General features: G+C 37.7%; 1 protein-coding gene across 2 annotated transcripts; it reads right to left on the bottom strand.

Moving 5' to 3' along the window:
• Positions 1-69,616: 69,616 nt before the first annotated feature.
• Positions 69,617-134,978, bottom strand: Tfec (transcription factor EC). 2 transcript variants are annotated; one of them, XM_032905269.1, is made up of 7 exons: positions 134,839-134,978; positions 104,070-104,321; positions 82,203-82,317; positions 81,022-81,078; positions 77,312-77,387; positions 71,341-71,488; positions 69,617-70,456 (listed from the first exon to the last, which is right to left on the bottom strand). In XM_032905269.1, exons 2-7 carry the CDS (start codon positions 104,247-104,249, stop codon positions 70,079-70,081), a joined length of 954 nt encoding a protein of 317 aa, XP_032761160.1. In that variant the 5' UTR covers positions 104,250-104,321; positions 134,839-134,978; the 3' UTR covers positions 69,617-70,078. The 2 variants fall into 2 exon arrangements, with proteins under 2 accessions (XP_032761160.1, XP_032761161.1); XM_032905270.1 differs by lacking the exons at positions 104,070-104,321; positions 134,839-134,978 and adding an exon at positions 94,216-94,281 and having other exon boundaries at positions 70,079-70,456.
• Between the last annotated feature and the right edge of the window lie 9,201 nt (positions 134,979-144,179).

Genomic DNA, 144,179 nt, shown 5'->3' with positions numbered 1-144,179 from the left:
CCTAGATTTATAGCTGTGTGGTAGAGTGATTGACCTGTATACCTGAAGCCTTGATGCAATTCCCTGCATGGTCAATAATAAAAAGAACAAGAAGAGGAAAAACAAGAAAAAGGAGGAGGAAATAGCAGTGGTTAGGAATCTTGATTCGGCATCAGAAACCTTGATTCTTGTTGCAAAGGAATATCAACGTTATCTGAAAACTATATTTTCCACATGATGAAAGCTTAGGAATTTGACAGAGTTTCTTGGTGTCATCTGTCAAAAGCCTTCTAAGTACCTCAGCCCACAGCCTTAATGTTGTCTGTTCATGGACTTCACTTCTCAGAGCACTGTTCACAAGAGTGTTCAGGGTTAACCTAGCATGTCTGAAGTCCTAAGTTCAATTTCAATCGCTGAGGAAAAAAAGAATGCATTATCTTTGGTCTTCCTATAACATAATGTGATTTACATTATATTTCTGCCTAATCCTGTCCTCTCAAACAGTGCAATTTACTAAAATTAAAGGAAAACTTTAACCATGCTATATGTACAGATATTATAAAAGAACTGAAACCATTGCATAAATTACAAAGTAAGGTAGGCATTGCAAATAGACATAGTGAAAACTTGCTTCATACCTGAGGAATACTAGTCAAGAGAGCTAATCTGTGATAATCTGGTTCCCAAGTGGTTCTTCCTATGAGCAAAATGAAGTCATAACAGCTTCTTTGATGTCAAGATTAGGGTGTGAATGAGGGCTAGTACAATTCTTGTAAAAAGATCTATGATTCACTTTAAGAGCATGCTTGACATTTCAGTGGGACATACATTTTCTCTCTTAAGAAAAGCCTCCAACCTTTCGTTGGCATCATAACTATTTCCATCAATATACCTTTCTGCCTTGGACTATACCTCTGTTCATCCTAATGTCTACTCTTACCGAATTCCAAGTTTTACACAGTTGAGTGGTGGTCTCCTCAACACTTTTAAACACTTGCAATTCTTCTTTTAAAAATATAATTATAAGTACATTATATATTACTCTGAATTTACACATGTATACATTATGCCAACTGTCTGGTCTCATTTTTCCTTGGTCCTCCTCTCACCCCATAACCCTTCCTTAGTAATCCCTCTACTACATTTAGGTTGGTTTTTATTGTAATTTCATATTCCAGAGAAACATAAAATACTTTCTATGTCTGGTTTATTTTGCTTCACATGAGATATCTCATTTTATTCATTTTCAATCAAATGATATAATTTTGATTTTCTTCGTGACTTAATTAACTCTATTACGCATAGATTTTATAAGTTTTCTTAAGCCTTTAGTCTGTTGTCAAACCCCTAAGATCCCTTATTTTGACTGCTTGAAATAGTACCACAGTAAACACAAACATTCCAAAACTGACACTTTATAACTTGTATAATGATTTAGATTCCTTAAGTATCAAAAAATGATATAGTTGGGTCAGATGAAACTTTTAGTTTTACTTTTATGAGGACCATTAATAATGACTTCTGTTGCATTGAATTAATTTTCTTTCTTTCTTTCTTTCTTTCTTTCTTTCTTTCTCCTTTCCTTCCTTCCTTCCTTCCTTCCTTCCTTCCTTCCTTTCTTTCTTTCTTTCTTTTTCTTCCTTTGTTCTTTGAATTTTACATCATGAACTCAGTTTCCCCTCCTCCCTCTTTTCCCGGTCCCTCCTCCACTTCCTGTCTCCTTACCATCCACTCACCTCTGTTTCTTGTCAAAAAAAGAACCAGCCTCCATGGATATCAACCAGCTGTAGCATATCAAGTTGCGGTATCACTAGGCACTTCCTCACGTGTTAATGGGGAAAGGGTACCAAAGCAGACAACAGTGTCAGAGAGGGGGGGCGGGGGGAGAAGGGGAGGGAGAGGGAGAGGGAGAAGGAGAGGGAGAGGAGAGGGAGAGGGAGGGAGGGAGAGGGAGAGGGAGAGGGAGAGGGAGGGAGGAGGGGAGGGAGAGGGGGAGGAGAGGGAGGGAGGGAGAGAGGGAGGAGAGGGAGGGAGAGGGAGGGAGAGGGAGCATGCTCCTGCTCTACCACAAGAAGATCAAGATATACAAGTGTAATATTTGTGTGGAGGGCCTAGATCAGTCCCACACAGGCTAGCTGCTTGGCAGTTCATTCTCTGTGAACCCCTGAAAGCTCAAATCGGTTGATTCTGTGGGTTTTCTTGTGGTGTCCATGACTCCTCTGGATTCTACAATCTCTTTCTTCCTCCCCCGTTTCTGAAGGATCCTGCAATCTCCACCTAATATTTTGCTGTGGGTCTCTGTATCGGCTTCCATCAGTTACCAGGTGAACCTCTCTGATGCTAGTTGGGCTAGATGCAAACCTAGGATAGTATCATTTAGAAATTATTTCATTGACTTTTTTTCCCATTTGTGTTTGGTTCTGCAGTGGGTTTCTGGGCTATCCAGTCTCTGGCTCCTGTCCATCTGGGCAAGGTCAAGCGTGGATTCTCCCTCACATGTCTCTCACCCATGGCTCAAGTTGCATCAGTCATTGTTTAACCACTGTCACAAATTCTTCACTACCGTTACCCCCAGCACATCTTGTAGGCAGAACAAATTAAAGGTCAAAAGTTCTGTGGCTGGGTTGGTGGTTCTAGACTAATTTTCATCCCCACTAACAATACATAAAGTTTCCCTTTTATAATTTTTCTTTTATTTTTGAGATTATAATTATATAATTTTTCCCTTTCCTTTCCTCCCTCAAAATTCTTCCCCTATACTCCTTCTCAGTCTTTTCCAAATTTATGGTTTTCTTGTTCATGAATTGTCATTGGGTACATGAGTGAGGGTGCATTCATGTGAATGCCCACAGGAATTCCTAATTATATCCCAAATATTTATCCTTATACACACAGATGAGTATAATTTTCACCCCACATCATCAAACAGACAGAGACCATTATAGAAAACCACAACTAATCAAAAAGAATTGTGGGGGCCACACCTAAGGCTCAGAGATGCCAGAACAATTTAAGGTACACAGGGAGGGCCAGGGAGTTTGCTGTGAAGCAGTTTCTCATCTCACTAACATAACTAAGCATTAACTGAAGAATGGACAATACCAGGCATGCTACTGTAGATAGTAAAACCCATGAGGCCTCAAGTCTCCACAAAGAAACTACAGGCAACCAAGGGATTCTGACATTGGGGAAATAGACTTTCCCTGGGAAGAGCACAGCAATTGGTTATCCAATAGCAAATGGTCAGTACTACAAATATAAAGGTTTCTTTTTAATCTGTAGTCTCACCACCATTTATTTTTAATAATAGCCCTTCTAACCAGGCTAAGATAGAATGTAGCTATCTAACGTTGTTCCTGATGACTAAATACATTAAATATTTTTCATGTATTTTTTTTAGTCACTTGTATTTCTTCTTTTGAGAAGGATCTGTCAAATTACTTCTCCATTTTTTCCCCAATGAGGCTACTTGGTATTAGCTCTTCTGAACTTGTTTCATTTTGCTTGAGAAGGATGCTCACACATCACAGGCTAGCATTGAACTTGCTGCTTTGCTGAATCGGCTCTTAATTTCTGATCTTCGTTCTTTCATCTCATGGGTGGTAAGATTGGGGCATACACCAGTGGGATGGTTTCTACAGACTGTCAATTGGCCAAGGGATAGTATGTTATTAGCTTAATTAATAAGTCACACTAAAAATCGGTGACACCATTCCCTAGGCTTGGCTCCTCAAATGAATAAGAAAGAGAAGGAACTAATCACAGAGTTCCTTGTTCTCTACCTTTTAACTGGAAATACATTCTGACCAGCTGTTTCTTCCAACTCCTGCTGCCTTCGTTTCCTTGTCTTGACCTAAGTCAAAATAAACACTTTCTCTTGTTTGCTTTTTGTCAGAATATTTTATCACAAAAACAGAAAAAGTAAACGTACTGGTAGACATCTTGATAGATTTCGAGGATCTTTTTCTTGCTCTTTAATATAAATTTGTCTGGCAAACTTTTCTCTCAGTCTGTAAGTTCTCTCTTCTGTCTATGGATGCTATATCCCACCCTGTAGGAGCATACTAATGTTATGCAATTCTATACATCAATTCTTGCTTTTCCTGTATTATGGGAGTCCTATTGAGGCAATCATCGCCTGGGCAGACTCAGGGGTTCCTTTTATGTTTTCCTATTGCAGTCTCAGTCTTTCAGGTTTTACATGAAAACCCTTGATCCGGATATTTTGAGTAGGGCAAGCAAATCTAGGTTCTGTCTTCTTCATAGGAACATCCGACGTTAAACAGCTGACTTTCCTTCAACAGATGGTTTTTGTGGCTTTGTAGAGAACTGAGTGTAGTTGGCTGTACACTTAACTGCTGGCTTCTCTGTTCCATTGATCCACAAGTCTGTCTTCATTATGATATTATACTATTTTATACTATTTTGTCATTAAGGAACTAAAAAAAATGGATTCTAGTCTCATTTCAGCAAACGGTCATTGAATCTGAAGAACAGGCAGAAGCAACTTTATTATGAGGAGTCTTTCTCTCATCTTCTGTCTCCTTGACCCCCCTTTGCCTTCTGTTTTTATCTTCATCACATTACATTAAACAGTGGCCCTCCATTTGGTGTAGAAACAAAGCAAACATGCTTGTTTTCATTATAATTAAAAATCTTCTGTGGAAACCAATTTGAATTTGGGAAGAGAAGGCAAGAGCCTGTATTCTAATAACTGCCTTAGTTACAAGTAGTTGTTTCCCTTCACTGGGGATGAGGGAAAGAAAAAAAAAACCAACTCTGTTTGTTGTGCTTCTCTTTTAACCTTGTGTACAATGAAGCTATAGATTGGTGATTATTTATTCAGCTGCCGTTTGAGGCTTCACAGAAACACCTCAACCTTCCTGGGACATGAGCACCTTTGAAGGAAGAAACTTGGGAAATGGTTTCCGGCACTGATGTTAAATTTAGTAACACCTGCAATCAAACTTTCTTTGTTTCATTATATCATGTCAAATGTTTTATGAAGTACATTTTAAGTATAATTTTTCTTGGCTACATTTCTTACAGTATATGTCCTTTCTTTCTATTTTAAAAACAATGGTGCTTTTCCTTGAGTACTTAGAGTCTACATTTCCAAAATTGTCTAATATGTCACTAAAAGAGTCTCTAATAACTGAAGACACCTGCTATTGAGGATGCCAGTAGTGGTAAGACAGAATTCAAAAATCCTGACTGAGAACTATACTTTCTAGTCTACAAGAATAAAATAAAACAACATAAAGTATGACTGTTCATTTCTTCACGTGAATGGCCACCGGGTTTACTGAAGTGGTGGTATCTTACACAGCCATCAACTATATTTCTTGACATTGTGGCAGAGTTATTTATTCTAACCTCCTTTCAAAGCCTTATCTAACCAAGACTAAATGCTCCTGGTTATAACATGTCTTTAATGAGCTCTTTTATTTTATTCTAATTTTGAGACACTGCGCTTCCTGTCTTAACCTAGGGCTAAAATTGAGTATCAAAATCCCATTGTGGTTTCTGGTTCATCAAGAAACACACTGAGCTCCCCCACAAGGCATATTTCTCTACCTTCCTAACAGAGAAGTGAGTGAATCTAGGATACGTAGTGCTTTCCAGTCTCGTTTAATTATTAGAACGCAGAGCCCAGGCTTGACAATGGACCGTGCAGTTGATTAGGTACCGAGGTCTAAGGTGAGTGCTCGCTGCGGTGGGAAAAAAGACGTTTGCTGAGCCGACACACGTTCGATCCCACTCTTTTTCCCAGATCTTGTTAGCAGACCCTTCCTGACACAGAAGTGCTGTGTTTGCTTTAGCAGAGTTCTTCTGCATATTGTGGTGTCAAGTCTCTCAGGTCATTGGCTCGGAAGACATCTGACATACTGCCCCCCTTCGTCATGGTGTGTTCCGTGTCTTTTATCTAGTATTTTCTGACAAAAGCTGTGAGAAAAGAGCCTCTGGGTGACTCATCTAACTTTCTCTTTTCTTCCTGGGATTCAGCTCATTCTGTTACACTGCAAAAAAAAAAAAAAAGATCTGGTAGAATGTATTTTTCCAGATTAAGAACTATGCATTTATTGAATGTGAGAAGCCTCCTTTTGAAATCTGTAGGAGTTTTACATTTATAAAACAATGCAGGGCACTTCGGACAATCCTGTTCTTGTTCTTTCCTTAAAGGATTCCTGCAATTTCCAAGGCATTTCTCATAGTTGTATGTTAGAATCGTTTTTAACCTTAACAGAAGAGATCTGATTACTTCCTAAATAGTTGTTACAGGTTTTAATACAGTAATTACTATTAATACAACTAAGACCTAGAATGCTCTGCCTTTCTTTGCTAATATCAGTTCTTTTATTATTTATGACCTATGAAAAGCTCAGAAAAATGGTAAATACATTCATGTAAAATGAAGAAAAGATCTTGCCTCCTTTAGAGATACATTGATTTAAAATACATCATTGACAATATCGCCATCATTCAAAGTACTATACTTTATTCAGGTGGCAGGAACTATTTGCAGATGCAGAAGCCATCAGAGAGGGCTTCTTCTTCTTCTCTTTCAGTCCCACAAAACTCTTCTATTCCATTAAAACAAAGAATTAGAAAAATTATGAAAAACAGCCTGAAGCTGCTTTCTTTGTTCTGAACCCACTGTGCTTCTATTGAGAATTTCAAATGGAATTTATTCATATGTCAGGTGCATGGGATTGGATTGTTTCAATTTTGAAAAGTTACATATTCTTCATTACTCTTCTGCCTACATTTCTGAATACTTTAGCCCATGTGTTGCAGAAACCGTGTTGAATGGTATATGATATTAATAATTTAAACTTCAACTTCTGGCTTTCTTCTTCACATCAGGGCTGACCTATGAGTAGTCTACTGTGTTTAGTTTAGGCCATTTATTCTAAAGATAAGAACATGATTTTGAATTACCTTTATTCTGTTTATTTATGTAAAGTCAATAAAAATGAAAGAAATACAAAGGACAACCCTTTAATATAAAAATTAGAGTATTTGAAAATCTGTACTTATAGACTATTCCTTCGAATTTCAAGTTTTCACTTATAGAAATTTAAAGATAATTGATAGATTATTCATATATATGGAATAGAAAGAATAATTCTGTAATTTGCCTTTGTTTATAAACACTTAGCTTAGACAAGTAAAACACAATATACTTTATGTGAGATTCTAACATCAAGGGTGAAAAAACAGGTCCCACGATGCAGTTTTATTAGACGTCAGCCACATTTACTCATTCATATATTGTAGAGGATGCAGTGTCCTAAATGGCAGAATTGCAGGACTGCAGTGGAGACTATGTAGCCCCTAGATATTAAAATATTATCTGGACAACTAAAGCAAAAATCTGAACAACATCTGATATAAGATATTTTACACACACACACACATACACACACACACACACACACACACAAGCACACGCAATTATCTCCAGATTTAGAGGTTGAATATGACAGTTAAGATTTCTAAGCTAGAACTAGAGAACTGTGACAACCTGTATTTCTAGTTCACATCCCCCTGCGTGTGGGGGGGGGAGAGGGAGAGGGAGGAGGGAGAGAGGGGGGAGAAAGAGAGAGAGAGAGAAGGAGAAGAGAGAGAGGAGACAGGGGGAGAGGAAAGGAGAGAAAGAAAGAAGAAAAGAAGAAGAAGAAGAAGAAGAAGAAGAAGAAGAAGAAGAAGAAGAAGAAGAAGAAGAAGAAGAAGAAGAAGAAGAAGAAAAGAAAGAGAGAGGGAGAAAAGAGAGACAGAGAGAGAGAGACAGAGAGACAGACAGACAGACAGACAGACAGACAGACAGACACAGAGAGAGATTCTCATAAAACCAGGCACTAGACTTGGCAAGTAAAGCCAACATGTACAGCAAACAGAAAATCCTATCTCAAATGGCTTAGTGCAACACCCGGTTTGTTCCATTTGAGCCATACTGTAGCAAACTTGCCCCTGTAGACACAGATAGGGTCACTCATCTCTACAAAAGACCAGGTGGAGAGCAGAAAGAATCAGTGATTGCACAGACCCATGTGTGTCTTACTTTACTGTGAAATAACAATAAGAGCCATTCTAGCTAACAGGTTTGCCCATTGCGCTTTCCTACAACTCCACCCTTCCCTGGAGGGGAGACACCTCAGACACCTCAGACACCTCAGTAGGAGGACCATTCTCCGTTGCCCTGCATTTTGCTAGCAGAGCTTCCTTTGCTTCTGAATTGGTTCCATGATGTTTGTCTGCTTTGGATTTTTAAGCTATCGAGTGTTGTGTGCAACGTCATTGACATCACCTTCATATTTTATTATTTATTTAGCTTTACTGCGAACACTGAATTTTCACCTTGTAATATTGGTTTCATTAACTATGGTTTTGCATTTGCTTTTCTGTTGCTTATTCTTAAGCCATTTTCTGATGGATTAATTATAACTACACATTTCCCTCATTCCCCTTTAGCCAATATTTTACACTTCTCTGTTGGACGCTATCCAGATGTATTTTTTGTCCTAGTAGATACTGATCTCCATATTGTCTACTTAATAGCTGTTGACAAACACAGTTGTTCTTTTAAAAAAAGGAAATTTTACTTCTGCTAGGCAGCTGGGTCTCCAATGGGAACACAAAATTTTCAATAATATGATATCGATATTTTCAATATGTAACAGTCTGTTTTAGTTAAAGATCTAATCTCTGTGTTTCTTTGACCTCATAACCCTCCACCTCAACTTTCAGTCTGTGTTCCATTTAAAAATGTAAATATTATTAGTGCATGTAGCAAAGATCACCTCTGTTTGAAAATTGCATATAAATAACTCCAGAGGCCTGGAAAGAGTCCTAGGCTAGAATCATTGCATACGGATTAGTTCTGTATTACATTAACTATAGAAAGGAAATTTCATCTATTAACATGTAAAGAGCTAGTGAGGAGATTTGAGCTCACATTTATAAACAACAGGGATGTGAGCAAGTCAGCTATGATCATGCTGAACTATCTTTTCTCCACTGTTGTCCCTCTGAATTTTAAGTGGCACGCCAGTTATTAACCGTCAATACCGTCAAGTGATTAAAATGAAATGAAGGTTCTTCTTCTGCTCGCAAAACTGAGAAAGCTGATAATTTGAGTCCAGGGGTCTAATTTTCATCCTGTTTCATACCTTCTGAAATGACCAGAGGAATATAAAAATAGACACCAAATCTGCATCAGTTAAAAGACCAGTCAAGGGTTATCATTTCCATTATCAGAAATAGCCAAAGATTTCTGCTAGATTTAGTGCAGATGAAATGACAAGTTCGACATTCTCCTCAGAGACAGTGGTTTAGATTCTGGGGTAATCACAAAAAGGACAGGAGAACCATTCACGCCTTTTTAATTTGAGCATCAACATGAAGGAGGGGCAAGACTCATCTTGGGGAAAATGGCGAATTGAAGTTTAGTATTACTTGTTTCTCTTTTATGATCTATAACGTCCTTAAATAATTTTTTTATTTATTGAGATTATAAGATAATTACATCTTTTCTCCTTTCAAATCTATGAACTGCCCCCTTTAATATTCCCTTCACAGTTCAGATAAAGAATACTTGTAATCAGTGCTTTGGGGGAGTGGCCAGCACGTTCCTACTTTTCTGAGCAGAATCAATGACTAACAGCTAATACTAATAACTAATAGTATATATTATGTACTATTGCTTTCCTCAGTGCTTACTGCAGGTTGTCAGTACTAAGGTCCCTCTAGATTAGAAGATAAATTGCTGGGTAAATTCAGCAGCAGCATCTTCCATATTGGATTATTGGCTTTGCATAAAGGCCCCCACAGACTGTGGGGCACTGCCTTGCCTCGTGTCTCAGTGAATACCAGATACCACACATTTATATTTGAAATAAATAACAAAAATTTGCTTCACTATCATTGCTGCATATTTTTAAGTATGTGAACTTGAAGTTATTTATCATTAATTTTAAATTAAAATGGAATTTGTTGTTCAGCATTTCATCTGTTCCCCCTTAGACAGAAGTCTTTAATGATAAGGCATAGCAGAAAGAGTCATGATAACATCTCCGTCATAAAGATGGGGCAGAGTCCTGAGCATTCTATCCTGCTCCTAAAAAAATAAGTTTTTCCAGACCGAGAAGCAACTGCTCAGTGAATGGTTTCCTTTGCCAGTCAAGCTCTGCAGTTGACCCTTGAACCTGCCCATTGCTTCTCTGGAAAAGCTAGGCTTCCACATGCTTAATGTAAGCTGGCATTCGCTACTCTTGCAGCTGAACATCCCAATTCAAAAAGGGAAACCAATTGAGGAAATAATGTGCAGACCTAAAAAACAAAAAAGAGCTGTGTTTCTACACAAATTTCCAGGCTATGATGTTTCTTTCAGAATCAAATGAAGAAACAAAACATCAACCTGAGAATGCAAAGCGATTCTCGAATATTAAAGTCAGCGCTCATTAGGAATTGTATTTCTTCTTTTTCTTTTTTTAAATTAATTAAGTTATTTTTACTGGATATTTTATGTATTTACATTTCAAATGTTATCTCCTTCCCCCTCTCCCATGACCCCTCCCCCAGCTTCTGAAGATGCTCCCACTCCCACCTCAATACCTTGGCATTCCCCTACACTGGGAAACGAGCCTTCACAGGACCAAGGGATGCTAGACAATGCCATCCTCTGCTACATATGTGGCTGGAGCCATGGGTTCCTCCATGTGTACTCTTTGGTTGGTGGTTTACTCCCCAGGAGCTCTGGGGTGTCTGGTTGGTTGATATTTTTGTTCTTCCTATGAGGTTGCAAACCCTTCAGCTCCTCTGTCCTTTCTCTAACCCCTCCATTGGGGTCCCGTGCTCAAACTGATGGTTATCTGCAAGGTTCCATCTGTATCCATCAGACTCTGGCTGAGCCTCTCAGGAGACAGCTATATCAGGCGCCTGTCAGCATGCACTTCTTGGCATCAGCAATGGTGCCTAGGTTTGGTGGCTGCATATGAGATGGATTCCCAGGTAGGCAGTCTCTGGATGGCCTTTCCTTCAGTCCTTGCTTCACTCTTTGTCCCTGTATCTCCTCCTGTGAGTATTTTGTTCCCCCTTCTAAGAAGGACTGAAGTATCCACATTTTGGTTTTCCTTCTTCTTGAGCTTCATATGGTCTATGAATTGTATCTTGGTTGTTCTGAGCTTTTGGGCTAATATCCACTTACTAGTAAGTGTATACCATGTGTGTTCTTCTGTGACTGGGTTACCTCACTCAGGATAATATTTTCTAGTTCCATCCATTAGCCTAAGAATTTCATGTAGCCATTGTTTTTAATAGCTGAGTAGCTCCATTGTGTAAATGTACCACAATTTTTTGCATCCATTCTTCTGTTGAAGGACATCTGGGTTCTTTCCAGCTTCTGGCTATTATAAATGAGGCTGCTACGAACATAGTGGAGCACGGAGAAGGTAGAAATAAATGAGTAACAGCATCTCTTCAGGTCTATCGAAACTCCAATAAAACCAAGTATTAGCGGGTTGGCTACTAGGAGCAAAGGCTACTATAGCAATACAGTCCAGATGACAGTCTTGCAGAACCATGAGATGCTTGGTAGACACTGGCCAGTGTTGTGAAGTGAATGAACAAATTCAGCTGAAGAGAAAACTCCTCTGCACGTGGAATAGAGCTGAGGATGGGAGTCTGACATGGACTTCACTGTGTCTCCTCATTGTGTATTCAGGTCAAAATCTGAAAAACATTTCCTAAATGTCTGCAGCTTGCACTTCAAAGATTACCTAGGCTTCATAATTCTATGGCTGCTTAAATGAGTCTGAGAGACATAGTAGCATTTGCCTCCCATCTGTTGCAGGCATGCCAGAGGAGACACGTTTATTTTCTTGGGAGCAGAATTAGTTAATGTTCGATAAAATATAGCTGGATGTTGAGAGGCAGGTTACATAATACATCCACATAGAATATATACATACATACACCATTTTCTCAGTCCATCTAACAGTTCCAGAGTCCCTTCATTGGTTTGCTAATTCAGTCTCTAATTAGTACTGTGGTTGGTTCACTCTAATAGTATAGGAAACAATAATAGAATAGATACAGGAGTACATGGCTGTTTTCCTGAATTGAATTGGTTGAGTTGGTATTAGCATTAGAAAATACACCTGTCGTGACAATCAGTGACTTAAAGCATCACCATCATCAAAGGAAAGAATGAATTTCCATTGATGTTTTGGACACACAGAACTGACAGCAACGGTGTCAAGTTGCCCACAGCAGTTCAAAGGAGATTGATCCAACTCACTCCCTTGTCCCACTTGGGAAGTGACTGTATTGTCCTCAATGAATATTTGTGGAATAAATTTTCTGTGGCTTCCTACTACGCAAAGCAGTATTACTTGATTTACTACAATGTTTATTTTTAGTCATGGTATTATCACACAATACAACTTCTGACTGATTGTAAAATTTATTTTATGTAAGAAAAAGGTAAGAAAATGGACTGCCATATAAGGAATTTACTATCTTTAAAATGTACGTAAGAAACCAGACTCTTCATAAAGACAGGCTATCCAACTGAAAATGATCAATCCATATCTTCACTAAAATGGTACATGTTGGATGATGCATGGTTTAAGCACCCAAATGTTGTGCTGTATGTGTAATAACCCTATCAAGGTAATTTTGCTTTTTACTTCTGTCACTATCCCTCTACAAATTAAGAAGGCATGGTAACCACCCTGAGTCAGATGCTTCCACTACCAACATGGCAAGAAATCTTTGACCTGGATCTTAGGCTACTCTTTCAAACATACATTACTCATGACACTGAACCATTACACATAAGGGAAGGTGTTGGGTTATTGGGGAATTGTTGTAGGTTATTAACAGGAAATAGATTGACCTCCATCACACTGGGTCAGGAGAAACACATCTATAACTTAGGTACTAATCTGGAGCCTATCTTGGCTTTTCCAACACTAATTGCAGAACACCACAGAATTGCAGACAAAAAACCAAAGACTCAGATAAGGTTGAACCACTTTCCTCTGTAAAATTCCTGGCTGGTTGAGTAACCTGTGTTCAGAAAAGAGAATTGGAAGGGTTTATGATAGTTAGAAATGTAAATAATAATTATGAAATTATGATCAACTACAGAAATAATTACTAAAATAGATGTAGAGTTTTCTTTATGAACTTCTAATCTGTTAAAAACTTTTCCTCATCTTTTCTCCTGTTACTTTACAAAGGTATTTGTGTGTGTGTGTGTGTGTTAGTTTACTTTATAATTTTTTCCATAAATTAAAATGTATCAAAGTGAGAAAACAATTGAATATAGCAGAGGAATCTGTGAATGAATAAAGTCCTGAGTGTATGGGGCATGTCCATGGGGAGGAACCTAAGGCCTCAGACCCATGAAATATTGTCAAATCTGTTTCCCCGTATGGGCTGGGCTCAAGGAGGCCAGCAAAGGTTCGCTCAGTGTCCAAGTATGTGTACTTATGAATGACTGATCAATGTGGCCCAAACTTGACAAAGGCAGTTTCCTCTTCCTAGATACTTACAAGCAGAGTGTATCTTCTCTACAGAGGCTGCTGCCCCCTGAAAATATCTAAATCCTCCTCCTCTGTCTTATCTCATACACATGATCAAGTTCTGGTGGTAGATATCCTCCCTTGGAGCAACACCGCCACTGGATCTCAGTTTTACTATATATGTGCCCATGTCTCTGTTTGTTGTTGTTGTTTTGTTTTCTGTTTTGTGTTTGTTCATTTCCTTCCTACCCCTAGCCAGGGTTCCATGCTCCAAGCTTCACAGGTTGTAGCTGTGTGTGTGTGTGTGTGTGTGTGTGTGTGTGTGTGTGTGTGTGTAGTATTTGTGTAACTTTTCTTTATAAGTTAAAGGTTACCATGACAAGATACCAATAGGATATAAAGAGAAATATGCTAAAGACATTATGAACTTGTATTTCTGGGGGGGAGGGTTGTTTTTTTTGTTGTTGTTGTTGTTGTTGTTTTTTTTAGAGTTATTTATTTCATTTGTGTGAATACACTGTTGCTGTCTTCATGCACACCAGAAGAAGGCATCAGATCCTCATTAAAGATGGTTATGAGCCACCATGTGGTTGCTGGGAATTGAACTCAGGACCTCTGGAAGAACAGTCAGTGCTCTTAACCACTGACCCATCTCTCCATCCCTAGTTTCTAACTCATGGTGATTGAAGGTGCTTTATGGTTAGAAGCACTTCGCTGCTCTATTGCTCTCAATTAAGATTGTTAAGAAGGTTGTACACCAAGTTCACAAAAGAGCTCATAAATCCATGCAGGTAACAGACTCTCTGCACCCACTGTCCATGAAAAGTTATCTAGAAAACCTCCCAGCATCAAAGACACTAGAAAGACAACAAACAGAACACAAAATAAAACAGAACAAAAGAAAACCCAACGTAGTTAATTTCCAGAGTCCAGTAAAATCCTGAATATGAACATGGTCTGCTGTTCGGGAATACTCTGATGTTGCGGCTGTTTTCAGAGCGATGGAAAAGTAAAGAAGAGATTTTTCTATTTTTACTGCCAACTATAGATAGAGATATAAACTTTTCTCTCGCTGTTTCGTAAGCAGAGATCAATCTGGTAGGATACTTGGCATCTATTTTCGTAAACAGATTACAACATATATTATTGATTTGAGGCTGATATCATGTTTAGATTTCGGTTAGAACGATTTCTGACTTGTAGAAGTGAGAACAAGATTCCGGACTCCGCCATTGACGTAGTTCATATGAAAAGAGTTTTCTCATCCTAGAGAAAATATTATCCATGATGGCCATCAGGTTATATAGAATGTTGAAGAACATTATTACTAAAATCTCAGCTATGCTTTGCTTCATAAGACCTCCGGGTGATCTGCTAAGGCATTTGCAGGTTAACGTCAATTTTAGCTTATGCTGGTATCTTGGTTAAGGGTTTATATTACTGTGATAAGACATCATGACTTAAAGCAACTTGAGAAGAAAAGAATTTACTCTATCTTATCCTTCCAGGCAACATTCTGCCACTAAATAAAGGCAGAACAGGAACTCAAGGCAGGACCCTGGCTGCAGGAATTGAAGCATATACGGACTGGAAGAATTCTGCTCATGGCTTGCTCAATCTGTTTTCTTATAGCAACCTTCACCACCACCTGGGGTGGCACTGTCCACAATGGCCTTTGCCCTCCTATGTCAATTATGACATGTCGATCATGACAATACCCTGCAAACTAACCTACAGGGCAGTCTTATGGAGGCATTTTTTTTCCAGTAAGATTTTCTTTTTCTTCCCAGAAATGTCCATGTGTCATGTCAGGTTGATGAAATCAATCAATATAATTGATCCACTGCCATTTTGTCACATACACGCGTTGCGCACGCACACACACACATTGGATGATAAATGATAACCTTGCCTTTCTTGTCCCCAAGTATCATTAGTCTTGATATCACATTATATAGCCTAGCTTTGTAAAAGCCCCAACATTGTTAAAATTTGGTTTCTTTAAAACTTCCATGGTCTATTTCAATGTTCTAAGCCTCTCTAAAATATCGAAAGTTTCTAAAATATCCATATTTTTCTCTTTTTCCAAAGTCTCTGTAGAATTCCAAAGTCTCTCTCTCTTAAAAGAAAAAAAAAAAGCTAAATGCTTCCTTATTCCAAGATGTGCAAAGGTGCAGAGCCAAGGTGCAGTCAATTAAACTGGAATCAAAGTTTAAAGCATAAAAAGCTCAGACTCTGGAGACTCATGATATTCCGGATCCTCCACAGAGCCTGAATAACCAGCAGCAGCTCACTTAGCTTGGTTCCTAGGTCCAGATCCGCTCCACTTCCCTCATGTCCTTGGTAGTCACCCTGTGGTACTGGCATCTCCACAATGACTGAATCTCACCAATCGCTTCTTTTTCTGCTTGTTGGACCCTGTCCCATGGTGCCAAGCCTCAGTTACTCTTTAACACTGCTTCAATTTCAGGGTTTTCACAGCTTACCTTCCATGACTTGTTTACGCCTTCAAGATCAGTTACAGCTGGGGAAACCCTTGCACTACCGATTTCAACTGCCAGCATGACACGTAGTCTTCTAAACTACAGCTTCCGTACCTTAGGAAAGTAGTCCCTGAAGATTTCACAATGATGCCATTCTCTTCTTAACTAGGGCTGATTCTTCATCTCCAGATGACCAGCAAATTTCTCTCTTACAGCTTACTTATCTATCTATCTATCTATCTATCTATCTATCTATCTATCTATCTATCCATCCATCTACTAATTTTTGTTTTTTCAAGATAGGGTTTCTCTGTGTAGCCTTGGCTGTTCTAGAACTCATTCTGTAGACCAGGCTGACTTCAAAGGCTCAGATCTGCCTGCTTCCTCCTCCCAAGTGCTAGGATTAAAGGTAGGCACCACCATCCCAGGGTGAGCTTTATTATGTAAATAAAACAAAAAGTTGTTTTAGATAAAACCAAACAAGAAATTGTAAGAAAACCAAGGAAAACAGAAGAATTAAAGAGATAAAGGAAACAAAAATTCCTCATAAATTAAGTACATAAATGAAAAAATGATATCGACATTTGGCTTTAGAAATAGTATACATACTTAAAATCTGTTTATTTTATCAAAACAGATGAGACAATGAAAGTTAGGGAAGTCTAAATGCAAACCTGCAGGGCAGAAAAAAACTAACCACAAAATAACACAAGACGTAACCCCTACCTTAAAAGGTAGAAATACTTAATTAAGTCCTTTCCAAGAAAAGAAAGTGTTAAAAGTCATAAAGAAATTGAGGTAAATAAAAATTTGAAAACATTAAAAAAAACAAAAAAAAACAACTCTAAATATATTGATATAGAGTTCTATGCCTGGGGTTTTAATGATTTTCACAAATTGGTAACAAATTTTAAAGCTATATTAATTGATCCAAAACAACACAGTCAAACTTTAACATATCACATTATAAAAAGTATATGCTAATAATCTTTATTAATAAAAAATCTAATACAATGATGTGTCAAAACATATTCTTCACAAATTTTATTACGTAGTTTTCAAATTATGGTTATTTATTTTTATTTTATATGATAAATGTATTATTTTGTGATGAGAGACATCCTATTATGAAAATTAAAATCATACTAAATATATTTATTTTAAAAGTATATTCAGTTTTGATAAAGTAATGAAAATACAACATCTTTTGAGATTTAATAAATTTTGTTTTAAAAGATTTGAACAAATGAAATAAAATGTATTTCTGGATAGGAAGGAAAACAATTTGAAAATTGAAATAGTACCTTGTATATACCATTAGCATTTTTCACAAATAAAAATCAAATTCAAATCCAGTAGTCAAAGGATACAAAATGTACTTGAGAGGTCATGTGTTCTGCACATGTATAATTTACATACTAGAAATTTTAAAATGAAAACATTCTTTACTAAATATTTTAAAACTAAGATTGTAAAATTGCCATTCCATAATGTGTAAATAAAGAGTCTGATACATCGATTTAAATACCTATATTCTGATGATTCTTGTGATAGTCTTAACCATAACCTAATCTAGACCCTAAGCATTATTTCTAAGAAGAGCAAGGTTTAAATGTGATTTGGCAGAATTAATAAAAACCCTAACATCTATAGTGAGTTTCCATGTAATACATTTATATCAAGGAATGAAAATTCAAACATGGTTAGAAGATAAAATTGTGGCTAAATACTTATTTCAAATTTTCTACCACATATGTACAATTAAAACAATTCAAAAGTACAATTATAGAAAAACAGATCTATAATGCGTGGTTTTATTTATATTAGTATATAATGGTATAATAGATTATTATATATTTTTTACACATTAAATATAATAATGTAATTTTAAAGAAAGATATATAATAACTGTCACTGATTACCAAAGGGAAAACAGACCTGATTTATTTTGACCAGATTTATTGACACATAATTCCCATCCCGTAAAGTTTGACTACTTTGAGTATACAATTCAATGCTTTTCATTATAGTTACTGAGTTGTACAACCGTCAGCATTCAACTTAAATTGGGCAGTGATATTTAGGACTTGAGATATTTTATCTTTAATATAGGCATATTCCATTTTACATTTCTTCTTATATGGGGTGTTAGCTGCATCTTCTGTTTGGCTTCACTGGTTTTCTTCACATTTATTTCCAACTGTTTCTTAAGGTTCTTTGTTTTCTTCTCTGGCCCATTGATTGCTTAAATGTTTCTTATTCTCACATTTGTGAAGTTTTCTTTCTGTGATAGATCTCTAACCTAATGGCTTTACATTCCCAAAACATACCGTTTTGTGAATTCTGTTATTTTACATAAATTGGTGCTTGTGGACCTCCACACTATCTATTTTTGATATTGTTAAGTATATGTAAGATTATGTACATTTTACTACTGGCTTCCACTGTTGTTTTTTTTATAGTTTTTGGTCTTTTGCCTGATTATCATATTTGTTGAACCCCCATCCACTCAGTCTTCCTTTCTATCTTTGACTTATGTTGAAACAATAATGAGTACTGATAGAGGCTTGAAGATTAAAAACAATGTATTTAGAACTGTGTTTTATTGTTTTAGAAGCCCCTCCAGTTGTCCAAAAGATATATATTCCCATCAGATTTCTTCCCTTTCATATATCCAGTGTAAACTTGAGGATCCAGCTATATGTTGTTCATATATCAATAATTATTGCTATCTTCCTGATAGATTGATACTTTGAAGATTAAAACAATGTCGAATTTACTTTTTGGTAACATGGTTTTGATTGTTTTATTAAATGCTTGAATTGATATTGATCCAGCCAAAATTTAACTCTCTTTATAACAAGTTGCCAAAGATTAAACAGAAAGATATATATCCTCATTAGACAAGATGGATGAACTTACAATCCACCTGAGAGATGGAATACAGCAAATACAGATAACAGCAGCAAACCACTGCTGAGAATATCTGTTTTAAGAAAGTGTCCAGTGTAACAGTAGAAGGTTGGGTATACCACCCAAAGACTAAGATGGACTGACCCTTTCTTTTTATTCACCCCAGTGAACTAGATTGTTTTAACATTATATGTTTTCCTTTTGATCTCAAATAGTTTAATCCATTAACAATTATTAATATTAGTGTTATCTGTATGGTTGAATTTCACTTAACATTATATTTTTTGATATCTATTTCACAATTATTTGTGTCTTAGGATTGTCTGTCTATTTTATTATCTGTTTATTCTGTTTCATTTTCCATTACCTTTTGAATTAATGGAATAATGCTTTTTTTCAATCATTTAATCCATTTAGAAAACTTTACCTCCATGTATTTGCATTTCATATTGGTTTAATTTTCAATATATATTTAAGTTAGGCTTTTATCTTAATTATAAAATTTAATATCAATGCAATATAGAAAGTTTACCACTCTAACAACTTTTTCCACATTTTTATTATAAAATTTACATTTATGTCTATTATAAATGGATGAAACATTATTACTTTATGTAGAATATTTTACCTTTAAAAATGTAAGAAAAGAGAGGAAAAATATTTTTATGTAGTTTGGTAGATTTCATTTTTGATTCATTTCACCAACTCCTGTGAATTTAAGTAACAATCCAATAACATCATTTTCTAATATAATTTTCTTCTCATTATTTCATCATGTGTTACATTATAATCTGATATATTTCATTCCTGTGTGCATTAGCCTGACTGGTACAATTAAGTTTGCAATATTGGTATTGTTTTTTGAAATTTTTAAACATTAAATAATATGTATATTATTTTAATTACCTGAACAGTTAGTTTTACTGATATCTGTGCATATGTGTACCTAATATATTGTCAGAGATTTACCATTAAATGCTATACCACTGCACTGTACAGAATGTACATTAGACATTTTTATACTAATATATTGTCAGAGATTTACCATTAAATGCTATACCACTGCACTGTACAGAATGTACATTAGACATTTTCATACATAAGACAGTGTGGAATAAAGCTTATAAATTTATCTTACTGTTATTGCTGATTTGCTTCCATTTCAGGGATTTCTACTTTAGATTCATTCAAATTTATATATTTTAAACTTCTTTGTGATGAATCCTGTGACTGTTATTAAAAGGGTGTTTTTAAATATAAATTTTTTTAGGCCAGCATATTCAGTTTTCCAAAGCTTTAAGGTTTGCTCTGAATGTTCCACTAGCTTAGCTTCAAGAGGTTTGTTGGTAATTCCAAGATGTCTAATCCATCCTGAAATCTTCATAGAATGCCACAAAATCTCATCACTTATAATCACTCCTTCCAAAATATTTATTGTTTTAATAAATATTGCTCATGTTTTAAAAAAATAATATCCCCAGAAGATTTGAAAAAAGTAAAGAGAGACCAAAACTCTTGTGCAAGCAGAACATTGAAATGATTTATTTTCTCACTTTGGACTTTTAGACATGAAAATAAGTTTATTAGTTTAAAACAAATAACCATCTATACTCACTGTGGACAGTTGATGGTACTCGCTGGATGGATACCTGTCATCCAAGGGAAATGTATCAAGCCCACTGCAAAGTGTTACCTAAGATGTCCCCTTAATTCTCCTAAGAAAGTAATAAAACACGCAGCCAGACATCTTATCTAACAGGGCATAGAGCCATTTGACTTACACCAGGTCATATCTATTTTTCTGAATAGCACTTTAGACCTTGACTTGTCTGTCGTTCAACTTCTTTCGTAGGCAGTTTCATTACATTTACACAAGTACTGTTTGGGTATTAACTGTTTTTAACTGGTTGGTTTACAGATGGAACACACTTTCATTCACTCCTTACACACGATGGTTGCCTTTCAACAAAGTCTGATATCCATTAACTATCGAAACTGCATTTCCTCTCCTTTGGGTGCTTATAATATGTCAAGGTGAGTTAAATAATAAGTTAACCTTTACACATAGACCACATAATGAGAACACCATTATTACAAGGTACACCTGGTACAGAAAGAGTTTTAATGATAAAAATATGTAGTTAGTAAAAGAATTTAGTTTCAAGAAAAAAAAAAGTATCTGGTAGAAAAAAGCCTCCCTTCAAACTCCGTGGAAAAGTGAGTAACCTTTAAGAGACAGTACATGAGATGAGAGTTAAACATTTTATTTCTCAAAATATTAATGCCTTAATGAACAGTAACTTCATCACACCCTGATTATTAGAGAAGGCAAAGTATGCAGCTTCTTCTTCGGAACAGTGTATTAAAGAAACTGACGGGGTTTGCATTATAACCTGTGGGTTCTGGGATCCTGGGAGAATCCCTGTGGGGTTAACTGAAGAGAAAAAGGAGTGAAGCCATCTCTGGCTCTTGGGTACCAGAGCCATTTCAGAAGTCACATATGAAATGAAGCCTCACGTTTTGGTGACAGGAGATCTGTTTAAAACTGTCTTATCAGAAGCAGATTAGATTGAACTTCAATCACTATGAACTATAACAGCATTCTCTGTAAGAAACGGGTTGTTTTCTAACATCTCCATGACAAATGGATATGAAAACAAATAATGGAAACCAAGACCCTACATGCACAGACATGGTAGAAGAGAAACTCTGAATTCTCTAGAGACACATTGGAGAAAAGCAACCACTTTTAGGGGACGGGCGTGTTTTGTGCTCTAATGTTTCAGTAGTCTTCACACTCAGCAGTTTTTTTTTTTTTATTTTTAATTTCATACAAAACATTTTGAGGCATTCTTCAGGTCTCTTTTGAAATGTTGAGTGATGTTTAAAGTTTTATTCCATTATAAAATTCATTTTATGTGCATGTATATTGGTATACAGAATAAGAGGACAGCTTATGGGAATTGCTTTGCTCCCATAAGTTAGTTCCCAAGGATGTGATGGCAGGTTCCTTAGAAGAAGCCTCTACCAGCTCAGTCAGCTCCTTGGCCCACAAAGGTTTTCATGAGCGTCTCCAAATACACAGGGATGCAACCACACACGGCTGCCTTGTTAACTCTGGGTTGGCAACTTTAAACAGCACGAGTCTGATGGAATCAAGGAAGTCTCATTTTAGAGCAGTGCAGCAGCCTCTGGTACGTGAGTGTCTTACGTGCATGTGAATTTGTACATTGTATGTGTGTGGTGCCTGCAGACGCCAGAAGACGGTATTGGCTGCTATGGAACTGGAGTTATAGATGGTTTTTAGCTGCCATGTAGGTGCTAGGCATCAAAAAAGCAGGTTGTCCAGAGACTGAAGGAACGCCCAGTCAGAGCCTGCCCCACATGCGGCCCATACATATACAGCCACCCAACTAGACAAGATGGATGAAGCAAAGAAGTGCAGGCTGACAGGAGCCGGATGTAGATCGCTCCTGAGAGACACACCCAGAATACAGCAAATACAGAGGCGAATGCCAGCAGCAAACCACTGAACTGAGAATAGGACCCCCATTGAAGGAATCAGAGAAAGAACTGGAAGAGCTTGAAGGGGCTCGAGACCCCATATGTACAACAATGCCAAGCAACCAGAACTTCCAGGGACTAAGCCATTACCCAAAGACTATACATGGACTGACCCTGGACTCTGACCTCATAGGTAGCAATGAATATCCTAGTAAGAGCACCAGTGGAAGGGGAAGCCCTGGGTCCTGCTAAGACTGAACCCCCTGTGAACGTGATTGTTGTGGGGAGGGCGGTAATGGGGGGAGGATGGGGAGGGGAACACCCATATAGAATGGGAGGTGGAGGGGTTAGGGGGATGTTGACCTGGAAACCGGGAAAGAGAATAACATTTGAAATGTAAATAAGAAATACCAAATTTAATAAAGATGGAGAAAAAAAAAAGCAGGCTCTCTGGAGGAGAAGCCTGTTCTCTTACTTTGTTGAGGAAATCTGTCCAGCACCCTGTTTTCTTCTGGTTTTGATTTCTTCATTTTGTTTTCTGTTTTTTTTGCTTTGTTTTTTTTTTGTTTGTTTGTTTGTTTGGTTGGTTTTTTTTTGTTTGTTTGGTTTGGTTTGGTTTTTTGGTTTGTTTGTTTGTTTGTTTGTTTGTTTTTTCTCCTATGAGTGAATTCTAGAGCCATGGGGCTATGTTTAAAAGCGTGCTTTCACTCCTGACAGAAATTTTGCAAGCCTGTTTTATTATTATTAGAGTTATTTCCCTTCATGCAAGGAGTCAACTATTTCTCATTCCTTTTATAGGCTACACAGATAATGCCCAAGTTCACTTCCCAGCATCCACACTGGGCAGTCCGTGACTGTCACTTCGGGGATCCATGATCTCCTCTGCTAACGCATTTGCATATACTCATACAGACACACACATAAACAAAAACTTTTAAAAGTGCAGTTAAATTATTTTAATGCAGATTTAAAATATGTGTATATTTAAATGGATGGATTACTGGACAGTACAAATATATACCCTCATGCACATGAGGCCATGCTGTTAAGAGAATAGAGCACTAGTCCAAATTATCTAAACCTCTAATTTGGGTTCTACTTTTGTTAAAGTGGTGTTTGGCTTTGGAAAAGCCACTCATCTTTCTGAGAGCCAATTTTCATGTTTATGAAAAGGAACCTTATATGTCAAAGTCCCAGGAATGATGTCTGATGCCACTCTTTGTGCTGAGGTCCAGAACTTTTTGTAAACTTTCTAGCTTTTCACCTGAGAGTGTAGACCTTCTCCTATTCTGTATGATGACTTTCTTTTTTTTTTCTCCATCTTTATTAAATTGGGTATTTCTTATTTAAATTTCAATTGTTATTACCTTTCCCAGTTTCCAGGCCAACATCCCCCTAACCCCTACCCCTCTCCTTCTATATGGGTGTTCCCCTCCCCATTCTCCCCCCATTACCACCCTCCCCCCAACAATCCCGTTCACTGGGGATTCAGTCTTGGCAGGACCAAGGGCTTCCCCTTCCACTGGTGTCCTTACTAGGCTATTCATTGCTACCTATGAGGTTGGAGCCCAGGGTCAGTGGCTTAGTCCCTGGAAGCTCTGGTTGGTTGGCATTGTTGTTCATATGGGGTCTCAAGCCCCTTCAGCTCTTTCAGTCCCTTCTCTGATTCCTTCAACGGGAGTCCCATTCTCAGTTCAGTGGTTTGCTGCTGGCATTCGCCTATGTATTTGCTGTATTCTGTCTGTGTCTCTTAGGAGAGATCTACATCCATCCGGTTCCTGTCAGCCTGTACTCCTTTGCTTCATCCATCTTATCTAGTTTGGTGGCTGTATATGTATGGGCCACATGTGGGTCAGGCTCTGAATGGGCATTCCTTCAGCCTCTGTTCTAAACTATTTGCCTCCCTTTTCCCTCCCAAGGGTATTCTTGTTTCCTTTTTAAAGAAGGAGTGAAGCATTCGAATTTTGGTCGTCCTTCTCGAGTTTCTTTTTTTCTGTTCATTTAGGGTAATTCGAGCATTTGGGCTAATATCCACTTATCAATGAGTACATGTGTGTTTTTCTGTGATTGGGTTACCTCACTCAGGATGATATTTTCCAGTTCCATCCATTTGCCTATGAATTTCATGAAGTCATTGTTTTTGATAGCTGAGTAATATTCCATTGTGTAGATGTACCACATTTTCTGTATCCATTCCTCTATTGAAGGGCATCTTGGTTCTTTCCAGCTTCTGGCTATTATAAATAAGGCTGCTATGAACATAGTGGACCATGTCTCTTTGTTGTATGTTGGGGCATCTTTTGGGTATATGCCTAGGAGTGGTATAGCTGGGTATAGTGGTATACCTGAGGAGGTAGTCCAATGTCCAATTTTCTGAGGAACCTCCAGACTGATTTCCAGAATGGTTGTACTAGTTTGCAATCCCACCAACAATGGAAGAGTGTTCCTCTTTCTCCACATCCTTGCCAGCATCTGCTGTCGCCGGAGTTTTTGATCTTAGCCATTCTGATTGGTGTGAGGTGGTAGGAACTACTACCCACAGTGTACCACCATGGACTTACAGTTCCATCCTGAAAGGCCCAGAAAAATAGCACGAAATGCAGTGACTCTACTTTTAGCCATTTATATCATGTTTGTATGGTGCTTCATATGCATGAAAATTTTGTTTGAATGTAAATATTTTACATTTAAACATATTTATAATTAAAATGCCTGAGGGCTGAGAAGATTGCCTTCGGACACAAGCACTTGGATCTGATTCAGATCCCCAGTATCATGCAAATGTCAGTCACAGTTGGTACTCAGTGCTAGGGTGTTGGGGCAAAAGAGGCAGATCCCCAGGAGGCTCCCAGGCCAGTTCTCTAGATCAGCTGTTCTCAACCTATGGGTTGCAACTGCCTTGAAAAGGTAAAAAAAACTTACCCTTTCACAGGGATCAAAGATCAGATATCCTGCATATCATTTACATCACGATTCATAACAGTAGAAAATTAGTTATGAAGTAACAATGAAATAATTTTCTGGTGAAATGGAAGTCACCTCAATATGAGGAACTGTGTGGTGTCACAGGAAAGTTGAGAACCACTGATCTAGATGTAATGTTGAGCTCCAGGTTCAGTGAGAGGCGTAAGGTGAAGCGTGATAAAGCAAAATTCCTGACATCCACCTCTAACCTCCTCACACACGTACAGATGGGTGTTCTCCCCATGTGTCAGGAGGCAAAGGGGTATTCATAAACACAAGTACTTTTAAAAGTTGTTTTTCTTAATCCTTAGTTTCATTGTTCAAATCTGAAGGAATACTTGGGAAGCCCAAGAGTTTTCTCTTGGTACAAAGGACTAGTCAGATTGACCAATTCATTGTCTGAGTGACCATTAAAAACACCTGAAACTAGACACTGACAAGATCTTACTTACATAATGGTTCTTAGAGTGCTAATCTTAAGTTATATTTTTTTACTTACATTATGATTTTCAACTGAAATATACAATTCGTGGTTTTCTTTGTGAGGTAGATAATTGATCGATAGGTGATAGATACATAGATAGATGATAAATTGATGTCTATATTTCTAGCTTTACTGACATATTGTATCTAGAAGATGCATATGTTTATTTTTAATTAATTTCTTTTATTTTCCTGATTACCTTTTCTTGTAAGCAAAGATGTGAGTTATTAATAATACTTCAGGAAAAGAAATAAGAAAAAAATTTTTTTTGCCGGAACACATTCAGTCATAAGACAAGAAGTATGTCTCTGTAACTTAAGAATTGTCACTACCAATTATAAAAAAGCTAAACCTTGCCCTTTTCAATGAAAGAAAAATCTAAGAAAACTTTTGGATAAACCCATTATCTTTACTGAAACTGATCTGAATATTATATAGTCCATATATAAACAAAAATAATCATAAAATTAAAAATCATCCCAAATTTTAAATTAAATAATATTTAATATCTTCAGCTTTATAATTACTCAGTTTTATCAATATCAGAAACACTTTTCAGATACAGCAGTCTCTCAGATAATTTCCTGGAAAGAGCAATGCCCTCTCATATTGCCGTATCTACCTCAACGAGCTAATTTTAAATAAGGAAGAACAGATTTAATTTTTCTTTATTTGTCTACAAATACATTTTAGAACTTTTTTGAAAAAAAATTAATCACAAATCTTTGGAGTCACGTGGAAGCATTAACTTTTCATATCAAGTTTGATCAATGTCATAATTTCATATTAAGATATGATGATTTCTTACTGTACGCTTTGTAAAATTAATTTGTTCAAAAGACACATTCTACTTTATCATCAGCATGAATTCAATTTCATATTTATCTATTTACTGACAGTTGTAGATGATAACAGTAAGAACTTACTAACAAGAACTCTTCAGAAAGCACTAGCCTGAGAATGCTGCTGTTCACCGTTACTAAAGAAACATCAGTGTCTCAGGAGACGAAATGTCCTCATCCCCATCCCTTCTGTCTGGCTTTGTCCTGTGACCCTCACTGTCTCTCAAAAAATGGTGAAAGAAATGGGTGATGGTGAATTAGTGAGAATCTATCGTGCCTGAGAAGAAGAGAGTCTAAAAGTTTGCTATAGTGCTTTTGTACCAGAGTACATCAGCTACTTATAGACATTTATAGAAAATAGTGATGACTCAAATTTTAATAAGAATGCTTACCTACTAATTGGCTATTATGATTTCTTTCAAAGATGCATTTTAAAATGCCATACTTACGGTGCATGCGTACTTATTGATAACTTTTAAAACAGAGAATTAAGTTCATCACATGAAAGCCTAGATTTGTTATCTGTCTTCATTGAGAACATTCTTGTGCAAATGCCCATCCAAGGAGGTTAAGAAGAATCAGAATCCCACAAGGGGTAGGTAGCTCACAGAGTCACTTTGGAGCACAGGATAAGTAAAATTTTCTAAAATTTCAGTGACGTACCTTTGTTCTATTTTACTTAAGATTTTAATGACACTGAGATTGTCCAAACACAAGGCAGAAAAGGTAAGTGCCATTCTGTTGGTCTGTAATTAACCCAAACACTGGAATCTTAGATCTGAAGTAGAAAAGACTTCCGTGAGAAATCCAAGGTCGTTGGAAATAAACCACGTGTTTTCCAGGCTCATGCTAGGCATGACTGTGGTGTATCTGGTCCTACAAGAATGCATCTATGTCCTGTTGGCAGGACAGTGGCATTTCACACATGTCTGTTTACTTTGGCGTGCTTGGTTTGTCACACATACATGAAACAGACACCGTCACGGGCGTTCCCCCATGTGCAGTTCTGTGGGTGAGTTGTTCGTCTTTCATGCCTGTGCATATCTGAGCTGAGCTTTGGAAAACAGAAGATGAAACAAAGGGGCCTTTCTGACTCTAGATCTCCAGGGAACTAACAGAACAAGATCAGCAAACACAATACTACAACAATCGATTTTAATGAAAATTGTAATTAAAAACGGAACTGTCAAATTCCCTGTGCTTGATAGTATTTATCAAATACATCGTGCATGTTTTTCTGGTGCTTTGATTTTTTTTCATTAGTGTGTAAAGCCAGTGTATTTATTTTTGGTAGATGTAATACTCTTCATTTATGAAACTTTCCAGGACACAAAATGTGACTTGTAAATAATTTGGGCTTGGCAGGACCTCGTGCGCACTAACAGATTACACATTGTTCTGATTAGATACAGCAAACATGCCCCTCAAGTATGTAGACATGTTTCAGCTCATGATGACAGCTGATGCATGACCTACAGCTCCGAGGACTCAAGGCATTTGTTCCGATTTACTATTCATATTTATCTATAGCAGAATTTAGTTATACAAATGATATATCAGGTGACTCCTGACAGAGTTTTTATGGCTGTTCATATGTACTTTAAAGGGAAAAAAATCCACATAAATATGTCAAAGCCGTAAGAAAACGAATTAGCTCTTTTTTGGACGCAGAGTCAAGCAATGACACCCTTCTATATGTTTTCTGTGGCATTTTCGTTCCCTCCAAACTGTCAACAAGATGGTTCAAACATTTGCTTCAGAAGAGTAATCTTTGTCCATTACGGAAAAATCCCTTTAAAGAACAAAGAGTCACATTTTTCTTTTAAGTTCACTCAAGTCAGAGTCAGTACCGGGCGCCTGTTGCTCTCCATTGCCAACTTCACTCTGATCTAAGCAGTGCAGGCGGGATAACAAGCACCTTTTCCCTTTCACGCCCAGCTGTAAATTACTCCATCAAGAGAAACACTTGTTAGAAGCTTGATGTTCAGAGAAAAACATTGAAATTTTCCAGAAGGAAAACAAGAAGCCACTTCCGTGTCTGTCACGTGAACCTCACAGGCACCTGAATGGCGGCACAGGATGAAACGCGTCCTCTCCCTTGGCAATCAAGAAAAGCTTTCTATAGGAAGGAAATACACCGCTGATCCATATTCTTGACATTTTCATCTCTGATCAGCGATTTCTATGATCTATAATTTAATACTGGGAGAAAAGGAATCCCCGAACTGTTCTATTTTTTTTTAAACCATGGACCGAAAAAGTTAAAGATATGAATTTAGAAACACATACTTTAAAAATCACTAAAACGTATTTACATTGTCTTGTGAGAGGTTTTACTTACCTCGGGAAACTCATCCGGTATTTAAAATGGAAGATGTGCACAAAAAGTTAAGCAAATAACTTTCCAAAATGTCACAGGATAATGAAGGAGAGGAGAATTAAAAGAAGGATTAAATGATAGAGGGGAAATCATCAGGTATGGTGAAATGAGAAAAACCTTATTTACTTTCTAAATTGTCCACCCTTACTCCGAAGAACATACTAAAACGAAAAATACCGGTGATCAAGGCTACCAAGAAGTCTGAATCCATCTACCTCCGTTCAGTTGCATTCTTTTACAACCCCTTAGTCACTAATAAATACAAATTCTATCCAAACGGTTACTGAGGCAAAAGGTGGAGTGCATCCTTTTAAAGGTCCAACAGTGCTATACTCCTTTCTCTCCTAAGAGCGATGTATGACGTAAGAGTGTTGGATTTTGTCTCAATAGAATTAACTACGTGAACACGGAAGAATGTTAGCATGAGCCACCCTGCTTGTAGCTAGATGCAGAAAGGCATTGCAGGAAGCCACTGCACTGGGTACTTTCAAAGGAAAAGGTCAGCTTAGCTCTCTTCCTCTTATTGTCTTTTGGAAGCTTTCACCTCGCTTGTTTTAACAGCAGCTCTATTTTGCTCTCCTTCTATCAAAATTCAGCTTTGAAATGTCCGGGTCTGGCCATAGACTACTGTCAGCAGCAAGCTGCCTACGGAAGGAGGGGAAGAAGACACTTCTTACAGCTGCTCTTCTTGCTAGAATTTGATGGATTTTGTTGTCAGGCCAAATAGGATTATCCATCGGGTTAATCTCTCCTCTTCTCAACTAGAATAATCTTCCCTAAACAAAAATAACTGCTGTGCAGACCATCTCATGAGTTTTTTTTTAAGGAATCATGAAATAAATGTCCTCTTTTAAGGGCAATATGTCCATAGAGCGATGAAAACCTGTCCTGAATATAATAACTTTCCCGAAAGCCTGACATTACAAAAGATTGCATTTGTTTTCTATTTCACTAAAATGAGCTAGTTTTCTGTATAAATAAATAAATAATAAATAAATAAAATGTTCATTCATAAAATGCCACTAGCATGTCCTTAAGACTCAGCCTTAAGTACTGTGTATTCCAGTATGTCTTTCATGCGTGTATTTCAATAGTGTCTGTGTGCTACTATTCTACCAAGCTAAGGCCTTTTGCATATCTGTTTGGTTCATATTTAAGTAGTTGGTTCTTTTCTCCCAACAAGCAGAATACTGACAATGTTTATCTTATGGTATTGACTCCTGACTTTAATACGAAAATAACAAACTGGTATTTGTTTGTAAACTTCCATGAGTGTGATTATCTCCAGATTCTTCTATCCACTGAAACATCATAAAGACCACCTCCTCAACTTGGACTGCCATTGGGTATCTATCAAGAACAGAGGAGACAACATAACTTTGGAAAGCAAAATATGAGTGCCTTTTAATCTCATCGACTTATAAATATTCATCCAGTCCCACACTGATAGCAGAAGAATTTTTAGTCAGCAACCAACCTCCAAAAAAGAGTTGAAGTGATTGTCTGCAGATTTAGTTTAACAACTAAGTGGTACGCTAAAGAGCTATTAATAGAAATGTATGCTTAATTTCTTAATCATTTAGTGCCCTTAGAAGAGATATTGGGTGAACTCTTGGGTTAGCCAAATAGAACTTCAGGAATGTAAATAAAGCATTGTGTATTTTCTGCTCCCACTATAACACCATTTCCGGTTTTCAGAATGGTTGTCTGACAGGTTCATGCTCTCCTAGCCAGGTTGTGGTACATTTCGCAGCTTGTCAAATTTCCCTGTTGACTCTCGGCCTTTTTCATCACACAGCATCACTCTCTGCTTAGCCACTGTATCCATTCGCGGAGACAGATTTACCTCCAGTCTAACGATGAAGTTATGTGGGAGGCACTCCTTCGCTCCCTTGTATTCACATCTTCCCACTGTTTCTCCTCTTGAGTTCACCGTTCCCTCTTTCTACCTCTGCCCTCCCATGTCTGAGCAGTCTGGGTTTTCTGAATATTTAAATAGCTTCGTGACAGACATCAATGTGTGTCATTCTGCACTAACACACGCTACAATTTTCTGTGCTTACTTTCATTTTAAATTCCTTCTGTTGTGAATTAATGGGGAACATACTGGTCTCTGTGAATGAGTTAATGTTGCGGGATTTTTTTTTTCTGATTAAAAGGGAAGTTTCTAATTAGTACTTCCATCAAATTGCATATACGAAAACCAAAAGAATCCCATAATAGTATATAAAGCATCTTGAAGTTAATACTTTATTGTCTGTGCGAGGAATAGGTTGGAAACAAAAAAAGAAATCTGAATATTCTTACACAAATGGGAAAATGCTCTCTTTTTCACTCCTAAAACTGGAAGAAAGGAACATTAAATAGTTCAGCCTTGCAATTACAGGATCTAAGGTGACGCCGTACCTTGGGTATTATTAGGAGAATGCAAAGCCCTGGCATTTAGTGCTCGTTCAGAAGGAACACTTATTTTGGCAAACTGTTCTAACCGGTCAGATTATGAAACTTTTGGAAACACAGGTGAAAGTTCAAACCTCATTCCTAAAGTGTAGTCATTGTGTAATAAAACACCCCAAATGATTCATTCAGTCACCTTAATATGTACTCGTCAAGGAGGAGGCGAGGCGAAGGCGGCGGCCTCTCTTTCTCTAGCATAACATGTTAAGTGCAGCATTCTAGTCTAAAAGGTGGAATTGTTCCTTTGAGTAAAATAATTAATGAGTCCACAAAAGGAAAGCTGTTACAAGAGAGACCTCTAGTGGGAAAGCATGCAAGTGTCTTGGCCACCCGTTTTTCTTTTTTTTTTTTTTTTTTTTTTTTTTTTTGTTTTGTTTTGTTTTGTTTTTTTGTTTATACTTCATCTGAGAACCAGAACTTACACATGATATTTAAGGTAGTATCCACACGGCATCCAGCCAAACACCTTCTTAATGCTTAGCACATGCTACGTTTTCAAGCCACCGATGCCTCTCTGAGCAAGGCTGGGAAAGTGCTTTAGAGATGCCCAGCTCACTTCTTAGATATCTGATTGTGCAAAACAAGATCTAGGTGTCCAAGGCATCTTAGGAAGAGGTAGTCAGACACTGGAGGAATGATTTAAAAACTAGAGGGTGTTGTTATTGTTGTTGTTTTTTTTCCCTGTGTGGACATTAGATTTGAATTGGAGGTAATTGTTTTACGTAGAATAACATCAAAGCACTTGGCTGATGCTGAGCAGGGATTGGGGGAGGTTTCCAGCTTTTCAAAATAATAAATTCAATGATAGAACGTGTTAGCCATCCAGCCAAAGTCACTTTTAGTAAAGAAAAAAAAATCTCAAGAAGTCCCTGGTGCTAGACTAAAAAGGCGTCTGAGTACAGGTTAGAGAAAGCCTTGCCTCCAGGTTGCAGAGTGGTTCATTTGACTAATGCATTTCTGAGATTAGTTCTCCTTTGTTTGCAATGTGGCTGCTTTCAGTTCATCCTCTGATATATAGTTTAATGGTAGACACCTTTTAAAATTCCTTTAAACAGCATTAAGGATAAATCTGAAAATTGTGATACACTCTCTGGCTAGAAATACAGTACAGCGCTAAACTGCAGAGAAATCTGCAGTGTTTACCACCCGAGAAATACTCTGACTCCTAACTTAAGTGAGCATTAGCTTAGCGGGCCAGAGTGATCCAGAAACATGTGGGCTAAGAAAGCATGGAGGATTGAGAAAAAAGAAGAAAGAAGCCAGGGATCCAGAAGTGCAGTGTTAAGGCAGCCGCGCTGGATTTGGTCGCTGCTCTGAGAGAAACTCTCTGGCTGCAGTCGCTTTGCTTCCCAAAACAACTCCTCAGCTTTTACTCCATGGCTACAGAGAAAGAAGGCAGCGCCTTCAGTCACGCACCTCAGGGATGCTTTACCACTGTTCCCCTCTTGTTGTACACATTTAGAGCCAAACTATCTTTGTGGACAGTGCCCTAACTTCTTATGTAATTTTTAAAAAATTCTTCCGTTTGTTTTTAATAATGAGCTCTCCCTGAAACTAACTTTCATGATGAGGATATTTTAGAGGCCACTGGCCCAGCAGCTCATTCCCGCCCGGGACCTTTCTTCCCCATGCTAATATATTGCCATAAGCTGAGGGGAGGTGTTCCTTGCCACTCTTAAACCAAAGTTGAGGCATCTCTTGAAACAGGACATCATTATTCAGAGGAAGTACACTCCACGAATCTTTAGATGTGAGCTGGTGACTGGGAACCACTTAAGTGAGAGGAAAGAAAAAAAGGGGCGGGGGACGGCTAATGAGTGTCACATATTTTATTTCTCTGAATTTGGTCCCAGTTTAGAATGGAGATTTTTTATGGTAAGGATTTAAAAAGAACGACAGCAGAAAGCAAATTAGAATTCAGGAACCACGCACGGACTTTGCCTCTGTCTGAAAACAACAGGCTGGCTGAAAATATTCTCAAGGCGCAAGAGCAAACGGCAGCATATTTCTCTATTCTCCTGCCTGCTTTCAGCTTTAAACATTGAATCCAATTCAGATGGTTGCTGTGTTGTCCTTACATAAGCCTGGACACTTCAGTTCACAGCTGAGCCGTTCCCTTACACAGCCTGTGAAGCATGTGCTCCACTCACTGGCCCGGGAGTCTCCTCAATTCTCTCCTGTCCTCCTGCCTGTCTGACTAGCTCTCTCTTTGTCTATGAAAACCAAACCAAACCAAACCAAAACAGAACAAAAAACAACAACCCTGAATTTCAAAGCTCCTTAGAATCTAAGAAGCATTGAAGGCAGACACAAAACTCCAGCGTTCACTAGAAGGAGGAATCAATTCAGTTTCTCCAGAGACTGAAACAGAGGCCGTCCAGTTCCAATGCTGGGATGCTTGAGACTTGAGGACTTCATCCCACGTACAGAGAAAAAAGTGGAGAAGGGCTCAGCAAATGCTTAACTCTCCATTCTTATCACCTATAGCTACAGATAACCCTTTTACTTCCCCCAAGCAAACGACGGTGAGAAACTAGAAAGAAAACTCACATACATATACACATACATATACGTATATATCTCAATAAATACATCATCAATAAACATGTACATTATCTCTATATTTTCTTTGTACTTTGAAGATTTTATTTTCACTCTTATGGCTTGTAGCAAGTCAGTTCACAATTTGCAATTCCACATCACTCCATGGATTTCTTAGTGTTATTGCTATTTTAACAGCCAAAAAAATCAGCAAGTGAGCAAAAGATTTAGAATACGCTCACGAACGTGCAAAACCTAGCAAATGTTCTGTGGCTGCGGCTCAGTTGTCGGAAGTCTCATCGCTTGAGCATGAAGACCTCAGTTCAGATCCTACATAAAAATGAGCGGGATCGGTGGGGCAAACCTGGAACCCAGCCCTAGAGAGAGGAGACTAGAGAACCCCAAGTTCTCTGGACCATCAGCCCAATGAAATTGGTGACTCTGGGTACAGTGCAGTGTAAGAAGAGATTGAAGAAGACATCCAAAATCGATGCACACACACACACACAGACACACACACACACACACACAAACACACACACAAACACACACACACACACACCACACACACCACAATTTTACTAAAAACAATTAAAGGGGTGAGTAATTGTTTCCACCCACACCATAAATTCTAAGTCTTTTGTTATGAGCGTTCCCCCTGTCTGAATACCAATAGGAAGATAAAGTATTTGGGGAAACAGAAACTACTCTTGTGTCTTAAAATGAAGGCAGCAGATACGAGAGCTCCTGCCTGGGGACCTAATATTGTAGCTCTAAATCTCCTATTTGGAATCTGCGCCCGTTGTCTTTGGTTCACAAACCTTGTTATAATCGCTTAACTGACTGAACAGAATCGTGACTGAGACGAAGCAATGTATTCAGCTGACCTGGCCATATTTTCTTCCTCCCAGAGAATCTGCGGACCACCAATGATCCACACCATTGCATATGTGGGAGGTGGGTTTATGTCCCAGTTGTACCTGGGAGAAATGGAAGTTCAGTCGTTCAAAGTGTTTCCTTCTCTAAGAAGTTCGAACCTAGAACCCACTCATACGAAAAAAAAACCACTAAAGCACCTACTAAGCAATCAGAGATATCTCTACTTTTTTTTTAAAGCACCTACTAAGCAATCAGAGCTATCCCTGCTATTTTAACAAGAATACATCTGGGGGGAAAAAAAGAATTTCTTAAGATACAATTATTCTAACAAAAATCTTAACCAAGGTAAGATTTTTTTTCACTATAGTTTAACATCAGGTTTATTTTACCTTTCTCATGAGATATTTCAAAAAGCATCAGCGTGTCACTATTTCTGCATCTGATACATGGCAATAGGAAATCGAAGTCGGTCATGTGCCTTCTTTACCAGAGCACATGTAGAGTACAGACCTAATTTCCTGTCCTGCCTTGCCTTGCTATTGCTTTGATAAACACCATGGAAGAGAGGAACTCTCCAGAAAAAAAAATTATTAATTCTATAGTCTATCACTGAAAGAAGGTGAGTAGGAACTCAAGACAGGAACTAGGAGGCAGGAACTAAATCACAGACCACTGCTCATTGGCTTGCTTCACCATTTTCCCCATCCATACTAGATACGCCTGCCCAGGGAAGGCATGGGCTGCAGGCTGTGCCATCTGCCAATTGTCAATCAGGGCCATTCTTTATTTTTTAATCTTGTTCTTTACACTCCAGATTTTATCCCACTCCCAGTCCACCCTCCCCCCACTCCAGTCTCCACAAGGATGTCCCCACACCACCACTAACCCCCACCACAGCAGACCTCCCCAATAGCGGGGCCTCCAGTCTCCTGAGGGTTAGGTGCGTCTTCTCAGAATGAACCAGACCCAGGTAGTCCTCTGCTGTATAAAGGAATCTTGAATGGCATCTGGGTTGTTTCCAGCTTCTGGCTATCTCAAAAAAGGCTACTATGAACAAAGTGGGACATGTACCCCTGTGGCATGGTGAGGCACTGTTTGGGTACACGCAAAGAGTGGTATAACTGGATCTTCAGGGAGATCTATTTTAAATTTTCTGAGGAATCTTCAGATTGATTTCCAGAGTGGTTGTATCAGTTTGCAATCCCACTAGCAATACAGGCATGTTCCTCTTTCTAGACACACTCTCCAACATGTACTGTCACCTGAGGTTTTGATCTTAGCTACTCTGAATGGTATAAGGTGGAATCTCAGGATCATTTTGATTTGCATTTCCATGATCAGTAAGGACTTTGAACGTGTCTTTAAGTGCTTCTCACCTATTCGAGATTCCTCTGTTAGGAATTCTCCATTTAGTTCTATTCACCATTTTTTGATTGGGTTGTTTGGTGTTTTGGTAGTTAGGTTCTTGAGTTCCTTTATACAAATGATAAACAGGCTGAGAAAGAAATTAGGGAAAAACCCTTTTCACAAGAGCCATAAAATAATATAAAATATCTTGGGGTAACTCTAACCAAACAAGTGAAAGATCTATATGACAAGAACTTCAAGTCGCTCAAGAAAGGAGTTGAAGAAGATCTCAGAAAATGCAAAGATCTCCCATGCTCATGGGTTGGCAGAATTAACAGGAAAAATGACCAATCTATTAAAGGCAATCTACAGATTCAATGGAATCCCTATCCAAATCCTAAAACAACTCTTCAAACACATGGAAAGAGCAATTCTCAAATTCATCTGGAAAGACAAAAAACCCAGAATATGAAAAACAATTCTTAACAATAGAATTGCTGGAGAAATCACTATCCCTGACTTCAAGCTATACTACAGAGCAATAGTGATAAAAACTGAATGTTATTGGTGAAGAGACAGACACCTTGATTAATGGAATAGAATTGAAGACCCTGAAACAAAACCGCATACTATGGACACTTGATCTTTGACAAAGAGGCCAAAACTATACAATGAAAAAAAAAAAAGAAAGAAAAGAAAAGAAAGCATCTTCAATAAATGGTGCTGCTCTAACTGGCAGTCTATATGTAGAGAAAATGAAAATAGATCCATATTTGTCACCTTGCAAAAAGCTCAAGTCCAAGTGAATCAAGGACCTCAACATAAAAGCAGATACGATGAATCTAATAGAAGAGAAAGTGAGAAAGAGTCTTGAATTTATTGAAATGGGGAACTTTCCTAAACAGAACTCCAATGGCTCATGCTCTAAGATCAAGAATTGATAAATGGAACCTCATAAAACTGGAAAGCTTCTGTAAGGCAAAGGACATAGTCAATAGGACAAATCGGCATCCTACAGATGGGGAAAGATCTTCACTAATCCCACATCCAATAGAGGGCTAACATCTAAAATATGTAAGAATCAGGGTGATTCTTCTGTTGAGGCTTTCTACTCAGCTGATTCTAGTTGTGTCAAGTTGGCAAAAGCTAACCAGAACACTTTCCCTTCCCCACTACAGACATTATCTAAGTACCCGATCTTAACTTTACATGTATTCTTTGAAAGAAAAAAGAAGAAAGAAAAAACTCCAACTTTAATCTTTATGTGGCAAAATTCATGTCTTATTTTCTTTGTATTTTTTATTGAAAATATTTTTCATACAATATATTTTGATCATGATTTCCCCTCCATATCCCTTATGCCTCCTTTCTGTTTGAGTTTAGAAAATAAACAGGTAAATAAAAATATATAAAAGACACAAAGGACACAAATAAATAAATAAACAAACAAGGACAAAACAGCATGAGAAACACACAACACATTTGCTTGAGCACACACAACATAAAACCACAAAATCACAACTGATAATATACATACAAAAGACTGGTAAAATAAGAAATGACTAAAAAATAAAGCAATATGAGACAAAAATCTATAAAAACAGCAATAGCAAAAACAAAAAAACAAAAAAAACAACGCATTGAGTTCATTTTGTGTTGGCCATTCACTGCTGGGCATGTGGCTTGCTCTTTTCTTATTATTTAATTTTTCTTTCTTTTTTTTTTATTCACTTTGCATCCTGCTCACTGCCCCACTCCCGATCACCCCCTCCCACAATCCTTCAACGCCCCCTGCCCGTCTCCTCTGAGACAGTGGGGTCCTCCCAGGTATCTCCTCCACCCTGGCATTTCAAGTCTGTGAGAGACTAGGTGCTTCCTCTTCCACTGAGGCCAGACAAAGCAGCCTAGGTAGTAGAACATATCCCCACACAGGCAACAGCTTTGGGGACAGCCCCTGCTCCAGTTCCTCAGGACCCACATAAAGGCCAAGCTGCATATAAGCTACATATGAGCAGGGAAGCCTAGGTACAGCCCATGAATGTTCTTTGGTTGGTGGTTCAGACTCTGGCCCAATGGTCCAGGTTAGCTGATCTGTTGGTCTTCCTGTGGAGTGCCTGTCCTCTTTGGGGCCCTCAAACCTTCCTCCTATTCTTACCTTAGAGTGCCCAACCTCCATCCACTCTTTAGTTATGGGTGTCTGTATCTGCTGCTTGGTGGAACCTCTCAGAGGTTAACATGTTTTGTCTGTAAGAATATCATTACTAGTGTTAAGGATTGGTCCTTACCCATGGGATGGGCCTCAAATTGGGCCAATTAATCTTGGCCATTCCCTCATTCTTTGGTCCCTCCCTATAACTGCATTACTTGTAGACAGGATAAATTGTGGTTGACAGTTTTGTGGGTGGGCTGGTGTCTCCATCACTCCACTGGGGTTCCTGTCTGGCTATAGGAGGTGGCCTCTTCCGCTTCTATGTACCCAATATAGTGAGCTAAGGTCACCCCCATTGATTCTTGAGGCCTCCCTTATCCAAGGTCTCTGTTTCATTCTGGAGATGTTCCCCACCTCCTTACCCCTGTCACCCAAAAGATGCTCCAACATTGCACAAAGACACTCGCTCAGTTATGTTCATTGCTGCTTTATTTTTAATAGACAGAAATCGGAAACTACCTAGATGTCCCTTAACTAAAGAATGGATGCAGAAAACGTGATCTATCTACACAATGGAATACTATTCAGCTATAAAAAAAAAGAAGACATCATAAATATTGCAAGCAAATGAAAAGAACTTGAGAATATAATCCTGAGTGAGGTAGCCCAGTCACAGAAGGATAATGCATGGCACATAGTCATTTATTAGTGGATATTAGCCATAAAATACAGGTACCATATTGTACTCCACAGACCCAAAGACGCTAAACAAGACGGAAGAATCTAGTAGGAAAGCTCGAATCTTACTTAGAAGGGGGAATCAACTGGTCATAAGAGGCGGATGAAGGGAGGGAACTGGGAGTGAGGGAGGATGTGGAGGGGAATGGGGGATTGAGGATCAGATGTGGGGAAGGACAAGAGAGGTGTGGCCTGCTCTTAAGTGTGATTTATATGCCCAGTGAAACTCCATTCAAGAAAACTATTGTTTTTCAGGTGTTTAAAATTCACAGGAGCTTCAAATTTCATATGTATGCATACACACACACACATACGCACACACACACACACACACACACACATATATATATAATATTTGCACATAAAAAGAAAGAATAGAAAAGATACCAGGTAGGAGTATAGGTATAATTTCAAATTATGTTATAGTACATTGCACTTGTATCTCTCACCTCTTTTGATTATGGACTTCTTTACAACTCCAGAACCCCAAATTTATCTATTAATTCATTCATTCAACATTTATCAAACATGTACCATGTGCTGGCATAGTGTTGCATAACTTTATGGGAAGATGAATCAATATGACCTCAGCTCCGGTAGATCTCGTGGTCTGATGGACAGAGAATAATTTGAGATGGTTTGAACAGGTAAATAGATAGAAGTGCACCTTCCTGTCATGCATCCCGTGAACTTTAACACCGTGATAAAGGTACTGTAACTATTAACAGCTTTACAGATGAGGAAGGTGAGTTTCATAGTGTTATTTATGTGCATACCGTTAACTCAGTGGTAGCTCCTGGCCCCAGCCTTCTCTCTAAGTTCCGTGTGTAGGTGAGAAAGATCTCTGCTAATACGACTTTGCATTATTGAGTTATTAGCACCGTTGAATTATTTGTCTTATGTCTTTTTCTTCTTAACAAAAGTTCTGAAAATATTCATGAGCCATCCTCCTACACCACCATTTTAAATATATTCCAGAAGTAAATTACTTTCCATCAAAGGTAGAGATCCTGATAGGGCCAGATGAATTGTGAACATGGAAGCCTTCAAAATAAATCAAAATATCCACCTAATTTCAAACCTACAGTACCACAAATTTGAGTCAGTCCATTTCAACAGTTAGGGAAAAAAACCGTCTGATTTTGTGCATGTGATAGAAAGGAGACATTACTATTTGCCCTTGTGGTTCCAGTTCAAAGAATTATGATGCCAGAAGTTGTTTCCTCTGTTAGAGGTCCAGGAAAATCTGATTCTTGTTAGTATCACTTCCTTTGCATACAGAAGGAAGGAGAGTGCTGTTTTGATTCAATCCAGTCTACATATCACACTGCGACTGCCAAGCTGGATTTATATTAAAAAGAGACAAAAAAAAAAAGAATACTATGTTACTCAACTGGCCTGTGGTACAACCAGAAGGTGAGACAGGAAGTGGGGCTGGACAATGGTGGTATCTAGTGTGATTCATAAGGAATCATTTAAGAGCATCAGACTATGTAATAGGCATGTTGATCAGCATCAACAACAGATCCAACCCTATTAAGACTGTCAGAGGAACTATCCAGTGAAGAACTGTTTAAGCAAAGTCTGTTATTTTTAAAAGGCAACATAGCAGATCTTGTTTGGTAGCACATGTAGAATGTTCTGGGAGTCTCATCCTGACTTTGATTATGTTTTATTCCCAGACGACATCATCGCTACACTGCAAGCAAAGACATCTGTCAGCCACATTCGAATCGTAGCTTTTTTTTTTTTTTTTTCTTTCAAAATTTTTCATACCAAGGTTTGGAAAGGGAATTGTATTCATGATTATATGAAATCCCGTGTCACGGGTTGTCTGAGTATGTTGGGTTAAGAGCGAACTATCAGGAGATCACACTCGAATATAATTCTATAGCTGAGTGTCCTGTTTGTTAGAACTCTTTTTCATCTAATTTTTGATTCAACAATTTTCATCGACATTTACCTTGGAAGTATAAGGTTGCCAACGAGTATTTCTTTCTCTATTGGAGTTTGCAGCTCGTAAGCTCAAAGTCAAACGCACCAGTTTCTTTGAGTAGGAGCATAAGCCAATACAGAGATGACAGTCTAAGACGAAGAGGGTTACAGCATCAAATGAGGGTGTATTCTCAGTACTGAGATTATAGATGTCTTTGCTTCCAATGTAGCTATGTCGTCTGGGAATAAGACATATTTAAAGTCAGGGTGAAACTCCCAGAACATTCTACATGTGCAACCAAACAAGATCCGCAATATTGTCTTTTAAAAATTAAATGCTTTCCTTAAACAGTTCTTCAGCAGATAGTTCCTCCGGCAGCCTTAGTAGTGTGTGGGTCTCAGAAGCAGTTGCTCTGAATTATTCACATCGGTAATTTACGCTGTATCTTGAAAAATTGCTGGCACATACAAAATGAATGAATGAATGAATGAATGAATGAATGAATGAATGAGTAGGTGAATGAATAAACACGACACACCAAATTTTCAAAAGATCTGGAGATGACTATTTTTCTTGGGCTCATTCAATAGGTCAAAGGTAAATGACTGGTTGGTTGAAGAAAATCAAAGTCTGATGTTCAAACTATCTAGCCAAAAGGCCAGTTTACTTGTGTCAGAAGATTGAATACCACAAGCTCACAAAATAGTTTTTTTTCACCCATGAGCCTCATCATTTTAAGGTATAGACTGAGTAAGAAAGAAAAATTAAACATGCAACAGAGAAGATATGCCCTGGCTTCCACAGAGTTTCTTTGCCTAGTTTGATCCAGTGTCTCAAAATGGCATTTGGATTCTATGTGGCTCATGTGCTCTGAGATTTTTAAATCTACAATTGAAAACATCATTGGTGTTGTGCATATGACAACACCCTGGCATACTATAAACATGATCATACATTTTATGACACTGAAGAAATAAGCAAGAAAAGGAAAAATACCTTTCTTCTGCATTGTGGTTAGATCTATTTCATAGCTAACTAAATTTACCATGAGAATGACTTTCAGAAATGTGTAGAAAAGTTCTTTCTATTTTCATCTAATAAATGCAATTATCCACCGAAAACCTCAGTCATTCCTTGAAAATGTATTATGTCCTATTTTAACAATATTTTCTCTTCTCTATAAGGAAGATTTTACTCTAACTCTAGTCCTGGGTCACTGATACCAATACCTTTATGACTTACTTGCCAGGTTCCAAACTTTAAAGAAAGAACATACATCTGAAGATTTTCACTGATTTGAAGATTTGTGGGTTTTTGATTTGCCCAAACCCAGTAGTTACAGATATGGGCTCACTCCCATCTTGGTTTTGTTTTGATTTGTTTACATATAACCACTTATTTATTAATTTGACTACTTTGAGGTATAAGTATGATAGTTATGTTAGAATAACATTTGTAGCAATTACCAAAACCCGTTGACATCTTCATGCTTTTGTTAAAACATGATACACTAAAGAATGATTTCTAAAAGGATTGACAAGAAAAATCAGATAGTATTTCTTTAAGCAAATTGCGAGTTACATCTTCAATGCCATGCCACACAGCACATAATCTCACCAACAATCATCAAGCTAAGTGAGTAGAAGTCAAAGCAGATGGCCCGTGTTCTTCTGGCGAGCCATGGGCATGGAGAGCTCTCCTCTGGGGAACTAAGAATGAATTTTAATCACAGCATCTCTGTCATTTGATCCCTCTTTTACAATAACACACGTGATATTTAAATATGTATGAATCGACATGGATAACTGTGTATATGCATGTCTCTACACATCACATTCATTTTTTAATTATTTTATTTATTTACAAGTTGTCCACCTCCTGGTCCCTACTCCCAGGGTTCTTCACCCCCTCTCTCCTCCCCTGCGCCTCTGAGAGTGTGCCCCACACACGCCACACCACCCTTCTTTGGGCATCAAGTCCCTACAGGATTAGGCACTTCCTCTCCCACTGTCACTCTCATCCTCTTAAACAGAATGGAAAGCATGGGAGAAAAATAGACTGGATTAAATTCAATGAAGGGCACAGACTGAAGCAAACATAAAATATACTGCAAAGTGAAAATCTTTTGGCTGGGCCTTCTGTGAGCTTCCTCTCCAGCAGGGCCTGTGGGATCTTCACAGTCCTAGGAAGCAAGTTATTCCAACGTAGGACAGATGCCTGAAGTTTTACAGTTACTCAAATGTATATATATATATATATATATATATATATATATGTGTGTGTGTGTGTGTGTGTGTGTGTGTGTGTGTGTGTAAAATGTGTGTGCTTTCTGTCAATTTCTAAAGTATTCAAAGGCTTGATCTGCCTCATTTTTATTTTAATTTTTAATTTTTTATTGAAAATGGATTCTTCTCTCATACCAACACAAATCAAACACAGTTTCCCCTCCCTCCGTTCTTCTAGCCTTACTCCTCTTCTCCCCGAGATCTACTCCCCCTTTGTTTCCTCTTCAGAAAAGAGCAGGCCACAGAGAGACAAGAGCCAAACAGAACAAAACGAGGTACAAAAAGACAAAGCCAGAGACCTTTTAGCAAGGCTGGACAAGGCAACCCAATGGGAAGAAGACCGTCTCAAGAGCAGGCAAAGAGTCAGAGATACGCCTGCTCCCTTTGTTAAAAGTCCCATAAGAAACACCAAACCAACAGCCACAGCATATAGATGGAGGACCTAGGGCAGAGCTAAGCAGGTCCCATGCTCGGCACTGTAGTCTTTGTGAGCCCGCATGAGCCCTGCTTAGCTGATTTGGTGGGTCATTAATCTCCTGGTGTCCTCCGTCCCCCTCTGATTTCCACAAACTTTGTTCATTCTCTTTTTCTCAAATTGCTCACTCACATCCAAATTCCCTAAAAACAGTGCGTCTGTGTAGCTTAAGCTCACAGCCCCAGCATACCTTGCATCTGTATAAATCATCCCTGTAATAAATACTGGCAATGGAAACGAATTTTAATAGCTTCCATGCCCATTTCATCCTAAATATTTCACTAAAAGATGGTGCGTCATCGATTATTTTTTTGAAAGTTAAGAGCAACGAATATATGATCAAGTTCAATGAGTCTGATATTCCTCAAAGTTGTGAAAAACTGAAATGTATTTGTATATGTATTAAAAACGACATGATGAAAGCCGTCACTCCCTGGAGAAAGCCTGGCAGGTTACTCTCCTTGATCCAGCTGCCTGACACGGAGGAATTATTTACCTTCACATTCATGAAGTAAATTTCTACTAATGATACTAAAGGCTACTTTTCCCAATTTGTTTTTGTTCTGTCATTTGCCTTGGCTATCTACTGAAATCTTGAGTTACCTCAGTAGCTACTTATCGATGCATTTTATGCCTTTGGTTAGCTATAATCATGCTCATTTAGTACATGGCATCCTATCTTCAAGTCTGTCAGTCCCGCTTTTGCATTACAAATCATTTATAGTTTTATAACTGTCATTTCCAAGGACATCTGGGAAAGATGGATTTATGAAAGGTTAGCATGCATTCTAAGAAGGCTAAGAATTAGCATGACTTTCTAAAGGTTCTTATAAATCTAGTCCCAGCCACCACTGGCAAGGGGGTGGTTTTTTGCTCTTGTCAAGTATCTTTATTTAAATATTAAGGGAGAGATATGACCTTTGGCCTTGGAGATCAGTGTGACACGGCAATGCTCCAATCTATTAACTGGCAAAGGAGCGCAATAGACTTATTCTCTCAAGACCCCTATTTGTGGACAGTGTTATAATAACCCTTCCATTAGGCATCCCCAAGGCAAGTAGCCTCAGCTTTTAATGGAGTCAGCTCAAACTCCTCAGAGTAACATTAGGAGGCTATTTGGCTTGTGTCAGTTTAAGATCAACTCTCTGTGCTCAGGTTCAACTCTGTAAATTTTAAGTAGCCCAGTCATTTAAGAATTATTTCATATATGCCTGCAGGTAAATATTAGTCATACAGAATATAGAAATAACCCCATTCATTTCTTTGATTTCTTAAGTAGGCTTTTTACGAGTACTTGAATCCAAATAAGACTATGAAACTAATTTTAAAACTACGTTATATATCTATCTGCCTCTATCTATAGATACAGACACAGAAAGAAAAATAATAGAAATAATCCTTTGTTAGAAATATCACAGCTAGCCAGAGAGATAGAAATAGTATTTTTGTTAGAAATATCACAGATGCTACAGTAGTTTGGTGTGATCAGGAACTGAGGATGACAAATGTCTTCACAGTACACAAGGAATCACAAATAGTAAATTTAACATAGTCTTCACTGGGAAGGAGGATACTCTTCTACGTAAGTCTTAATCGTTACTTGTAAAACTAAGGTTTTACTAAGTACTAAGAGGTACTAAGAGGGTGGTTTGCCTGTGCATCTTTCCCATCATTGCCTTCCACAGTTTTAGCCCAGGTACATCACGTGGTGCAGTGCATGTGAATCTCACCTGATTCTTCTGTTCTCTAAGTACTTAGCATCATTTCTAGGTTTATGGTTGGAGGTTTCTGGGGTCACAAGATAGCTTTATTCTGTAAATGTCAAACTCAGCCCACCATTCCTCCTTGAAATGCTTTGAAGGATTATAATTGTTACCGAGACTCTTAATAAACTTTGCTAAAGATGACACTCATCCTTGAATACTGGGGCACACAAGGAATTTGGTATCTTAGAAAACTAGAGTTAGAAAACTCTAGTTTTTTATTTGTTTGAGAGTCTCTGACTTATTTTTTATCAAACAGAGAATCCAAAGTATTATTTTCAGTTTATTGGTGACTGTGTAGAGCTTCTTAAGTAAAATTTTGCTTTCTACATCAAATACTAATAGGTAAAAAGTTGAATTTTGAATCGCTATTATTAAAACCAACGTAAAAGCCAAGGATGTTCTAGAGTATTCACAATATAATCTATATACTTACATAAGCATCATCAGTCTTTCTGTGAAAAAATGATTATACATAAAATAGATAAAAACAAATTTGTTAGAAAATAAAGTACATACATAACATTCAGCTTTATTCATTATTATTCATATTAATACTGAAAACATTACTGTAAGTGGTTTTACATTCCCACACCAGATAAGCTGCTCTAAAGGGGAGAAAGCGAAATGGTATCGTGGGTTAAATCCCTGGAGCTCATAAACAACACCTAAGCTTTGATTTACAGTGAAATTACAGTTCTCCACATCGTGCTCCCTCTCTCTCTCAAACATAGCGTGTGAAACACAGGGCAATACTTGCCCTACAACATAATGTAGGATGTAATTTAAAGAGTTCTATTGATTCAATAAATCACAAGTAGTTCTGCTAGAGCAGTTTATGAATGGCAGTAAAATGCAAAGAACGCATTCCGTCATTAGAATTGTGCACCGCACGTGGGAATTGTTATTTGTACTTAAGGATAAAGTGTAAAAACGTGAAGATGCAGATATAATGCTTTTAGAATCTGCAAGCCTCTTTTGTACAAAATGATAAACCCAAATCAGAAATTCAGAGTTGTAGACCTTGTAGACCTGAAGGAAATATTTGTGTATGCTGGGCGTAGACCACGGTAATCAGAAGCTATTCTGACAGGTCACATGTAGCCTAAGTTAGAAGCACAAAGGCTCATTGGCTGTGCACTAATAGCAAACTTGGTGAAGTTTGCTGGCGCTCAATTAAATCACACACACTGGGTGCTGCAGCATGAAACTCTGCACGTAAAGCTGGTGAATGGCCAACCAACCCAGCACAGGTCAACCAAGGAGAAAAGTCACAATTCTTGTGGGCCATGCACTGTGCTAAGTGAATTTTGTACACATAGCAGGTTCTGGAATTCTAAACAATCCAGGCTTGAAATTTCCTTTTTGAGGAAGTCCAAACAGCAACTGCAGTTCTTCAGATAGTCTCTGCATGTCCTTGAGAATGGAGAGGAGTTCCATCTCCAGTCTCTTTTAGCTGTATGCTTCTGCTGTGAGTAGATGGTCCTGTGGATGAGTCTGTGGGATTCAAGCAAGAGATAGTGATGTAATGCTAAGAGAGCTTCCCTACCCGCTATCTGGCCTTAGCTCCTAAGAAACTAAAGTAAATGACACAAAGTAGACTTCTAACATTATTTTGTAATTTTTATATGAGACTTAGGGTCTTCATATTAATTTCCCTGAAAGAAGTTAATCTTGATTTTGGTCTAAACAGCTCCATATTTGGCTATGCCTTCCCTTTCTTTCCCAGGCTATGATCATCATTGTCCAACAGTGCCAAGATGCCCTCTGACTTTCTGATAAAATGGACCACTGCAGAATTTTTATCTGAATTATCACCAGTCACAGCCACATGCTATCATTTGAGGCTTTTGTTACCGTATTTCTCTTTCCAAAGAAAGGAATTTATCCAAGTAACATTGCTTAAAAACAAAGATAAAAATTCACCAAAGAATGAATCTGCCTTCATTTATCAAGCCACGGATTATAATGCTTTTTGTAGATTCTTATGAAATGACTTAGGAGGAGTAACCTAGATTGGAATAATCCAAGGATTTAAAGGGCAAAAATAATGAACTCTGACACTCCCAACATGATAAAGCCGACTTCCTGTTAGAGGTTCTGTGGTGTATTTCTGTGAGGACCTGAAACTCTAACAGCATTGTGAAGCTTAATCAGCATTGAAAGATAAGTACAGTCTTCCTAGAGGAGCCTTGCTTAACAGGGTATAAAAGCAAAAAGAAAAAATGGACATTCTGGAGGGTAACGAGAGTCTAGGAGACATCCTCACCATAAATACTGTAAAATACAAAAACCCACAGACAGTCACACATTCTTATCACAGTTTTATAGTTAATTATAATCAGTATTAATATTTTTATATTCCAGGTTATTTTTATGCATACATTTTTCACCAATTGATACCATAGTATATAATTTACATTTATACTTTTGCAAAGGATATATTTTAAGCATATGAGTATGTTCAGCACTTGCATATGCCTGGTGTGGTCCAAGTCCAGAAAGGGCATCAGATCCCTTGAACTGTCATATAGGCAGTTGTGAGCTTCCCCATGGGTGGTAGGAATTGAATCATGTCCTCTGCAGTAACAGCAAGTACTTTTAACCTCTGAACCACCTCTCCAGTGCTCTATATTTATTGTTTTAAGTATTTAATTTTAATTGGTACCTATATCTCCCTAAGCTTTAGAAAACTAAATAGACATTGAGTCTATTAAATAAACGGCTACATTGCTTTGTAAGTAAGACTAACACACCATCATAGTGTTCATAACTTCCTATCAGCTCCAAGGAAAACTGATAGTTTTGCATCATATTTAACCATTGTTAATAATACTGATTTTTAGTTACCTATCTCTTACACTTAAATATGAATCTTTGTCCACATTTGGAAGTGTTTTCTCAAGGCATGTTCTGGAAAATGGGTGTCCAGTGAGTTAAAGACTTAAATGTTTCTGCTGTATACTGTGCTGCTGAAACAAACAAATTATCCTCTCCTCCAAGTGATAAACCTCAATATGTACTGCCTTTATTCCTTAGGCTTTAAACTTTCAGTTTTGGCAAGGATAAGATATTCATTACACTTATTAAGGCTGCCCCCCACTTGCTTCCTTACATTCCTCTTCTTGCTCTGCGAGACTGGCACTCCATCCACCTGAGAGAGTGTGAGCAGTCACCATGGGAACAAGAGATGTTTGTTTACTTGTAAATCAAAATACTATTTTTTGAAGAGCTAAAATTACTTAAAGAATCATGCTTTATTTTATTTATATTTGCCAATAAACTTATATTGCTTAAAAAAATTTCAAGATGGGAAAGGTCAGGTCTTGACCTCGGAGCATACACTGCACATGAAAAACTTTCCTTCACAGTTTTCCGGTTTAGAGTTCACCTCACTTCTGGGAGAAATTGTATTTTCTACAGATTAGAAAAGTCTTGCCCTTCTTTTGTTCAGATATCACTTTGTCTCTCTGTTCTCCTCTTTCTCTCTGTCTGTGACTCTATTTATAGCTTTAGAAAGCAACCCGAAGTCTGGACAAAGATGTATATGTATGCATATTGTTACTACATTGTTACTACATTATTTAGTTACTTGTAACCAGAAACCACTCCCACACCTCTAAGGCAGGTATTTTTGTACGTTTGTTTTTGAATTTGTTTTGCCTTATTTTGCTTTACTTTGGGAAACTTTGAAAGTTTTTTTTTTCCTGCTAGTTGCAATGTAATGTTGTTACATTGACATGGCCTTGGTTTTTCAAAACTTATATTTTGCTCTGTGTTCAGCAAGTTCTTTGGCCTACTTAATATGTTCTCAATATGAAAAGCCGGACCTTTTAGTACCCCTGGGCATTTATAAGAAAATTCTCACCTCTATTAAAGTAGCATGTGTTTCTTTAAAAGCCAAAGCTGCAGTTGCCTTAATATCCATTTGTGCTACAAACAACGACTGGATTTTTGTCTCTCTACATTATTCATATTATTTTGTTTTTGTTTTAGCTACTGTTACAAAAACCTGATGAAAAGGGCTTAAAGGATAAGGAGTTACTTGGCTCATTGTTTCAGAGGTTTCATTTTTTTATGGTAGGTAGAGACAAGAAGTGTACATTATGACAGCCAGTAAGCGGATGGGAGAAATACAAACCTAGGTTCTCAGGATTTCTCCCTCCAGTACATTTCCTATGAACAAGTCTTCAACTTATATGTGAGTCACATCCGCCATCATAGACAGTTTTGCACCTTAGTCAGTTTTCTCTAGTGAAAGTCCTCACAGATGTGCCAGGGTCCATTTTACATCACGTTATATCCAAGTGTATCTTCCACATTTTCACTATGTAGCCTAGGATGACCTGGAGCTCCAAATCCTCCTACCTCCACTTCTTGAGTGCTGGGATTTCAAGTGCCGCTATTATACTCTTCCTACTGAATTTGAAGAGTTTCTATTTCTCCTCCTTCCTCTACTTCTTCTGTTGTAGACATGTTGAAATACATGCTAAATTAATTGTGGACTATGTTATTTTGAGGGCATAATATGGTGGTAATTAGCTAATCCATTCTTATCTCCCTGACAGTGGTGCTCATGCTCTTTGCTACGCACCCCAATGGTCTGGATTCTCGAATGAAAGACAACACGCACGCAGCCTTATATTTAATATGCCTTGGTCAGATTCCCAAATAAAATAATGCAAGCAACGAACCAAATCCACAGCAATATAACATTTATTTTTTTGTCTAGTTGATGGTTTTCGCAAAATTGTCAAATTACTGGAGAGTGATTTGTGTCTGCTAAGTCTTGGTGTTACATTTAAAGTGAGACAAGCTAAGCAATCTCTTGGAAAAATTCATCCCAATTCTCAAGGTATGCACATCAAACCTAGGACATAAAGGAGTTCCTGGACTAAAAGCCAGACAATGATAAAGAATTCACCCACTTTATGTGAGACTGACGTTTAATTTCTCTGTAGCTTTTCATGCATAATGCAATCTATACCTAACCCTCTAATACTTCTGCATGTGTTTTTTGCTATACTTCTCGGAGTTCTGTTCTGTTCAGTTACATTCAGTACAGGCACTGGCTAAGCTTGGAGAAAAGGTCTAGATGTTGTTAGGCAATGACTCCTTTTTAGAACTCGCCTTTAAACCTACCAGCCATAGACTCCAGCCCTAGATTCCAGCTACCTCTTCCTCCAAAGGGATTTCCACCAATTTCTATTTCTATAATTCATAAATGTGCAAAACAACATTTGAACTTTCTTATGTTTAACGATTATGCCAACTTTTCTTACATGCTATCCAACACTGCAAAGAGTTCCTTTGCTTGTTTTAGCTAAGATGTGTTGGTATTTGTAAAGTGAAAATAATTCTCACACTGGTCACCTTATTGTGTTTAAGACCAACTATCACAAACTAAAAATCGAACAGGCAGAATCTGTACACTAAAAGAGGAGAATGAAAAGTTTAAAGTTTGATAGTCAAGTGCTAGTGGATCTGGTTGGATTACTACCTAATTAATAGGTGCAAGGTTGAGTAAAGGAAGAATTGTTTGTGCATCATAAACAAGTATTTTACATGACAAAAACATGAATTGCTTTTTATCATACCCCTCTAGTTTTGCAATCATTAGATACTTTCCTTGTGCATTCTGTTGTTTAGTTTTAAATTCTATTACCTAAGTCACCATCTATCATACATCTACCTTATATGCAACTTTATAAAGCAACTCACAACTATAGGAAAAGTTAAAGCACGGGAGATATACTTATGCTCCCACTAAAGATGCAATCTACGTGCTGAAAAAAACAGAAAGACACTGGATAGAAGGAGGTGAGACAAACATGCATGGATACAAATGGAACAGCTTGTGGCTGACCCAGCTCTGTGCACTGAGAGAGATTTGAGGCCATGCTACAAGGGGGGGAACAAAAGTAATCCAGGTGGCAAGCAGGAAGGGAATTTCCTTCACCTAATAAACACATTTATGCAACAACTACAGCAAACATATAAGGGAGAGGACTTGGTGGTATTTTATATTCGTCTTAAAAAGCCATTTCTATAAACGATTACTCCATTTTACCACACCATCTCTCACGAATTCAGCCTATATACTGCGATCTTCAGCAAATGCTAAATGGACTTAAAGTAACCAAAGAAAACATGACTTTGATATTTCTCAAGACTGTATGCTTTCATGCCATTTGCTTTGTATGTGAATGTGTGTGTGTGTGTGTGTGTGTGTGTGTGTATTAATGGTCTTAATGTGCACCCTAGGCTAGCCTGAAACTGAAAACCCTCTTACCTCAGCCTCCTTAGTACTAGGGAACAAGTGAATGTCAAAATAAGCAGAAAAAGGTGTTATTTTTTAAAGATAAAAACAACATTGTTACAGGCATATAACAATATGAATTGGGTTTACTTGTATGACTAACAGACAAAATTGTTTTGCATCACATCTTTGCTTTTGTACAAGAATAGTTGTACATTACTAGTAATTACTTGCAAGTTTGTATTGACTCTTTCAAAACTGTAAAATAATTGGGTAATAACAAGCTAGTCGAGGTGATATGCTCTCTACATGGCGGGAATGTAAATATTGTAACAGAGACTATTATAGAAGACCATAACAAAGCAAAATAAGGAGTTGTAGAGTCTAGTTCTGACTGTGATGTACAATGTACAAGTCCTAAACCAAAAGCTCAGGAATCATTGAGCAAGAAAGGATGCTAAGACTGCAAGACACAGAGGACAGGGAGTTTCTTGTAAGATTCTGTCTCCTGGGATGACAGATCTATGCCAGGGATAACTGTGAAGGAATGCCAGAAGCTATATCCATAAGATCTCACCAACATGGCTGCCTAAACACAATCCCAGCAAGAACAGTAGCAATGGCCATGCTATGGTGGATGGGGAAATCCACGAAACATAGACAGCAGATTTCTGAGATCTAACAGCATAGTCTTCACCAGCAAAAAGTACAGTAGTTGCTCAGCTAATACTGAAAGATCAACTCAGAAAGCATACACATTTATTCACAAATAACATTGACCAGGTTTATTTGGAACTCTTTGTATATTTAATTATATATAATTAACACACACACACACACACACACACAAAACCTAAAAATAAGGTATGAATTTGAAAGAGTAAAGGAGTGTATATGGGAGTACTTAGAGAGGGGAAATGAAAGGGGAAATGGTGGAATTATATGATAGTCTCAAGAAAATTACTAAAAATAAATGAAATACGTCTTGTCTAAAATTTCAATATGCTTTAAACAACACTTAATACAACTCAGCACAGAAAATATCCAACATCTTCTTTTCACTCTTTATGAGTATGTATTACTCAGGCTTCCAGCATGGCTTCCTGAGCATTTATATACTCAAGAGTAGGCCATGTTTATCTACTTCCCCAACAATAAATTTCTCAAAGATGAGCATGAAGGAAATCTCATCTTTGTGTGTCCACTGCTGGACAAACCTTTATTATAAGTGGATTAAAGTGGATTGGAGGAAAGCAATGGCTTCACACTGACTTTCGCACTCTTTACAAAATAGCATGCAATTCTGATTATCAATATGTAGCTTTTTAGATTGGCTAAAGAAGATTATTTTCACTAAGAGAGAAAAATATACAGTGATGTTAAGAACTATTTAAAAAGTAATTATGACCAAACTCTGCTCGGTTTGAAAGGAAGAGAGACGGAGTGTAGTTTGACATCTAAATTTTCGAAAGCAACAGATCTCAAGTCAAATGAACCTGACGTAACAGATGCATGGTTATGCCAGTTTGAAACTGGGAGTTTCGAAAAATGAATGGTCGTTGTTTGGGATTGGCTCAGATGGAGACACTCTGGAACTCCTGCTCTTCTCTTCAGCCTGACCATGTGAGAATCATGCTTGGTTGCTCTGCAGGGGACTGTGTCTCACAAATACTGCAAGTCTATCAGAAGAATAGGAAGTCTCCTTGGTTTGAGGGCATCTATTAGCATATTTTCATTTCACAGTAGAAATTCCCACTCAAACTGTTTGAGACACTTTAAAAGACATTCTCCCCACGCACAGAACTTTAAAAGATACACGTTAGAACAGGATGTTGATAGGATTCAATTAGAGTTCCAATCCAATTCCTTTGAAATTCTCTAATCTCCTTTCTCCTCAAATCTGCCAGCTTTGCCCTGAGGTGTTCTTTTTTCCAGATGGGAAGATGGCTCACAGAATGGATGGGTCCTTCATCTGTCACAAATATGGGTAGACATCAGGCAAATAACTTTGCAATATCATTAAAATTTCTGAGGTTTCTGAGAAATTAGTCACCCTAAAACCAAAGAGACTGCTAAGATCATTAACTATTATATGTCTGAGATACTTAAACCTGAGATTCCCAGACATATGATTAGAAAGCATATTAAAAAAAAATCATAAGAAACCATTAGCACCAATGTTACCTATTAATGAAGGCCTTTTAGCTAAAGGTTAATGTTATACTTTCACTATTGAATATGGTCTAAATAACCTCTGCTTATAAGAAAATATTTAGAGGGGTATGCTGCTATAGGCTTACTATTATAACAACTTTCGTCAACTACGAGTCCCAGGAACCATAATATCAACCCTATAGGCAAGATGAGACCATCTGTGCAACAGTGACACAGTTGTTAGAAGAACAACCAACGGCTTCCTGAATTGGATTCAAAGTCTGCTCCATAAGAAACTATGTGTGGTACTTTATAGAAATCAAAAACTCATAGCTGAAAAAGTCATAGAGCCTGGGACGAACTTATAACTGTTCCTCAGCTAAATAGGTATAGCATCAAATTACCTTGTAAATGTCTGTTCATTGACACAGACAAATGCTACTCTCAGCCTTAATCAGAAAACCTTAGTGGCAGTGAAAGCAGAGACTCACAGCTATGAAAAGTTATGGAAATAGGTAACAGATGAACCCATAGCCTGAAACAAGACCTTTTATTTTTGCTATTTTCTCTAAATCTCAGGGGCATAAAGAGATGTAAGAGACAGAAGATGTTGACAGCATCTGGGAAATGCCATCTTTCAGCAAGGACACAGACGTTATCACCATGAACTCATAGCAGCTGTAGTTTCCTACACTAAGTGTGCCTAAGACTGGTCCTGCCAACAGTCAGGTGACTGATGAGGATGGGGTCGATGGGGCTCTACCTCTCCCTACAGAACTACTGAGTGCTGTTAGGTACTGAGAAGGTAGTTATTATCATCCCTTGAGCACTCAGTGGTGAGACTGCAGGCCCCAGTGAATAGGTGGGATCCCAGGGTCACACAGACAGCCCTGGTTAAACATAATGGGCCATAAAACAAAACAAAAGACCTGAATGTGAGTAAGAAGTGTGTAAAGAGGAGGAAAATGGCAGACGTGGGAAGGAGATCACTGACAAAGAAGGAAGAGAGCAATAGGATCTTTATTACAGTTATAGAGTGGTCAGAGGACAGTCTTAGTACAAGAGAAAAAGGGTCTAATTGGCTCACAGATACAGAGGTTTCACCTGTCCTCAGTTGGTCACATGGGTTTAGACTCAGAGAGATGACAGCAAACGTGGTAGGGCATGACTAAAGTAAAGCTCTAGCCGATGCCTAGAATGCAAAAGAAAATCAGTGCTCACCTCTAAAGGCTTTAACACTTCCCAACAAAGCTCATCTGGAGACTAAGCTTTTAGTACGTGGACCTGTAGAGGGTCTTCTACATACGAACATAGCCTCCAACAATGGCAAAATTGGAGCATAAACAATGTAGTAGTGTAAAGGCATAGACTCTTATCATGCAAGCAAATATAAACAGACCTTTTCTGTTATGTGACAGGTTTTGAAAAATAATCTGTAGCAGAAACACATCCAAGTTATACCCACATGTATAAAAGTGTCTACTGTTTCAAATCTGTATCTAATCATATTTTTCGCAGAACCCTTAACTCATTTTTATTTTTTAAAAAAAGGATTTTCAATTATGGGGGTGGGGGGTGCTTGTATGGAGATCAGAAGATAACCTTAGCGATTTTCGTTGCCCCTCACCTCGATTCAGGAAGGGCCTTCTTCTTTTGGTTTGTTGCTGTGTACTCTAGGCTCGTTGGCCAAAGCTTTGTGATGTCCTGTTTCTTCCTCCCGTTTCACTGTAGGAGAGCCGAGATTACACTGCTGCATCTGGCTTTAGGTGGTTTGTAGAGATCTGAACCTTTGTCTTCAATTGCACAAAAGTGCTGTGTCCACAAAGCTATCTTCCTTGGCCTACACCGATTTCTGATTATTATTCAGATAAGCTCATTTGAATCCAGTTCAGGTCCCTTTTAAAATGTACCTTTGGTTTTCTGCTCTTATCTCTTACGTAGTCTTTCATATTCACCACTTGGTGGTCTCAACTTCAGTGTCATTTAACACTGGTAGCTCTCACGAACCTTGGGCAAACAGTTATCTCCACTGTCAACCATGCCTTACGGTTCATTTTCCTGTGTGTTCTGCACATTATTTATAAAACCCTATAAAATGTCGATGAACTTTTACTTTTTATTTATCAATTAAACTTACATGGAGACAATAAATTATTCATATTAAATATAAATACATTATGTAAGTAAAACAAAGTAATGTAAATAAATTATTACTACTTATTATTGTACCTTGTATATGTAGTGATGCCTATCAGAGTACAGATAACTCATTTTGTACTAAAATGTACAGATAAATAAGCTAGAAGCTGTGATCTGAATTACAGGATATAAATAGGTGGGATATTCATCATGTTTGTGTTGAGATTTTGGATACCCATGATGTATAAGTGGTAAACAAAATGAATGAACACCTTGAAATTATAGGTGCTATGGGCATTAAATATCTTTCTACAATGAGGATCCTGTTCAGTGACTATTTAGAAGCACAGATGGATTTACTAGTCAGACAGAAAGAAGAGCTGGGATGTGAAATAAAAGCTATGGAAATAGGACATCACCAAGGATTTCCTATTTAAAAAATGAATTTCAAGTATGTTGGGCGACAGGAATGGAAAGATGCCCTCATCTTTAGAAACAGCTTCTAGCTTTGTTTACTTGAGGCTACACTATCTATACAGGGGCGGGCTACATCTTTTATGTCCCTACTTTATTTAGACCAAGCTGGAACCTTAAATGGGATTGTTAAACCTGTTTTATGCATGAGATGTGCCCAAAGCAATGCAACACAACCCGAGGGTCACAGAACACTGACAAGAAGGAGGCAAAAGAACTTGAATCAAGCTTGGCAGCCTAGGCGCATGCGCGTTCTTAAGTATTTACTCCCCTTGCCTCACCATCACCATGAAAGTCCCTGGGAGCTCATCACAGGACCCTTGAGTGACTCTTTTTATTGAGTGAATGCAAACTGTTTTGGGAAATGCCCTACACGGGCGAATTACTCAAAACTGTTGTTTTAAATAATCTAGAGCAGAGTAGTATGTTGTGAACAGCCAAGAGCCATCTGGAATCTCCGTCTTCCTCCTCGGAATCACTAAGGAAGCTCAGCAAGCTTTGCTAATCGCTGCTTCTTCCTGTTCTGTAGTCCAACTCCCCTCCAGCCCCACTGGATCCTTCCTTTGCCCTGCCCCTTTCCTTGCTATCGCTATTCTTCCTCCTCTCAACTCCTTTTCATACTTGGTTTCTTTATATATTTTCTGTTTGACACTTCCACGATGCCACTTCCTGTCACAGGCCAGTACCGACTGTACATTGGAAGGACTCAAATTTGCTGTAGATTGAATGTTTCTGTACCCTTAAATTTTAAACAGAGAAGCTGACATGGGACCGTTAGAAGGTTATGCATGAGAGCAGGGCCTAAGTGGAATTTTTTTTATATAAATGAGACCAAAAATAACCACAAATAAACATCAGCACAGTTAAAAAAAAAAAAAGTTACATCCCAGGAAGCAGGGCCATCCAGGACACTCAATCTTCCCGTGCTTTTCTTCTTAAACTCTTTAGCCTTGGTATACATACAATATGCACTTCTGTTGATAAACCACATGGATGGTACTTTCCATTACAGCAGCTTAAACGAACGAAGGTCCACTCTTCCTAAGATTCTTTGGTGATCTGCAAAAATTCCAACTCTCAGCCCACAAAGAAGACGTGACTTGACATCTGAGTATGTACATACTCAAGGTGACTTTGCTGACGCTTAAGATTTGAAATCTTGGGAGCTACTTTTTAAATGGAAATTCTAAGTTTAATTCATTGAGTACTGTATATATGGAGAAATTTAAATTTAAAAACATCTGTTTTCCAAACATCACTTCAACTAACTGGCACATGGACAAGAACACTGGCATCTGCAAAATGGCACAGTAGACTAACAGCATGGTAGCCTGGGTTTCTAGCCCCAGATCTAACTCTGTAGGATACTAAGTCACACCTGTGCCACCTCAACGAGTGAAAAGTGTCTTGTCACTTCTGAGCATAGGTGCCCCTAAGGTCCCATGTGATTAGATTGAAGCCACCACGACAATATTCCTGGACATTTTCTCTTTTTAGAGGTCTGATTTTAACATAACTGAGAGGCTTTTGTTAGCCTATGTTAGCCTATTCGACACAGTTCAGAATAAGAATTGGGTCTTCACAATTAGGCCTATCACTTCTTAACAACTTAAGAAAGGTTAGTCTTGTCATGGTAGAGATCTACTTCCTCCTAAGAACCTTCCCATAGAATAAGTACAGTTGCATCACCTCTGTTTTGTTTCCTCACTTATTTCTTATGTAAAGACATTGGTTGAAGGAACACTGGCCAGGTGGGCTCAAGCCTATCATCACAGAAAGAACTACAAAACTAAGAACTACAGTGTAAAATGACACCAAGCAGTAAACCGTCAATGTAAATTTAGTAAGTCTTGAATTTTACTTTTGTATTTTGTGTATATAACACATACATATATTGAAGAACTTAAAGGACTAGTGTTATATAAGGAATTAAAATTCATACTGAAAATACATATATATGTATATATGTATATATATATGTACATGTATATATGTATATGTATATATATGTATATGTATGTATATGTATATGTATATATATGTATATATGTATATATATATATATGTGTATATATGTGTATATATGTATATATGTATATGTATATGTATATGTGTATATATGTATATATATGTGTATATATATATATATATCTTCTCCATTAACAGCCACTAGCCTCCTGTAATTCTTCTACATTTTATTTCTGTATATACAGAAGATATGGATACTTAGTCTTCATTTCCCAGGCATTACTCAGAAGGAAAGACCCTGCATATAGTTCTATATCATGTATCAATAGGTAAAAGTAATTCATTTTTACAATATTTTCCCATATCAGACCAAAGTAGTTCTCTCATCGTTCCTTCTTCACACCAGACACAATATTCCACGTAATGGATCGTCTGTGCTTCATACTGTTGGGTATCTGGTGTCTTTCTGACACCATTTCCAAAGTTCTCTGCCAGATCCGGCATGGCTTCATAAGGAGAGGAATGACACAGTCTCTGCCCCTGGCACCTTGTCAGGCCGGTGAACTCTGTGTGTGGTGATGGTTGCTGTTGCCCTGAAACTGATCTGCTGTCTCTTCTATTTTACTTTCAATCTCTCTTTTGGGGAATATACTTCCCCATTACTCAGAGCTCACTCCATAATAAATGAAACAGATACAGTTCTCAGGAAGGAGGCATGGAGGTGGTCATGGGGCTGTGGAGGATGAGGAAAAGAACTTCTGCTTGGCCTTTAGGGTCATAGGACAGGCTCTAGACAACATAACCACAGAGGCCATAGAAGATTACATGGTGCTTTGTAGAAATGGTGCATTGCCAGACTTGGCCTTGAATTTGGAATTACATGAGGAGATACATGTACCCTGTGTTCCAATGACTGCTGCATCAACTAGCCAGGGTGAACTTGGGAACATCAAAGATAGAGAGTTAAAGTGATCTCAAGAAGAAAAGGCATGCATAGGAAAAGAAAGAATCTATTAAAAAGAATAAGCAAATGATAGACAGGTTTATTTTATAGGATGAAGGCTTATGTGTGATCTAGAAATAGATATATTTAGAAGGAGAGTCTCTGAGGCCATAGAATTGCTAGGGCAAGAAACAAAGCTCAGAAAATTAAAGGATAATATACAAGCATATAGAAATTTAGGACTTTATTCTCCTAGCTACTTGAAGGATTGAAGACAAAAATGTTTACTTGCATAAGGAGCCTGATATGGTTGTCTCCTGAGAGGCTCTACCAGAACCTTACTAATAAAGATGAGGATAGTTACAGCTAATGATCAGACTGACATAGGGACCTCAATGGAGGAGTCAGAGAAAGAACTGAAGGAGCTGAAGGGTTTGTAACCCCATAGGGAGAAAAACTATATCAACCAACCAGACCCTCCAGAGCTCCCAGGAATAAACCACAAGCCAAAGAGTACACATGGGGAAACCCATTGCTCCAGCCACAAATGTAGCAGAGAATGGTGTTATCTGGCATCAATAGGAGGGTAAGCCCTTGGTCCTTTGAAGGCTCATTTCCCCTGTGTAAGGGAATACCAGGGTATTGAGGTGAGAGTAGGTGGGTAGGAGGGAGAGCATCCTCATAGAAACAAGGGGAGAGGGATTGGAAGGGGAGAGCTGGGGAACGAGATAACATTTGAAATGTAAATACATAAAATATCTAATAAAAAACTTTGTTAGAAGTTATTTTAATCTTATTAGTCTGTTACCTTTCTGTTTTTACATGACTATAGTTACCGAAGACTGCTGTGTGCTGTACCAGGAAACCACAAGAGCTGTGTCCAGCTACCCATAAAGAACAGGCTGTGTTAAACCTATAAGGAAATGTCTGTTTGCTTCGTGTTTAGTTTAAAGATGTGGGAGGTTGGGATTACTGACCTGGGATTCATAAAATTCATGGAAATTTAAGGATTTCTGAAAAAAATATGAACAATGGTCAAAGCCTGGATGATGTAGCTTGAGAAAATAAAAGACTGGGTTCAGGCTCTCTGGTCAGAATGAAAACTACGAAGAGAGAATGATGAGACTCCTCAGGCAAAGAGAGACCACTTGATCGGATAGCTTTCCTCTGCTCCTGACTCTGAGTCATCATTAAGTCAGCACCGCTCCCATCCCTTCATACTCAGGACCCTCTTCACTCCGAGGCTGGACCTCCTCAGCAGTTGTCTCCACTGGGTTGCTTTAGAGTTCTTGCTTTGTTAAATATTAATATCAATATTTCTTTGTTTTGGTTCTACCCCTCGAACTGTTTGTCCGTGTACTGTGCCGGAGTTTTAAGCAGTGAGATGTTGAGATGTTACTGATACGTGCTTTTCCGTTTTCTCAGATGCTTCTTTTTACATTGGGTTTCTTAAGTGAAACATGGAGATTGTTGATGAGGAGGAGAGAGACTTTATTTGTTAGTTCTGGTCATGCAGAAGCGTAAAAGACACACTACTGATTGGAAGAATAGAACTTATAATATAATTAGCACTAATAAGAAACTTCTTATTTTCTGTCTGGAAAGGAGTACTTAATAGTGGTAGAGCTGTTTGAGGACCATACACTAGATTTGTAAAATGTAAGCCTCCTCCTCCCTGTCCTCTACAGAAAATAAATACACACACACACACACACACACACACACACTCACACACACACAAACACACACACACACACACACACACACACACAAACACACACAGAGAGAGACAGAGAAACAAACAGAGACAAAGATACAAAGAGATAGGTATTCTTTTGTCTATGAAAACTAACAAAAGGAACATATAGTCAGGTGTCTCTTTGCTGAATAACACGAATAACATGGATTCTGTATGGTTTAAGAGATATTACTATTGGTATACACATACACACAACACACACATACACACACACAAAACACAATACACACACACAAAACACAACACACACACCATACACACACACAAAACATACCACACACAGACACACAAAACACACCCCACACACACAAAACAACCCACACAGACACACACAAAAACACACACACACACACACACACACACACACACACACACACACATACAAACACACAAACACACACACAAAAAAAACACACACACAACACAAACACACACACACACACAAAACACACACACAGACAGACAGACAGACAGACACACACACACACACACACACACACACACACACACACACACACAGCTCCAGTTTTGTTGTTCGTATGTATATGGTTTCAGGGATAACCGCTTTGTATTGGGTAACCAATAGGAGGGCTCATCCTTAGGAAAGGCTAATTCTCCTCCTCCCAGCAGCCATTAGTTCCCTATATGTGAAGGGATGTAATTCTATTTTAATACAAAATGTATTTTACAACATAAATAAATAAATAATAAGGTGTTCGAAAGACATCGTACCCTGGGGGGAGGAGGGAGACATTGCACTCTTAGTAAAGTCAAATATTCTGAAACCCCAAGGAATTCCAGCCTGCTACATCAGAAGTATCACTGTGGCTTGATGGAGGGCCAGTGACCTCACAGGTTGGCTGCACTAAGAGAATCCGTCACTCTTTCCTTTCCCACCACTCTCTGAACCACACGAGCTATCAATCATTTGTGTTTAGTTTCACTTTATCTGAGAGAGATTCAGCTGCCCTGATGTTTGCTTGTAGAATAGCTTTGATTCTCCCAATATGCCACGTCTACACTTTACAAACAATTTGGTTACAGACCCTTTATTCTCTCTCCATCAGCAAGCACTTCTTTCTAGTCATATTTATTGAAGGAAGAAATAAATGAAAAACTTTAGAAACAAATTTCATCTCATCCTTAGTGTTAGAAGATGATATTATTTTCATTGCTAGAAGACATTCTATATAAACCTCAAGGAGATAAAGAGACTTAATGCATTTGAAAAAACTCTAGAATGATGGGAAGTTAAAGATTGTAATATGTGGTCACAGTCCTGAGGAAGCACCATTTTATTTTATGAAAAAATCCAACACAAGTGCTTCCCTTATCAGCAATTTAAAAACTCACTAAATTATTAACTATGGGTACAGCATGTTAGGCAAAACACAGTGATAAATAGTGAAGAAGAGAGAGATAACTGAGAAAAATGTTTTTGTCTATGACCATTCATGTAGACAATCTATGCATTAGATAGCAGTCCAAGAGTAGACTTTGAGGGCCGGCTGGCTGATATATCCAGGAAGCATTACGACAATGATAGCCAGTGATGTATGTGATAAGAAAAAGCCTTACAAATGGGAACGCCTTAATTGGCCTCATTAGACAAAAACATAATCAAACTAGGGCAGTCATTGCAAAGACTCACAATACTGAGGACCTGGGTGGAAAAGATCTCTCTACATTTCCAACACATTTCTTTTTCTATTTGGTCATGAACAAATAGAAATATTTCTCTGGTGAGTGTCTTGGGCATCTCCTGATACTGTAGTAGATACAGGAGTGGGCATTACGTGACTTTGAACTGCTTCCAGAACTGTTGAAGTGATTGCAAATCGAGATCTTAAAACTCTAGTCATGCCATCCAATTATTTAAAATAAGTATTTTAAATAGACCATAAGACTCAAACACTGGTTTCTCTACATATAGACACATTACTCTTCATGTATGAGCAAATAAATTATACTCTTGACTACAGTATTGTTTGCAGCAGTTTAATTGTTTTTCGAGCATAGCTCTTATTCTATTATAATGCTCAAATGACTCGTGTGCAATGTTTCCAATCCACTTTTCCTGGCTTGTGAAACTTTTTAAGGAAGCATTAGCATTTGCAGGCACCAGATGTTTTGACATAAGGAGAAGCAATATGTAAATTATAATCCATGTGAGGAACAACAGCCTGGAGGGAACATTTTCTTATTGTGTGAATCACATACTTAACCACCCTGTGGTGGAGTCTATCAAAATCCTCACCGTCTAGAATGCTGTAATCTTGCCCTATGGTTGCCAATAAATGAAACTGATACCTACTGAACATGATGGGAATGTTATGTAACAAAGAAGCGATATCATATTGTATGTACCCTTTAGCCAGCACATACTCAGAACACTTCACGTGATTAATCTCTGACAACTTTTAAGGTAGATATTAACCATTTTTTTCCTGGTGGTGCCAAGATCATTGTTTATATTTTTATATTTTAAAATTGTAAACACCACTATTTTAGTGAGAAATATTAAGGCTTAAAACTTTCTTCAACTTTTTGCATTAACTCAAGGTGTGTGTACTTGTATGTGTGTGAATGGGGGTGTGTGTGTGTGTGTGTGTGTCTGTGTGTGTCTGTGTGTCTGTGTGTAGGTGAGTGTATGTGCGCATGTGTATGTATGTATGCATGTATGTGAGTCTGTTTTTGTGCTTGTGTGCATATGTTCAATGAAAGATATTTTAAGATGGCTTCAAATAGTCCTTCTATATTAGATATTATAAAGATTAAAAAAATAGCATACTCATTTGGACACAATCCTTTGTAAAGATGAGCTGTCACATAATCAAACAAACCATCTATGTACATATGCATTCAAAAGCCAAAAATAAAATGGATCCCACCGTCTATTTCTTATTCTATGTAGAATTTTAAAAAAACATTGACTTACTTTCATGTGCATTGGATTGGCTATACTTTCTACATAGGATGTTCCAGAGCAAGGTGGTACAGAGGTGGGGGCTTCACCTTCTCCTCAGAGAAGGGGAGGGGTAGTTGGAGGAGGGATTTGTGAGGGTGAGTAGGAGCAGAAGAGGGAGGGGGACTGCGAATGGAATGTAAAGAGAATAAATAAATTATTGAAAACTTTGATCTGTATTTTGAGAACTGATCGTCTTTTACAGCACCTATTTTCTAGCATTTAACCTCAAAATTTAATCAGAGTATTTAATCAGAGTATCACTTTATAATTAACTTAAACTGGGTCTGTTTTATTATATTTGATATATCAAGTATATAAGAAGAAAATTCATAAACATGGCATTAAATATTAGAAAGTATTAACTCTTCTGAAAGTCCTTATTAATTTCATTATCAAGGGATGGGTGTAGTCGATAACAATTAGCAGCTTTAAAATGTTTGACACATTAGACTACAGTATTCTATTTATCCTAGATCATCTGGGGAGTATCTAATATATTAAAAAGCTTTGTAGGTTTTGTGGGGATTTCACAGCTACCACTATGCCTGTTAGCAATTTTGCAACATCCTGATAAATATTTTCCATAAATCAAACCCATAACAGCATGCAGAAACAGATGGCAGGAGACCGTATGAGAGAATGTAACAATTACTTTCCATAATAGAAAAATATTGGATCGTTGTTGTCAGCCTGACCTGTATAGCAAGCTAGCAGTTGTCAGTTGTGAAGCCTGGCTGCTGTTAAGTACACTGTGAGATGATTAACTTGTAAGGCACTTCCCAGTACAGTCTACATACTGGGGCAGAATAAAGAGGACTGGATAAAGCATTTAATGATTACGGGCTTTGATTTAACATGTGCAAAGAAAATATTGGTACATTTAAAAAGTACTTGTACAAAAATTTATGTATGCATTAAAGTACACCAATGTTCCTCATTTTCATATAAAATAAGACACATTACTTTGTTATTAAAATGAAAAATAGCAATAATTACAAATTCTACAGTCTTATTATATTAACAATGTTTTCTTGATATAACCAATGTTAAACTAAGATTACAGGAATGTTACTTCGGCTATTCATATATATGTAATGCTATTAAAGTCAAAGATTTTTAACTACATTGTTATTATTAAGATTAAATAGCTGAATTAATTTTTAGCTTGGCGTGCCATAAGCGATGGCTATGCCCCTAGATAAGACTCTGCAATGTTTGTTTAAGCATTCACACTCATAGTTTTTAAAAGTAAAAGATACGTTACTGGTTATAAAATTCTTTGGGGAAAATAATTATTGCCACTTTCTTTTACTGTTATATTTGTTACACAAAATAAGATTTAAATAAAATATAAAACATGTCTCTGTAGAAAACTATAGAATGTTAAACGTTAAAGGTAGCATAGGAACAGACATGATAATCTTGCAAACATCAAAGTCACTGAATTTACTCTTTATGCCTTCTATGCTGCAGAAACTGGAATTTTACTGAGGATTTTATCAGCAGAAACAATAGAAATCATTTGACTGTTAATGAATACACAGAGCAAACCATTCGATGAGGACAAAAAGTTCCCTTTTATGTGTAAAATGCACACAAAGCATTTTATCCTCCAATTATATGACTCCTAGGAGAGATTTTTGTTTACATAAAAATAACTCTTTTCTGATAATTTCTCATATGCTCATATTGTCCATGAAACTCACAAAAAAAAAAAATAAAAAAGAGCAGGTGGCACAGAAGCTGTGAAGTAGGTTTAAAAAAGCTACCACCACCAACAAATAAAGAGCTTACGATGTTGGCCAGTCTGCAAGTTACCCCAGAGCCTTCGTGGGTTTCGCACTCAATGTTTCAACTGTTTGAGTTTCCTAAGTGCTGTTGTTACAAGGACATGCCTTGTAACATCCACAAGGATAGATTTTTTTAGGGCTTTCCCCCCTTCAATTTAGATATATTTTCAATCAAAAAACATATAGATAAAAATTATGTGTCAATAGATGATGTGGAGAAGTTTACATAACCTCAGCACTCATTTGATAGCAGACGGGATGAAGTCTCTGTGCAGGTAGCTTCCGTGAACTCAGTTGCTATCTCAAGCTTACAAACTGACGTAGCCTGCAGTAGGACAAACGACGCGTGTCTGCGGCATCTCTAGACCTCCCCTCATCTACATCGAAGCAAACTCGAGCCTCGCTTGTTTTCACAGAACCCAGGTTGAGCTAACGCTGATGAAACAGCAATATGATTCATGGATTTCAGCTTTCCTGCACACCTTAGATATCGTGGCGGGAAAATGGCAGCATAAAAAACATATTGTAGAAAAGCTTTGAGCTCAATCTCTTTTTGAGGCTTAAAATGCGTCTTATCTTGTCCTTCCTATCAACAATACATGTCCACCTAAAATTGGAGGATTCAGTTATGACATTCTTGTATTTAATGTTTAATTTTAATGTTAAAACCCTGTGATAACAGTACGAGAAAAGAGGGTATTTTCATAACACCATGAAAGAAAACTCCAGCATTGTTTACAATATTAAATGAAAGGAAAAATAAATGATTTTTCCTTTATGAAATGTAATTTCTCCCAAGCTTGTGGTAAGTGGGCATAATAAAGCAAGAAATTCCTTATATGTGTTTTTAAAGGAAACACTAAGAGGTAATTTATGAAATCATGTATGAGCATGAACAAATGAGACTAAACTGAAGAAGGATATTTTGGGGGATCCCCATCATCTATTTTTTAAAGAAATTATTTTACCTTTGCAGAGAAAAACCAGGGGGACACTGGCAGAATCCTAAACCAAGAAAGACTGTCCTGCGTACAGGTTCTCCGATAGATACAGGAAAGTGTTTCCAGAACAAGCATTAAAGGAATGAAAGCTACATCTAATCATTGGGGTCTTCATTGTCGTTAGATAATTGGGACATGGAAAAAGCTGATTAATGCAAATCCACAAGAAGTAATCCAACAGGAATGGATGAAAGGTTGCTGATAAATGGGAAGAGAGGTTGGATTGGACATTATCTTCAAGCATTTACTAAAATAAAGTTACCATTGAAATTGTACTACTTCTTCACATGATTGGCAATTTGTTTATTAGTAGTGGTATGATAATTAGCCTTTTTGTACTAGGATTCTTTGACAATGATTTTCTTTTCTCTGGTAGGTAAAGTCTGCAATAATATTCTTTAATTAATCAATTTTCTTGTGGTTCTTCCTAAGACCCCCAGGTGCTCAAATAACATTTTTTAGTTTATCTTATTTTTAACTTAAAATTTACATGTGTCATGCCAAACCTTATCGTAAGATGTATACAAAATCTAATGTTCACACACAAAAACCTAAATTTTAAATATAGAACACATGAAAGACATAATTTGTTGAGTAAGGTGTTGCTTGAATGTGGACTACTTTGTGAATGAACAGCTTTCTGACAAATAATTTTATATTCAGTATGCATACCTCCGTGTTATTAGAAGTGGGATACGGTGTTAAGTAGTCTCTCTATAAGGTATTAGCTGTTATACACATGTTCCAATGAAGGCATAGTTAAGTAGCTGTGTGTGTTACAGATGTGATGCAGAAACTTTTGCTTGGTATCCATGGAGACATTCTTGGGAGCATTAAAAACTAAGATCTGTGCAAATTATGTCCATACTTAGTTCTCCATTTTTCTAGGAAAGAAAGAAATAGTTGTCACTAAGCTCTCGAGGCACCTGTGCTGTGAAAACTTAAAAATTACTGTCTAAAATGTTTTAAGATGTTTTAAATTATTTTGATCAACAATGGGCGTAGCATCATTCAGCGCTGTCTTAAAAGTATCCTTACCCACTTTGTAATTCCCTGAAATCACACATTCTAAATGGGGCTTTAAATGTATTAGTCTTTCCTCCAGAACCTTACGTCTAGGCTCAATCAATCTGCCAAGTCCTAATTTTATCTAATACTATGAGACCTTAGTTCCTTGGATAAGCAGTATTATTTTTAGAGGATGGAAAATTATGTCAGAATAACATGATCACCTATGCAAGCCTTAGACATAATGAAAGGGGGACAGCAGAAGAACAAAAGAAATAATCCTCCAGCTAGAATGGTATGTTTTCCATGGGACACAAAACATTTATTTCCCTTTGATTTGCAAAGTCAAACCAACCCTGAGGAAACCTTTGTCATTATTGGTAAAGTTGTTAAGTGCCCTAGGTTGAACCAACCCATCTGACTTTAACTGCCATTCCCAGAAACTATGAACGGCTTTTCCATTTCAAACAATTAAGTTTTTCTAGTTTCAGAGGAGTAAGCAAGAGACTGTTGATATCCAGAAGGAGCTTGAGTTTCAGCCCTTTTCTTTAGGAAAAGAACCAAAAAGATTTTGAGCAAGTATTGTGGTCAAAATACTAAACATCTTTGAATATTCCAGAGATTACAACTCCGCCAAGAATTATACACTTTGTTACTTAACTTTGTTACAAATGTTATCTCTTTTACATTGGTACAGACAAGACTTGCTTTTCACTACAACACTCAAAGGAGGTTATACACATCCATCAACCAAATGGCCCACGAGGATACTTTCCCCATGTATTTTCTTCTATCGCTTGGTTAGTATTTTTGCCTTATATTAACCCCCTCCTTTCTAACCTGTGCATTTTACATGATGCATTTCCCACCGAGCTTTGTAATCTACTTTGTTATCTCTGAACCCTTACATTTCACAGTCTATGTTTAGATTTTAGTTCTGCACATCCTCTACCTTTTGGTTTTGCTTTTCATGTGCTCTTTTTGCACACTTTCCTCAAGAATTCGATACTATATTTCTTATCTGTTCAACAGTCTCAGGGGGCCTAGTGAAGTTTTAAGCATTCCCTAACCATTGCTGACTGATTCATGACCATTCATGGTGGTCCTCCATAAATTCAGACAAAGCAATTTGTGTACTAATAAAAGTTTGGAAAAGTTCAAGAAGAAAACACAAATGGAGTACTATGTATACAAGTACTTAAATTGTACTAAATGGTAACAAAGGCCAGAGTATTTGTGTAAAATGATTTAATGTAGGACCATGTCCTGGAGAGGATTCCTCAGTGTGTTTGTTTATCTAAAGAAATCATACATACATAAATCCGCAAGAAGATGTTTAGAATTAGTTTCATTGAAATAATTAAAAGAATCAGAATATGATTTTAGAAAATAATATTTAAGACATATTCTTCGCTCTATTTTGAAATTTTTCTCATGTTTATTCGGACTTAGTTTCAAGTTTAAGTGAAAAAAAATTTTTATACTTTTTTCCCCAACAAGGATTTGGCTATACGTAATATGTCCACCAGACAGAGGAAAAGAAATTATCACAAAACTTGTTAGTTGTGAATCTTCAGAAAATGATGTTGTAGAAGGTTAGGCAGGGTGTGGAAGTGAGAGGGGAGTGGGATGTTGCAGTCTCCTGAGAGACTGAAACTCCAGTAATGTGCTATCATGTATTTCACAGCTCGGAAGGTATCAACACCGCAGTGGTTATTAAGTTGAACCACTTTCCAGGGAAATTAAATGTAAGGAAATCTGAACTCTGTAGGCAAAGTGGGCAACAATTCTGTGATCTTCAATGATTCTTTAGCATCATGTTTCTTCTTCCCATGAGATATTCCATCACTTATAATCATTCCTTTCAGAGAATTAAGTGAAAGCCAGGTGTGAAGCACAGACCACGATTGAGAAGCACCCGCACGGAGCTGCTTCCTGGTTGATGACTTGAGTCTATCTGTGGCTTACAGGTCATCGCCATCCTCTGAGCTAAGGCTGCTTCGACTGCTCGCTTTGGAAACTGCAGGAGAAATGGCAGAGAGTAGCGGGTCCGTCCCAAAGGGGCATATTGTATCACTTAGTAGCATACCATCCAATCTTTGCTCCTCTTTCAAAGCAGCACTAAACGATAAATCTGTGAAGTGAGACAGTGGATCAGAGAAAGGCACAGCTTGCTCGTAGAACTCCGGGCTTGTCCCCTGGGATGGAGTCAGTTGTTGGCAACAGCCTACTGAGTTCTTCTCAGAATGGGTCTGCTGTTTAGGGATGTGGGTACCAAAGTCAGCTGTGCCGAGTGAAGCCAGGATTGGTAGACCATGAGCACGCGCTTGTATTTCTAGCTCCTGCAATTTCCAATAAGAATTATTAAATAATGCATTGGACAAGTTGACATAATTATTGAAAGCAAACTGGAAATAAAACACAATATTAACTAGCGTTCAAAAGGAAGAGGTGAGCAAAGTACAGTTTTACAAATAAAGAAATCTGGTGGACTTACAGTGCCTAAAAATTACTTAATTTTTAAAAAAATCCTCTCATTGTCTATAAGCTACATGGGATTTGATGAATGCATAGTGGCTTGGACCAAGTAGTGTAGTATATAAATTGTAGAAAGTCTTTCAAACTGATGAGTGTTTCACTATAATAAATAATATATATAATAAATATAATATAATATGCTTTATTATATGCAATATATTAATATATTCCTTTGCATTAGGAAGAGATAGAGGTATAATGCTCATACTTTAACATTTTGTGACACATGAACAGATGAGAAGTTACAATATAAACTAGTAAACCTTGTCACAATGAAATCCACAACAATGTTACTAAAGAAACTAACCAGGTAGGAGAGAGTTAGTGTCCAAAGTCATCTTACAGAAATATGGAGCACTTTGTTGTACTGTTTGTGTGTCTCCCCGGTGAGTTTGTTTATGTGTCTCCTGGGTCTCACGTGTGTATTAAATCAACATTACTTTCTGCATTTGGTAATTGGTTCTCACCTACTCTACACTGATTTAAGTCATCTTGGTCTTAAACCTCTAATCAAAAAAATCTAATTGAAACAACTCAATTCAGAACCTTCTGAGAGATAGTAAAAGTTATTTTTTCCAATTAAAAACAATTCTTAATAAGCAATGTATGAGTGGAAACAAGGAATAAGAACAGTGAGAGGACAGTCAGCAGTTCACTGTGTAGCTTATGGCAACCATTGCATGACAACCTGAATCCGGAGCATAAGCTGCCGGTTAGCATGCTCTAATTTCTTCTGTCTGTGTTCTAACTCCCGGGCTCTCTGTTGTTCTTTTTGTAACCACTTGATGTAGTCCACTGATGCTTTTAGAATGGTTCCTTTGTTCCAGCGCATATCACTGTAGAAGGGAGAGATAACCTTTTCACAATTGTGCATGTCAGCAGAATTCATAAGAACTTACAAAATCTTTTACATTAATATGAAATAATGATTTACATGACTATTATTCACTCTTAGATATTATTGCTTCTGAATAGAAATTTTAATAGAATAGTTAAGAAGCCCTTATATAGTAAAATTAATCCCAGAATGAAAATAAGTGTCAAAAGAAAGTAATAAAGTGACTTTTTTGTGGGAGAGCTAAATGCAATATCATGATTCTACCATTACAGTTTTTATATTTTTAGTGAAAATTGCTTTTATTATTAACTCTAAGATTAAAATCTATGTGCAGTATTTCTGCATTAATGAACTAGGAAATGTACATTACTGATGACTTAAACCTAAACTTTTTAAGATCATTTCAAATGTACCAATCTTTTAACCTATTTCCTAATATGGTTGCTTTTGTTTCTAAGAAAGAAAAAATACACTCTTTTCTGAATGATGCTCCTGAGTGGTTTCCCAACAGCAGAGTTGGGAAACATTTCTTTATGCAATAAAGCCAGCTTCCTGAAAACATTAGTCAATTTCTCTACACCAATGATAACATTGTTATTTTTAACAGCTGAATTCAGAAAACTATTTTTAGATATTTTAGTATTTTTAAATTTTTAAGGTAAATTCATAGAATTAAACATTTTGAAAAAACTTTTCTAAGCATTAGCACAGAAAATATTAAAATGGGTTTAATATAAGAGAAATATAAATTTAGAAGTGTAGAAAAGGCTAATGATGATTTTAATATCTGAAAGCATTATGGATCTAATGTTGCATGAGAACTATCAAGATGCATTAGGAAGAAGAACAAGCTAATTATCAGGCATTAATTACAGTTGTTAGAAGACGCTGGTCACTGAGCCTGAAGTTCGCTCCTCCATTTTGGCTGGCCAACTAAGCTCCAAGGTTCTCCTGCTCCCATTTCCCAACAGGGAAGAATATAGGCAACCACATACAAGCTATATTTTTATGTGGGTGCTGGAATCTGGACTTAGGGCCTCATGCTTGAATAACAAGCACTACCTACTGAGCCATCTCCCCTGCTCCAAAAATTTATTTACATATAGTATAAAATAAGCATATAGGGAAAAGTAACATTTTCCTACAGTTGTTTTTGTTTTACATTGTCTAAAACTATATTGAAAATATTTCTGGTTCAAATCATCTTTATAAATTGTAATAAAGTTAATCATTTACTTAATGTGGGTCAGATATAGGAATATAAAGTCTGTGACACATCTATTTGAATATTACTCATGGAAGCTCAGCTTGGTGTTCATGTTATTAGCATCAATTATGGATAGTTAATTATGGAATAATTAAAGGAAGATGATATTCAGACATTCAGAAGAAAGGTTTACAGACTTTTGAGTGGCCACACATCTACTGAAACACCCTAGGCTACGTCATTGTTTGGTCATTTTGATTATCAGTTTTCTAGGGCTAATCTGACTATTGGAATGCAGCCCATTCACAGGGATTTCTGTCACACTGAAGCTATTATAAAAAGACAAGTCATTTTTGTTGTTTAACTAAGAAGTATCCAACTGAGAAATACTGTGGTCTCCTGAATTAGAACTCTTAAGTAGTAACAGGAGCCTCATGGAACATTACAGCTCCCATGGAGTGGGGAAGGGACAGGACAGAGAAAGAATAGGAAGTGAAGATAATGGCCCACACCCATGCAAATATGGCCGACACTAAGTGTACCTAGTTGGATGTATGCGTGAGTGTGTGTGGTATGTGTGTGTGTGTGTGTGTGTGTGTGTGTGTGCCTTTGTGAGTGTGTATGAATGATGCATATGAATGTGTGACTGAGTCCGTATGTGAAAATTCTGTGTGGGTGTGTGTGTGTGTGTGTGTGTGTGTGTGTGTGTGTGTGTGTGTTTGTGTGATTTGTTTTTTGTTAGTTTGTGTGAGTGTGTATGTGTGTGAAAGAGAGTGAGTGTGTGTGTGTGTGTGTGAGAGTGTGTGTGTGAGAGAAAAAGAGAGAGAGAGAGAGAGAGAGAGGGAGAGAGAGAAGGGGGGAGGTTGTTTGGAGGAATATGGGGAACGTTGAGGGGAGAAATGAGGGAAAGATATAATCAAATTTGTTTGTATATATGCATAAAATTTCCAAAAATAAAGAAAAAAGTTTGGGGGACTGGACAGATGGCTCAGCGGTTAAGAACATTGAATGCTCTTCCAGAGATCCTGAGTTCAATTCCCAGCAACCACATGGTGGCTCACAACCATCTGTAATGGGATCTGATGCCCTCTACTGGTGTGTCTGAAAACATCTACAGTGTACTCACATATACAAAATAAATAAATCTAAAAAAAAAAAATCATTTAAAAAAGGAAAACGTCAAAATAGGACAATTACTGCCAAATCTGAACCCCAAAGCACTACTTATCTGAGTTCAAAATTTTTCATATACATATGAATGTCTTGTCTCACAAGATAATTTCAAATATTATAGCATTAACAACAATATATTTTGAAAGAATATAAGTTATGATAGAAATGTGGGATGTAAACACATCACTAAACAAAGAACAGGGACCTTGCCCCTTCATTCTGCATAAAGCAATTATCCTTGAGGAACTTAGCACTTTTAGGAAAACTAAAAATCTGAAGGTAGTGTTAAATGAATAAGTCCTAAGGTGTAGCTGGGGTAGGATTTTCTTCAGATAAAGCTGCAGAAATACACATCAGCTGTCACCTTGGGTATGACAGCTCCTTCAAACCATTAAAATTTTATAACCAAAAAAAAAATGGCAGAAAACACCAGGACATGTCTGATTTATATTTTTCAACTATAGTTTTCCTGTATGATTTTTATCATTAACCCCGTGAACTTGATTTGCAAAGTAAAATAAATTTCTGAATGTTTTGGTATATAAAAATGGCTATGTCGTTGAACTCAGCATCTTTGAGGTAGCTCTGCTCTCATTCCCCAGAATTTAGTCTCAAGAGATGGAAATATTCTCACAGGGAGATATTCCACAACGCCTGTGTTCAGACATACATGATATTTAGTGAGCTCCAGGCCTCCTTGGTTGCTTCACCGGTCTCCTGTAAAAGTGTGGCTTTCTCCACTTGTTTGTTTGTTTTGTTGTGTTTCGTTTTTGTTCTTGTTGTCATTGTTGTTGATGGTGTTGTTGTAGTTTTGATATTTGAGACATCATTTATTATGTAATGCAGGACAGCCTAGAAATCACTATACTGCCAAGATTGAGCTCAGACTCACAGTAATCCTCCTGACTCTACTTTAAAAGTACTGGAATTACTAATGTGAGCTACCACACACAGCTATTTTCTTAAACAAAAATTATATATATATATGTATATATATATGTATATATATATATATCCTTAATAATGTTAATGGCTGTCATCTCTGCAACAGGCTCAACTGAGAGTTATTTATTCAAATTCATAATCTTGCTTAATACTTGTTTTCAGATTGTGTTTAGTTTTTAATTTGACCATTACCATAACATAGTAATACTACTTCTCAGTCACTTTTCAGTCTTCAAACAAAATCCCGTCTTCTCTGCACTGTGTTTATGATCTCTCCCTAGCATTTTTTCTGAAACATTTAAACTATCTGTATTAATATGCAAAATTCAACCAATCAGTCCAAATTGTTTCATAGGCTATTCATTCTTGGGGCCTTCGGATCAAGATTCCATTTCTCATGTAAAACCCTTTTCAAGATGCTTGATTCTAGATTCAACCATGGCCTCTTTCCTGCTGAACCTCAAAGGACATTGAGATAGTAAGTGAGGCCGTGGCAAGCCAGGGAATGAAGTGTGCTAAAGTAGAATTTAGTGCTCGGGTCTTTGAGTGGCATGTTATTAGTCTGCCCTGCCTCTATCAGGTATCCACACATTTACTGTTTGACTCTCAGTGTGCCTATAGCAAGACTTTAATATTATTTGCGTAATAAAACAAGACAAACAATAGCCCCCCTCCCCTTGCTGAAAGTCATAATGATTGATGTCCTTAACAAAGAAGATGACGCTTAGGAATGTATGTGATAAGGTTTCCCCAAACCTCTTCTCTTTCCTCTGAGTTTGTGGTAAGTGAATTTCCCAGGTCCTATGCCAGAATGAGATAAGCGATTTCCATAGACAGCTTTGCCAATAGTTCAGAGGCCATAATCATTCTCATTCATTTACATGTAGCCTTTGTTGGATCTGGGGCTATAAGGGAAGGGTTAAGTAACTACAATGTAACCTTTATAAAACTAAGGCATTAGATCTTTATAGGGAAAGCTTGTCCTCTGCATGCTATACCATGCGTTAAGTGAGGAAGATTTATACTACAAAAGCAGCCATAAAATATTAAAGAATACAATTCTTCAAACAACTTTGAAATGTATTGTCACATACCTTGCTGATTTGCTTACAGAAACAACTATAAAGGCAATAAGCTACTCTATTTTACTGATTTCTACTTATTTTTAAAGTTTTGTGAATATGGTTTGGAGGGTTGGCTCAGTGTTTCAGAGTGCTTGCTGTTTTAGAGGACCCAAGGTCAATTCTCAACACCCACACAGTAGCTAACACACACCAATAATTTTAGTATCAGGGCATTCAATGCCTTGCCGTGTGGCATTTGCAATGCACACGGTCCTCATAGATACATAGATGCAGATAACCACTCAGAGATTTAAAACCATAAACTAAGCATATCTAAAATAAGTAAGTTTATTTGTAAGTGCACTCGTCTGTGTGAATGTATGCCAAGTATGTGTGTAGGTGCCTGCAAAACACGGAAGATGTTGGATGCCCTAACGATGGAGTTACAGGCAAGGCTTGCCTAGACAACATAGGTGCTAGAAACCAAACTCATTCTCTCCAGAAGAACAGCAAGCATTCTTAACCTCTGACCCATCTCGCCAGACTCTTAGTGAATTTTGAATGACTATCCAAATAGCCCAAATTAGGCCTGAGCTCCTCAGTTTTCTGTTCTGGGTTGGGTCTTTCTGCCTTGTTCACCTAGATGCCTGCACTATCTACTGTGTTCATGGGGATAAATGCCACATTCTTCTCAAATATGAACTATTTAATTACCCAATTTAGTTATAACATTTAGATTTAAGGAAAGAATGTTTTCAGTTCTTACAAGTATCTCTTCATCAAACACCCTCTGTTCTGGATTGTGGGTAATTGCTAATACTTGAAGAGATCATTTTTAAATCATCATTTAAGATCAGACATGCAGATCATGACTTTGTTCTTGGTACAAAACCTCTACTTTCAAAATTGAAAAATTATATTAATTATTTTTTGATATCCGCAATCTCAAACATCACATCTGTTTTTTTTTTCTGCCATAAGAATCAGCTTGACATCAATCAACAGTATTTTACAACCCATTTTTTTGTACACGTATATCTCCAGAAATTAAACATATTTGAAATTATGACAATTTAATCTTAGTGTTCACATAAATCTTGAAGTTTGAAGAAATGCTATTTCCTAGTCAGTCTCAAACAGCTTTTGGCACTATCACTAAATTAATGATGGTCTTAGGATGCTGAGAGCCACTATGTTCTGAGGTAAACTTATATACTTCTTCTTAAGATCAGAAGGATGAGTCTAAGAAAGGGCTTGATGCCTGATAGCTATCACATTGAAATAGGTATTTTAAAGGAAGACCAGAAGTAGACTTATCTTTTCTATCAGATGCTTCGTTTCCTGGTCATTGGATCTGTCCTCCCTTTTCCCACCCACCCATTTGTGGGATACTGAAACTACAACGTTATTGCACAAATGATTTTGAACTCACGGATCATTAGACTTTGGAATAAGAGTGCCAAGCTCCTTGATTCTGTAATTAATATTATACCTTCTTCTTCTTTCAACTATAAAGAAAGAAATATTATTGATTATTCTCATTAAAACACAGTTCACTGTTGGTCAGCTGTAAATTTAATAATCGTTTAAAAATATTAAAAAGAAAAAATTCCGTTAGTCAAAAAAAAGCTTTAAATAATAAGATAAAAATTTAATTGTATTTTAGACTAAAATTTTTCATCATAGAGTTGTGAATGTATACTTTATAACACAATAAAATATTTTCCTAAAACACCTTTGTTCTTTGAATTTGCTCAAAAGTTATATACATAGGCACATATCTAGTCATATGATTATCCTGTTTGGTTGAAACTTCACAGATACACTTTCTAGCAGTTTATTAGTGTAATGTTTCCAGGCCATCTGCATGCTTTAATTTTTTCATACAATGTCCTCAATTTAAGTATACATGATCAGCTAATTATGACTGCATCTCCAGGTAGCTCAGCCCATATAAGAGGTGCCAACTAAATGTATGTGAATTAGATGAACTAATTTGCTTTTGTTTTAAGAAACATGTATTTATTTATTTGTGTGTGGGGGGAGCTGGTTGGAGGACAACTTGCATTAACAGGTTCTCTCCTTCCGTGGTGTGGATCCTAGGAATCGAACTCGGGTTGTCAGGCTTGGTAGCAATAACTTTGTCCCCAACACGATCTTGCTGGCAGCATTTTTCTAATTTAAAGTTTTCAGTAATATATAGATAAGTAGTTTTCAAACTCTCGCTTGAATCAGACATATCTGGAACTATTGTTGAATGCATTTGTACCTAACCTAAAAATTCATATTTTTGTAGAGTCAATATATACACTTCAGAAATTAGGTCATTAGGTTAGGCTGATATTACATGTGTAATGCCAGCCATCCAAAAATTATTAATAAAAGCTATTTAAGATTTCTCCTTCTTAATTTTTAAACATTCGTTATTTACAGCAATTTTGTATATATTTACATATATATGTATATATATATATATATAAATAATTCATTGTCAGTGATAGGATGAGCTTTCTATATTGACCCTATTTAATACTTTTGCAGCAAATTATATGTAGAAGGTATTCAGGGACATCTGAGCAAAAAGTCCATAAAAAAATACTTTACAAACAGTATAAAATACCCAAACAGTTTACACTTGAGAACTGAGATATGATACATGAAGTTAGGGTAGTCATAACAAATATTATGTGCCTTCATAAACCTCTACTGAGTAGGTGCAATTAATAAACTGTAACTCCTGAATAAGCACATTCTTATTAGAATCCAATCAATCATTGAGTTTGTTTGTCCTCTTTACCAATTGCCCCACTTCCTCACAGATGACTTATAAAGAAGCTAAATAAAACTACATAAATAAACAGAAGGACAACTGTTAGAGAACCATATATGTTCCCAGTGAGAATTTGATAACAGTTCTGTGTTCACATACATTATATTCTGTTTCATAGATAAAACATACAGCAACAATGAAAAGTGTACCTGATTTCATCTCAAAATAGGTTAGTCTTATGCTCAAAATATTTTTGTATAACTCTACTTTGTGTATACTATCAAAAGCTTCTTTACTCTCTTTAGATTCTACATATAAGATTTTAAACAGATAATTATAACTTCAGTTCCTCAATGTTTTCCTTGTTATACACAATTACTTTAAAATTTTTCATATTAACAAACAACAAAATTTTACTATTTGTATCATTCATTTGATCAGTGTAATCCCTAAATCCAGGCAAACAAGAGCCTAACCCTGACTAACATTCAGTAGACCACTTTCACCTTCTCTGGTCATATAAACCAAAGCAGACCAAGGACATGAGAATCCTGCTGAATGGCAGTCTAGCTAACTTGTCAGAGGAATTTCCTCCTACTCTCCAGGGCTAATTTCCAGGCCCAGTATAGGCCTTGGCCTGAGCTTTCCTCTCCTTAGAGAACGAGATCACACTTCTAGTTATGTGTAACTGAAAGGTAGTATGTGTATAGCATGGGGTGTTCACTCACGTCAAAGCTACTGAGAGCATAAAACTGAGATGAGAAGTAGATTGCCAGATAAAAGCTGGCATCAGTTTTCCCAGGCCAAACTCAGAATGCCTGAGAATTTTCAATATACTCCTGGCATTCCTGGCTTTAATAAGGATTTAGCATTTTCAAATTTGATTTCTAACTTTTACATATTTAGGCATCATGCAATGATCTCACAGGTTCTGTAGTTTTAAATGTTTTACATTTGTCACAGATAAGATACATGGAGCTACAATCATAAAAATGATTTAGCATGAGAATCCAGTTACAAATTGTTAAAAGATTATGAGTTCTTGGAAATACACACCCATACTTGGGAGTATGTGGTTTTTTTCAAGGTGAGAAAACCATTTTTAAAACTGGGACTGAGATGGTTGTACAATTCTGTGACTACAATAAGAACCAGCAAATCACTAAAAGGTGACTATAAGATTTCAATAAAGCTCTTTCACAAAGTCAAAAAAAAAAAAAAAGAAAGAAAGAAAGAAAGAAAGAAAGAAAGAAACATGGAACTAAAATTTTAACATGGATTTACCTCAGAATAAAATGATTTAGCATGAGAATCCAGTTACAAAATACTTTGCTCAGACTCATAGCTGGCAACAAACATACTAAACATTAAAGAACCTGCTGCCTACATAAAAGACAAAAAGAGAAAGCAAAGGCAAAATTTTCATGGGACTCATGGTTCTTCAGCATAATAACTATTTGTACCAACCATTTGTTCTGCACACTTCCTTATTTCACATTCTAATTTAGAGTTGCCTGCAATGTATCTGAGGACTAAGGAAATCCAAAGGCCATCACCCAAGAAAGTCAGAAGCAAGGACCTGCTCTGCTCACAGTTCACTCTCACCAGTCTGACATAGCAGGTACAATAAAGACTGGTCTGGGTTTCACAGGTACTTGCAGAATGAGTTTCAGTCTATTGCATATGAGAAAATTGCTGGTTTGACTCAGGTTATACTCTTTCCTGCTTGCACTGTTATTCTTTTCCTACTGTGACTTGCCCCTCAGAACAAAGCTGTTTCACACTCAATTAGTAGAAGTCACTTGAGATTGTGAAGCTCTTAAGACAAGACATAGCATTCTGCTGCTAATCTACCCCCCTCACCTGCATTTCTTCCTCTCGTTCTGGTAATCAGAGTCAAACTAACCTAAAGAAGGCCTGCAGAATTTAGCATTACAACATAAGCTATACCTCTCAGATAACAACTCATTGAAAAGGGAGGGGCAAAGAGATATTGATAAATGAGGTTGTCCACTTGTTGTTGACATAGTGACAACATTTAATGGCCAGTTTGTTTCATTAAGTCTGTGAGTTGGTGAATCACACCACTACTCCAGGGTAATCAAATGTACTTGTTATAGTCCAGCACACCCTGCCCAGGAAGGCAGGATCAAAACAGAATCAGGTTGCTTCGTTTTATGAAACTGTAAGACCTTTTCAAGAGATCATAAGGTTTGCACTTCCAAAAATGGTTCAAGTTGCTAAGTATGAACAATTCATTTCAATAATCTGATTTCAAGTACTAATTGAATAACAGCAAAAGACCATATCCTTTATCCACATGCATTTTCTCTTGTATTAACTTTGTTTGAAGAAAAGGAAAACATACTCACTGAGGTTGTGGTTGTCCTTTTTCTGTCTCTCCTTTGCCAAAGCTCTAGTGTCAGTTTCTGAACAAAAGAATGATAATTGAAATGAGGCTTAGTTCAACCTTGGAGTCGTTCAATGCAATGTTCAGAAACATTAGCTAGAAATGGAATATTGCTTGTTCTAGAATCATGTAACAATATATCTGGTGCCAATATGAAGGGATTTTTAGTAAAAGACAATGACAATGTCTTTAAGACCTGGAGTAACATAAGCCTGGTCTGCTTTCTAGTTTTCCATAAAACAGTCATGTGACCAGTTACCAAACTTGGTGCTTTAGGATTCTCCCTCATAATATGAATATAATATAATTGTTCTCTGAGCACATATGGTGCATAGAGAGTGCTAAGCTCTTCACCAGCTTCTGCTGTTATATCTATAATTTTGAGATTCGGGGATGAATCCAATCTCTTAAAAAATAATTATGAGTGCTTTATCAAAGGAATGGGAGCTAGTTATATATATATCAAAGATTCATGTCAAAACAATTCTACCACTCAGGTAATGGCAAAGTGCTCTAAAGGCTGGGTAGTATCCAATTTTCAAAAGAGTTCACAATGATATTACTCCCTGGTCTCCATAAACTGGGTAATTCCTTCAGCATTAACTGGGTTTATGAGACCAAGGGAACGTCAAGGAAATGTCCAAGGCATCTCCCAAAGCTACTTATATTGTATCATCTATAGAATCTTCTGTAGTATTCCATGCAGTTACAAAGCAAGACTACTTAACCTACAATGTTTTCACAACCTGTGTATGTACCAGCTTTGAAGTGTATTGTCTAGGCCCCTCACATGTCATAGTCTGGACCCGGATAATTTCTAGAACACAGTCTCACAAGAAACTCTGAGTCAAAACAATTAATTGGCTAATCTTTTAGGCCAAAAAAGATGGGATCATATTGTTAATGTTTGAGAGAAGTGTATGATGAGCTACTAAAACATTGAATCTACTCAGTTAAAATGTAAATGATATTAACCTAATGCCTAGTGATATTAAGAAATTATGTACTTACTCTCAATGCTTCTCCCTTTTAGCCATTGTAATCACAGTTTAAAAAAATCTATTCAGCATGACAGTATGCCATTCATATCTTCTGCAAGCGACAAAATTTTAAGAGGTAAAACTTTTTAAAAATCAACATTACCTGCAATTTCCTTCTTCATGGGTAGAATACTTGGACAAGAAGCATTCATAAGACCAGTGTTAACTGGAGAAATGCCCTGCTCGCCACTATACACATCCAAAATACTACCAGACAACTAAAAGAAAAAAAGAGAAAAGTTCTACTAATCAACACCATTGTTGTAAAAACATACAGACTTAGCATGGTGACTTAAACCCTATCTTTAAATTTGACACATTGTAATGACCATGACAGTAGATACCATGTTAATTTTAAACAAAAATATATACTGGCTGTTTTAAAATGCATTATGAAATGCTTGTGGATAAGATGTGCTGAAACTGGTCTTTGTATCTCAATCAAGAGAGATCAATTCACGCATGAAGAAAAACCACTGATGCATATTCACAAACCTGTAGAGATTTGAGCCAGATCATGACATGGTTATAAATTAGTACTATTAAAACATTGCTTTAGAAAAAATATATACATCTTAGCAAGTCTGGAAGTTCCTTGCAGATCACAAGTTAAGGAACAATGGTAAAATACTTAGGAGCCTCAGAAAGTCATCAGTAGTATTATAAGCTGGCCGTCAAGAAGGGTTTTATGCTGTTAATGAAACGAGAAGCTATGCTTCCTGGGTGGCATGCTTTTGCCATTGTACACTAATGTTCTAGAGTATTTTGGATAGCCAAGCTGGTAACTATGATCACACTAAACTACTTTGGTGCCAAGACACTAGTGAACACAGACTCTTGTACAATAACAGACACTGCAATTCTTGAAATACTTCTTGAAAACAATTTTTGAGAAACCTAAGGCACTTTATATACAATTCAAATGGCACTGATTCACTACTCAAACTATGCTTATTGATCATGAAGAATATTTAATTTAAATATTCACATTTCAAGTAAATACCCAGTATTTCAGAAGAACAGTTACATTTACAGCATTAGATTGAAAAGTATAAAACATTTCTATCTTATATGTCTTTATTCTATTTCTGGACAATTAACCCAAAGCTAAATAAGAAACAACTTTTTTATCTTCTTGAAGGTCTAGAAGAAATACATACATATAAAATCAAATAAGACTATGCCAAAATTATTGTAGAAAATTTAACTCTACATTACTATTTGTTGCAATATTCCAATTCAATCCAAGAGGCTATTTTAAGATTTAGAAAATCAGTGTGCAACCAATATGAAGGAGCTGAAGGATTGAAGGAGCTGAAGGGGCTTGCAACACCATAAGAACAACAATGCTAACCAACCAGAGCTCCCAGGGCCTAAACCACAACCCAAAGAGCACACATGGACATGGACAGACCCATGGCTCCAGCTGCACATGTAGCAGGGGATGGCCTTGCTGGCCACCAATGGGGGAAGAAGCCCTATGTCCTGCCAAGGCTGGAACCCCCCAGTGTAGGGAATGTCAGGATGGGAAGGGGGGAAGGGGTGAGTGGTTGGCAGAGGAACAACCTCATAGAAGAAGGGGGAGAGGGGCTGGAATAGGGGGTTTATGGACAGGAAAGCAGGAAAGGGTATAACATTTAAAATGTAAATAAAAAAATCCAATAAAAAATTTAGTTCTTTTAAAAAAAGTACTTATTAAGACTAAAATTAATTTGACAGGAATAAATTATTATAGTATACACAATAAATATAAATTTCTAAGGAAAACCAACTATGAAATAAGATTTAAATCATTTCATACATAAATTTATGTTCATAGTTCACATCCAGAACTACTATTCTAACCTGCTTTGGGCTCTCTAGAATGTATTTCTGTATATTCATCATTAACTTTATTAGACTTATCTTTAATTTATACAAGCTGTATTTTACTTATTTTCCCTTACATTGATTTTTGCAGTGCTAAGGATCAACTCAGGGCCTTTCATATGCTATATACATGCTTATCATGAGCTACACCCTTGCTCCTACAAAAATCATTATTTTAAAATGTGTTCTTACTTTACAGATTTGAGATTAGAGATATTGGAATACTTCTTCCATTTCAACTTACTCATTTTAAAAGCAAATAAAAGTTGATTAAATTGAAAAAGATGATGCGTGTGAGTCTCTGACAAACACAATTAGGAAGACATTCCACAACACAGACCATTTCCCTAAGATGGGCGTCATTCACACGGAGCTTTAAACCTACACATTTTCCATGGTCATTTTTCAATAGCTGTTGGTTCTGAGCCGAGGCAACCCCACCTGAGTTGTGCGTTTCCACTGTGCCTTTGAGAAATATAATGGATGGAACAAAAAGACAGGGAGTGCAGGGGCAGGAACTAGGTGAAGGCGCTTTTCCTCTGAAGATATGGAATTCAGATGGGTGTCAGTGTAGACTGCCTAGCAAACTGCAGAAATGTAAAGGAAGGAAAGCAGCTCTCGTGCGTGTACTGTAACATGGAGGAAGGCTCCTTACCACAGAATCCACGGTACACGTTCACACAGTGCTGAGTCTCTTATTCCATGGAAACGGGGCAGGGTTCGGACAATGAATCTAATCCTCTGTAACTGTCATATCTAGATTACATCATCTTTTGACCTCAGTTACAGTCCAGTTTATGCCCTAAATCACAATGATCAATACCTTATTTAATTTTATGCTATAGGTAGTGCTCAATTTTATGTAAATGGCTAATTCCTTTTTTAAATATCATTAGACTGGTGAGTTTCAAGGCGCATAGTACTCTTCATGTCATCTAAAAGGTTTAAGCGTGCACTGTTGGTGAGTAGTAAATGCACACGAAGCTTACGAAGCAAATTTCTACCTTCCTTTGTCTAAGTTAAGAGTCAATTCAGTAAGAAGGCCTACATCTTCGTAGATCAGTAAACAAACGGATAAATACTTTTGTGAAGATGTATTTATTCTTCTTAAGAAAAGGCAGAGCGCCATTTGACATGACAGTGGCTGGCCATACTGGTACCAATCCAAACAAAAATAAATAATTTATCTTAAAACTCATTTAAAATGGCCAAGTATACACCTGTATAAGAAGATGCTTCTCTCTGATGGAGAAAGAATAACTGTTACAAGAAGCTGTTCCGTGGTCAGCAGTGATTCACAGTGTTGCCATGGTACCTAGATTTTATTTACAGCTCCATTCCTGGGGTTACCGGAACATAAATAACCTGGGTCTGGCCTTCTTAAGTAATAGATCCACTCAAAGTAGCCAGTATTTCCTGGAGGGGGCCAGGTGGGAATAAAACATCTCAGGAAGGTGACTATTTTGACACACACAAAATAAACAGCATTAGAAATGATATAAAGAGAAAGAAACAGAAATATTAAATGAAACCAAGTTTACTAAATTAGCCTAAAATGAGTAAGGGAGAGAGTTTATCATAAACTGCTATAGAAAATAATAAATGAACATAACAACAGACCTGGAGGAGAGAATTATATGCCTGCTGTTGTAATCCTGATTGTAAAAAATAAGGACAAAAAGCTGTGGCCAGGGAAATCATAGGCCTTTGGATAGTACCTGCTATTGTTATTTTTCAGAATTGTCACGCTGTCAAATTACCTTCCAAATACTTATGTCCATATGGATAGATCTGAGCTGAGATCAATCAGGTCAAAGAAGCTTCTTTATACAGTGGACAGCGGCCAGAAGAGAGATGGATAACTGCTCAACATGCTGAGAGTAAGAGACAGAGTGTTCAGCCCTAGACAAGGACATCTATGTTAAGCTAAGGATCGAGGATAAGGAAACATTACATATTACAAAAGAGGAGACAGGAAGAATGTAGGGACCTGACGATGGGGAAGAGAGCTGTGAAGTGCAGTCTTTTGGACATCCCGTAGCTATCACGTTCATGAACTCACAGCAGCTGTGTTACCTGCACAAATGAAGCCAGCCCGAGTCCCAGCACAAACATAGTAGGTGATCCTCAGGCTCTACCTATTACTGAGGAGCATTTGGCTGTGGATGGCTGCTGAGGGAGGAGAAGTCATTTGATTTTAAGGACATGGCCACTGGTAGGTTCCTCATGCCACAGCAGATGGCCCCATATCCAAGCACAGATGGGTAATAACCAGACTTAGTGGGCTATCAAAAAAAAATGTTAAGTTGGGAAGAAGATATCTTGAAGGATAGGATATGGAAGGAAACAAGAGGGGGAAATAGGGCAGGGGTGTATAAATGTGATTATATTCCATTATGCATCTATAAGATTCTCAAAAAATAAAGAAAAAATCAAATCAGTGAAATGATTAAACAATATGAGAAAATTTTTAAGATTTTTTTACAATAACACAATTAAGAATTAAGTGTAAAGTGAAAATAAATGAATACTTTTTAAACATGAAAAAAATTCATTATGCATGTTTTTTTAAATTCACATCTTGATACCATGGACACATCAGGCCATGCTAAAAAAAATATTACTAAGCATACGATGTTAAGTTTTCTACACTCTCAAAAAAAAAAGCTACTGGGTTGTTAGGGAAATGAGGAGACTCTGGGAGGATTTAAGAGAGGGAAAATAATATGATCATACTGTACTTTATGAATTGTTTAATGAACTAATTATTAAACGGGTTTACTCCCACAAAGAGTAACACTGGAAAACCATGAGTGACTTAGCTAAAAGGGGAAATATTTAAAGATCCGTTTCACAAACATGAAATAAATTGATCAAATGCCTTAGAAAAGTAATTGTTGAAGGTAAGGCAGAAGTGATGGTAGAGACTGAGATCAAAGACACAAGAGAAGAGTTCAGTCTTGAACCCCCAGTGAACGTGATTGTTGGGGGGAGGGTGGCAATGGGGGGAGGATGGGGAGGGGAACACCCATAAAGAAAGGGAGGGGGAGGGATTAGGGGGATGTTTGCCCGGAAACCGGGAAAGGGAATAACATTCAAAATGCAAATAAGAAATACTCAAGTTAATAATAAAAAAAAAAAAAAGAGTTCAGTCTTCACAACATCAGCCTGGGGGAGTTGAGTTGGGAAAGTAATTAAGTGTGATGTGAAATTACTAGAGAAATAAACTTTTAAAAACTACTCATGTTTATGTGCGGGTGTCTTGCCTGAGTGTGTGTCTGGCACAGTGTATGTACGTGGTGGATGCAGAGGCTGGACGAGGCTGTCATATTTCCAGGGACTGGGATTACGGACAGTTGTGGATAGCACATGGTTGGTGGGAGATCTTGAGATGGGCAACCACTACTCAACGTCTGAGCCACCTCTCCAGCACCAGAAAATATGCTTTTAAAATAGAATCCAAATAAACTAAAGTAAGAGAAAAATGAAAATATATTGTATCAGAGCTCTCTAGAGGAACAGAACATATAGAGCAAATACATACATACACATATACATATGTGTGTATGTATATATGTATGTATGTATGTATTTCAGGCTGTGATCTAGCTAATCCACAATGACTGTCTACCAGCACAACGTCTCTGAATTCAGTGTTTGCTGTACTTGTTTAGTCCATGAGACTGGATGTCTCATCTAGTCTTCGGTATATGCCAGAATTCTAAAGAAGTAGGCTCTAATTCAGTAAAAGAATGTACTTGGAAGTGAAAGTGGGAACAAACAGGCAAAGAGCAAGAGCTTCTTTCTAGCATATTCTTAAAATGGGGTTCTACCAGAATTAAAGCTGTATCTTCTATCCCAAAACATCAGGGTTGGGGATTTAGCTCAGTGGTAGAGCACTTGCCTAGCAAGCGCAAGGCCCTGGGTTCAGTCCTCAGCTCTGGAAAAAGACAAAACAAAACAAAACAAAACAAAACAAAACAAAATATCCAGATTAAAAGTGGGCCTTCCCTCTTAAAATGATTTAAGTAAGGAAATAATTCCTCACAGGTTAACCTAGCTCCTGGTTTTAGTTAATTCCTAACATTTTCAAGTTGGCGACAGAGGGTAACCATCATAAATACTACTAATAATAATCAATATCTGTCACTCACTGCTTCTAAAATGTATTAAAACTGGTTTTAAAAACTGACACTAGATATAAAAAGTAGCTCACAAAAGATAGCTAGTAAAAAACACACACATGTTGAATGGAAAAAAGTTGAAGTTATATATGCCAGCAGAATATAACCATAAGGCAACTGACATAGCTATATTAATATCAGAGAAAATGGACTCTAAATTTAGAAATGTCACTAGTGATTTTGATGGTTAATATTGATGGCCAACTTTACATGATGGAGAATCGCTAGGAGATGAACCTCTGAACATTTCTGTGTAAAGCATTTTTGGAGATTATGTTAATTGACGTTGGAAGCCCCTTTGTGAATGTGGATGGTACCATTCGTTAGGCCAGGCTCCTGACAGGACGGCATGCAACAGAGCAGCCACTAAGGATGGCAACTACCTTAAGCTGCTAGTGCTGTGACTCCCCCTCTTGGATGAATTGTGCCTCCAAACTGGGAACTAAAATAAACCCCACTGTCCTTCTGTTGCTGCTGGCAACTATTTGGTCAACTATTTTAGCAAAACATGAGTAATAAAAGAAGAAAATAACTGCATATAAAAAGTGTAATTTTAAAAAAAGACTAATGATAAGCATGCATGTTTCTAATGAAATCACATCAAGTATGTGAAGCAATCTACAGAAGTGAGTAGTCTACGTCAGAGCAGAAGATCTAATACATTCCTTTTCATTGTTGAAAAAGCCAAGCAGACAAAATAATGAGGACTGTTATGAGAGATTTGAACAAAAGTGACCTCATAGATATGCTTAAATTACTTGCAAAAGCAGAGAATATGTGATTTTCTCAAATATCTTTGAAATATTCAAACATCAACTATGTACTCATCCAAAAGAAAATGTCAACACAAAATTCATACAACATTTGATTTGAAAAACTGTTAACGTTGTTGGCAACTCAAGAGTAAAGATAAAATCACGCTGAAATTTAACAACAAATGAAAAAATAGCAAGAACTCACATAAACTAATTTGCAGCATATAGAGAAATGTCTTAAGAAAACCTCAGGCTTAAAGAATAATCTGAAGAAAATACATTAAGGTTGCAATTAGATTAACTAATATTTTCAAGAGGTGAGGAGAAAAAAATAATCAAATAACACAGCAAAGAACTGACAAGTCAGTTCACAAAGCCCAAGTCACTTGGGGGAAATAAATTAACAATACTAACATATTTCTATAAGACTGATTTAGGAGAGAAAGAAGTTAAAATAAACATCAAATAAGCAAAATATATAATTAGAGAGGAAGTTTCTATGGTGGCCAAATGATATGGGAGCAACCAGCCACTTTTTGTTTTTATTTTAAGGCCCACTCCATGAGCTGGAACCCATACTTGACACTGCTAATGTAGTCAATAACCTGAGGAAGACTTGCTACTATTTTTCTGCTAAAGGAACATAGCAATAAATGATTCTCTGTGATGTAATGCTATGCCATAGAGCAGATCATCCCTTAGCTTTCATCAGAGAAGTTTCATATTGCAGTATGTGGTTTGAACACAGAGATCCACAACTAGTCAATGAATGTTCAGAGTAAGAGAGCAAGAGACATTGGAGCACTAAGTCCTAAATGGATTGTCATTAATAAACTCCAACCTTCAAAGTTCAGTTATCTATGAAGAAGAAAAGGCAGGAAGACTTAAGATCCAGAGGTAGTGGATGACTTCAAAGAAGCAGCACCTTATAGACACAAAGGAACTGAAACACATATGAGCTCAGAGCCTGTGATAGCATGCCCATGACCTGCAGAGATTTAAACCACACAAATCCCTCCACAGAGAAGGTCACAGCCACAAAGTTCTACTTGGAATTGATAACCGGGGAAGGAAATGTCAAATTTCTCCAATGGAGTGTCACTGGATATATAAACTATACTCCAAAATAGGTCTTAGAACCAGGAGTAATTGGCCAACACAAAACAAATTCCATGGTTTTATTGTTTAGTGGTGTTTTTGTTGTTGTTGGTGGTGGTGGAGGTGGTGGTTTTTTGTGTGTTGTTGTTGTTGTTGTTGCTTTGTTTTGTTTTTGATGATGGTGAAGTTGTTTGTGTGTTGGTTGTGTGTTCTGTGTGGTTGGTTCTGTTTTTGTGTTTTGTTTTAGTTTATGTCTTTTGATTCTCATTGTTGCTTGCTTCTCCTTTTCTGAGACAGAGGAAACAGGAAGATGGGTGGGAAGGGAGATAAGGAGGTTGTGAGGAGAGCTGGCAGAAGGGATGTATGAAACAGAGTCTATGTAGCTCTGGCTGTCTTTATGTAAAGCAGACTGGCTTTGAAATCACAGAGATTTACCTACCTCGGCTTCCAAGTGCTAGGATAAAAGATGTGAGCCAACATGCTAAGTCTTGTATGAAAGAATTTTTAATGAAATAAGAACAATATGCTCTCCCTTACTCTCTGGACGAAGATACGGAGGTTTGCTTTCACCTCTCTAATTTCAGCAGAGAGACTGGCCAGAACAATTCGTCAAGAAAAACGAAGAACTCACTAAATATCAAGAAATACCCCAAATGCTCTCTGTTCCCAGATGGCATGATTGTGATCCTATATTTAGAAAATCCAGAGAGATTCCATAAAAAATGAAACAGACAAACCAGAACAAACAAAAATCTCACTCTTTTACAAGCTAAGAAATGAAGCTGGCTAGCCCGGTTGCAAAACAAAATCAACACAAGAAAATCCATTGTATTTCTATAGATGAGTGATGAACAACTTGAAAAAGAAATGAGGGTTGGGGATTTAACAAAGTGGTAGAGCGCTTAGCTAGCAAGCGAAAGGCCCTGGGTTCGGTCCCCAGCTCCGAAAAAAAAAAAAAAAGAAAGAAAGAAAAGAAATGAAAACACTTCCATTTAAAATAGCCTCAAAAAAAGATTTGGGAATAAAATTAAGTTCCATAAAGGAAAGATGTATAGACTGAAACCTAAAAGTACAAGCAAAATTAAAGAAGATGTGAAAATGGAAAATATTCCATATTTCAATAAAGAGATCACTTCATCAAGATGATAACACTACCCAAATAATTACATATCCAATGTGACTGCCAGCAAATGACGAATGAATCTTTGATGAAATTGAAAACCACATGTTAAAATTACCGTGTATTACCAAGGAACCCAATGAACCAAGAAACAGACTTCGAAAATACCTAAGTGGTTAAATAATACTTCTAGATTTCGAAGGTAATTACAGTGCTACCATACCACAAAGGGTGCCATTCTGACATGAGGACAATTATGTAGGTCTGCAGATCATAATAAGGAAGCCAGAAGGAAACATTCTAATATAGTCTAGTAATTTTAACAAAGTTACCAAGAAACCCCCCCTCACCCAGTGGCAAAGGGCAATCTTTTAAATGAAGGACATTGGTTTCAAGGGATATCTACAGAAAAGGGAATGATTCCGGGCCCTTATCTTCCATATATTTAAAAATTAACTCACAGTGGGTTAAAGAACTAAACACAAGATAGACAACAATAAGACTCTCGAGAGAAGATCCAGAGCTCTTGATAAGGCTGGAGTCAGCAGAACACCGTTTTGCTAAAATGTAACTTTTAGTGGCACCAAAGAAAAATAGCTGTGCCTTTGTTTACAAATGGTGCTGTCCAGATAACAAAATAAAATCCACAACCAAAAAGACTGTGGAAGCGTCTGCACAACTATAAATCGTGCATAGAGATCCATCTCCTCTTATCAGGAAACCACAGCACTATGACCTAAATCCCACTTTAAAGTTATTCTTACTCTTCATGCACTACAGCCATCTGACCCCTGACATGACACTTTAAAATAATGATATCCACTTTGGAATTTCGTCGCTGTTCTCACTGTCCAAACTCTTCAGGTCCCTGTACCTAAATGATGCATTCCCAGAGTCATCTAGTGTATCTACAACTTTTCTAATAAACTCCCACTTTCCTTCTCATACCAAAGATATTTAAAATACCCTTAAGATCTATCTCAAGAACCTAACTCATTTATAGAACACAAACTCAAAATATCTTTATGGCTTCTCTTTTACTGATTCAATCTTATTCTCCACTACCCCTGAATTTTTAAAGCCTTGTTATTATCATGTATACTTATACTGGGTTTTCAATATTGTATTTCACACTCCAGTGTGGATGATGGTGGTAATTACAATGAATTGTTTCTATGTAGATAGGGAATTTTTCAGAGGACAATACAACACAACATAATAACATACATTATACCATAGTCAATAACTTATTAAATGCCAAGTATAATAACTCAAATAACATCTTAAGTCACCATTAAAACAGTCTTATAGCGTATAATTATTATTCTAAATATAAAACAATTACATCTCTGAAATAGGTAATGGTATAAAAATAATACACCTATAAATGTAATAGAGGTTGAAAGGGAGAAAGGGCTCAGTGCCCTGTAAGTGCGAAGACACAAGCTTGATTTCCAAAATCCATGTGAAAAAAGGCAAGAGTGGTGGTATTGACTAGGAATAGCAGCACCAGGGAGCTGGACACACATGCTAGGGACTAACAGGCCACCCAGCTCGCCCATACTGGGAGCTCCTAGCTAGTGGCAGATGCCACCTTTTAAAAAAGCAGTTGAAAAAATAGCCTAGATTCAGGCTTGTATGACACAGGGCTGAATTCTCTACACTCTGCAGAAGCAGTCTTGGCTTTCATAAATATTTTTATCTTTCTTCTTCTCCACTGTTCCCTCAACCTCACCCCACCAATATGTATCAAAATCAGACAGTCCCTATTCAGTGTTTAACTTAGGGGTCAAACCCTATACTACAGGCTCCCAAGAGGTAACCGGGCTTGTTTTTCTCTTCCCCTCTTCACAACGGTAGGACTAATAAACTTTAAATAAAACTTTAAATGTTGTTTATACTCATTTGCTTCGACCCCTTTCATTTATATTCACTTAGCAACAGATAGGACCCCCCATTATACACTCAGTAGGTTCCTAAAAATAACGTTAGGACCAGAAACCCTGACATTTTTATAAAAAAAAATTATGTGTATCTGCTAGATAATCTCACTTCAAATAGACAACATGGCCAAAACTTACAGAAGGTTACAAGTTAAATTTGCAAGTAAACTTTCTGTGAAGTAACAAAAGGCAAAAAGTAGCCCTGATTGGTGTGTGATGTGTGTGTGTGTGTGTGTGTGTGTGTGTGTGTGTGTGTGTTCACATATTTAACGTGAGTATTCAAAGGAAGCTGATAGATGTGTTTGTTTAGATCCTCGCCGCTTGCTTTTCTATGAGGATATTCACTGTGAATCTAAACTGGTAGAACTGAGCAGGAGACTCTTTGACAGAGAAACTGGACGTAAAAGAAGATAAACTCCTGCTCTAAAGGGGCGCACCACAGGCCACCATAGGCTGGAGACCGTAGGCACACATGAAACACAGACTTTCGAAAGATTATTTTACTTCCTTGTGGGTGTTGATTCGTTTAGGTTCAGCGAGCCAGATTTTTCAGTTTTAGGACCTGCACTGCCAATTGCCTGGAAACCGTATTTTATTTGTTAAAAAACCTCACTCTAAGGCTTAAATGACAAACACTGAGCCACGAAATCCTGCTGTGTTATTTTGTTACTATTATTTTTGTTCCATTATACATGAATAAAAATAATGAGAGAGGCTGGAGCTGGAGTTCCCTCGGCAAGCGAGCTTTCACACAAAAAGGAAAACACAAAACTGGATATTCGCACAGTTTCACATCACATACACCATATCCTCATTATTCTTTCAGCACTAAGTTAACAAAAGAGTTGTTAGTAGGAGTAGAAAATAAACAATTCACTGAACCCTCACTTTTGATATAAAAGTCACAATAAGGCATTAGTTTTAGCAGACTTTTTTTTAAACTCAACTTTAAAATTTCTTAGCATAGCTCAGGGTGCTCGAAAGTAAAGAAGCTTTTCAAAACACACAGTTAATTGTAGTTTACACACTTTAATGTTAAAGTCTACATACCTTATTTTAATGACTATAGCTCTAAAAATTTTACATTTGGCACTTAATCTATCTAGTTTTATCTCCAAATAGTGAGAGAATTTGACAGCATTCTTACCAGTTTCAACTTGGATGGGTCTATAACCTTCACAATAGCGATGGTTTTCTCTTTCTCCTTCATCATTTCTTTCCCTTAAGCTTGCAAACAATAACCAGGAGAGGCATACAGAAACTTCTGCACTAAGGTGAACTTTGCTTCTTCCTTGGACTTTAAGACTAATCTGGCCTAGATTGTGACTGACAAAAGCTTGCTCGTTGATGTCATGCAATCCTTTCAAGTCCCAAGCAAGCACAGGGGCTTGTTAATATTTACTCAGCCCTTGTCTCCGGAATCGTCTTGAACTATAACAGTTTACTTACATTGCCAAATGCCACCAGAATTTACAGGTACCTGACTGAAAAAATACCTATGCACGTTAACATCAGTGAGTTGCTACCGACAAAAATATCTCTAAAGGAAAAGAATGAACTAAGGCCAATCGGTAGAAAGTACAGCGTGATAGCTAAACTTCGAGGTTAACTAGTCATCCAGCTTCAGTGTAGCAGAGAGAGAGAGCTGTGTCTCAGGCCCTCTCACACGTCTAGGATTTAGTTCCCTTTTTAGATTGGCTGACACATGGTGATGAGACAGTTATTGCGTGGGTTTCTTACAGGGGTGGCGCCATACTTCTTCTGTTTGAAGAATGAGTTTGACCACATTACTGAGCTTCTCTCACTATCGTTCTGATATATATATATATATATGTATGTATGTATATATATATATGTATGTATGTATATATATCATATAGGCTCTTTTTCTGAAAATCACACACAGCTCTTCATGAAAAATTTATTATAAATTCATTATCACAATGTGTGGTCAATGCAAAGAGCCTACATTTTATTGTGGCCCCACCCTCAATACTGCTGCCCTTTATCCATTAAAAGTATTCATAAATAAAAATGATATTGGTCCTGAGAGAATACAGCAAATACATAGGCGAATGCCAGCAGCAAACTACTGAACTGAGAGTGGGACCCCCGTTGAAGGAATCAGAGAAAGGACTGAAAGAGCTTGAAGGGGCTCGAGACCCCACATAAACAACAATGCCAACCAACCAGAGCTTCCAGGGACTAAGCCACTACCCAAAGACTATACATGGACTGACCCTGGCCTCCAACCTCATAGGTAGCAATGAACTGCCTAGTAAGGGCACCAGTGGAAGAGGAAACCCTTGGTCCTGCCAAGACTGAATCCCCAGTGAATGAGATTGTTGGGGGGAGGGCAGTAATGGGGGAGGATGGGGAGGGGAACACCCTTAGAGAAGGGAAGGGGGAGGGGCTAGAGGGATGTTGGCCTGGAAAACGGGAAGAGGAATAACAATCGAAATGTAAATAAGAAATACCCAAGTTAATAAAGATGGGAAAAAAATAAAAGAAAAAAATTATATTGGGAACCCGATTACAATTGTACCTAAATTCATAGTTCTTATTTAGCATTTATTACTACATAATTATTCCGTATTTATTGGATGACATCCATGTTGTGCAACGTACTGTGCCAGCTGCTAATGATGAACTGCTGAATTGAGTGTCATTTGAGGAGAGGAAGTGTTGAGAAGCACTAAGATTATACAAGTCTTGAATTTAATTACGACAGACTGTAGAGGCGGGAGAGAGCAAAGCGAAGACGGGAACGACGTGATTCTCGGTGTTCTTGTTATTGATATTTTACCAGATCAAGCAAAATAGACTTGGGAATAGAAAGTACGCACAGCCACTGCAAGTTTGAAGCATCTGCGGTAACTCAGCAGATAAACAAGCCGCAGGGTAGATAAATTGAACATAGAGAAGAAAGCTCTAAGTTGGCATGGCATGGCATCATCAATAAAGTGCATACAGATACAAGAGAAAGGACGGGTAAAGACTGGGCCGAGAGACAGCGTTTTACCATATGTAAGAGAAGAGTCAGCAAAGTGGATGAAATGTCAGACAATCTAAGACGCTCATCAGAAAATGCCTCCGGATGGGGTTAACCATGGCAAACATGACTTGAAAGCCAAGGCAAATGAGAATAAAGACTTTGATACTGGATTTTAAGTTGATATGTTATTTTTTTTTTCATTTTGAGAGTTTGAGGGAGGAAAAAGGACATGGGAATTATATTGTCATCTCAGAAAAAATTTTTTTAAATTGATTGATGTTAAGAGCCCTTTTAAAATCATGAAGAGAAGAGCTTGATTGGAGAGGAGAGATTGGGGTCGTCAGATGATGTTGGAAGGGAGGAAGTGGAGGCAGTGAGTTTTGGGGTGTGTGTGTGTGTGTGCGTGTGCGCGCCTGCGTGTGCTGAAATAACATGGTGGCCAGAAAGCAAATGTGTTTGAATAGAGCTATTTGGTTTAATGTGACATTAATATGAGCAGTCCTCTTGATTAGCATATACTGATGATACTGGAGAAGGTTCGAAGTTCACAGAAGGAAAACCTCTTGGGAATTTAAGAATGAAGTAGAAACTTTTCTATTCTAATAGGGTGGAGAAAGGAAACAGATGCGGAGGTTTAAGAGAACTACTTAAGCTTCTGAGCAAATTCTAACCAGACTGCACATGCTTTCTCTCCAAAGCAATATAGGGCATTTCAGAGAAATGGAGAATGGGTGGGGAAGTTGAAAGTTTAAGGAGAGAAGATGTTGCATAGTCTCCATTAGTGGTAATCTTAACTAAGAAATGGTTGTAGGTTTGTCCCCCTGTTGTAAACTCTCGTGTGACATTTGATGATGTATTTAACATAATCAGTATGTACAGTGTAGACGGTGCTCCCCATTTGACTGCTTGACTGCTCAGTAAAGATGTGACAAAGTAAATGAGCTTATCCAGGACTGAAATTTAGCCAGATTAAAACAAAAACAAAAACAAAAACAAGAAGTTAATGGTGCTTTTCAAAAAATGGGTTATATTTTGGACTCTACAGACAGGTTAAAGAAGATTTTTTAAATAGTGTGAATGGGAAACAATAGCCACTGAAAACAGTAGCATTGGTCCAATTGATATGACCTCTAAATGAGCTGAAACACAAGTAAATTGAGAAAGCTAGGGAAAATATACTTCAAAAGTGGGATCTGACAGAGAATGTTTAAAATAAAATACTAGAAGTTATGGGGACATTGACAAGAGCAAGAGGTCATATATAGCTTGTGAGGGATGTTTAAAACAGGAAGGGTAAAAATCACATGGATGCTTAGGAAGAGGGAAACCTGAGAGTTCAAGGTTGGTGAAGCAAGGCTGACTGGGATGAGCATTGCCTGCTTCTACTTGGAGTCCTTGCATTCTATGCTGTTACATAGGAACCAATTCCTTGTGACTGAGACCATCTATCCAGAGCACATAGAAATGGGCAGGTCCTTGTCATTTCTCAGTGTAGACACTCAGTAATCATTGTTAGGCTAAAATGGCAACTCTTGAATGCCTTCCCTGAAAAGTCAACAAAAGCAAATTAAGTTCATTAGAAACTTTATTGTAAAGAGAGGGGGCCACCGGCCTAATGTTAAATTTCATCTCACCTTCTCTGTGTGATACTAAGTCAATTGTAATGTCTGAAGTCTTGCATGCTAGAGAAAAGGAGGAAGAAATAGTTCTTTCGATATAAGGTCTATTTAGAATTAGTAAAGAAGGATGCTTTCACAGACTATTTCTCAGGACTTGAATTTCATGCATTTATCCTACCATTCTTTATCTAAATGATTCACTGATATATTGTTGACTTCAGCCTACAAAATGTGGTCACCCACATTCTCCAAATGAAATCTTTAAAGTAGCAGTTTAATTAAAACCTTTTATTTCCCCACTTGTAATTTCTAAAGTATCTTAACTCACAAGAAATACAGATAATCAATCCTTCAAGATATATGGAAAGAGTATGTAGAAACTTTAACAGATAACATTTCTGAGACTAATAATTAGACAATGAGTAAAGTAATGAAATAAAACATTAGGTAACATCCCTTCTTGGAATATGATTCCAGGAATTAATACTGACTTCGACACAGAATTCTTTCTACATTAAGATGATGAAGCCTCTCTCCTTTTTGTTCACCTCTGAATAATGGCTCAGAAATAATTCATATTTTATCATAGTAAATTTTCTGTCTTTAACAAGGGAGTAAAGTCTATGAATCTCAATTTACTAATCATTCTGAAAGAGTCAAAACTGAATCAGGACCTTATGAAGGTATTTGATTATAAGCAAGACTTCAAATAGGAAATGTCAAACTTAAATTGTTCCTAGATAACGCTATAGCAGATTAGATATGGAATTGGATGCTTGAATTTAAATATAAGATGATAGATAGATAGATAGATAGATAGATAGATAGATAGATAGATAGATAGATAGATGATATATATGTTGATGATAGATGATTGATAGATACATAGACACTTAGATTAATATATATAGATACATAGGTGGATAGATCAATAGATAGATAAAAAGATACATACATACACACATACATAGAATACATACATAAACAAACACACACACATATATAAATAGATATATATAGATATACACAAAGAGAAAAGAGAACAGTGGAACACTATAATCTTTCTCAATATTATATGAATATTTATTTGTATAAAGTATATTGCAATATTTGTTTGCTGTCTTCTGTCTATTTCAAAAGTGCAGGAAAAAAGCCCCATTTTCTAGTCAAATGAAATTGCTTTGTTTTACACGCTAAATTGATCATTAATTATGGCCCTTTTGACCCTTTGGGGTCTGGAAATACTGTTCTCTCAGCATTCTCCTTTTTCCCTAAAAACTTTAATTCTGCACTGATAATATGCTCAGCAATTTCCATCTAATAGGATACAGGACGTTTGGAATGCTATAAATAATGATCAAAGTGGTGCTTTAGTTTGAAATAACAAAGAACTTTAGTGGTAGAAGTTTAAGTTTTCAGACACTTAAATGTGTATATCGAAGTCCACAGCATCTGAGACCTGCATGTTTGACTCTGATTACCTTCCCTGGGCCCCCTGGTGACTATTCAGGGGACCCTTGGCACAGTCTTTGAAACCAACTTCTTTCTCAACCGAGTGCTTCTCCTGAAGTGCTTCAAGCCAAAGTCCACAGACCTCACATGTTGACAGGGGACTTCTATATCATCCTTTTACTTTTAAAACATTTTATGGATGTCCAAAGGTCAGCGGTGAAATTTCGGTTGAAATTTAGATTATATGAAAGCAAGCCATTCATCCTCTTCATCTCTATTACTAGTGACACAATGAACAGCACACACACAAACACCTTAGCCAGCAACAGTACCACACGCTCGCATAGTGCGGCAGATGTGCCAGGCATGGTCTCTAGTGCTCTCAATCGTTTGAGCTTCATAGCAGCCCATAAATGGTTGTGTGAATTCGATACTTATCCTCATCATACAGAGGAGGAAATCAAACGGAAAGGAAATCACCCACCTTGTCCCAGATTACCTCGCTAGTGAGTGGCAGAGACAGGTTTAAGTTTCTGAACTCTGGAGCCACCGTTCTAACCTCAATCTAATCTCTATTTGCATCTTCATTTCTTTCCCACCAAAAGCTTCCTTTTCCCTGCAAAGATTGCTCAAGAAATAAACAGTAGATGAGGAAGGTTTTTTTTTTAAGACTTAAACTTTTTAGAAAGACTGTGTGCTTCTCTTTCACTCTTTCTATTCCTCTTTTTCCTGTACACTTGGGATAGTTTTTGGTAATCATTTGACATGGCAATCACCCCTATATGAAGGACTACCTAGATCAGACTGGGCTATGGACACATCTGCAAATGCTTTGTTTTGATTGTATTAGTTGCAGTAGGATTTCATAGGCTGGATCCTGGATTATACAAGAAGGGGGACTGAGAGCTGATCACTAGCATGTATGCACTTTCTGTTTCTCCTCCTGACTTTTGATATGTTAGGATTAGCTATTTGAAGTCCCAGCCATCTGACCTTTCCCACAGTAGTGAATTGTAATCTTGAATTGTGGGGCAAGACAACCATTTCTCTCCTTTTATTGGGGTATTTCATCACAGCAACAGACGTGAAAGTAGGAACTATCAAGCTCCAATTCTCTTCATTGTACTGCCTTTAGGGAACCCTTAATATGTATAAACTGAAGGTGGGAATGCTGAGTTGAGAAAACAGTAGTTGGCATATAAAGAAATAGCAAGCACCTCCAAATATATTAAACTGCCATCCAATCCCGCTACTCTTCTAAGCAAGGTGGTTGGTCAACTTGAATCAAGGGTTGAGGAACTCTATTGGGACGTTCCCAAGGGAGACCTGTGAGACTCTAGAGAGCTGTGTCTGGGCCCATATGGTAAAACACCAAGCAATACAGATGTGCTAAGTGAAAAGGAACAAGAGCTGGTATAAAGGGCTCCTGTTACATACCATGTGTGTTCTTTCGTGTCTGGTTTACCTCATTCAGGATGATATTTTCTAGTTCCATCCATTTGCCTGCAAATTTAATGAAGTCATTGTACTCACTGATAAGTGGACATTAGTCCAAGAGCTCGCAGTGCCCATGATACAACCCATAGACCATATGGAGCTTAGGAGGAAGGAATACCAGGGTCCGGACATCGAATAAAAACTATGTAGCCTTGGGGGATGAGGAACTGGAGAGTCCCAGGCGCCAGGGAAGCCAGAGACTCCCAGTTCCCCATGGAGATGACTTTAGCCGAAATGCGCCGTGAACAGGAAATAGATCATTTAGAGACTATCTCTAGTCAACAGACATGGCCCCCGTCAAGGGATAGGGCTACTCACATATCTCAAAGTTTTTAACCCAGAAATGTTCCTGTTCAAAGGAAAGACAGTAACAAAAATGGAGCAGAGACTGGAAAAAGGGCCATCCTGGGACTGCTCTACCGGCGGATCCATCCTATCTGCAGACTCCAAACCCTGACACTGTTGCTGTTGCCATGAGGCACTTGCTGACAGAAACCTGGTGTGGCTGTTCTCTGGGAGGTTCTGCCAGCACCTGACCAATACAGATGCAGACATTCACAGCCAACCATCAACATCAAACTAAGCTCTGGAACTCTGGCGGGGGAGCTGGTAGAAGGACTGGAGGAGTGGAATTCCAACCCCACAGCAAGAACTATGTTGGCTGGCCAGACCACCTAGTGTTCTCAGGGATTGGACCACCAACAGAGGAGTGTACAGTGTACAGGGAGGTTATACATGGCTGCAGATATATGTAGCAGAGGATGGCCTTGTCTGACATCAATGGGAGGGGAGGTCCTTGATCCATAGATATCCCAGTATAGGGCAATGCTGGAGCAGTGGGGCAGGAGTAGGTAGGTGGGGGAGCACCCTCATAAAGGCAAAGGGGAGCAGGGAGAAGGTAGATGAGACATGAGGGTTGTGTAGGGGTAACCCGGAAGGGGGGATATCATTAGCAATGTAAAGGATAGGAATGATTTTCTTAAAAAGGGCTCCTGTTAGTCTTGTAAGTATGAATGTCAAATTCATCCTGGACAAGCATGCACTGTGAAGTCCTTCTCTTATATATTATCTATCTCTGTCCCAGAGATCTTTCTTATTTACCTCTAATTCCAGCCATCACATCTAATGTAAGGACACACTCACAGACCTACCAAGTGATAGTGTCACTGCTCTTTGGATCAGTGAAATATTCCCTTGTGTTAGTGAAGACTTAGTAGGAAAGAACGGATAAAACCAAAGAAATGTCAGTAGCCACCATCCCCTGAATTCGAACCATGCCATTCATTTTGGAAGTTTTAAAATACAAAAGTCAAACCAGCTCTTCTTCTAGTTTTGTGGCAAATACTGTAATTCTAGCCCTGAAGAGGTGGAGAGGAGGAGGTTTGAATCCAATACAAACCACATAGTGAGACTCTATGTCAATCAACAAAGTTTGCATATTGAAACCACAAATAAAACCTTCAATATAAAAGAATGTGGGTGAATAATCAATCTTCATGTAAGAGACCACACAAACTTTACAGCCCCTTTGAGACATGGACTCCAAGAAGCAATAAGGATTTTAGTAAATTGTAATTACAAAAGAAATGCTCTAGCTATTGGGGATAATATGTGTGTGAATGATGGCATCATGCGTCAAATGTTGATATGACAAATTTAGGTCAGAGACCATATATAAAACTCTTACTTAATAAATAAATCTCTAATCAAACTGACATTCATGATGGTTGTGAGACACTTTCATTTAGACAGTTTCTAATGCAGTAGTTAGAAACAGGAAATGTCTGCAGCTCTTTCTCATCTTGTCTACAGATAGTTAAACCCCTTGAGAAGATCGCCCCTTCTAAGCTACGCAACTCCCCTTCACTGGGGCTGCCTAAAAGAACCGGCAGGCCGCACATTTCCTGTATATGTATAAACTTACTCCAATGGCAAAGATAAGGCATGACCTAAAGAATAAAAGAAGATTCTACGGCAAGCCCAGAGGACTGATCCATGCTGCCTACATAAGCCAAAGACTGCTTCCGAGATTTTACTCATAATAAGTTGGCTCACTCACTACCATTGCGATTTATTTTGTGGAAAATCGATAATCTTTACAAAAAATAAACTTTGGAAGAAGTACTTGAAGGATAAATTGTACTGGGTGTACTTCTAATATTTATTGTCCAGATAGCTCTCATTATTAGATATAGTTTGTGTTCTTCATGAAGTAAACAGAGAAGCTGGTTCTGTATTCCACTTCTGAAAGTTCCATAGATGATAGAGATAGGTGATAGATAGATAGATAGATAGATAGATAGATAGATAGATAGATAGACAGACAGACAGAGAGAAGGGGGATAGATGTGTAGATATGCAGATATATATGTACATGTATGTACTTCTGAAAGTTTATATGTATATACACCCACTGTTAAAATGTTTAAGTAAATACACACACAGGGACCAGCATTCAGTTTTGGATTTCAGAGAATCCTACAGTGTGATAATTTTGTTTTTCATTGAATAATCTATTGGATCTTCATTCTTTCCTACTTTCCAAGTTAACACAAAATTTACTGTTAGAATATTTCTCTCCTCTTTGGGGTCACACAATGGGAGCCCGAGTCCTCTGCCTGAGTTCTCTGAGGCTGTAAATTTAAAATTAGACGGGGCATATTCATGAGCACATTAGCTGGCAGAAGGATAATTCAGGTGTTAAGAGAACAGAGCTCCATCAAACCAATCGAGGAAAACAAGGGAAAGGAGAAGAAAGCTACATTATCAGCGTGAATTTTCTTTAAGACAGTGCTGCAGTTTTCCCAAGTTCTGGTTATTTCCTACTTTGTGTCATTATTTTTCAGTATTTTTGGAGATTCGTGTAAAAGCAAATCACATTCCATTCTTGTTTAATTTGGAACCTCATCATAACTTCATGTCAGTTATTTAGTATGTAGCAGAGAAGAATGTCTTTAAACTTAAAAAATATATTGAAAATCAAGTGTAAAAAATTGAGTTATAATTTCATTAAATATTTAACGTGATAAGATAATTCATTTATTGCAATGAGCATTTTTTTAGAGAACGAACTCGGTGTTCTTTTAGTAATTTCTACCAGTTCCAATCTATGGCCTATTTAAGATATTGATAAATTCAACTCAAGTTAATCAGAAAGCCTAAACCTTTATTATTAGAATCAAATCTTCTAAATACATAGGATTTTGAGTGGCCCATTGATAACTAGTTGAGTATCAAAATGAATTGGCTAATTTAGTATTAAAATGAGCAGCTATAACTTATTATGTATAATTAATACGTGTATGATTAATAATTACAGATCAATTAGTTAAAAACACATTTCTTTTGTCTCACTTTTGTCTGAAGTATTTACTGCAAAATTCTTAACTTCAACCCCTAGTACTAATGACAGACTTTATAACCAGCCATTGAACATACCCGCCATTCCACAACACCGTCTTCTTTCCCAAGAGCCAGAGGATTTGTGAATGGGTTTCCTGCACAGCCAGCATCACTGTCTGGGCTCCTGGGTCCATGCTCTGCCAGAGGCATGCAGCTTGCTGCTAGAGGCTGTGTTCTCTTGAGAGTCTGGTTGAACAACCGATGGTCAAGAGTCATAAAAGGAGTTACTTGCTGTGTCTGAGCCTTTGGAAGCTGAGGCCTCGTAGAAGTTTCTAAGTGTGCCTGGACCTACAGATACAAAAACAAATAAATGAAACGGACAACACCATGTACTAAACCGTTTTTCTTCCAGCAAAGCAATACTATAATTCAGATTCTTTAAGATTATATTGATGCTTCTTACCTATGATGACCGGATTTTAATGATCTGATGCTTTTAAATCATGACTTAAAGTTTGATGAATAAAATGTAATGTTAGCCAGGCTTTAAATCATCTATTATTTGTAACAATGAGGGATAAATGTAAAAACATTGATACTACATGAGTCTCTAAAAAAGAAGTCTTAAAATGTCACAGGTAAATAAAGCATATTCAACAATGTAAGTGGTCTTTATATAATATATTATATTTTATATTATATATAAAAATATATAATATATATATTCTCGTGTACAATAAAAGTTTTATAAATAAAATCTAAAATCATAAGGAAGCAGAAATTAGAAGTAGATATACTATTAAAGCATGAGAGTTTAATAGTGATAAAATCCTGAGCGACTTTATTTTCTACTTTTATGTATTTTCTAGTGCTTCTATTTGAGCAGAGTTTTGCTTTGTAAATATTTTGAATTTTTTCTGTGCTCTAACAAATAATGAGAACAAATTAGTATGCATCATCATGAATCAACAGGTAAAAAAAAAATTCACTGAGAAAAATGTCTATTCTTGTGTGCCAACTAAACAAATGTGTTTTGAATTCCCTTTTACAAAATATACCATTAAAATTCTGGGCATCCCCACTCACACAGATGGCCCTGGTTACACTCACTTGGTCCCAAAACAAAACAAAAACACATAAAAATGAAACACACAGGATGTGTAGGGAAGAAAGGGGCTAGAGGAGAAGGAGGGAAGGAAGTGGTGGGGAGAGTAATCAGAACACGTTTATACAGGTGTGAACATGACAAAGAACAAATTTAACAATAGAAATCTAGGCATGCTCCGCTTCGTTGTCATAGTTAATATTATCCCATAATTTTTAAAAGGAACAGCTTTAAGCACCTCAAGCTTCCCTTTAAAAATCTGCAAATAGAGTATTTATAAAAACCTATTAAATGGAGTATTGCCTGCCAGTTGCCTTTATATTTACTATGCTGTGATGTGGCTTTTAATACATTTTCCTCAAGTGGCCTATATATAAACCTATTTAATTTTCCCTCATGTTAAACAATAGCAAAGATTGCTGTACAGTGCTTATTTTTCCTTTTATTTCATTACACAAACTACTCCTTAAATCCCTTACCATGTATTAGCTCAGATAAATAGCCTGTAGAAAGTATTTTGCATTTAAATTAGCTGGTTTGGGGTACAATATTGTAGTAGTTACTTTAGTCTAATTCTGTTATGCTGACATTTTTAGCATTATTTTAATTGTGCTACCATAAAATAATTTTTCAGTCATATAAAAAAGATTAAGACTGGTAATAAAGATTACACATATTACTAATTATATGACTATGAGCTGTAAGGCTGTAAAATAACATTTCATTAAAATGCCAATGGTAATGTTTTAAGGGTAGCTGTTTAGATGATCCTAACTTCTCTGCATACAGTTACAATATAGCTGTTATAAAGAACACTTCCAGTTTCACAGATCGGAGCAATCTTTCATACTGCATAACCGAAGGAATGGTACATAATGGAACTTGTATTGGCAAGTGGACCATATCTCATCTTTTACGTAAAGCATCTAGAATTAGAATTTAGTTCACTAACTAATTCGCTTTCCACCCTTCACTCAATGACACTACACATATTTTTGAGCCTTATCATTCTAAGAGTTATCAAGAATAAAAAAAAAAATTTCCATGCGATCCCAGAGTTTTTCTACCTCATCATCTATTCTTTAGGACGAATTTAACTACAGCAACTATAGCCACCAGAATAGAATGCAAAGCAACAGGTACTAGGCACTAGGATGGGCAATTTGCATGCAGTGTCCTTGATGCTGTTTGCCTCTATCTTTATGTAAAACCCAGGAAATGCATACCCTTAGTACCCCTCCTTACAATGTTAACTGTTACTGAGATTCAGAAGCATTAAGCAGCATACCTGTGGCCCTTACCGCAAGTAGGAGATGTAATTAGAATACACATCCTGCCCTCTAAGCACAATGACATTGGCTTCTGAGTAAGCTCTGTAGTAGATGCAATGAATCTTAAATGGCATGAAAAGGTGGTGCTTTTTTTGAACATCTAAGAAGAGAATGTGTTTATAAGCCAGGTAGTGGATGGAGAGGCAGCCTTACATAGAAGGAAAATGAAAAGGTTTGTGGAAATAGAACTGGGGACAATGTCACAAATCTGTGTCATTAGAGAAGCCACGGATAGTCTATAATGATAGACGAGATTCACAATGGGACTGACTCTTATCTAAGTGGTTGACCACAAGAAATTACAAGGGTTTAGCAGACAATGGTGGAGATTGTCTTGGATGCTATCTACTCATCAGTCAGCTAAGCAGGAAAGTCTTTGTTTCCTGGGCACAGGAAGAGTTGATTAACTGTGACAACAGGATTCCCCCCAGATCATCAGTAAACCAAGCAGGGAAGTCTTTGTTTCCTGTGCACAGGAAGAGTTGGTTAACTGTGATAACAGGACTCCCCCCAAATCGCTGACGTTTGTCACACACAGATACCAAAACAATAGAGCAGCTCAGGGTGAAACACCAGCCAATCCGCATTCAAAACACTTAAATTTCCTGGGTTCCTAAACCACAAAGGGTCTACTTGATTTCTCTACTCAATGCCCCAATATTTTGTGGTATTCAGTAAGTTGAATTATAGGTTGCTGTTCAATTTTTCTTTCAAGAGTCAAGCATGTGGGCACTAAGCAACATGTTGAAGACAGAGGGTGAGTACATTCATGTCTCTGTTCAAATGGCTTATTATAGTCTCGATATGGCCATGAAGGAAGGGAGAGAGCTCTCTACAGAAAAAGACCAAGTTCTTCTTGCTGGTTGCCCAGCTACCATGACTCCTATCACAACCAGAAAAGAGACGTAGCAGGTTCCTGAAGGACTATGGGTGCCATGAGTGGTTGAAGGAATGGGTCATGAGATCGAAGTGTGTATAAGTGCTCTGGAGAACAGAGCTTTGGGAATCCACAGAAGGGTTGCTAAGGCATTGACTACCAACCTTAACGTGGAATGGTTCCAGCTGCCACAGTTTGAGATACATCTCACTGGATCACCACTAGACTATTTTAAAGGAAGGGAATTTTGCTACTTAATATAATCAAAAGGTCCTATTTCCCAAGATTCTAAACTACGTTTCAGCAGTATTTTCCCAGTGTTCTGATATTACCAAACACCCATTCCCACATGTCTTGTAATCATAGTACCCAAGGCCTATTTATCACAGTTTGGGGGTCATCATTTTGGCTTTGTCCGTCACATAATAATGTCTTGCTATTTATAGAAACTAAAAAGTTGTACTACCAGACAAAAATAAGCACGGTTTGAAGATAACACCCCAAAGAAGCATCAGAACAAACCCCAGAGCAGAGAACTTAGAGTTACCTACTCGGGATTTAAAGGACTGATGATGAATATGCTGAGAAGGCTGAAGATGCTGGGGAGGCTGAGGAGGCTGAGGTAGTTGGGTCACATGAAAGGACATGGGACCATGTAAGACAACTAGTGGACATTCCAATATAAACAAGAGAAAAGGCTAGAGACTGAAATGCTACAAGATGAAGAATGCCTTTTGCGGGCTTATTAAATGCAACACAGCTGGAGAGAATCTGCAAGAAAGGATGCCTCAGAAGGTACCTAAAATACTAAGATGCAAAGAAAAATAGATGGTTCTTCAAAAACACACAATATCCAATACCTACAAAAGTGTCGTAATGAAAATGCTACATGATTTTTAAAAAGAGCTATTTTGAAACAATGAGTACTAAGAATTTTTCAAAATTATTGTGAGGCAGAGAGAGAGAGAGAGAGAGAGAGAGAGAGAGAGAGAGAGAGAGAGAGAGAATAGGCCTTGACATAGAATATTCCAAATGCATATAGAAAACCATCCCAAAACAAGACATTGAAAAACAATTTGCCTATAAGTTAGGAAAGGATTGGAACAACTGGCTTTTCCCCTGTAGCCTGCGCATGAGAAATGAAATGTAACACTCAACTGCTGAGGGGAAAGGTAGAGGCTAGAGCTGTGTGTCTTGTGAAACTTCCCTCTAAAAGTGAAGGGACACTGAAACAATTTTCAAAGAAATGCAAATTGAGAAAAATTCCCACCCGTGGGCTTGAGAGAGGAGTTAGTTCCTCTTCGGGACAATAAAAGACGTTGTCCAAAGCCTCAGACCCAAAAGAAAGCAGGAGAAAGCCACAGGAGGAAAGCACAGTGAATATTTAAATTTTCTTTTACTTTCAATTAACCTGATTCGTTATACTTTGTTCAAAATGCTAACGATGAGCTACTGATTGCATCTCACACACCCTTGGAAGCCCAACTGCATAATCTATGTTTATGAGTTAGTGACTGGCAGAGGTGCTGGGATACACACAGCAGGAAGGAGGGTGAAGATTGCTTTGTTACTCTAAGGAATATGCATTGTCCAAATTGTACTTCATGTTAGTATTTGAAAATACACATGGACTCTTTGTAAATGAGTTTTGAGAAGGAATGGATATCCACTAAAAATTATAATCCATGTGTAAAGGCAATCGGAGAATAATATCCTCAAAAAAGTTCTCAAAGGTCTACAGGGATGAATTCTCAGTTAAGAGAACTTGCTGCTTTCCCAAAACACAGAGGATCCATTCACCACACCCACATTTCATCTTAAAATGACTTTAGCGTTACCAACATGTACTGTCACCTGAGTTTTTTATCTTAGCTATTCTGATTGTTGTGAGGTGGAACCTCAGAGTAGTTTTGATTTGTAGTTCCCTGATGACTAACGACTTAAAACCTTTCTATCAGTTCTTCTTGGCCACTCCAGATTCCTTTATTGTGAATTCTCTGTTCAGTTCTATACCCCATATTTTGATTGTGATGTTTAGTTTTTTGGAGTTTAGCTTCTTGAATTCTTTATATATTTTGGGTATTAGCCCTATATTGGATGTGGAGTTAGTGAAGTTTTCCCCAATCTATAGGTTGCTGATTTGTTCTATTGACTATGTCCTTTGCCTTACAGAAGCTTTCCAGTTTCATGAGGTCCCATCAATTCTTAATCTTGGAGCCGCAGACATTAGAGTTCTATTTAGGAAATTTCCCCTGGGCTAATGAGTTTGAGGCTCTTTCCCACTTTCTCTTCTATTATATTCAATGTAGCTGCTTTTATGTTGAGGTTCTTGATTCACTTGGACTTGAGCTCTGTGCAAAGTGCCGAGTATGGAATTTGCTGTGAGACTGTCTCCTATGAATATTGGAGGAGATACACCCATGGAACCTTACCAACATGGCTAAGCATGACCTGAACAAGGATACCACCAGGCATGCTAATAGGGAGGAGAACTCTCACAAGACCTCAGCCCTAGACAGAGAACAACAGGCAACTAAAGAATGCCCAGAACAAAAAGGAGTTTTCCCCAGGAAAGAGTTCACCAGTTAGTTATTCAATAGCAAGTGATCCGCCCTGAATACACACAATATTGTAAAGACTGAGCAGGTTGTGTTTATATATTTAGGAAAATACAGAGAGAGAGACAGAGAGAGAGAGAGAGAGAGAGAGAGAGAGAGAGAGAAGGAGACCATAGATAAGGGTGTCACAGGGAGGGATTTACAGTAGGAAGGGGAATGGAGAAGTGATAAAATTATATTATCACCTCAAAAGGAATAAATAAATAACTTTTCATTAATAAAAGTATCAAAACTCAATTCCTTTTAGATATTAATGTACACATGGCTTATAAATAATTAAACAGAAAAATACATCATGTGAGCACCAGTATCCCCCTAATACAGGAATATGTAGAATAATTTCAGATAAAGCAAGTCTCAGATAAGAAATTCATCACTAATATTGAGATAGAAGAGCTGGGGAATGGCTCAGTAGATAAGAGCTCTAATTTGCCAATATCAGGTGTGAGTAACTGATGTCAACTCCCCAGCACTGCCTACCAAGTAGAGCTCATTCAGATATCCCTGTAGCTTTACTGAGGTGGTAAGTAGAGATGGGAGCATTGCTAGAGTTTGGTGGCTCCTAGGCTAGCTCAAAATGCAGTAAGAGACCCTGTCTCAAGGTAATAAAGCCCAGGGAGATGGAACAGGAAGGATACTTGATATCCTACTCTGGCCTCTATGTATAGGTGAATGTACGAGGGCAGACACACACACACACACACACACACACACACACACACACATACACACACACACATATACACACACACACACACACATACACATACACAAACATACACACACACATATACACACACATACACACACACATATACACACACACATACAGACACACACACATACACACACACACACACACACACACACACACACATACACATATACAAAAAAGAGAAGAAGAAAAAGGAAGGAAGGAAAGAAAGAAAGAAACAAAGAAACCAAAAAAAAAAGACAAAGAAGGAAAGACAAAAGGAAAGAAGGGTATTCACAACGATAAATGATTATTTCTCCAAGATGTTAATAAAGTACTTAATGCACATGCAAAACCAGAATGTCAAAAGCCTGAGCCTGAAGCCAATGGAAATGGTAGAGTAAGGAAATGAATTAGTATTGTTGTGAACCGAACTGCTAGCACAAACAACCAAAGGATCTGACACTGGATGTGTTTTCCTTTTGCTGTTTCAGGGCAAAATTAGTGCAGAGATTTTTACTCCCAAAATCATTGATAGAGATATATGAGAATATAGTCTACCCAATGTACTGTATTGTATTATTATATTTTGTTAGGTTATGTTATTATATTTGTTACCTAAAAGTAGAAGTTGAAACAGTAGTAAAAGACAGTTAGTTTTAGGATAGGGGACACCTAATTTGAAATCTTATCATTTGGATCAGCCTTTGAAAGATTCAAGACTATGGATTATCAAAGATTAATTTAAAAATAGAGTAAAACTGAGTGAGTTGAGTCCTGTAGAAATGAGAAGAGCTACTGAAAATGGGAGTAAGAGAGGCATGGCTTGCAGCAGTGTCCATACCTGTGCATTTTGACATGATTTCACTTGAAAGCGTCAGTTTTCAATATACTCACTGAACTTATTCTTCAGTGTGCAGTAACATAGTTTTTGACCTAACTTTTCCAGGGATTTTATAACCCATCAAGTAGATCACAGTTTTTGTTTGTTTGCTTGCTTGCTACTTTGCTTGTTTCTACAGGGAAATTTAAGAAACAAGCAGATATTTATGCCAAAACCAACTAACCTTGGAGTGCCCTACATGCAGACCCATCATTTTTTATTTGATAATACCATCTCCTTGTACTATACCTATTTAAATTTTGCAACCAGTAATGTAAATTATTTTAAGCATAATTTAAATTTAAATGGAATTATAGTTACTTTAGCTTCTTTAAAAAGTTATCTTTTTATAGGTAATTCGACATCCACTCAGCAAATATTTAAGTGTTTCCTTAAAAAGTCAAAACAAAACAAAAAACACAAAACAAAACAAAACAAAACAAAAAAAAGCAGTCCCAAGAGAAAGTTATTCCTCTCCAGAGAGCAAAGCTATGAGCCACATGTCATATGACCCACATGCCTTCATTCATCTACAGAACACTTATCTAGACTGGAAACAAAGACCTTGTGAGGGCCTCTCTGCAGCTACCTCTCCACAGAGACTAAAGAATAGCAGCAAACATCACATCAGAGTCATCTCTGCAGTGACACATTCTGTCACCACTATTTTAACTAGCAAGGCAAACACAGGCTCATACCTAATAAGATCATCAGTGAAATGAAAATGAAATGTATCAACAAATATATATATATAAACTTGGTGAAAGGAAAGCTCATACACAATCACTTTTATACATGAACATGCAAACAAACATTAAGAAGGATGGTAGACAGCCATGTTCAGTACCGAATGATAGACCTTCAAAAATTTGGTTAAATTTACCATCTGTTTGAATATAATAAATGAAGGGACAACATTTGGACTTCATGAATGAATAATAGCTAACTATTAGTTATGTCTCAATTTGCAGAGGTCCGTGAGAGAAAATCTATTTTGGGGGGCTTATGAATCTTCTACCTTTTAGGTACCAACTCAGAAGAGTCAAATGACATTTCTTAATGTTCTGCAGTAAAGATTAATAACTCATTTCTTCAAATCTTACTTTTCTTACAGCAGTCTGTGAATATGATACACCCATAAATCTCATCTTGACTAAACCTAAAATTATACAGCAGAGCCTGTCTGATTGAGATGTAACTACTGAACGAAAGTAGGACTCAGTTCATCAAAAGTTTTACTTGGGTTTCTGCATAACTGTCAGCATATTTCAGTTGAGTATTATATAATCCAGAGTCATTTAATGGATAATGATGTGAAATGTGATTGGAACATATTCCTCAGTCTCAATCATTTGAATTTGGATAATTTCAGTGATGTGTCTTAAAGGAAAAATCTACACTTAAAACATTTTAGCAAGACGTGAGTATTATCAAGCTGAATTTTCCTATTCACTGTCATTCAAACAGTAAAACGTTGGCATTCAATGGGATTCAAAGAAATCCAGCTTCCTGTGCAAATTCGTTTGTGCCATTTAAATGCGTATTCATTGCTTATGTTTATATGAGAACTTCTATCACATTATCATTTCATACATATGAAAGATAAAAGACAGTAACAGCGAATTGTTGTTTAATTTGACTGGCTCTTAAAATTATGTTGAGATGAACATTTATGAGTCATAAAAAATAATTTGAAATCAATATCAGAAATTAACTTCTTCACCTGAGTTTTAAAGCAGTACAACCACATACAATCCATATGCATAACTATAAAGTATTCAGAATACTTTAAGGTCATGATACTAAATATATGTAACATTATATTCATGTTAAGTATTCATTAATTATTTTCTTTTCATGAAAAATATGTAATTAACCTATCACTGAGATACAACTGTCAGCTCAATTATACAAATATTTTTGTGTGTCTAGTATATGGCAGTAACAATAGGCACCCTGAAGAGGTGAAAGTCTAAAAGAGCAATATTTAAACATATAATTATTGTCATGGCAAAATCTATGAAAACAGAAGATGCTATAAAATCAAACATGAAGTCCTTGATAAAATGTGAGCAAGCCAATCAAACATTAAGTAGTTTCTGATACTTTAACAAACACACAGACCTATATCCAGTAGATATTTGGACTGGTCGCAACAGTCAGAAAGTTTAATACAGTCCTCCTTTGACAAAAAATGGAACAGAGACTGAAGGAAAGCCATCCAGAAACTGCCCCACCTAGACATTCATCCCATCTGCAGACACCAAACCATGAGTCTATTGCTCATGCCAAGAAGCGCTTGTTGACGTGAGCCTTGTTAGGCTGTTCCCTGAGAGGTTCTGCCAGCACCTGACCAATACAGACACAGATACTCACAGCCAACTATCGGACTGAGCCTAGGGACTTCAATGAAAGAGCTAGGGGAAGGACTAAAGAAGCTGAAGAGATTGCAACCCCATAGGAAGAACAATATCAACTAACAGGACCACTCAGAGCTCCCAGAGACTAAACCACCAACCAAAGAGTATGCATAGAAGTACCCATGGTTCCAGATACATATGTAGCAGAGGATGGCCTTGTCTGGTGTCAGTGGGAGGGGAGGCCCTTGGTCCTGTGGAAGCTTGACATCCTAGAGTTAGGGGATGCTAGAGCGGTGAGGCAGGAGTGGGTGAGTGGGTGGAAGGACACCCTCCTAGAGGCAAAGGGGAGGGGAAAAGGGAGGATGAAATGGGAGATCTGTGGAGGAGTAACCCAAAAGGGGGATATCATTTGAAATGTAAATGAATAAAATTATTTATAAATAAACAAACAGACGAATTTTTTAAAAAGAAAATACAGTCCCCTTTCTTGTGAGGATTTAATCAAGCAATTATACAGATGACTTTGTGTCTTCAAGTATTCTTTGTAACAGGAAGAAAAGATAAATATGCACGTGTATATTTGGAAAGACGCATTACCTTAGCAGAAGTCTAGAAAGATAGCATTGAAGAGTTTGAGACCTGGTAGCTAAGTATGTAGGAACTTAAGGAAGAGTATAGAAAAAAATAATGAGGGAAGATGAAGCACCGTATTTAAGGAACCTGGAATAGGAGGTGATATGTAAGAAAGGTCGCTGGGAAGGAGAAAACAGAGCTATGTCAGAAACTGGAACTGCAGAGGCCAATGGAACTTACCCTTTCCATTTGCTCGGTATTTAGTGGTTTTGTTTTCTTCACCCCAAGAAGTAAGTGGTAGAAGTTAAGTCCACAATATTTCAAGGAGTAAATAAACTGTGGTCAACCAAGGCCATTGCGTAAAGTAAAGCTATCTGATAAGTGTGAATGGAGTCAAGAAGAAAAGAAAAATGTATTGAATAAATGTTTCAAAAATGAATTGTTGTAAACCACCCCCCCCCCAAAAAAAAACAAGTTCTCTGGCTTAAAAAGTGGATGGATAGCCATGTCCGTCATTATGAAAACTGGTTTTTGATAGGAATGGGGATTGTATAGTACTTTTGTCCGCTATACATATGACAGATAATTCATAATGGGAATAAGCAAATAGCTCAAAAATTAAGTTCTGAGAATCAAACATCTTGATTTTTTTAAATAGCCAGCAAGAGAGTAAAATAATCAATAATTTAACCCAGCCGTGAGCAATAGCAGCTACAGTAATGACTGGCCTTTCATCATAGTTCCACCTGGACGATAGTGCCACAAAGGTTATGAAAGTTACCAACCACATTCTGCTGGGATTTAAGACTCATTCATATCCAGTACAGTTAACAGAATCAAAAATATGTGCCTGTATTATAGGCACTAGGTGAAAATCTAATACTATTTTTCTGCTAAATGGACATATTAATAAATTGGTACCTGAGTAATTATTCATTCACAAAGATTGGCACATCTCTAAATGTTCATTAGAGAAGCTTCCTTAGAAAGTAGATGGTGATTAAAATAGAAATTCACAATTGGTTAACATGTGGTGACTAAGAATATGGAGTTCTTCCTTCTAAATTGAATAATAATATCACAACCTGTCTCTGAAGAGAACAGTAAAGATCATCAAAAAAGAGAGTGTAAGAGGCAGAGGTAGTGGGCATCTGTGGCGAAACAGTATTTTACAGACACAACAGCACCATTTACACATAGGAACTCTCATCACCTGAGCCTGCATGCCCAAGATCTATGTAATAACAAGCCAGCCAAAATGCCAGCATAGATTAGGTCGTGCCACAAGAAGTTTCACTCCTAGACAAGCAGCTTTCTGAAAATTGATGGCTGCTGGAAGGAGACATTTTGCTTTAAGGACAGGATCCCTGAGAGTTACCTATGCTCCAGTAGGTAGTCATACACCCATGAACATACAGGGAGCACTAAGTGGATGTGGGTGGTAGGTTATAAAAGAAGACTGCATAGTTTAGCTGGGAGGAAAAATCACTAAAATTAAAGATAGGGAACTAATTAAAAAGAAGAGGAAAGGGTGAATTTGAACAAAATATGTCACATGCCTTTATGACATGTTCAAGTAATGAAGCAAAAGTTAGCTATGCAACTAAATGGCATGTTCACCAAAGAATAAATACAAATGGTGTTGGAAGACTCAAAAGTATGTTTGATATTCCTATCCATTAGGAAGCCATTATAAGAGTTGATGTTACCCCATCAGAATGGCTGTCATGAAGAATTATCAATAATAACTGAGGCTGATATAGATGGGGGGAAGAAAGCCATTACGCACTGTTAGTGAAACTATTGGTGGAGTATAAATCACTACATCCTGGATCTTCTCAAAAAAAATAAATAACTACCACATAACCCAGATATACAGACCTGGGCAAGGACACTAAATCCTATGATATGGACAGTTCCATATTTACATCCATTTTGTTGTAGTCACAATAAATACAAGTTGGAAGCAACCCTCGTGTCCACTAAATAATGAATGGATGATAAAAATGTGGTATATATACACACTGGGATAAAACTCTACTGCAAATAAGAAGTAAATTATGTCAATTTTCTGAGGAACCATCAGACTGATTTCTATGACCAGCGTGCAATTCCAATGAAAATGGAGGCGTATTCCTCTTTCTCCACATCCTTGCCAGTTGTTAGATCTTAGCCATTCTTATCAATGTGAAGTGGAATCTCACCCTGATGACGAAGGATGTTGAACATTTCTTTAGGTGCTTATCGTCCATTCAATATTCCTCAGTTGAGAATTCTTTGTTTAGCTCTGTACCCCATTTTTAATAAGGTTATTTGATTCTCTACAGTCTAATTCTTTAGTTCTTTGTATATAATGGATATTAGCCCTCTATCAGATGTAGGATTGGTAAAGATCTTTTCCTAACTTCTCATTTGCCATTTGAGACAATTGCCTAATGAAAGTGTCTCTTACAGAAGCTTTGCAATTTTATGAGGTCCCATTTGTCAATTCTTGATATTAGAGCATAAGCCATTGGTGTTCTATTCAGGAAATTGTCCCCTATGCCCATGTGTTCGAGACTCTTCCCCACTTTCTCTTCTATTAGTTTGAGTGTATCTGTTTTTATGTGGAGGTCCTTGATCCACTTGGCCTTGAGCTTTGTACAGGCAGTAAGAATGGATTGACTTCCTCCTGGGCATATACCCAAAAGATGCTCTAACATATAATGAGGACACATGCTCCACTAGGTTCATAGCAGCCTTATTCATAATAGCCAGAAGCTGTAAAGAACCCAGTTGTCCTTCAGCAGAGGAATGAATACAGAAAATGTGTACATCTACACAACTGATAACTACTCAGTTATCAAAAAGAATGACATCATGAAATTCTTAGGCAAATGGATGGAACTAGAAATATCATCCTGAGTGAGGTAACCCAATCTCACACACACACACACACACACACACACACACACACACACACACACACACACCCCACATGATATGCATTCACTGATAAGTGGGTATTAGCCCAAAAAGCTCAGAATACCCAATTTACAATTCATAGCTTCATATGAAGCTCAAAAAGAAGGAAGACCAAAGTGTGGATGCTTTAGTCCTTCTTAGAATGGGGAACAAAAATACTCACAGGAGGAAATACAAAGACAAAGTGTGGAGCAGAGACTGAGGAAAAGGCCATCCAGAAACTGTCCCATGTGGGGATCCAGACCATATGCAGCCACCAAACCAAGACAATATTGCATATGCCAAGAAAGTGCATGCTGACAGGAACCTGCTATAGCGGTCTCCTGAGAGACTTTGCCAGACCATGACAAATACAGATGCAAATGCTCGCAGCCAACCATTGAACTGACAGCGGGGTCCCCAATGGAGGAGTTAGAGAAAGGACCAAAGGAGATGAAGGGGTTTACAACCTCTTAAGAAGAACAATAATATCAAACAACCAGACCCCGTAGAGCTCCCAGGGACAAAACCACCATCCCAAGAGTGCACAGGGCTAGACCTATGGCTCCATCCGTATATGTAGCAGAGGATGACCTTTTCGGGCATCAGTGGCAGGAGAGGCCCTTGGTCCTGTCAAGGCTCTTGATGCCCCAGTAGGGGAATCTCAGGGCGGGGAGGTGGGAGGGAGTAGACGGGTGGGTTGGGGAGCACCCTCATAGAAGCAGGGCGAGGCGGGACAAGATAGTTTCTGGAAGGGAAACCAAGAAAGGGGATAACATTTGAGATGTAAATTAAAACGTATCCAATAAAAAAGAAGTAAATTATGAAATTTTAAAGAAATGGGTGGAACTGGGGCGGAAAAAACCTTTATAAAGATAATCGAAGCCCATAAGGACAAAAGTCATGTGTTCTGTTTTACATGTGGGTCCTTATTTAGATCTTCCAGTTATTTTTGTTAGATTTGTTTAACATCGAGGACCTGTGGAAACCAGGAAACAAGAGGATGAGGGGGGAAGGGGTTTTCTGATTTCACAAAAGCTTAAATATTTATTAAGATAAGTCAACAAACATGTTCAAATAATACTCTGTATTTTTATTCACTCATCAGTTAAAGCAAAACCCTCCTGTAGTGCTTGACTGTACTATTTTTCATCCCCAGTGACCTTTTGATATTATTTTCATTACGAAGTAGCAAATGTTCTTTCAATGGTGCAGAGAATAAATGGGAGACAGGACTGGCTTCTTTAAAAGGTCATGTTTCAAATATTTTTGGAAAGTTACTAATGCACTTTTTAAAAAATTCCCCATGTTCTAGAATAGATCTGAAGTCACAAAAGAGAATGTTTGTGATAAAAATTCAAGACTCACTGTTTTTGAAACGCCTTGCATCATTCCTCCCCATGTGCTACCTCTAAACTTATTATGTCCCAGTGTTTGCATTTGGATGATCCCAATACAAATAATTTATTTGAACTTTTATAAAGAAATTCACAGACCATTTAATTTTGAAATTAAATATTGAATATAGGTGTGTGTGTGTGTGTGTGTGTGTGTGTGTGTGTGTGAAATTTTGACATTTTTGTGAAACCTAAAAGTGTCATATAAAGGTTTACTCTTGAGAGGGAAAAAAAAAACCTAAACAATTAAAGGGGCTCTAAACTATGTTTGACTGCTAATTTTTTTATATCTTTTATCTCCTTTATGGGTTGATGTATGATCATCAATTAATGAAGTCATTTCTATCATAATAAAATGTCACCATTAGAAATGCAGTATTCTAGTCTAACAATTTTCTAAAGAATATGATTGGGGCATTTTAGGTAGTTAAATATTAAAATAATCTAATTGAAAATGAGACTTTGAGATTATTCATTTTGATTGACAAACTGCTGACACTAGCCCTGTTCATAAGTACATTTCTATCATTCAATTTTTATAGAGATTGGTACCGTTTATGAGAAAAGGGTAAAACTGATCTTGTCTTCATTTTACTTAACGAATCTATGTGATAGATTTCTGGCTTTCTGTGGTTCACATGCACCTGTTATGAAAATGTGTAAAATATCAAATTCCTCAAGTATTAGGCCATCTTAGGAATGACCCTCAGTCACACAGTTGTCAGAGATTGACCTCCCCTTGTATATCTAAAGTACAGTGTTTCTTCAGAATCAAGGAAACATGTTCGTTTTGATTTTTATGGATACAAAAAAGTATATACCCAAGGAATGTTAATTTACTGGAAAAAAAGCTAAGAAGCTGAACTTAGTCAAAAGTCTTAAGTGTGAAAACAAAACCAGTGAATCACAAGCTAAATCATACATCCCAGTCATTCAAGTGACTGTCTCCACACTTCCACCGAGAGAGTTCTCAAATGCACACAGACATAAGGGCTTTCCTATAATTCCACAGCAAAAAGCTTGCAGCTTGCACACCTTCACAAAATTGCCTCCCAATGTACACACACACACACACACACACACACACACACACACACACACCATTAACTAACAAAATATTTTTAAATCTATTAGGAACTTGGATAGATTTACCATGACAGGATGGATGTATACTAAATCTTTCTTCTGTGTCACTTAGTGTAGACTAATAAAACCCAAATGTTAAGCAATACTGTAATTTGTAATGCATAGAAATTCTAGTAGAATTTCAAACTTGGGACCTCTTTTCCATACTTTGTTTTTGAGAAAAGAAACCAACTATAAAATAATGAAAAACATCTTCACATCAATGATATAAGGAGAGAACAAACTGTATTAGGAAGATATTTTTAACATGTTTAAGCCTTCCTAATAATTTTATGACTTTGTAGTATAAAATAATACCTCCTCTATCAAAGTTACTGACACCTTAAGCCTCAGACCCTCAGAAGATCCCAGAAGGAATCTGGATATACAATTTTCAACAACATAGGAGTTCTGAAGATGCAAAGAAGCTTCTACCATGGAGATCTAACCTTGGATTACTGTTCAGGTCCAGTGTAATCATTAGGGTCATACCAAAAGGAGACAGAACAGACAGAGGAAGATGTGGCAATAAGAGGTGAAATCAGATGAGACAGGGCGTGTTGGAGAGACCCATGGCTCCAGCCACATATGTAGCAGTGAATAGCATTTTCTGGCATCAATAGGAGGGGAAGCCCTTGGTCTGGTGAAGGCTTGGTCCCCCAGTGTAGGGGAATGCCAAGGCGGGGAGGTGGGAGTGGGTGGTTGGGAGGGGAAGCATCCTCATAGAAGCAGGGGGAGGGAGAGAGGGGAGAGGGGGAACAGGGAGAAAGGATAACATTTGAAATGTAAATACATAAAATATCCAAGAAAAAAAGATTGAAAATAGAGCTGAAATCAACCAGACACAGGAAACTAAAACAGGTAAAGGCTGGGAAGGTCAGGCAACAGAAACTCCCTAGATCTTCTAGAAAGGGTGTAAGCCTTACTATGCCCTGAGTGTAGCCCAGAGCAGCTTTGCAAACACTCTGCCCACCAGATTTCAACACAACATACTTAGATCCTGATTTCAAGCCACTAGTATTTTTAGCAAAATTGTTACACGGCAGCCATGAGAAAGGAACAAAGATATGTTTTTATTTTCTTATTAGTTCTTTCATTCTAGTGATATTATGGATTTTGCTGAGGACTTTTAAGAAATAGCCAGCCTAGAAATGCTGAGAGTATGGGATTTCCCAATCACAGCTTTACTTGAGAAAATGCTGGGGAGAAAAAAAAACAGTTCCCCAAATACAGTGCCTTCAATTAACCTCTTGATGCTACCAAAATGCCCTTGTAGCAGAAATTACACCGATAAAATGCTTGTTCCTCCTCCCCTCTCCCTCTCCTCCCTCCCTCCTCTCTCCTCTTTCTCCCTCTCCCTCCCTCCTCTCCTCCTGTCCCTCCCCTTCTCACACTGACCTCAACAAAATACACATGAAAAAAAATAAACATAGTCAACTGATAAAGATCTGAAAATACTTCAAGCTTCATTCTTAAAGCCTTATTAAACTCCTGGGGGATTTGGGAAAGATACAGTTACAATCAGTTTACCACTTCAGAAATATGCCACTACCAATGACATGGAGACTAAGTTATTAAATGACCACACTAGGGCCAAAAACAAACAGCAATTTACTTAGTAACTTGGGAGAATAGACTAGGAAGTCCAAGAATGGGAATAGATTCTGTAGTGGGAAAATATAAGCCAAGTGTTTCTCATAATATAGACAAAGAAGTGATTAACAGTACGTAGCCCTGGTGAGTTTACACAGGGGATAAAGAGGATGAACAGTCACATACGATTCTGTGATATGGGATTAGAAGACATGTAGAGGAGAATTATGAAACAAGGTGCATTCTGAAGGAAAAAAACAACAGATTCAGCGTTGACTTCATGAAATCAGAGCCTGAGGAACAGCTCGGAGGGAGGTTGGGAATAGCTGAAGTACAGAACTAGGAAGAAGGATGGACTTGGAAGAAATCACTGAATCATTTTTTCCCTAAGTTCATCCAGAAGAACAAACATCAGGAGGACAGAGCATTCAGAATTCTGAGCAGCACCCAGGGGTGGTAGAAACAAAACAAAACAAACAAACAAATCTCACAAATGTCCCAAGAAAGGAGGGCAGTGTACGATCACAAGGTCAAAGTGGGACAGAGTTTAAGGAAGAGTGTTTCACAGAGTCAAATGCCACCGAGAGAAGAAATAAGAGATGCTGTTAGCAGACTTGGAAATAAGTGGGTCACTGCAGACTCTCGGGAGCACCCTTTCCTGCTAGGGACAGAGAATGGAAAGCGACCTGCAGGGACAGTCCACTGTGAACAAGATCTCATGACTTAGGCTTAGACAGGGTGCTGACCCCTCTTTCTCCACAAGCTCCATAGAGGAACTCATTTGGTAATGTAGTTTGAAAGTCCATGTACGTGCAGATGCCCTCCAAGTGTCTCTGCACCAGATTGCTGTGATCAAGAACGCAGTGATCTGTGAAGAAGGCTGTGCTCAGTGCCAAGCCCTCCTTACTCTTTGCATGGGTGATGCTATCCAGTGGTTTCCAAGGGACACTTCAAAGGTTTTACCCATGCTCTGAAGTTCTTTTACTTTTTTAGAGTTCACATGTGTGTGCTGGGGAGAGGTGGTCCCCTAATGATAAACAAGATGATAATTTTTGCATATTTTTGTATTTCAGTGGTTATAGGTGAATAGAGGCATGTGTACATATATGTTTGCATGTGTGCTTATAGAGACACCGCAGATGCAGAAGGCAGGCAGAAGGCCCAAGGGAAAAGGGAGATTGATTACTTAGCTGGCTGAGGATAGGTGTTAGACCAAAGCAAAGACCCAAGCTTTATCGGAAACATTCTCTTCTTGGAAAATGGAACCTGACATTTCAGATTTCTGAGAGGGGGTTAGGAATCTCATGTTGTATTAGATTATTTTAATATGATTCTTTGCAAATCCATCTAGTCATTATGGAGAGAGAGCTAAGAAGGTGTGAAGCAGGGTGAGAGAAGCTAAATATAAGAAATCTGCCCGATGAGCTAGAAGATAGGCTGTAGTGCTGATGGGTGGGATAGAAGGCCCAACTGCAGCTAAGACTCGTGAAGTAGTAATTATATATCGTTATAGGACTGTCTTCTATGGCAGCAACTGGCCATGGATGAGCTAGTGTATGGAACTCAAATTAGGAAAGGCTGGATGTAAAAGGGGTAAGAGCCAGACCAAGTGGGAAGAAAGTGGAGAATCCAATGAAGGAGAGGACTCCATTAGACCAAAGGGATACCCAGAAAGGAAGAGAGCAAAAGAACTGCAGCTCTGAGGTCTAACCTAGGGCATTGGAGCCTTTCTGAACACACGAGAACTTCAAAATCAATACCTCCCTGATCTATCCTTACAGACTTTTCACCACACGTGCAAACATGGTTCTGACCTCTTTGTTATGACTTGTAGAGTCCTTTAGGATGCCAAAGTGGTAGACAGTTTATTAACATTAAATACTACGTCATACCACGAGCACAGCAAAAGTAATGATCTAGTGCACAGACAATTTGACGTCTCAGTGTTTCCACCATTGGTAGCTTCAGTTTCCATGAGAGGCTTAGTATATATGAGTGTTCTCTAGCATACAAAGTAAACTTTTTAATATGCAGCTACAAGGTTATAGTATAAGCAATCAAGTTGCTTTGAATGGGATTCTTATACACTATTATTTATTCTCAGAGAATTTTTATAGCCACTGATTAATCCCTTTTATGATCTCTGACTTAATCACCTGTAACTACTATTGTTTATTGGTATTTCAATTAAATTAGGTAAGGAGCAGAGAAATAAAGATTACATATGTATAAGCAGGCCAAGTCTATTTACCTCTATCCTGGTGCTCAATTCTAAGTTAAAAAGTGCATTCATAGTTTAACGATAGTAGTATAACTTGGCACATACTGCTTGCTTTTAATCAAACACATGTATTGCTATTCTGTCTACCCTTTCTCATCTGACCATCCCATCCCGCTAGGGAAAGGGAATCCTTACTCTGTGGCCTACACAATGAGTTGAAAGGTAGGAGTATATGATAGAACAAAAAAAGCACCCAAAACATCCCAGACCAATTCCCTGTTCCCAGTCAGGAGCCATCACGGAACGTTTTGCTACTCAGATTAACAAATGTCTTCATGAAAATGTCTAATGCCGAGGAGGGAACATTTCAAAATTCATGGCTCTGAGTTATTTTCTGTAACACAAATTTGGGATAGTCTGAAATGTATAATTGATGTACATTATCAAGATGATCACTGAAACAGTATGAATAATGATGATATTTAAATATATAGCCCAATGCCCCCTTTCTTTACCATAAGAAATGTTACATAGCGGTCTCTTTCACTCTAATAAATGGCTTTATTGCTAAGAACAATTACTCATATCATGGCTGAAAAAAATAAACTTGAAAGCAAAGCCAACATAAGCTTTCTTTTCCTTGATCAATCACAAATTAAAAAAAAAAAACATGATAGATTAAGGGACTGTAACACAGAGAAAATATGAGTGTTAGGCTATCTGAAGAAATGTGTCATTATTTTAAAGTCTTTGTAAACACTCTGTCCCTAACGTCTATCTAAACTTATATTGAATTTATTTTTTTAAGTACAGGAGATAACATCTAAGTCCAGAACATATACAAAACATTTTCATGCGAAAAGTAAGAATTTGGGAGGAGTTAAGGAACAGCACATAAATAATTCCTTCTAACAATAACAGGATATTTCAGACTCTCAATGTAAACACATTAGGCTACCCCACCAACATAAACCAGACTTTATAAAAATGTGCTTAGAACAGACAATAACCTCATTATGTCTTCCCCATAAAAATTTAAGACTATAATATAAGCATAAATCATTCGTTCCATTTTTACAGTGTTATTTTTGTCTTGCCCAAGTTTGGAAGTTCATTGCAAAATCAAGTTTCCGAAGGGACATTATAATTGATACCTAAAATGGCTTCCTTTAAAACTAGCTTAAAGAGTAAAGTTCGGCTAAAGTTTTCTTGCTTCTTATAAAAACTTCTATTCAGTGTTTTGTTTTCATTTTCGTTCATAAATTCTCTCTGGGAGGACTGTCACTACTGGCAAGGTCAGCTCTGTTTACTATAAAACCCTGCTAATTAAATAGACCACACGATATCTGAGAAGTCATTTACTGTCATGCGTCTATCATCGACCCTTCAGAAAAGTCAGCGAAAGCGAGGCTTTCTTAGGGTGCTCCAAAGTTGGAATAAAGTTTCAGGATTATTGAACTGTGTATGCATCAGGAAAATGTGATTGTGTTGTAGCCTATAAATACACTGCCAACTCTAACTATCGCTGAGACATCTCAGTCTAGAAAGTCAAATGCTGTAGCATGTCACTTTCAAACTTCTCTCCCTAGTCCCAGGGAAATCGGTGCAGATTTCAAATAAAGTTATTTAAAGTAGATTCTGGTATACAGCCGCCCACGTCCTCCTGAGTCAAATTTATCTGTTAGAATGTCTCCAGTCAATCTGACCACTTCAACCTGACAGGCAAGCCAACCAAATCAGCAATCAGCAGGCCAAAAAATCTGTCAAAACCATTGCCTGAACTGGTGATTACATTTTGACTGACTCGAACAGTCAAGTTAATCAAAATAGTCAAACCAGGTTTCCCATGTATACAATCTCAGGGTCTGCTGTTTCTGAGGTGTGCTCTGTTTATATATTTGAAGAGAGTTTTATTTCGTTGCATTGTTTAGGAATAACAAGTCCAAGAAGTCGTGAGCTGCTAGTTTGACAACAGAGGCTCACATCACTTTGGAGTGACTCCACAATATCTACAAAGGGAAGAAAAGACCCATGGACAGTCTGGATCTATAGAAAGTAGGCAAGGGGCAGGAGCTGGAGAAGAGAACTTGGGCCCACACACATACCCAGAGGACCACATTTGTTAATTAGGACATTAACACCTGGGTCTAACCATAGGCACATGCTAGCCATACTTTATTAGGTGAAATGAACCACCAAGGAGAAGCCCCTGGAGACTGTGGGGAAAGCAATGCCACTATCCACAGTTCTGATTTATTCTCAATGTGAGTAACATCTTTTCAAAAGGGGGTTGACCATGAAAATGTATGCTTACTATATTTTTAAAACGGGGGTGAGCATAAGGGATTTGATTGCTCATCAACAAAGGCCAATGTGGAAATGTATTCCAGTGCTTACAAAGCTGTGATAGGTTGCAAGTTTTAGAATCAATTCAACCAGCCTGACTCCACTTTGAATGACAAATCACCATAGATTTGGACCAAATGTTTCCTCCCAGTATACATGGACACTTAACGGCACAATGAATGTAAACAACAACATAATTCCCAAGCATAATCCAATCAAAATCACTTAGTTTTGAAAGTCTGTGGACTGCAGGGAGATGATCCAGCTCATTCATAATATTGAAAGCCTCCTGTTCAATTAAAGTATTTAATTAAGTAGTGGCCTGCATAACATATACTGTTTAAGTGTAGTCTCATCAATAGTTAATCATTCAATACATTGCCAATATCCAATAATAGCACTAAGAAGCTGGTATTGCAAGATTGCTATTCTGCACAGGCATTAATTGATAAGCATTGTATTGGCTTCTCATTTAACAGCCATAAAACTCCTAGTAGATAGATAGGATTTACAAATGAAGAAGCAGAATTATCCATAAATAATATAACCTGCCTGGAATCAAAAAGCTGATTATGACAGAGACAGTTTGGAAATCTAGCCATCTTGTTTTAAAGCCTATGTTCCTTCTAATACATGTTTCTGAGAATGCAAAATACACTTAACAACAGCATGCATTTCTGGTTACCCAGCAAAGAAAGAGTTGCTTTTGCAGGTTTGGAACTTCCTCAAGAGACAGATGTCACTCAAGAGGAACTGTCAGTAAACCATAGAAGCCAGAGTGATCTAACACCTCCCTCCCCAACATGTGCACAATACTGTTACTGTGCTTTATAAATTGCCAATTAGGCTCCAAAACAATAAATGTTTACCGGACAAAACCCACAGGTTTCAAGGGACTTGTCACTGTAAAGGGTTTTAAAGACTAACTTTTTCCGCAAACAAACACAAAGTACAAGGTCTTCTCACATGATAATAGCTCTAACATGAACAGGCAGAAAGCTAATGTTTACAGTACCAAAATAATTCCATACTGTTTTCATGGGTGATTTTTTTTTCAATCCTCACAAGACACAGAAATCTCAGACAGCTGTGTGTAAAAATCCTAAAGGCTGAAGGAACAAGAATGAACTGAGGCATGGGGAAGAGCCTAGGCTTCGAGCTAAAACTCCACATTGGAGGGGATGATCTAATGTATGGGATTAACATCTCAGGAGACTTGCCCTGGGTCAGTCCATCTCTCTGTGATGCCTTATCCTCTAGATGGAAATAAAAACAGTGAACTCTTTTAAATGTGCCCTATGGTCTGATTAAAGATTGAAAAGGGCTCTAAAAATCCACAGCACTCCCAGGGAAAATGCTAAATATCATTATCATTATTACACCAAATGCCATAATTTGGTCTCCTCAGATTCCCTTTTTATGTAGATTCCATCAAACTCTGACTTTTGACTTTTCTCCTCTCTGACCAAATCTCCAATGACAAAGCAAAGGGAAATGTTGAGGCAATTAGTGAGAAATGGAAGCAATTAATTCCCTTTTTTTAGTGGAGACCTGGCCTCTGTGAACCAGTTTAACCAAAAATAATCAATGACCTTTCCCTGCCCAAACTGAAGCAAATCTACTTGATATTTGTCCCCGGTTATCCATCTACTGCTTCGACATTAATGAGTCTCTTCACTTCACCCCTTTCTTTCATGAAATTCAGACATCTTTTCTTGTCCCTTGTTACCTCTGCATCTGCTATTTTTGCAAATTGAATACAGTTAGGGGCCTCGTTATCCTTGTGTAAGACTTGGAAACAGTTAGGATAGCATTGATTCTGATGGGTCTTTCCCCCCACACACTGAACTCTTTCCCCTCTCTTGCTATAAAGATGAGGGTTTGTCCCCAACAAAGGAAGAGTTCAAGTACTGTGCAGACCCAGATCCAGTCCAGTCCCGGTACATTGCTCACCCGTTATCCATCGTGAGAAAGTCAACTAGTCTTCCAAAATCATCATTTTCTCTTCAGAGAAATAGTAACAGCACCACTTGCCTCTAGAGCATTGTCAGATTGAAATATATGGCAGAACTTGGGGAGTCTTTAGTACATAAAAAAAACACATAATACATCATTAGGGCTTCCTACTATCACCTAAGAAGAAAGCAGCTATGAGAGAGATGAGGAATAAAAAGGGGTAGCAGAGGAGAGAGGAGGGGAGAGAAGGAGGCAAGATGAGAGGAGGAGACAGGAGGGGAGGGAAGAAAAAGTGGTTAATAAGGAGAGAGATTTCACCAAATATAAATGATTTAGGCATGTGTTAACATTCATCAAAGAGGACTTCTACTCGGGCAGGAGTGGTTAGTACTCTGCCCCTCTCTTTGGTTTCACACTAAAAGAGTTAATATTAACTTACCTACTTATTTTTTTTTTACAAAGTATCTACTTATCTTAGAAAATTGCGGATAGTTGTGAGTATGCTTTTTGTTGTTGGGATGAATTGTTTCATCCTTATATAAATCTAGAAAAGCATTGTCCTACATCTCATTGGCTGTGTTTACTGGGATAGAGACACGACACTACAACCGGCAGAATGTAAACGAATTGGCAATACACTCTGGGGAACAGGGGGATGTGTGATATTTTATGGGGAAGAAGCAAATTGACAGTTCCTTCCCTAAGTGTGCATGGCTACCACATTCTCTCCTTCACTGTGTTCTGAAAGTTCAATCCCAAAGCAGTCCCCTAAGAGGAGAACTACTTTCCTAGGAGGCAGAGTGAAAAGCTTAGATATGAGGCTGTAGCTGATTGTCAGATTCAATGCTATGAAAATCTATCAGAAATGTGGAATTGAGACTTCATAAGGAGGCAGGGAAAGGACCTCTTTTCATGCTCAGAGGTAGATTTCCTGTCTCGGAGCTCCTTTTGTCCAACCCAAGTTTGACCTCTTAAGAAATCCATAGCTATTCTTGGGTCCTAGAGTGGACTTTAAGCCCCAACAGATTCCTTATCGTTTACCCTCATACCGGGACCCTGACCTTCACTCTCCATACTCGGCATTAATTCTTCTAGTTTACACTGACAGAAACAGACTTATTTGAAGTCACGTGGAAAATGAGTAAGACGCTAAAACTGCGTATTTGACTTCCTATTTCCCTGTGTGTTCCACCAGGTCTATACCAGGCAAAAACGGAGAAATCACTGAATCATGTGTTTGCTCGAACAACTTGTTTCAGAGCTGATGTCAGTCAACAGAGAAATGACTCTTTCCACACTGGGAAATGTCACTGCTTATCAGCAGCTCTCCTCTCTCATGAGGTGGGGTCTCTTGTATTCTCAGCAATGTGCTTTCTGAATACCAACAATGCACATACTTGCAAAATATGGCCCAGAGATATCAATTCACATAGCTTTTATAAAAAACATTTCATTCAATATATTCTGATCAGGGTTTCCCCTCCCTTAACTCCTCCATAGTCTTACCCACTTTTTCATATACCCACTTATCAAACTCAATGCTCTTTCTTTCTCTGTGACTTTAGAAAACAAACTAACATATAAACAAAGTACAGAATTTAAAAAGGGGGGAAAAAACAAGAAACACACACACACCCATAAAAAAACAAAAAATCAGAAACTATAATATATAAACAAAACACCAGTAAGGCAAAAAATAAAAACAAATTTTATTTTTATTTACTCCCCCCCAAAAATAAAGCAATATGAGACAAAATGTCTACAAAAATACTATTGAGTTCACTTTGTGTTGACTATATACTGCTTGGGCAAAGAACCTAAACTTGAGTAGTTAATATGCCCAGGGAGAGTTAATTTGAAAGAACTAGTTATCCCATGGCAAACAGATGTCAGTTGGGTAGACCTTCTTGTTAGAGATGAGAAATCATGTCTGCTTCCCCGTCTCAGCTCTGGGATCCCAAATGGGTTAAAGCAGGCTTAGGAACGTTCTATAAACAAAAATGCACAGTCTTTTACCTTCTAATCTTTCTAGATGACTGGAGCCAAAGAGCTTATGCAAATAATGATGCTGATGTATCCGATTGAGCTACGGCTATGATCGAATCCCTCCAAGTCTTAAGATAAGCAGAACTTTTATAAGTCTGTCTCCCCCCTTACCTCTCCACGCCTCCTTCTTACCATTTCTCACAATGGCCCCAAGCTCTAAAGGAAACAGTGTGTCCTGTTTTGCACATGCTAAATTTTTGCTTAGCTTAACGGGCAGGATCTCCAGCTTCTTCAGAAAACGGCGTCATTGGTGAACACATTGTGTGGGCGGCGGGCCCATTGACTAGCTTCTCTCTACTCAGTTCAAGAGGAGATATATGCTCCAGACTTCCTAAATATTTCATAAGGAAGTTTGGCAAGAAATTCTCAAAAAGCTCATAGGGATGGTTATTTTCAGTTAAAAAAAAAAAAGATGGAGGGGAGGGTAAAATGACACTGATGCTTTAAATTGTGAGAATAGTGAGGAAAAGGTAAAAGGTTTATATGAGCTTAGTAGAAAAAAATACAAAAAATCTATAATGAGATGTGCAGTTTTGATAGGAAGGACAAATTATCCTTTGCCAGCAAATTGCCTGAAAATTATAATTGTAGAGGAGGGAAAGTGGCTTTTTCAAATTGGAGAGAAGCACCTGAGAAGATATCAAAGGGTCAGATGCCTGTTCACTAAACGTTATTAAGGAGAAATCAAGATTTAAAGTTTAAAATCTGGTAGTTAAAGCGCTGCCTGCCAGCTGTTGGCACGACATGGTCCAGTGCGTTCGGACGCATTTGCATCTGCAGAGCCTCCAAGGGAAGAGAAGCGCTGAATATTACCACCTGGCCATACACACCATCGGCGTCCCAGGTCCTGGTCTCGACCTTTGTGTAAAAACGCTCTATATGGAATTATGTAGAAAGCCCTGGCTCACCTTCTTGGGTCTACGTACGGTGAAAACCAAATATTTATCCACGTGCACACTGTCTTCTAAGCATTGGGAGCATGTTTGTATAAGAAAGAAATATAGGACGGAGTCAAAGGAAGGGTAGATGTGTCTGGTCCAATGGCAGTAGGTAGGACATAAACATAATGTCTTTGTTAGGGAAACTGAAGAGCGTTTTAATGTACACAAGTGATGATTTAAAAAACCCTTCCAGGTAACTCAGAAGCAGACACGAGAGCATGGGATCCTAGCAGAAGTCCTCCTCTAGCACCTTGAATGCTCTTCATTATGTCCTGTCTAACTTTTACATCAAATTCTCATCTCTTAAACTTAAAAAGAGAAAAGAGGAAAAAAGTGCAGCCTTATGGGTTTTTAGGGGTGTGGGGCTAAATCTGCTGTTTTCTCTGGGAATAATAAAAAAAAAAGATCAATAACAAGATCTTTCCAGGATTTCTTTTTAACCTGTGGCCAGGGATGCACTATTCTTACATGGTGGCCTGGAACCTGCGCTCATCATCTCCCGCCTCTGACGCCCACGTGCGCGGATCCCAAGTATTCACCAGTGCGCCAAGCAACCAACCTGTTTTTAACACTGGTCTCGTGAGGAAGTTCCACAACACCCTCTCACCTCTCCAGGACTTGCCTTTCCCTCGTTTCTTAATTTATAATTCAAATGCCTCCACTCTTAGATCGTTCTTGTTCTGGTTTGAAATGGGGCTTTTCATGCCCCCAAAGAATCCCATTTCACAGAATCACGACTATCAACTGCTCGCCCGAGTTGGAAAGGGGAGGGCAGTCAAACGCTGAGATATCTCTGAATACCTGCAGCCCATCTTCACAGAGTCCTGCATTTGAAACTGGCAACTGGCAAAGGAACGCTTTGTAGAATGCTCGCTTTCACTATGGCACTGTCTCTGTTCGAGTCCTCTATTACCCCGTCTTCATGGCTTTTGTGGGTTTGGTTCCTCTCTCATCCCCCTGCTTTATGTCTTGAATTCCTCTGCTAGCTCATTCTAGATAATGCACAGGAAACCGGAGTAACCGTGGATTTTGCTCTCTGCAGTAGTTTGACTTGGTGCCAAGCAGGTGTTCCTATCAAGGTGACATTTGCAAACATCAGGATGACGCATGCAATTCGTTTGTAAACTTGACCCATTTTTGAATCTGCCAAAACTACACGTCTTATTCTGGTGTTATCTTGATTGTTTTTATCTGTAAGAGTGGATCTCCCGCATCCCACATACAGCCACCAAACCCAGACAATATTGTGGATGCCAAGAAGAGCTTGCTGACAGGAGCCTGATACAGCTGTCTCCTGAGAGGCTCTGCCAGAGCCTGACAAATACAGAGGCAGATGCTTGCAGCTTATCATTGAACTGAGAACAGGGTCCCCAATGGAGGAGTTAGAGAAAGGACTGACGGAGCTAAAAGGGTTTGCAACCCCATAAGAACACAATATCAACCAATCAGACCCTCCAGAGCTCCCAGGGACTAAACCACCATCCCAAGAGAACACAGAAATGAACCTATGACTCCATCCGCATATTTAGCAGAGGATGGTCTTGTTGGGCACGACTGGGAGGAGAGACCCCTGGTTCTGTCAAGGCTCGATGTCCCAGAGTAATGGAATGTCAGGGAGGGAAAGTGGGAGGAAGTGGGTGAGTGGGTGAGGGGGAACCCTCATAGAAGAGAAGGGTGTGTGGGATAGCAGGTTTCTGGAGGGGAAACCAGAAAATGGGATAACATTTAAAATGTAAATTTAAAATGCAATTAAAAGCAAAACAAAAGCCAACAACAAAAAGAGTTGATCTCCCAGAGAAATCTGCAATGGTGAGCTGATTTGAGATAGTTTTAGTGGTACACTGATGGACTTATAAGATTTGCACAGTTATCCTGTTATTATCCACATGACTCTGTTTGAAGCAGCTTTTATCCATGTTCACACAACTGTGTAAGGACACGTTGTTTCTGCTTTCCTTTTGCCTTCCTGACTATTCAAGTCACTGCTTTATCATCGTCATCGTCATCATCATCATCATCATCATCACAATCATCATCACCATCACCATCATCATCACTTTTACTTTTTTACAGTCCAGTTTTTGCTTCCCTTCAGGTCCACCTTCCCACAGTTCCTCATCCATTCCTCCTCTCCCCTGTCTCTAGGAGGATGTTAACCCCATTGACAGGCTTCCCCACACCCTAGGGCCTCAAGTCTCTCCAGGGTTAATTAAGCCAGTCAGTCCTCTGCTGTAAACGTGTCAGGGCCTTGGACCAGCTCCTATAGGCTGTCTGGTTGGTGACTCAGTGTCTGAGAGATCTCAGGGGTCCGGGTTATTCGAAACTGCTGGTCTTCCTAAGGGGTCCTCCTCCTCTTCAGCTTCTTCCAGTCTTTCCCTAATTCTACCACAGGGGTCCCTGACTTGAGTGCAGTGGTTGGATGTAAGTATCTGAGTCTGTCTCTGTCAGCTCTCAAGCCACTGTTTTTAAAAATGATTTTCTGCTTCCACTCTACAAACCACTACAGTTCCTGAAAAGTCTACTTGCTTTAACTTGGCATCATACACAAACACCTTGCAAAGTATCTTGTCTAGTTAGAATCCAAATGCTCGTGTCTAAGACATTAAGTTGAGTTAACATCTAAGAAACTTGTTTTGCTTTTGACACCAATTCCAAGTTTCAGTTCAACAAAACCTCCTCATCCATTACATTATTCTCCTGCTTCACAAAGAAAGCAGAGGAGAAAGTAACAGAACCCGTGAAACAAACAATATGAAGATAGGAATTCCACTGAGTTCATAGCTTTTCATGTTTCTTTAAATACTCAAGTGTAAACCTCAAGTTTGACCTATTTAAGGTTGCTTCCACCAAATACAGAAAAGATTTAATTCAAACGCTACTTGAAAGTGTCTGGCCACAATCAGTTTCATGTAAGATCCAAGTGAAGTACCCTTCCCTCATGATCTTGCTGAACTCAGCATTCTGTTTTAGCTTGTTTTGTTGACATGGCCTTTGAACGGGTAAAAATTGTCAAGTACATTGAAAACTCTTTATCACTAAATGAGGCTTCTGGCAAATAAATTACCGATGAATTACTCAAACAAAATTAAATATTATCTCAGGTTCATTATTGCTCTCAAAGTGTCTATTCCTACTGAAACAAGAATAGTATTGACGATATGGAATAACCACAGAAGCAAATATATGTACATATACATATATTAACGCTTCTATATTTATATTCATACACATATAGAGAAACAGCCCTAGCCCTAATTGTTAGGACCTTGTTCCAATTTAAAATTATTACTTTAAAAGTTACTGGTTTAGTATACTTGAAATCTCCTAAACAAAATAGTTAGATCTATATTAAGTATGAAAGAATAGCATAGCCTAGCCTTGGGAAAAGAACACGTGCTAAAATCCTGTCTGGTGTTATTATCTGCTAAGAATAAAACTTATACACTCTTACCTTTAAAACCAATAAAACAGACATAGTAAGAATGTAAACAGAAATTAACATTTACTCATAAAATAGCATATGATGCAATAAAATGCTAGATTACATTCCCATTTAATAAATATCTGAAAATATTAAACTAGAGGAATAAATTCCCTAGGTTATCATGAACCAAAACAGTGATTTGCACATCTTGATTAAAATAAGACATTAATAGCATTCCAGTTATATCTCATCCACATTAGAGCAAATCATAGGTTGGCTGCTCTAAGAGCCTGCTACCTGGTTATCATGCGAGATAAAAACCCTAATTACAAGCGAGCTATGCACATTATCAAGGCAAAGCAGGTATCGATTGAACTTGTCTTCATATCTGTTTAAAGCATAGAAAATTAACCTTCCGGTTTGGTTACCTACCAGCACTGATTGGGTTCTAGCTGTGTCATGTCATTACGGCTGCAAACAGCTCCACAGTACAGTCCCTCGTCCCTCAACATAAGCACAAAAGTCAAGGGGTCTGTTCATGAGGAATGCATGGTCTGAACAGCTTGGAATCCACTCAGTTGAGGAAGGAGAAAAGAGAAGTCGCCCTGTAGGGCATTTCCTGAACTCTGGTTGGAATTTCGGTTAAGGAAGAAGAAATGACACAGCAGTTTCACGTTAAGGCGACTTCCTTTCTTTATCAGAAAAGTGCTACTAATTTGAGAAACAACATTCCAGCAGAACTACTCCACAGTGGTGTGGCGACAGTAAAAATTCTCTCATTCACGCCGTTATTGCCCCATAATAAACATTTTTCCCCAGAATCACAATGGCAGTGTGTGGTTATTAGCTCAGTGGACTAAGACCCCACAGTTATTGCAACACATACTGCCTTACAAGTAAGTTTCTTCAGAACACTGGCCTTGCCCTCTTGTCAGTTAGGAATTACACTCTGACTTAGAATAGTTGTCATTTGAGCTTTTGCTTTAAGACTATTTCCCGAATTTTATATAATGCAAGTTTTCTTACTTCCTAATTTGCTCTCAAAGACTTCATGATAACTTAAACCTTGACCAAGAATAATTGATCTTCCCAAGTATATTAGACAGAAAGATAAAATTGATTTTTTGATATGTGTGTTTATATGTGTATATATAGTGTTTGTTACATACATTTGTTTTATATATATACATATGTATATTATATATGTATATGTATATGTAAGTATATATGTATATGTATATTTATATATATATATACATATGTATATTAGCTTTCCTCTTGATCCTCAAAGCTGCCTCTCAAATAAGTTATCACCTTTCTTCCTTTTTCTTTCTTTCTTTCTTTCTTTCTTTCTTCCTTTCTTTCTTCCTTCTCAATCAGACTTTGTTGATGTCAGGGGTTAAAATATGCGCTTTTATCCAGAAACACAAATGACTCTAATAAGAATCCAGATCAAGAGTAAGTATAGTAGTCTAATTTTCAAAACAAAACACAAATGTTTTCTATAACAAAATTTGATATACTTTTCCTGTAAAGCACCTAGTAATAAAAATTTCGTAGTATTTGGGTTACAAGTCATTCGTGACTTCCCAGTTCTGTTGCAGTAATGGTGTGCTTTGACAATCCACAAATGGATGACTGCAGTAGCACATCTATTTCTTTGTCTCCATTTGGAAGCCCCTGAAAAGTTTGTGCTTGCTGTCTGTGATTTCACATTTTATGCTTTCTCTTAAATTCAATCTAGTCAAGCTCCTAAAAACTACTGACCAGAGCACCTCAACTAGATTTATCAATTGATACTACTAGTGGCAGTATTTTTCCAGTTCCAAGCTATTTTCCATATCAACAGCATGTGCTTAATAAGCCTTTAATGTCTTCTTCCATTTGTATCAGTGAACACTAATTGTATAGAGTAACAGGCCTCACTGCCTTCATCTACATGTGTTTTCAGGGTACCACAGCAAGACATCCTTCTATACAATTAGGCATCCTCTTCCATTTCCTTCTCTTTTCAATTACTAAAATTGAAATACATGCAGTGTCCTCTTATCTTCTGGACTCCTGACCTTGACTCTGATAAAACTTCTGTCTAATGGAAATAAAGGTGACGTTCATTAAGGTACAGGGTATTACTGTGTCTCAAATCTCCAATGTTCTTCAAAGGCTCATGGGCTAAAAGCTTAGTCCCAGCTCGGAATATTAGGAAATTATGGAAACTTGAAGAAACAAGACATACTGGAAGGCCTTTGGCTACTTGGGACATGCTTTGGAGGTCCTTATGTGTTTATCTTCTGGCCTTGGAGTGAGCAGATTTTTTTCTGATAGTCATTTGTCCCACAAGTCACCTTATAAGCCCCAAGGTATAAGTCAACTCATTGTGAACTGAAAGATTTTAGAAATGTGATTCCAAATATATTCTTTCTTATAACTTGATTTTCCTCCGTGTATTTTTTCAAAGGAAAAAAAGGCAGCATGTCTATGGAAGCAAAAATCAAACATCAACCTGTGGTAGGTAAAACCATGTCAGGGAAGTTGTGTAAGGTAGAGCAGGTTGAGACCCAGAGACTCGCTGGGCACACGCCTGAGGCTTAGGCAACTCTCAGCCCCCTGCCAGACTCCTGACTTACAACATGTGCCATGCTTCTCACATAAAACAGACATGATTACAGGTCATGTAGACCCAAGACAGAGTTCTCCATGCTAATGAGGTACCTAGGGGTTCACAGGGCTTACCCAATAAGTTTCCCTTTCCAGACATTCCTCCCTGCAAAAGACAGTTAATCTCAGGCCCACCCTGAGAAGTGGGGTATGGTTTTACACATCCATTTTTCACCATGACAATAAACTGTTCAGAACCAGCACATAGTGTCTCTTTCCATCAAGATCTGCCATGAGAAGCAGAGTCAGAGCCTAGAGCTCTGTGCTCCCAGCCACAACCACCACTAAGCCTCCCTCTATCAAGCTAAGGACAAACACCCCACTGGAACAAGCCAGAGCTCCCCTTCCTACACCCCTTCCCAGTAAAGACGCTGTCCCTAACTCTGTTCTCTGCTCTTCTATAACTCCCAATGGTGCCTGGATGTCCAAGAGTTTGAGAACCCCTGGGCCCCAGCCTCTTCACAGGCCTAGGGACCCCCATCTGGTTTTCCCACATCTCTCACTGAGCTTTCTTGTCAGCCCCTGTGTAGTGCTTTGGTGCTTCTCTATAGCCTAGGACCTGCTGGCCCTGCAGTGGCATGAGACAAGTGCAGACAAACTCCCCTTGTTCAGCCTCCCCAAGCAGTTGTTCCCTGCAGAGGGGTGGACTCGGGCCTACATCAACCCAGCGACTGTGATTCCTCAGAATAAGTCTTGTCACATAGTAGATAGAACGAGTTAAAACAACTCATGGCTTACCTCTGCCTGTGTATCAAAGGAAGTGCAAAACAGTGTTTGTTATATTGTCTTCTGAATATCATAGAGAAGCTGCACGCATAAAATTTCAAAAACATGGTTGCCTGAACAAGATGTGCACAGTGACAACACCAGATGACATGCCGATGTGGATAAAAGAAATCTCACAAGGCCGCACCCCAGATGGAGAAATGCAGGCAGTTAATGACAGCAAAGACAAAAGAGAATCGATGTTCTTTAGGGATGAACCTCCTGATAAGTTTATTCAATCCAGCTCAGTCTTTAACAAATACACTTATAAACAAGACTAAACGGATTTAATAGACTGTTTTTATATAAGCATGTGTAACAATAATTAAAGAAAAGGCCATGAATTTGAAGGGACTCTCATGGAAAAAAATTGGAAAACAGAGAGGGTGGAAATGATATAAATTTAGTACCCAAAGAAGCTAAATAACAAGGACAGCCCAAGTGGGGAATGCTTGACTCTCACTGAGAAGGGAAAATAGATTAGACATGAGGGGAGAGTAGAGAGAAGGGACTGGATGAGGGAGGGTCTGTTTCCAAACAGGGCAGATGAGGCTGGGGAAGGATAGAGGGAAAGAGTCCTGGGAGACACAACTGGATTGGGAGTGTGCACCTCTGGAACAGTTAGAAATCTAGAACAATGGAAATTCCCAGGCATTTATGAGGCTGACTCTAAGACTCCTAACAGTAGGAGATATGAAGTCCGAGTTTGCCAACTCCTCTAACCATGCAAGACTTAACAATGGAGAGATTGGGCCATCAATCCCACCATAAAACCTCAGACCCACAATTTCTCCTGCATACAAGACGTTCAGGGGGAAAAGATGGAGCAGAATTTGATGGAAGAGCTGACAAGGGACACACCCAGATCGACACCCATGCCAGGAGAGGGAGCTCACCCCTGACACTATTAATCAAATCATGCTATACTTACAGAAAGGAGCCTAGCATAACTGTCATCAGAGAGGCTTCACCCAGCAACTGATCAAAACTGAAGCAGAGATCCGCAGCCAAATATTAAGTGGAGCTTGGGGGATCCTGTAGAGGAATGGGAGAAAGGACTGAAGGAGCCAGAGGGGTCAAGGACACAATAAGCAAACCTACAGAATCAACTAATCTAGGCCCATAAACACTCACAGAGACTGAACTGTCAACAAGAGAGTATACACGGGATGGCCCTAGGCCCTCTGCACATGCGTAAAAGTCGTGCAGCTGGGTCTTCACGTGGGACTCCTAACCTGAGGGTAAGGGTTGTCTCTAACTCTGTTAATCTGCTTTTGGATCTCTTGTCCTTAACTGGAGCTTCTTCATCTAGCCTCAGAAAGAGAAGATGCAGATATTCCTAGCTGTTGTGTTTGTTGTTGTTGTTGTTGTTGTTGTTGTTGTTGTTGTTGTTTTTCTTGTTCATTTTATATCCTTATCACAGCCCCCTCCCTCCTCTCCTCCCAGTCATACCCCCATCTGTCCCTCTTCCTTTACCCTCCCCTTCTCCTCAGGTAAAAGGAAACCCGACCATGGGTACCAACCTGCCCTGGAACATCCTCTCCTACAGGGCAACCCAGCTAGGGGAAAAGGGATCCAAAGGCAGACAACAGAGTCTGAGACCGCCTCTGCTCCAATTGTTAGGGGACCACATGAAGACCAAGCTGCACATCTGTTACAAATGTGTAGAGGGCCTAGGTCCAGCCCATGCAAGCTCTTTGGTTGGTGGCTCAGTTTCTGCAAGATCTCATCCGCCCAGGTGAGTTTACTCTGAAAATCTTGTGGAGTCCCCATCTCCTCTGGGACCTTCAATCCTTCCACCCGCTCATCCACAAGTCTCACTGAGCTCCCCCTAATGGCTGACTATGAATCTGCATCTGTTTCCATCAGCTGCTGAACGAAGCCTCTGGGAAAACAGTTATGCTAGGTTCCTGTCTGCAAGTATAGCAGAGTTATATTGTCATTAATATAACTGACATTAATAATGTCAGCTTGGCTCTCTTCCAAGGGGAGTGTCTCAAGTTGGGCCAGTCATTAGTTGGCCATCCCCTCAATCTCTGCTTCTTTTTTATCCCTACACATCTTTTAGGCAAAAGGCTAACATAACTGTCTTCTGAGAGGCTTCACTCTACAGCTGATGCTCCTGGTCTTACTGCAATTTGATAGGCCAAGGTCGATTGATATCCATGGGAAGCCTTCCATGGGGAGAAGGGATCAGTGGGGCAGGACGGGAGGTGAGAGAGAGACTAGTCGGGAGAGAAGGGAGAGGAAGCTGCAAATGGGATGTAAATTAAATTACTTAATAAAATGTAATGAGAGAGAAGCACTGTCAGCTGGAGCAGCCACTGGTAACATACTTTAAACAAAAATAATAAAATAAAATAAAATCAATATTTGGTCCTCAAAAGAAAACAAAGAATTTTTCAAAAGAAAATGTAAAGCAAAAAATAAATGCATTTAAGTGCCCTGCGTGGTTTAGCATCTTGCCTGATGATGTTTTTATTATTGTACAATGATTTTTTTGGTATGGATGTGCTACATTTTTAAAGAATTTGATCATCAATATTTGTCTATGGTTATTTGATTGGAAATAAGTTTGAACTCAAATGTAAATTGTTGAGCCTTATATTTAAATTATATTAACTTATTTTTAAAAAACTATCAAAGAGCCCTGTTAGTTTTTTAAAAATATTTTTTGGCCACTTTCTTATGCATCTATTGATATCTACTTGTTTTATTTTATAACAACCTACCAGAATGCATTATTGAATGACATTATACATGTACATTTGTCACCTGAAACTTTAGCCTGGTGACACACACACATTTTAATTGGGTTGTTAGTACACATCCTGTTGAAATAAAAGGATACCCATACTTTAGACACAATTCTATCACCAAAAAGGACTACAAAAAAGTAAGATTGTATGTTATTCATGGTAGTCCATAATAGCTTGCTATATATGGGGCAATATGTGCATAAAGACTGTTTTTACCTTCCAACCACTCTGACCCAGTTAGTTATAAAGGATAAATCACTTGTGCTTTCAGTTAGGTAGGTCATGAAAATAAAGTAAGAAAATATATAAAATAGAAAGTAAAATTGATGCTAGGGTGAGATTATTTTTGTAGACCTGGCCTTTGGAAAGACAGAAACATTGAGGTGAGAAATGAAAAGAAAAGAATGACTGTAGTTTTCAGTGGCCATGAAGGCAAAGAACATCACAAGATAATGCTTAAGTTAAGAATATTAATTAATTACATAGAGAAGTTTCTGGTTGTCACGTGGCAGCCAGCAACTTTTGTAAATGGATTCTATGAGTATTTTTACTAAAATTATCAGATGTTAGACATTCAGTGTCAATGCGTTCAAGGCTCTTTCCCATTTTCTTTTCCATTAGATTCAGTGTATCTGATTTTATGTTGTGGTCCTTGATCCACTTGGACTTGAGCTTTGTGCAAGGTGGCAAATATGGGTTCATTTTAAGTTTTCTACATATAGACTGCCAATTAGACCAGCACAACTTATTGAAGATGTTTTCTTTTCCCCTTGTATATTTTTGGCTTCTTTGTGAAAGATCAAATGTCCATAAGTGTGTAGTTTTATTTCTGGGTCTTCAATTCTATTTCATTGATCAACCTGTCCTTTTCAGTACCAATACCATGCAATCTGTAGCACCTTGAAGTCAGGGATGGTGATTCCCCCAGCAGTTCTTTTATTGTTAAGAATTGTTTTTGCTAATCTGGGTTTTTTGCTTTTCCAGATGAATTTGAAAATTGCTCTTTCCATGTCTTTGAAAAATTTTGTTGGGATTTTGATGGGGATTGTGTTGAATGTGTAGATTGCCTTTGGTAGGATGGTCATTTTTACTATGTTAATTCTGCCAATCCATGAGCATGGGAGATCTCCATTTTCTGAGATCTTCTTCAATTTCTTTATTCAGAGACTTGAAGCTATTGCCATACAGATATTTCACATGCTTGTTTAGAGTTACCCCAAGATATTTTATATTTCGTGGCTATTGTGAAAAGCATGATCAAAAAATTATATTTCCTGTTACTTCAGATTACTTCGCTGAGCTCTCAAAAGTCAGTAGTCCTTGGGAAGGCATCCTTTTAATGACAATTAATTTTGCTCATGGAATATGGTTATGCCATAAGATTTCTAGCATGTGTGTATGTGTTAGTTATTCATATCCTTAGTTAATGGTATAATTATTTTATTGAAACACTTCGATATAAAGCACTGTAAAGAGTTTTAAAATCTTCTAAAATGTTAAAGCAAAGGAAACAATGAATGTCCTAACACAAAATCTGAAATCAATATGACCACAGAAAACAAACCAAAAAATAAAATGTAACAGATAGAACTGTTGGTTCATTTACTAGGAAATAGAAGCTATATCTAGAGAGATTAATGTTATACATAAGATCACTGGCAAAAAATTAAAAAAAAATCATAAAGTTTGATTGGGACTTTGGAGAAGAGCAGAAATTAGAAAATTAAAATCCCTTTTTTATATGTATTAGGACTAAATGTTGACTGGATAAGATAAGCAGTAAATTACAAGTCTGATCTTAGGTCCAGTATGAGTAAACTACGAATACTAATAAGTAAAATATTATGAACATTTAAAATATCTTTAAAATTGCACTAAAATTTTCTTTCTCAAATTGACGATGTGCTTGACTAGAAACGTTCTCTACAGAAACACATGTTCCATGCTGGTACATTACTGCAGAATTTCCGAACTGGGATGTTTTCACTTCTAAATGCTTTTCATCCATGTCAATGAAATTGGGAAAGATCAATCCCCTGGTGTCTCATCAATTTCAGCAGAAGTGTACACATACACCATTGTTCCATAGATAGCAGAAAGAAAAAAAAAACCCACTCAAAGTAAACAAATGACTTTCCAAAGTTTGCTGTCCCCAACAACTCAGTTTTGAAGAACAAGAGCCTAGAAACCCTTATGGCATAAATACAAATTAATTTTCTATAATACTAAGGATGTTAAAATTTCTCTAGAGCTTATATTTAATTGTGACATACACAAGAGTATTAAACAAAAACCAAACCCAACTAAGAATTTGAAATAGACAAAATTAGTCTTCAACAATCTCTGTGTACTTTTTCTTGTTTCCAACAGGTGCCATGGTCCCTTAATATCTCTTCATTTTCCCTGCTATCCAAAATCCATTTTTAGAAAATACTCAAATTCATTACATACCTTATTCATTAAGGAATAAATGACTGATAAGAATTAAAATATCCTTCCTCCCAAAGGCATTTCAATTTTGAAGTTAATATGACCTTAGTGAAGAGAAGATAAACTTAGTATTAAAAAAGAAGTGTTATATACAAAAGTAATCAAATTTAAAAAAATCTTATCCCATCTTCCATCTATTCTGAGTATGGCAGATGAAGAACTGACGCATTATTTGTAATATAAATAAAATTGTATATTCTTTCTTTGCACTATTAGGGTGTTCCAAATGAGATGGCATCTCTTATGATTGACACAGCAGCTCTCTAGAGATTAAAAAAAAAACTTACAAGTATCTATAGTCCTTTGCAACTGAAAATTATTTCTGTCAGACAAAATAGGATGCAATATGCTGCCATAACAACTTCAGAAATTGTTTTCTCTCTCTCTCTCTCTCTCTCTCTCTCTCTCTCTCTCTCTTTCTCTGTGTGTGTGTGTGTGTGTGTGTGTGTGTGTGTGTGTGTGTGTGTGTGTGTGTGAATCGATGGAGAAGCTTTGCACCTTCTGGTCACTTGAGGACCTAGGATGAAAGACCCTCATCTCCAAATGTGATTTTATCACAGTGGAGTAGAACCTGGAATGCAGAAGTAATACGCAGCTTTTGACGATTTTGCAAAGTGATCATCAACAGTTCTGCTTATCATTTTCTATTCAAAGCCCTCAATGCTTCTACCTGCTTCTAAAAAATAACTAACATGCAACTCTAACACAAGCTATGAAGGCAGAACTTGATTTACTTGGAACAGTGGCTATGAAAATCTGCCTTGTCCACAAGAATTACATTTTTGTCAAAACATGTCTCTTCTATAGTGCCATATAGTGAACAAACTGAGACCATCAAATAAACTACAAGCTTTCTGTCATCCTTTACAGTAACTAAAAATAAGAGATAAGAGGAAGAGATCAGAGAAGAATAACAGAGGGAAGGAGGAAGAAGAGAGCCAAACACTTGAAAGTGATTGTAGCATCAACTGAAGATCAAACTATAGTTAAGAACTCTACACATGTGTATATTTCAGAGGAGTATAAAAATGACCTGGAATGGAACAGAAGAGATTTCTCAGTGGTTAAGGACACTGACTAAATTATATATGCTCCTTTTTA

Source organism: Rattus rattus, chromosome 6 (assembly GCF_011064425.1).
Source record: "Rattus rattus isolate New Zealand chromosome 6, Rrattus_CSIRO_v1, whole genome shotgun sequence".
NCBI lineage: Eukaryota > Metazoa > Chordata > Mammalia > Rodentia > Muridae > Rattus > Rattus rattus.
This window is presented reverse-complemented; position numbering and strand designations above follow the sequence as displayed.

Bases quoted from the DNA above. Each gene is read 5' to 3' on its own strand.
- Tfec (XM_032905269.1), bottom strand. From the start codon at position 104,249: ATGACTCTTGACCATCGGTTGTTCAACCAGACTCTCAAGAGAACACAG. The intron at 81,079-82,202 runs GTAATGTTGATT...TCTTTTGTTCAG, and splicing joins CATGAAGAAGGAAATTGCAG to AAACTGACACTAGAGCTTTG. The intron at 71,489-77,311 runs GTGAGTTCAAAA...TCCCTTCTACAG, and splicing joins ATTCCAAAGTCTAATGATCC to TGATATGCGCTGGAACAAAG.